The sequence below is a fragment of the Culex quinquefasciatus genome, chromosome 3 (assembly GCF_015732765.1).
Source record: "Culex quinquefasciatus strain JHB chromosome 3, VPISU_Cqui_1.0_pri_paternal, whole genome shotgun sequence".
Taxonomy (NCBI): domain Eukaryota; kingdom Metazoa; phylum Arthropoda; class Insecta; order Diptera; family Culicidae; genus Culex; species Culex quinquefasciatus.
The window spans coordinates 53568646-53712824 of NC_051863.1; the positions used below are offsets into that span (position 1 = coordinate 53568646).

General features: G+C 37.2%; 4 protein-coding genes and 2 long non-coding RNA genes across 9 annotated transcripts; 2 read left to right on the forward strand and 4 right to left on the reverse strand.

Moving 5' to 3' along the window:
• Positions 1-12854: 12854 nt before the first annotated feature.
• LOC119768854 (protein TAPT1 homolog) lies at positions 12855-20357 on the reverse strand. Its single transcript, XM_038260313.1, has 2 exons — positions 19928-20357; positions 12855-14870 (listed from the first exon to the last, which is right to left on the reverse strand). The coding sequence occupies exons 1-2, from the start codon at positions 20184-20186 to the stop codon at positions 13102-13104; spliced, it is 2028 nt and encodes a 675-aa protein (XP_038116241.1). The 5' UTR covers positions 20187-20357; the 3' UTR covers positions 12855-13101.
• A 5806-nt stretch (positions 20358-26163) lies between these two features.
• On the forward strand, positions 26164-44595 carry LOC6051959 (peroxisomal N(1)-acetyl-spermine/spermidine oxidase). The gene is made up of 3 exons (XM_001868265.2): positions 26164-26596; positions 32828-34144; positions 43342-44595. Exons 1-3 carry the CDS (start codon positions 26390-26392, stop codon positions 43522-43524), a joined length of 1707 nt encoding a protein of 568 aa, XP_001868300.2. The 5' UTR covers positions 26164-26389; the 3' UTR covers positions 43525-44595.
• Positions 44596-51817: 7222 nt separating this feature from the next.
• Positions 51818-54512, reverse strand: LOC119768571. Its single transcript, XM_038258578.1, has 2 exons — positions 54447-54512; positions 51818-54359 (listed from the first exon to the last, which is right to left on the reverse strand). The coding sequence occupies exon 2, from the start codon at positions 54317-54319 to the stop codon at positions 51848-51850; it is 2472 nt and encodes an 823-aa protein (XP_038114506.1). The 5' UTR covers positions 54320-54359; positions 54447-54512; the 3' UTR covers positions 51818-51847.
• A 10934-nt stretch (positions 54513-65446) lies between these two features.
• On the reverse strand, positions 65447-108375 carry LOC6051961 (interferon regulatory factor 2-binding protein-like B). 3 transcript variants are annotated; one of them, XM_038258867.1, is made up of 5 exons: positions 107023-108375; positions 85284-85343; positions 76745-76978; positions 76024-76610; positions 65447-67090 (listed from the first exon to the last, which is right to left on the reverse strand). In XM_038258867.1, the coding sequence occupies exons 1-5, from the start codon at positions 107741-107743 to the stop codon at positions 66950-66952; spliced, it is 1743 nt and encodes a 580-aa protein (XP_038114795.1). In that variant the 5' UTR covers positions 107744-108375; the 3' UTR covers positions 65447-66949. The 3 variants fall into 3 exon arrangements, with proteins under 3 accessions (XP_038114795.1, XP_038114796.1, XP_038114797.1); XM_038258868.1 differs by lacking the exon at positions 85284-85343; XM_038258869.1 differs by lacking the exons at positions 76745-76978; positions 85284-85343.
• LOC119768628 lies at positions 68949-69875 on the forward strand. The gene is made up of 4 exons (XR_005278113.1): positions 68949-69372; positions 69432-69607; positions 69669-69753; positions 69812-69875. It is a non-coding gene; the product is annotated as an uncharacterized LOC119768628 (long non-coding RNA).
• A 33177-nt stretch (positions 108376-141552) lies between the features above and the next one.
• LOC119769926 lies at positions 141553-142430 on the reverse strand. Of its 2 annotated transcripts, none has more exons than XR_005278580.1 (2): positions 142165-142430; positions 141553-141892 (listed from the first exon to the last, which is right to left on the reverse strand). It is a non-coding gene; the product is annotated as an uncharacterized LOC119769926 (long non-coding RNA). The 2 variants fall into 2 exon arrangements; XR_005278581.1 differs by having other exon boundaries at positions 142304-142428.
• Positions 142431-144179: the final 1749 nt, after the last annotated feature.

A 144179-nucleotide genomic window follows, 5' to 3' on the forward strand; every position in this document is an offset into this window, starting at 1 on the left:
TCGCAGTTAAGGTCAGCATGATAAGAAGATATTCATTTAAATTAATAACCATAACCGATCGATGAGCACTCGGCCGCCGTCGGCCAGAAGAAAGTACAAACCGCACGGGACACCACACCCTTCCTTTCCTTTCCGTCTTTCCGGAACACGGTTTTCCGTTCTAGAGCGCATATTTTACTTTATAGGTTAGGAGCACCGGTTCGGCGTTCATTGCCAAGGCCGGTTTTGGAGGGAGCGCGCGCGCAAGCCAGGGCCCGGAGGATGCAAACGCCGCGTGCGCCAAGCGCTTAAAGTAATTGCATGGCAAACCGTGATAATATTCTTGAAATATGCCCAACAACAATCTAGTGAACCCTGGGTTATTGCAGGGTGGGTTCAGTGCCGATGGTGAGTTAGTGACATTTTTCGAACAAGCAATGGATTTCCTACGAATTTTGAGCAAGGAAATCGATTGGAAGCATTACGAGTGATTTGTGATTCTCATATTTTTTTGGGGATATTTATTTTTTGATTTTTGCGATTCTCAAGACCACCGTCCACCCCTGGTATCTCCGATATCGACCAACCGTTGGCGGCACCCTTCATATATGAGTCGCAGTGAATGTTATCATTCCGGAGGACCCCAAGTTTGGTCCAGGAGTGGAGCATCGGCTGCAGTTGTGTTGAGCCAACCGGTTCCGGGCTTCTTGATTCCGGGGTCCAGATCTGGGTGAAGCATGGACACCGTCGTCGCCACTTGGGGTCTCCCTGTCCTACGTTCCTTGCGCGCTGGCGTCTGACCCGCTGCTGTGGCCCCTCAGCAGTGGTAAACGATTAAACTCATGTTTTATTTACATTACATCTGCATGCAAAGAAGCGCGCGCGTACGGCTGCTAGCTGGGCGAACTTCAACGCAGATTAGCGCACCAGTTTCAGCATGGCACGCACCATGCTGCCACAAACGGCCATCATTCGTTGCGCCAGGACCGCCGCAGTTTAAGTTCGCCACGGGATAACGCGATCAACGGGACGATCGGCGTGGGAAAATTAGGATTTAATGTAGGAAAAAAAGTTTAATTTTTTTGACTCTAGTAACAATTCTAGATTTTTTTTCAAAGGTCCTAGAAGCTATTGTGTTTCATATGTTTATAGGACATCTTCAAAAAAAATCTAGAATTGTTGCTCTTGCTAAGATCTTGCAAATGCAAAAATACAATTTTATACTAAAAAACTATCTGACTAAGCACCGCGGCTGGAATTTAAATTTGCGTTCCGCTCTTAGTTATATGGACCTGGAAAATTTTGCCGAAAGCGATCCGAACTTGACTGGAAATTGAATTGTTTATTATCGCTAAAATGTGTTTTGCCTTGCCAGTGCCGTGCCCTTAACAACTGTGACTTCTTCTGGACAGCAGTATTAGGACGGTCTGCTAAAACTACTATTTGCAGATTTGCAGCAAAAGCGAACGCAAGATAAATGTGATTGTTAATAAGCGTTCTCATCTTTTTGCGCATGGGGCAGAACAAAAAATCTATTTGATATTCTAGTAATGGTCCTGGAGCAGAACAAGGCTAGCAAAGACCGAACCTGCTGTTATTAAATTGTATAGCTCTTTTGCTTATCTGCAGCTTTCCTTTATGGTTAATTAAGGTGGAGATAAATCCTTGCCCACGGGGCGCGTGCGTTCTGTGTGCTTATACGCAAGGACTGGGACGGTTGGTTCGAGCACTGCGTATCCGGCTGGCAGTGCATTCGATAGTGAACTTTACGCGGTCGATCATGAAAAATGTGATTGCTAAAGAAGATGTTTTTTTTAGAACCCATTGTAGTGCAATGAGCAACAAGATACAAGTTTTCTAGGGGTTCCTTAGCCAAAATAATTAGACCCGTTTTTTGCCGTTAGGATGGGTTGTAACTGGAACACACAAAATAGCTGAAAATTATTTTCACCTTATTGATTAAATATATGGATACCATGGAGTCAACTTAATCTTATTTTGATCCGGGATTAAAAGTTAAATCAATGTCACTTAAGTGGTCATCACTAAAGACAGGGTTGCCAGATCTTGAAACTTTTAGAATTGTTTGAAAGGTCTAGGAAATCACCTATCCAACTATAGGTCAGATGATAGATCCGGACATGGTTTTCATACAGATAAGTGAAATCCGGCTTCAAAAAAGTGCATAAATGAGTAGTCATAACTTGACACAGGAATTGCCAGATCTCCAACATTTTTGACTCCTTTGAAATTTCTTTCGATCAACTATTCAGAGATGGGTGGATGATAAATCTGGATATAGTTTTCAAATAGATAAGTAAGATCCAGCATCAAAATACCAGCATCCGATTTTCAACTCTGACACATTTTTATACGTAACTTGATTTTGAGCCGCATCATCATCTTTTATGATGAATCCTGACCAAAAACCCTACCTTGCCAACAAATATTCAGGTTCCTGTCGCTCGTGGGGTGTAAGCACAGGGCAAACCAGCTGCCCTAGTAGCAACCTGCGCTAACTAACATGCCCGTCCCTTAAAATCGAGATCTACAAACTGACATGGCGGGCGCCGTTGGTGGCCAATGACTGTTACCTATTCGCAACTGATCTAGTTTTAGCAATCATGGTGTTTTATCTTTTCAGCGCATTCTTACATGCTGTTGATAAGGGAAACACCACTAGATCACTGAAGCCTATGATCGGCCGTGCTGAAAGGATATTACGGTTCTATTCAGCAACGGAAAGGCTACCATGGGTGGTCTCTCATGCTCATGCTCATGCTCATGCTTTTTAGCATTTTCACATTTTTTAATTTACAAAATTCATGTTTTATTATTTCATGAACAACTCTCCCGAAGACAGTATGATGCCAAATTTGCTTCTAACAAAAGTTACAGAGCGTTCAAGAGAGACATTTCGAAATACTCGGTAAAAATCATACTTTTTGACAACACTGCCATGTCAAGTGGAATCTTTCGAAAACTATAATATATTTGAGGATTAGGAGTGCAACTTTACTAAATAATGTCTTCTGAACATTTCTTCACATCAACTTTAAGTAAGATTCGTCAAAATATAAGAACAATCATGTTTGTTTTGTATTTCATGGTTTTTTTGGCAATGTTGGCAAAATATTTGAGTTTCACTGATTATTTCAATACACTACTTTTGAAAACTCTGTATCTAAAATGTGAAAATGCTAGTTTCCCCATAGCAATTTCCATAAAAATTTCATTCGCTTTGCGCCAATCGTGAGTTTAACCAAAAAAAAACAATCCATTTTAACGACCCCCGGAGGGCTTTTGTTAATTTGATTTGGTTAACCGCGGTGGATTTTCTTAAAATAATTCGAACTGTCAAAAATCCACCAAAGGATCTACCGGTGGATACTTTTCTACCACAGTTTTTTGTGTGATCAATGTGGTAGATGTTTTGGTGGATTTTTGACAGTTCGAATTATTTCAAGAAAATCCACCGCGGTTAACCAAATCAAATTAACAAAAGCCCTCGGGTCTTTTGTGGTCTCTGTTGCAAGTTTCTGCTCATTTCTAGGCGTCCGAAGGTTATGTGTGGTGAGTCACCCAAATTCTCTTTTACGCAAATGGACCGACGTTTTACTTCCCCATCCGAAAGAAAGCCAGGACGATAAGCCGGGAATCGAACCCGCGCCCCATAGCAACTTAGGGATCGGCAGCCGAAGCCGCTAACCACCGCGCCACGAGGCCCTCCACGTGGGTTTAACCAATCGCTTCCCAATTTTGAGAGGTTGTTTGGGACCTTAAAAGGGACCCGAAAAATGTGTTGCTGATTGGATTTTTATCATTTTTTAATTTTCCAACATAACTAGATTCCGCCCTAATACACAAACACAGACATTTGTTCCGAGCTTCATACAAAAAGTTAATTTTCAGAGCAGGATTGTAGCCTTACCTCAGTGAGCAAGGCAAAATACTCTAGAGACCGAAAAATCTAACCTAACATCTGAAAAGGTCGAATGAAAATTTAAAATAAAATGCAGTTTTGCGATGTTTAAAAGAGCCTCTGTCTGAAAATATTTTTATCGGATTTCTTGGACAATTCAAGCAAAACATTGTAATAAGACCGAAGCCGAAGTGTAAACAAAGAGTTTTGATGTTTACATTAGGAACGAGCAGGATCTCTTTGTTTACATTCGGCTTCGGCCCTTTTACAATGTTTTGCTAGAATTGTACGTAACATGCCCAAAATGGGAAATGTTTATTAACAGGATTCCGAGTTATAATTTCGAAAAAATAAAAACTGTGATTTTAGACAAGCCGCAAGCAAGATCGAGAAATTAAAGAAAACAGGAAAAAACTACTTTTTTTTACTAATACTGCGGCAACTTTAAAATTTCAGCGTTGACCTATAAATATTTGAGTACCAAAATTTGCGGCTTTTAGTAAGGAAAATTTAGGTACCGTCATCTGGGGCGAATCGGGACTACAGTCTGGATAGGGACAGCAGTGTTTAGAGCATTTAATGGTTTTAAATTTGAAAATGGATGCATGGATTTTGTTGGTCTGAGTCTGTTCTAACCGAAACCAACCAGAAAAATCAAATTTGTGTGCTCCTTTATGGTTAAATCTGCTGTCCCAATTTGCCGCATGTGTCCCGATTCGCCCCAGTTGACGGTACCCAAACATATATGTCATCAGTATAGTGAAAAAAGGTTGAAACGTCGAAAAACCCAGATTTGATCTCCAAAAAATCATATCTCATAATCCTGTCAATGAAACTCGCACATTTGTTTATACAGCAATTCCATTTGAAAAGAGCCTAACCCGAAAAAATAATTCTCCGATCAGTCAAATTTTTTCTAAGGGCGCCTTAACCAAAATAATTAGACCCGAATTTTTGTCTGGCCATTAGGGTGATCTACATCGTGCTAGGGTACTTCAAAAAATGTCAATTTTTGTCATTTTTCGCAAAAATCACTTTAAAAAAATCATATCTCTGCGCCATTTGCTATTTGGGAAAAAAAGTAAGAAGCTTAAAAATCTAGCTTAGCATTAAAAAAAAGTCGTATGAAAACTTAAAATGGCCGTGTCTGGACCAAATAGCCTATGTCTGAAAATATTTTTATCGGATTCCTCGGAAAATATCACATGTCATGTCAAAAAATTGGCGTTGTTGAACCGTACGTTTCCAAGATATATTTTTTTCAAAATAAAAATGAGTTTTTCGAAGAGCTACTACGCCCATAAACAGGAAAATTACGAAATCGGCAAAAATCTACTTTTTTCACTAAAACTGCGATAACATAAACAATTTTAATAACATAACATGTTTGGGTATCAAAATGTTCGTAAAAAAAGGACGCAACTTTTGGTTTTTTTCGGTTTAGGCTCTTTTCAAATGGAATTGCTGTATATGTTTTGTGAAATCATCCGAGGAATCTCGGACCAGACACCGTTAAAACGGCATTTGGAGTTTTCATAACAATTTTTCAAATGCAAGGCTAATTCTAAAATATTTTTGCTTGAAAGTCAAACTTATCATCTTTTATTTGCGCCCATGACAGCAAAAATCAGTTAAAATTGCGAGGTGTTATGATTTTTTGAAAAAGTACGGATTATTTATGTAAGCCCCAGTCAAATTTTGAGCCAAATCCAAGGTCCTTTTTCTTTTACTTTCATATGAAACTGCTGATGTATATATTTAAATGAAAATTGATTTACGGCTACCATGAGAAAACAAAGTGATTAAATTTGCCGCACGATATCAAAGCTTCAAGGGTTTTCTTGTAACTCCCCAATTTTCCGCGAAATGTGCTTATCTGCTCATATGAAACCGATATTTTCCGAGAATTATTTGCATCAATGAAAGGTTATGTTTCGTCGCCGTCGTGCTAACTTGTCGTACGTGCATTTTGGGCCAAATTGAGTTAAGAACGCCAGTTTGTGCAGCTCACAATGCGTCATCTTTTGACCTTCACAGATCCCCAAAATTCGATTTCAATCCTGAGATATTCAATAAAAACCGAAAAAACTCCGTGCAGTAGTTTCAATCTTGTCGTGCTATCTTGTCACTCCCCGAAAATTGATGTAAGTGCGACAAATGGCCAAAGGAATTTCAGGTCAGAATGCGTTTGACGCACGTACAAGATAGACTACCGTAAACATTTGCAATAATAACTCGGGAATCCAGCAACCAAGTTCAACCAAACGTCGGGGCAATGCACATCACGGTCAACCAAACAAAACGTGTTTGTTATTGTTTGCATTGCGTGCTCTAGTATTTGTTCATTCAAGGTCAAACATTAAAACGCGTTTTTCTCGGAACGTCGAAATGGCGGGTGCGACAAGATAGCACGACGACGTCGGTTTGAGCCTGGGGAGAATTTTCGCCTTTTTGGCGTTTCCGCAAATTTTCTTGTTTATTTTATTCTTCTTTTTTACTCTTCAGTCGTATCGATTTCTGCCTTCAAGTGATTCCACAGCACGGTGAGTGACTGGATGGAGTCTCGCTGTCTATCAAGGCTTGTTTATCGAGCTGCCTGGAGAAAATTTCAACGGTAGATCATCTCGAATTCGATGAATGAATGATGAAGTTTGGCGCACGACCCTCTATAATGGGGACAGCGGGGTAAACTATTTGAAATTTTTCGAAAGTCGCCTGAAATTAATTCGATTAATATCAGTATCTGCTCAATCGTTCACCAAATTTAGAGAAAAACAATTAATTTAGCCCCAACAGTCCTGGTTAAAAATCTTCAAAAATCAGCACAAGCCCAAAAGATGAATCAATCCGGTAGTTGATGGGGCATCATCAGGCCCCACTTCCTTTAGCTTCACTCAATTTTTATCAAAACAAAATGTTGGTGGCATTGGCCCTCGAGCGGTCATCTTAGCAGCTTCCAGCCGGCATTATACGGAGGAAGTGTCGAGTGTTTTCATTCGAAACTTCGAGCCCGCGAGACCGGACCGGACCGGGGGATGGTTACCGATCTATTACCGAGAATCACGGTGGAAAGGTAAACATTAATTTGTAAATTGGTTGAAGAAGTCAACAAAAACAGGAGCACCGAACATCACGAAGCACCCGGAGTGAGTCAGGGTTGAGAGTGGAATTTTTCAGATGCCACACAGCACGCTGGAACTCGCAGATTTTGATGTTGAGAGAAAATTCATTAGTTTTAGAAAGGAGTTGAGACCATACACTTGCGGTTTGCAGTTCCAAGAAGGCTCGAGGTTAATTTAATTTCGAAAATCAATTTTCCAATTTGCACTATATTACCTAACTGATGTGTATTTGAAAAAGGACGCTCAATTGGAAGGTGTTTTAAACAATCCGCAATTTATTTTCATAATTGAAAAGTTAAAAATAGTGCTGTAATTCTACCGTAGCTCAAGTCAAAAATCTTGCTCAGAAATTGTTTCAACTATGAAAATATATAAACTTCGTGAAACCCATTCCAATTTTTCCTTTTTGCATACGGATTGGACAGATCCGCCAAGGCTGCCCCACGACGCCCATCCCACTCCCATTTAACGATTTGTGGAAAATTTTGATCTCCCCGTCAAAGGACTTCGCCCACAATCATTTTCGGAGAATTCACTGCTTCAAAAACAATTATTTGCCAAGCGTGGAACTTCTTTCTCTCAGTTCAGACGGGCCCGCCATTTTCCCCGCGGAGCGTAACGCAGCAAACATCCGGTTTTCCCCGCGGATGAGTTTTGTGCGTTATTTGAAGGCACGGCCACGCAACTTTGAAGAATCAAAGAGTTGTGTCAACTGGTTGTAGGATTGTATAACACTCATTAATAAATAAACTCGCTGCATTAACCTGAATTGATTTTGCCGCAGACCTTGAAAAATTAATTTGTTAGTGTTTTTGAAACCCCATTTCTCATGGCGGTTTTAATATTCAAAGTTAAAAAGCAAAAACAATGTTTTTTTTTGAAATTTAAAATAAACTCTAGAAATAATTAAAATCGTCTCAGATACTAAATTCGAAGAAAAAACCCTAAAAAATGGTATCTTGAAGAAAGTTGTTCTGTGGAAGTGAATTTCCGAATCCCAAATCCTGGGAATTTCCAAAATTTAAAAAAAAACGAATTTTGGTCTGGAAATTCAGATTTTGTTGTGGATTTATAGATAAACAGTCGAGTTCTTAGTAATCAATAATAATTTTAACATCATTCCTTTGTGGACCACCAATCAGAGAGGTACTACTCGATAATAGCTCCTGAAAAGTGCTAAAAAGTGCAAAAAAAAATTCTCAGCTGGTGATTCTGAGTCGATACCTGGAGTTTTTTTTTTAATGTCCAATAAACCAAATTTCCAGTTTTTGCTTTTTGTCAGGGGTATTAATAAACACCCGAAAAGCAAAGATTGAAATTTTTTTTTTTACCTTTTAAAAAAACTCCAGATATGTACAAATAACGGTAGGTCTACGAGGTCTAATTAAAAAGTTCATTTTTCGAGTGATTTTATAGCCTTTCCTCAGTAAGGGTGAGGAAGGCAAAACTGAAGTAAAAAAATTGTTGACTCATTTTTTTTAAACTACATAAATTTTTGTGCTATAGGGGAACTGGAACTAGGGGAACAGCATCTAATTCCAGCGTGCCTCTAATGTTGGCAGGTCAGAACTTTGACATTCAATTAAAGCTCATTAAAAGCGATTTCAACAGAAATCGAGTGATAAATAGCTCAATAAGAAGTGAGCAAGCAAGTTTCTATCAAAAGTTTAGCAAAACTAGTTGTTTAAATAGTGAAAATCAGCAAATTCGATGGAGTTAGAAGCGAGTGCTTAACCTGCCAAAGATACGAGAATTTCCCCTATACCCTTTCTCAGCCTATTTCTATTATCGGCCTATCAGCACTTTGATCATGAATTACAGCTGAATTAAATGTGTTTGGCTGTTCCAAAGAAATAAATAGCTCTAATAAAAGTGCGCAAGCAACTCATCATTGTTGATACATCTGAAAATGTTGATTTGATAGCGGAAAACGGCAAAAGTGATGAGAATTGGTCGAACGGTTTAGTGTGATTTAAAAGGGTATATTTCCCATACTTTTCTATTGCTAAAGAGTTGCGGATTTTTGTCCCTTCAAAAATTTAAATGTTTAGATAATAGGTACAAATTTTGAGAAATTGATTTCTTGTTAAAAAAAAAGTTACATGTAAAAATGGTAAAATAATCCGTATACAGTGAGTCAAATATTTGTCCGCTGAGAATTTCTGTACCGTCCTGGGATAGAATGTTTTGCTTGGGGAATTTGAAAATTTCAAATTTCAGACTGGGGACTCGCAATCGGGCTGTAGTGAACGAAATTGGATGCTATAAATTGCACGAGGTGGGTTTTTTTGTCCTCTATCTGACCACCACAAAATTTCCCCCCGAGGGGTTATACCGGTTCCGGGACAATCCGGATCGTTTAACGGTATTGTTCCGAAACAGTATTTTTGGTCGAAAAATGTCAATAAAAAAGACCTACCTGTACCTTTATTTTTCTGAATAGTCCTGTAGTCCCGTTATTATATTTATTGAAACTACAAAATTGGCGAACACACCAAATCGATCGGAAAATTCCTTGAAATTTTATAGAGTTTCGAAAATTTACGTACCATTTTTGTATGGACAGTAGGGTGACAAGAAAAATTGTAAGTTTGAAAAATCTCAAGAGATACGCTTGATTCTTTATGTAAAAACAAGCCTTACCCGACAAACTTCGTTCTGCCTTTTTTTTTCGTTTGTTGACGTTTTTAACTTTTTTGCTTATTCAGCCTCCTGTGATCAAAATTTTATTTTACGTAACTTTTCCCATAAAATCTGCAGATTTTCAGGAATCGGTTCCAGAGTGACCAAAGTTGTAGCTTTTTGACGTAAGAACCTTCCTTGGACTTATATGAACCCAACGCAAAACCCAGTCAAATCAATCCGAATTCTGAAACGGAATCTAATTAGAATCGTATACAAATTCCGTTTCAAACGCAACAACCGGTTCCGTGTTCGAACCGGTTGTTGTGTTTGAAACAGAATTTGTGTACGATTCTAATTAGATTCCGTTTCAGAATTCGGATTGATTTGACAGGGAAAGAGCACCTCGATCCGACGTTCCGTGTTGAATTGATTCGCGTTCGAACAAAACCGTCGAAATTTCGTTTCAGAATTCGGATTGAGTTAACTGGGAATAACTGCAAAACATTTTGGAAAATTTTACGAATGTTTCATGTTTTAACATTGAAAATTGGACCATTAGTTGCTGAGATATCGATATTAGAAAATGGTGGGTTGTTTGGGTGAGACTTGGAAAACTTAAATTTTCATGTTTCTTTTTCTTTAAGCAGCTGTATCTCAGCAACCAGAGGTCCAATCTTCGATGTCTCTTAGACAATTTCATAGCAAGTTTTCTGGACTTAAAAAAAACTTATTTTTAAAAATGGTTACTCATGGTCACTATTTTTAAAAATCGAAAAACTGCAAATATTTCGCTAAAATCAAACTTTCGGTGGCTCTTTCTTGAAAACGGAGCCCTTTATCAATAAATCTGTCAAGTACTTTTCGATTGCAAATTTAATTTCACATAAAAAATTGAGATAATTTTTTTGTGTAAAATTTCATTTTTTTCCAAAAATCACTATTTTTTAAATTTATAACTTAGCGGCAGATTTTTCGACCATAGGACTTCTCTATGGTTCAAAAATCTCGAAAATCAAAGAAATACGTATTTTGGGAGGTTGAGTTTTTGTGAAAACGTTACTTAATCCACCTTTAGGTGGTTGGTGCCTTCCTCTCATTTATAGAGTGATTACAATCCCCTAAAGTGTCAACATGGTTTATGGATCTCCACTAACGTGATCGCAGCACCTAAGAGGTCCTAATAAAAATAAGTGACGAGTAAAAAAAATAGACTTCCTACAGACTTTTTGTTAAGATTATACAGACACCGCCTTTCAGGAAAATGGCATCCCTCTACAAGGCTTTTTTCGTGGCGATTAGACGGGACCATTTGAGGTTATGTAAATTCAGACCATTTTTTAAACTGCTTGTAATTATAGATAGGTAAGTCAGATCTTGAAAATTCTTACTCCACCTAAAAGGTCTTCTCATATGCTTTCTAAAAATATAAAACATGTGAGGGTTTCATGAAAAAAACACCCTTTTTACCATAATTTTAATTTAATATGAAACTGTTTTTTTAACATAACATTTTAAATACATGATAAAACTGCATGAATCTAAATAGCAACTTAGGGGACGTTAAGACGGATCGATTAAAACCATTCCGGCCAAAATCGGTTGAGCCTGTGACGAGATATTCCAGTGACATTGATTTGGTGCACATGTCTACATACAGCCAAACACACAGACATTTGCTCAGCTGGTGATTCTGAGTCGAAATGTACAAATGAAGGTAGGTCTAGGAGGTCTAATTAAAAAGTTCATTTTCCGAATGATTTTATAGCCTTTCCTCAGTAAGGTGAGGAAGGCAAAAATGGTAATTTAAAATCGGCATTTTTTTCCGTGCACCTATTTTTTTCTAATAGTCCTCAACAATACCTACAACTTTGCCGAAGACGCCAAATTGAGCATGAGCATGAGCATGAGCATGGTTGACTGCCAATGAGCTGCTACTCCGTTATTGACAGATCAGCTGAAGTTAAACAATGAATCAAAAATGATCAGTGTGAGCTAAACATCCGTTCACTGTTTAACCTCTGAAGATCTCTACTTTATTAGTCAATACCGGCGCCCTCCCAAGAAGCCTGCAGTTCAACGAAAGGGAGGGATGTTAGTCCGATAGTTGAAGTTGCAGACTCATCAAGCACATAGTTTTTCGCTATATACTTGTTGATACTTGAGACCGCTTGAGACCGTTAAATCCACAGCATCTCCTTCAAGCATCACGTGATTAATTTTTTTGGGTTAGTAGGATAAGGTATTGGCTTTCGATGCCTCCCGAGCTACGACGCTATGGGGAGGACTTTCATAACAGACCCGTCGGCGAGCCTTCCGAGCAACGATGCTATGGGAAGGTCTGTGTGTGAGTGACTTTGTGTGTTAACCAGAAAGTTATTTTGCTCCATTATTAACTCAACGATCCAAATTGTCAGTGCGTCTTTCGTTCATTATATAGAAATGGCTTTTTCACCGCAAAAAAAACTAAAACCTTATTCGAAAAATTTAAACACAATCCACCCGACGCCGTGCCTTTCGATCAACGATGATATAGGAAGGGCTTTGAAAATCACAAAAGAAATCACTTTTCACTCCGAATATTTTTTACGACCACGCGCTCCCTTTGTCAATTATGCACTGATGACGCTGCATTTTCAGAGGGTCTTTGCCGAAGACGCCAAATCGATAAGAAAATTCACTCAAAAGTTACAGACTTTCGAATATTTACATATTTTTTCAAATATTACGTATTTTGTTTGGACAGCTGCCTAAATTGTATGGAGACTTGTATGGGTGAACCAATGACACAAAACAGTTTTTTTGGTCATAGGCCCCCACAAAATTTGAGCCTAATAAAAAAAAAACAAAAATTAAAAATTGTTGGAATCGGCCGATTTTGTAGAGAATTGCTCTATAATCAATTGCGGACTATTTCGAATAGACTTGGAGCGACAATGCACAATCAGGTCGAGCAAGCTCGAGCCGATCAGAAGGAGAGAAGGCTTGTAGAAGAGAAAGTTTTCAGTATCGATTGGTTTGATAGTGACAAACGGTAGAAATACATCAGATATGCGCCACGTCTGATTTGTGCTCGCGAGTGAACGGGAGGATTTTGTGTTATCAGAACATTTCTTGCCCCACTTTCCTCTTTTATCGAATTTCGAAAATGCATTACCATGTATCTCAGATATTTTCTTTTTAGTTTATTTGAAATCAAAGTTCTCTTCCACGATTAGCGTCAATAAGCAAATCTTTGATTTATTATTTACAAAAAAATAGATAACATTAAAAACCAATGCTTATTCTACAGGCTAATTCGGTACGAGAGTACTGCTGCTTTTTCATCGACGAAAACAAATCGAAACGCAGCCTTCGAAGCAAGTGTGAAACCGCAAAACGAAAAACAATACAAAACAATGTGCCAGCCTTTGGTGTGCTTCTCTAGTCTTCTAAACTCCCCTCTCCCGCCACCTCTCACGTCCCCCCTCCTCCCCCTCGTTCCGGATCCAGCTGAATCGACGGCTCCGACTCGGACCGCTTGTGCGTTCGATGGTGCAGTCCCTGGTACGACGCAAAGCTATCCCCTTCACCGGACGAGGACGCATCCCCGGCGCCACCACCGCCAGCGCCACCCGCCTCCTGCTGCAAATCCGGCACGCTCCGGGCTAGATTTTCGTCCTGCCGTCCGTTGTCCTCGGGAGACGAACCGACGCCGTTCAGGAACTTGTCGTTCAACTTGACGTCGTCCAGATCTACGTCACTGTTGGAGAAGAGGGCGGTGGCGCCGAGAGCGGACGGTTCCCGGATGACGCTGTCCTCGTCGTCGTCCGCGCTGGACGGGGTTTTGATTTGAGGGATTGTGACGCACTCGACGGTTTGCGATCGCTGGATGGGGGTGGCCAGGGTGGGTGCGTGGTGGATTGGGGAGGTCGCAATGTCGGAGGTTAGTTTGGAGGCGCTTCGTTGGATGGGTGTTGAAGTGGCGGGGCCGCTGTTTTGTTGGCTGTTGAGTAGGTTCTTCTCGTCCTGGTGCTTCTTCATGAGGTCGCACGCCTTGCCGAGGGTGCACACGGTGTTGAGGACGCGGCAGGAGAGAAGGACTCCGTAAGCTAAGATGAAGAGTACGATTGAGGCAGCATTGTCGAACGAGAGAGCGTGGTAGAGGGCTTTCACGAGGACGACTCCGAGCGGGAACGGGATGAAGCCCATTCGGCGAGCGACCAGGTCCGAGTGGTCGGAGAAGGCGTGCTTTTGGCGGGTTTGGGTCATGTCGTACGCCAAACTGGTCGTATACTCTCGGTACACGTCGACGGGGATTTCGTTGAACCGCGTAATGAACGCATGCTTAATCCAGTCCACAAACAGTTCCACCAACATTACGTACATACAATCCGGGATCATCACGAAGAACTGTTCCGATTTCCAACTGAACTCCTTCATCGTTTGAATCAGCACAATCAACATCAGGATCGTCAGGTGGAATCGCTCCCTCACGTCGCTACAACTCAACTGGAACAAATTATTCTTGTCAAACTTCTTAAACACACTGCCCTTCAACTCCACAAAGTTGTTCGACATCATGATCGTCAGCAGGCCCTTGTTATTCGAGTTGATCGCCACGTTCAACGACGTCGCCTGGAACATCACCAAGGCACTGTGAATCGTAACGTAGATGATGGCAAACAGCAAGTGCGGAATCGTCCCCAAATGCTGCTTCTTGCTGTCCTTCGGCTCGGTCGCCGTCCAAAACAGCGCATCGATCGTGTCCTGCCCAAAAGCCGACAGCAGCCGATCCCCCACCTCCAGCATATTGTAAAAGATGTACAGCTTGATGATCGACTGACTCTTGATCAAATGGTACAGCATGTTCGTGTCCACGTAAAACATCGCCCAGCTGCAAACGATCCAAATGGTAGCCTTCAGCAAGTCACAAATCTCCGCCGGCGTCAGCAGCCGCCGCTGGCTTGGTCTCCGCCGGCCCAAGCACCGCGCCAGAGGACGCGTCACCAGTGCCCACAGTGCCATCACGAACCGAATCGGCAGAAACGTGTAGATGTACAGAAACGAGTCCGCACACTGCAGCACTCCGTACGCCATGAAGCCCTCCAGCTCGCGCGGGATCTTCATGAACGAGTAGATCTTTTCGCGCCGTGCCGAGTAACGCTCCTCGTCGTGCTCCAGCACGTACCCACGGGTCAGCTCGATGCGGAAGAAGTCGTACAGGCTGCTCTTGCTGGGAGGGTCTGGAAAGAAATTTGTCAATAAACGTAAAATTTGTAAAATTTGTAAAATTTGTAAAATTTGTAAAATTTGTAAAATTTGTAAAATTTGTAAAATTTGTAAAATTTGTAAAATTTGTAAAATTTGTAAAATTTGTAAAATTTGTAAAATTTGTAAAATTTGTAAAATTTGTAAAATTTGTAAAATTTGTAAAATTTGCAAAAATTTGTAAAATTGTAAAATTTGTAAAATTTATAAAATTTGTAAAATTTGTAAAATTTGTAAAATTTGTAAAATTTGTAAAATTTGTAAAATTTGTAAAATTTGTAAAATTTGTAAAATTTGTAAAATTTGTAAAATTTGTAAAATTTGTAAAATTTGTAAAATTTGTAAAATTTGTAAAATTTGTAAAATTTGTAAAATTTGTAAAATTTGTAAAATTTGTAAAATTTGTAAAATTTGTAAAATTTGTAAAATTTGTAAAATTTGTAAAATTTAAAAAATTTGTAAAATTTGTAAAATTTGTAAAATTTGTAAAATTTGTAAAATTTGTAAAATTTGTAAAATTTGTAAAATTTGTAAAATTTGTAAAATTTGTAAAATTTGTAAAATTTGTAAAATTTGTAAAATTTGTAAAATTTGTAAAATTTGTAAAATTTGTAAAATTTGTAAAATTTGTAAAATTTGTTATATTTGTAAAATTTGTTATATTTGTAAAATTTGTAAAATTTGTAAAATTTGTAAAATTTGTAAAATTTGTAAAATTTGTAAAATTTGTAAAATTTGTAAAATTTGTAAAATTTGTAAAATTTGTAAAATTTGTAAAATTTGTAAAATTTGTAAAATTTGTAAAATTTGTAAAATTTGTAAAATTTGTAAAATTTGTAAAGCTCGTAATATTTGTAAAATTGGTAACATTCGTGGAATTTCGTAAAAATTGGAAAATTTTAAAAATTCATAAAATTAATAAATTAATAAAAATTGTACAATTCGAATAATTTGTAAAATTTGTCAAGTTCGTAAAATTTTAAATATTTGCAAAACTCTTTAAATTTGGAAAAAATTGTTAAAGTTGTAAAATTCGTAGAATTCAAAAAAATCGTAAAATTCCAAAATTCGAAAAAAATATTAAAACACTGAAAGTTGGTAAATATTGTACAATTAGTAAAACTCGTAAAATTAGTAAAATTCATAAAAAAAATTATAATCAGTAAAATTCGTCAATCGAGTAAAATTCTCAAAATTTGTATAAATCATAAAATTCGTCAAATTTGCTATTTAAAAAAAATCCGCTTCGTAAAATTCGTAAAACTCGTAAATTTATAAAATTCGATAAGTTTGTAAAATTTTTAAATTAGTTAAATTTGTAAATTTCGAAGAATTCGCAAATTAATAAAGTTCGTTAATTCAGAAAATTAATTTTAATTTTCAAAATTCGTAAAATTAGCAAAATTTATAAAAAATGTAAAATTTGTAAAACTGCAAAAAAAATTTTTTAAAAAAACTTCCAATTCGTAAACTGCCGTTCTACGCATAATTGTCCCATGTCATTTTTAGACGATTTTGACTTTTTGACATTTTTTAGTTTAGTTTGTCGTATACTTTTAGAAAAACACATAAAATCTAGTACTGTTTGTCCCATCGTTACACTTCTACGCATAATTGTCCCACCAAGTATTTTCTCTCATAGAATCATTAGTTTAACGAAGCATTATGCCTTGTTTACCTATTGTATAGCAAGAGGATCATAAATAGGAGTGATAAACTACTAACTGGGGCGATTAGGGACACATTGGATGGATAGGAACCCACGGGACAATTATGCGTAGAAACACAGAGATCGGTCGAAAAATTTCAATAGCGTTTTTCTCAGTTGCACTTTTTTGAACATGGGACCATTATGCGTAGAACGGCAGTAAAGTTCGTAAAATTCGCAAAATTCATTCAATTCGTATAAGTTGTAAAATTCGTAAAACTCTTATATTCGCAAAATTCATAAAAATCGAAAAAAAATAAAATTCGTAAAACTCGTAAAATTCGTAAAATCCATTAAGTCCGTAAAATTAGTAAATTTCGTAAAAATTCATCATAAAAATCTTAAAATTCGTAAAATTTGTAAAATTCGTAAAATTTGTCAAATTCGTAAAATTTGTAAAATTCGTAAAATTTGTAAAATTTGTTGAACCCGTAATATTCGTTAATTTGAAAACATTAATTAAATTCGTGACATTTGTAAAATTCGTTGAATTCGTAAAATTCGTAGAATTCATGAAATTCTTTGATATAAAAAATCGTTAAAATTAGTAAAATTATTAAAATTCGTATTAAATTTCGTAGAATTCAAAAAGTTAGTAACATTCGAAAAATTGGTAAAATTTGTACAATTAGTAAAATTTGTAACATTCGTGAAGCTCGTAAAATTCGCAAAATTTGAAAAAATCATAACAATCCTACAATAATAATAATTTAACAAATTCGTAAAATTTACAGAACTCGTAATAGTCGTAAATTTCATGAAATTTGAAAAAAATTGTAAAATTCGTAAAATTAATAGAATTTGTAAAATTCGTAGAATCAGTAAAATTCGTAAAGTTCGAAAAAATATTGAAATTCGTCAAATTTGCTAAATTTTGACCAATTCGTAAAATTCGCAAAAATCGTAAATTCATAAAATTCTTAAAATACGATAAGGCTGGTACAAATTTTATTTTAAGTTTTGTCCCCCTTCAAAGTTGGCTCAAAAAATCAGGGGGCAAAAAAAATATTTTTTCAAAAAACTCTAATATTTCAATGAAAATTTAAGTGCAATCAGTTGAAATTAATTTTGAATGCATTTCCCTGCGCTTAGAATCATTTTTAGCATGTTTCGGTTGATTTAAAAATCATTTGAATTTTTGAAAATTTTCGATGTTTATTATCGCAAAAAGTTTTTTTTCGCAAAAATTTTGGTTTTCGTCAAATTTTACATTTTTTGAAAACTAATGCTTGCAAAACAACTGAACTAGTGTAAAATGAATTTTAAAACAAGTTTTCCGTGCAAATGTTGAAACTATGGCTTGTTATTTCATTATTTTTATTTTTTTTATTTTTTTGCCACCCCCTCGAACCCGGCCCGAGCCGAGGGACAAAAACTTTGAAAAATATTTGCATCGGCCTAAGTGCGTAAAATTTGTAAATTAGTAATGTTCGTAATTTGTTTAAAATTCGTAAATTCATAATTCGTTTTAATTTTCAAACGTCAAATTCGTTAAGTTCGTAAAACTCGTAAATTCGCAAAACTCATAAAAATCGTAAAGTTCGTAAAATTTGTAAATTCGAAAAAATCGTTAATTTCGTAAATTCGTGACATTTTTAACAAATCGTAAAATTCGTTAAATTCGTCAAACTCTATGAATTTGTTAAATTGGTAAAACTTGTCAATTTATAAAATTCTTAAAATTCGAAAAATGGATAAAAATTGTAAAATTTGTTAAATTCGTTAAATTCGTCCATTTCGTAAAATTTGTAAAATTCACCAAATTTGTTAAATTCTGGAGTTTTTTTTAAAAAAGGTCCAATAAACCAAATTTACAGTTTTTGCTTTTTGGGTGTTTTGAAACCGCTTTGAGTCAGGGGTATTAAAAAACACCCAAAAAGCAAAAACTGAAAATTTGATTTATTTTTTTTTTTTTTTTTTTTTTGGGAGGGTGATCCAGCCGCACATCGTTGATGTCGAAACCTCTAAACTGGGCCCTCGTCCTGTCACGTCCGTCAGTAGTCTTGTCGTACATTACAACTAGAATCAGATCTGCCAATGAATTAGTACACTTCGACCAAATAAACACTGACGCTGTATGGATCTGACTCTAGAATAAATGCACAGTTGAGTGTTATTCATAAGTCCAAAATGTTCATTTATTCATATAAGTCCAAATATTCATTTGCGGATAACTACCTAACTTGAATTGAATACAAGATTTAAAGCAACCTATCCAAAAGCTACTCTTATCTCAAATCCCCGACATTTTAATTATTAACCAAAAAACGTTTCTTTTAAAACCTGTCTGGCTTCTTTAAAAAAAAAAATAACTGTTGATATTTTACAAGTCGTGAATTGAAAAAGAGACGACCATTTGTTCGTCAGAATTCCAGTAGATCCTCGATTCGCAACAATGGTCGATACAATCATAATCCGACAACCGTTAGTTCAACAGATCAACGAATTTAGTCCGATATCATTTCACTATTGATTGATCGAGACTCTATGGAAATTTTGACAAATCAGAATGGTTTTTATGCAACTTGAATGAAAATCACCGATTCTGATAGAATTACTAAATTCACTATTACTAATTTTGTCCCTAAATAACTAAATGCAAAGTATAAACAGTTGATATTTATAGTTAAAATCCTAAATTCTACAAAAACTGATTTTTTAAAAACCTGTATCCTAACCTGACACCCACATTAAGATAGGGAAAAATCACATATGTAGCGGTTCATTGTACAAATGTGATATTTCCACTATCAGAGAACCTCCTTGTCTCGATGACAGCTTACCGGCCATCGATTAAGCCCTGAGACTACGCCAAAGTGGGTTCTCGCAGCATGAAGTGGTGTCCATGTGTAAAAATGGAAGCTTCAGCAATATACTGAACACTTCGATTTTAATTCCACATCGAATCAAATCATACTCTTTGCCAAACAAGCATCAAACCTATGACACTCATTATGACAAAGCCCAGGGTAAAAACTGAAAATTTGATTTATTGGACCTTTTAAAAAAAAACTCCAAAATTGGTTTAGTTCGTAAAAATCTTTTTTTTATTTGTAAAATTCTAAAAAATATTTAAGTTCGCTTAAGTGCCACCCTGGTGCGGACAACACGACCAAAACAAAAGATATTGCAGAATCCATCTTCCTCCAAGTATTTTTTTTTATTCCGTTTCCTCTGCCCAACTTTAGCTGATTTGGCTTAGTTTTCTGATCACACAAAAAAGCAACCAACGTCAAAGTAGAGAAGTCATCTCAAACAACATCTCAAAAAGAAGAAATTTTCCTATAATACCCTTTCCCTACCCACAACACCGTTTCTTCTCACCTTTTGCTTCCGCCGCCGTCCCTGCAGTCGTTCCACCAATTTCTCCGTTCCTCGATCCGGTAAGATTGCCCCGCCGCGATTGATCGTCCTCCGCAAATATGTCCTCAACGCGACTGGTGCTGCCGCTGCCGCCACCGGAACCGGTGCCCTCCATCCCTGCGAAGCCGTACTGAAGAGCCAAATCACCACGAAATCGGAGCTTTTTCTGTTGCTGCTGGAAGGACGACGAAAAACTGTCCTCTCGCGATCGATGGGCCATGCTGGGTAACCGGGAAGGGTTGCTGCATAGTACGGGGGTGCGCACGGAAGTGGTTTCGGGGATTTTGACAAGTTTTTGGGCTGAGGAAAACTTTTTCGTTCGCACAAACAACAAAAAATACGACTTGACCGCAAGTTGACTGATTTTGCAAGTTTGTTGACAGATATCGTCAGCAAGAATGACAAAAGGGCTAATTTCACTCCGGCTGTTAAGGGGATCATTCCTATGTGACGTATGGAAATATTAAGCATTAGCATTAGCAACATAAATAAATGATAATTTTTCATGGAAACCCAAAAAATGACCAAAACTAGATTTTTCGATACTTTGGCTCAATTCTGAGGGCAGATTCAGATTCAGCGGGCAAAATTACATGGAAAAACATGTATTTGAACAATTTTCGAATTTCGTTATGGTGGTCCCATAAGGTTTTCCCTTGAAAATTAGACTTTTTCAAATGAAGATATCTCGAGTTTAAAGAAAAACACTTCTGAGATTTTTTCAGCGTTTGTAGCATAGACTAATAAAAGACTACACAGTGGGCTCTGAACCATGACTCAACCTTTTTATGACCCCTCGGCACGACCGGTTCACTGTAAAAAATGATAGATCGAAATGTTATCAACTGGCAGCTCTGACTTGGACATGACATTTCGCGCAATGTAATTGTTTATGTTTTTGTTTTGATTCAAACGGAACAAGTTCCGGATGAGGAAGGTGATTACTAGAGTGAACCATCGTCAGGGGGAATCTCGAGGGTGGTCGAATTTCTAGCGATTCACATTCCGCGTGTCTGCTGAGAGATGGACGCGCCTACGCTAGGAGGTCATTCCGCGATTCGAATGGCAACTGGGCCTCACCATCGAGGGCAACAAGCAGCTCTCGATCGATTTCGGACTTCTAATCGTCATTCTCCCAGAAAACGATCATGTGAACACCGTCGGGTTTGCCAAGCAAAGCCGGCGTATCTAGACGCGGGCCGCCTCCGGTTAGTACCGCTAGGGCAAAACCGACCTCCACCAACCCGTAATCTTCACCCTGAGAGGCTAGAAAGTCATTAGAGACGCTATCTAGACCTCGACGTACTGCACCTACTTTAAAAACCTCAACACGGCCAAGATCTTTGCCATTAACTGCCAACTTGGCATTCCCAACCTCAGAGTTAACGTCGTCAAACAAAAATTCCGGAACCGAAACCCGAAACAAAAACGCGGTTACTTTATATCAGCGCAGCGGCGTGGAGAAGTAGGTGGCCTTGAAAATATCCGAGCGGACGTACGCACTCTCGATCACGTTCTTTTCGCCGTTCATGGCACGGTACAGGGCGAGGGCAAAACGAGTCCGGCGTAGGCCATCGAGAGCATGGCGGAACCGGCATCGGCCTCCTGAATATATTCGGCAATCTTATCCCGGGGAAGCTCTGGGATGCACTGAGATGATATTTTCCCCGGAATGACCTCTAGTAAATCCCGCTCTTTCACCAAAGAAATATTACATATTGCACAGCTGATTGACTTTTTCGCAGCCTGCTGCCTTGATTACAAAGCAAAACAAAAACAAACAAGATGCGCGGGTAAATCAGCACAAAACGAAATCGAAAAAGTCAGCGCTGCCAGGTCGATCTGTCATACGAGGGGCTAGCCGATGCGGTTCACCGTGGTACCCGCGGTTCACAGCTTATGAGTCATACTTTTTGGAAAATTTTGTTCGAAGTGTTTAGTCTTTAATTAGTCTATGGTTTGTAGTGCTAGATCTCTTCTTTCAAATGCAGCCTAGTGCTTAAAATTTGGCTTGCGCCTTTTGGAGATATTTAAGTTTTAAATTTGCTTCTTTTTTACCTTAAAATGGCTGTAACTTTAGACTCTTAAGTCCAAATTAACATGTCAACTAATAAAAATGTTCGTTTTTTAGAGCTCTAAAAGTGCTCTGAACAACACTTTTCTCTAAAACTTAACCCTGAATTGCCACGTTCAAAAAACTGATTTTTGAAGGTTTGCTCAGATGCTTTCTATAAATTTGGTCATAGAAGGCGTAGATTACGAGATAAAATTTGTGTGTCTTCGACAAAGTTGCTTGAATTGGCAAGCCCAACAACTTTTTAGGAGACACAAAAAAATCTCAAAAATATTCCTGTAAAGTTAGATTTTCAAAATCACCCTAATCGTGAACCACCCTAATTTTCAACCAAACCAAAAGTTGCCCCTTTCCATTTGCAACAACTCTTCTGAAGACACCAAAGCTCCAAAACTTAACCATTTTTCGGAAAATACATTTTCCACTTAATTTTGCGATCTGGACCACTGTGCAATGAGGGAATGCTATAAAATCACTCGAAAAATGAACTTCTTTATTCGACCTCGTAGAACCACCTTCACGTATACCTTTCGACTCAGAATCAAATTCTGAACAAATGTCTGTGCGTGTGTATGTCTGTAATTCCGTGCACCGAAAAATATGAACACGATTATCTCCGGACTGGCTGAACCGATTTGGACCGTTTTGGTCTAATTCGATCCGTCTTGGGGTCCCACAAGACGTCGTCGACAAGACCCTAGTTCATATTGTGAAGTTAAGAAAAGTACTTCAAAAAATTTGCTATAAAAACGATTTCAGCTAACATTGAAAGATTGTAAAAAGTGTGGTTTTTGTAAGAATACTCGCCATGGTATATATTTTTAGAATGGTATTTGAAAGGCCTTTCCAACGCGTCAAAAATTTTTATGATCTGACAACCCTATGAAAAGTTATAGTGTTATTTATACACTTTTTGAGGCCGAATTTCAAATATTTTGATGAAAAAGTTGTCCGGATCTATCATGCGACCCATCGTTGGATAGGTAATCAAAAGACTTTTCAAACGATCTTAAAAGATTAAAGATCTGACTCCCCTTTATTGAGTTATAAGTACTTTAGTATTTTTAATACACTTTTTTGAGGCCGGATCTCAGATATTTTGGTAAAAATAAGTGTTATTCCTGTGTTCCTGTTTTCCGTTTCGTTTTTCAACAAACTTTATTTCCATCCATTGAGATAAATGTATTAGTCACAGCTGTAAGGATCCCCCAAAACTCTGTACTGCACATGTAAAAAAACTATTGGTAAACGAAAACTAAAGAAATAAACAGAATTGAATTGAATAAGTGTTATTTATACACTTTTTTGAGGCTGTGTAGTGTATTCACTTTATGCATGCGAGGAAGGCACCAACCATCTAAAGGTGGATTAAGTAACGTTTTTTTAATAGCAACACTGAAGCAACGAAAAAATACTTTAACACTAAACGAAACCTACTTTTAAAACAAAAAGTTTGAAAAATGGCTGAGGCAAGGTTTAGATATTCCCAAAACTATTGCGTGTATTCCCGAAAAAGACACGCGGCAAACCAGCTTCGAAACGACGCGCTGCACTATCGGAAATGCGCGCTGTCCAGGCCCCTGTGATGACGGCCATTTTCTTGAAACCAAAACTTCTGACGCTGAAGAGAAGATAAAGAAGAAAACAAAAAAAACGCATCTGTCAAATTCCTCAAATTGTATCAACAAACCGAACCGCGTGTTTCGATCCACTCTGATTTTTGTTCAAATGACAACATAACAAGAATTTCGGCTAAAAAGAGGACAATTTCAAGTACGGGTTCCCTCAAAGCCAATCCGTCAGCGAATCTGGATCGAAACAACCGTCATCAGCCTCAGCCAGTGGTGCAGGTCGAGCAGGTTGAGGTTTTACATTTCAAAAAACCATTCAGAGTGCTCCATCTTAAACGAACCACCGTTTTCCGGACCACGACGGACATTTGGTGGTAGCTGCGACACTTCCGTCACTCAATAATTACGCAAATATGAACACAAGAACACATTTTTTTTCGCCACGCTGCTGCAAACAATTTTCCATTTTAAATAAAGTTTGACCGTTTTGACGTTGCTAGATGTAAACAGTAGGCCTCACCTACCAATACATCAGCAGGCGATTTCAGATAGGGGCTACTCACAAACACTAATGCGGGGGCTAGTTTTCAGACAGGGGCTACTCACTAATACTATTGCAAGATTATGGTGATGGGCGAGTAGAGTATCCCTTTAAGCGGTATACGCACTTCGGAAGAAACCGGTCAAGAAAAAAATCAAATGGGCAGCAGCGGCAGCTAAAGCAAGCCAGAGAGGGTGAAGAAAATCCCCAAGAAATCACTCCCTCTCCTTTGTTCTGCTGTTCGTAAAACCATTTCTTGACCCCTTTCCTTCCGATCAGCGTACTAGCCTTTACTCTGACACCACCCCCCTGGCGCTGTCAGATCCCATACTGCGCGTTTTGTTTTTGTTGATCTTCTTGTTCGAATCTCTTGGCATTGTTGCCGGGTGTGTTTTTTACTGCACCAAAAGTGCAGAAAATCGCTGGCAACAATGTCTGCGGATCATTCTGAAATGCCGCGCGGCGTGTACCTTTGAGAGAAACGGACAATAATGATTGCAAAACAACTAAGCTGGTGTAAAATGCATTTTCAAACACTTTTTTTTCAAATGTCAATACCGTCACATGTGAGGGAAATATAATCATTTCTAGACTACTTAGCGGTTTTGTCTGAATGATTCTGGATAATCAGGAATATTCCTTGAAATAATTTCAAGGAATATTATATTCACAAAAAACAAGTCCATCAATCAGTTGAGCACGAGGTTGACCAGCTTCTTGTGTTCATTTCTGTTAATTGATTCCATTTACAAGATTTAAAAAAACCCTTGTGTATTCTAATTTAACGAGAATGCACCACCCATTTTTCTTTTATCGGCAGATTTATTTTACCTTTCAGTGCTTTTTTGTGTCTGCTTAGTGCTGCCATTTGTGACGACATTTTAAGCGAATACTCACAAAAAGTGGCAGTTTTAGAGAAAGTTTCCTGGCATCACTGGCGCACTCTTACACACGCTGCTGGTGGTGTTGGTGGCCAGAATTTGTTCTTTATTTATTTGCCTTCGCTTCTCGCTTCAGCCTTCGTTTAGAATATATAGGCATTACGTCAAGTGACTCAGTGCGTAATTAATAATTTGTTGTTTTCTTGGTTACGATAGCCTGTTAGTATAAACTGTGCGTTTTTTGTTTTATTTATTGCACTTGTTAATTAATTACATGTTTTGGGACTTCTTAACAAGTGAGCTCCTAGGAACTATAACATGTGCAAAATAACATGTTAAACTGTTGACTTCTCCTCGCGTATGTGCATTCAAAGTGATGAGAAATGATGTCGCAAAATATATATTTTGACCAAAAGTGCATTCAATTTGATCTTGTTTGCCAGCAAATGGCATACATTTGTATGCTTACTTGAGGCGGTGCTGTTGCTTGTAAGTTTATAGCCTGAATTGTTTTTTTTAGCTTTAATAGAGATTAGAATATATGTATAGGGGAGCGTTCTTTTATTACGTAACGCAGTAGGGGGAGGGGGTCGAAGGCCGTGTTACGCTCCATAATTTTTTTTAAAAATTTGTATGAACATTTTGTTACGAGGGGGGGGGGAGGGGGTCTAAAAATCATTTTTTTGCGTTACGTAATTAAAGAACGCTCCCTAGGTATATTTTCCCAAACTCCATTTTTTATACATATTTTTATTATTTTGTCATTCCCTTGACATTGTTTTGAGCGAGGGACAAAAAATTAAAAAAAAAATTTCATCGGTCTTGCATGTTTCACGAGTAGTCAATACCAAATTTTGCGATTTTTTTCAAAGATAAAAACATTGTTTTTTAAAGGACCAATAAAAAAACTTTTTGCGTTTTAAGTGTTTTTGAATACGCTTGAATCATGACGATTTCATAAAACACCCAGAGAGCAAAAATTTAAAATTAATTTCAAAAAATACTTGAGTAGGTAACGCTATTTTTAAATAAATTTTTTTAAAAATAAATTTGTGTGCGTAATTTATAACTGACCCAAAAAGGGCCAACTTCACGCTTCCCAAAAACGTCATTTGTTTTTTTCTTTCCCTTTTTGACATTCCAAAAGTTTTGGCTGACGGGTTGGTGTTTTTCTTCGCGTTCGCCGAGAGTGAAAAAAATCGAAAATTTCACAGGTGCGGGTCGCGAATTTCGCTCCGTTAGCCCTTTTTCACCCCTGCGGTTGGGCCCAAAGACTTCCGGGAAATCGGTGGTGATCGGTGCTGGTGCTAAGAGTGTAGTGTCGCCGTCGCAGGGGTTCGCAACGACGACGGAACCATGGCCGACGAGGCTCCGACTGGTTCGGGGAAAAGTGGTGCGCCGTCGAAGAAACGGAAATACAAAGTGATCATAATCGGTGCTGGAATGGCTGGGCTGTCGTCGGCGAACCATCTGGCCAAGAACGGGTGTACGGATTTTGCGATTTTGGAAGCGCGGAACCGCGTCGGCGGGCGGATCATCGGAATCGACATGGGCACGCAGAAGGTAGTAATCGTCTTCCCTTTGGGGAAAAGCCTTTTTTGGGTGTATTTTGGAAGAGGAAGATTCAAGATGGGGAGGGTAGGAGGATGAGGCGCCTGTTGTGACGAGACGATTTTGCATTTAGCTTTTTAAGCCTTATGTAAGGATTGCGGCCAAGCTTTTGCCGATGTTGATATTGATTATTATCTGAAATTTGGGCAGTGCAATTGAGTGGCTCTGGCTGGCTTCCTCTTATTGCAATGTCAGCTTTGTTGGTGTCGCTGGTGAAATGACTTTACTGGCGCTGATAAGATATATTTATTTATGGCGAAGACTGTGCTGCACTTTGCGTTTAGATTTGCGAAAGCTACGTGGGATTTTGCACGCAGCATGTTTTGTTAGCAGTAATAGCACTGAAAAGTACTTTTCAGCACCCGTTTGAGTTTAGAAAAACTCAGCTTCACAGCACTTTTATCGAAAAGAATTCGAAAAATACTTATTTTTACAATTTGTAGCATTATCTACTTTTTAAATCTCTAATCATCACTTTGATCGGCCAATACATTTTCGAGGCATCGAAATTGTGAAGAAAAATCTCAATAACAAATAGAACAATGTTGTGATATTTACAATACAATATGACTAATATTAGTAAAGTACACGCCAAAGTGTGCAGATGAACTAAGGCATATAATTATAGAAGGTTGCGAGTCGCGAGAAAATGAAAGATTTTCTCTGAGATTTCGGTAAACTTTGCTTACATATTTTTTATGTCCAAAGAAAAACTTTTTTGGTAATTTCGCTTGGAATTGTTTCGAAATAATCTTATTTCGTATTTTCTATTTGTAACTGTAATGTAATTTTGTAACGGTGGTAAATTAAGCAATAAATGCAACTAACACGATTTTACGATGGTAAAGCTCGTCCATGATTCGGAGTAACTGAATCGCTGGTATTAGCCTGTACCGTTTTGAGTCATATCGAGGAATTTTAGGTGCTCACTTCTTAAATGATATATCATGATTTTAGGAGCAATATTTTCTTAGACAAGAAAAAATAATAATAAACATTTTCGCACCCCTCTTAGATTTACTGTAAAAAGGACCATCCATAAACCACATGGACATTTTTTGGAAATCTCAGACCCCTCCCCCCTCGTGGACAATTTTTATACAAACCAGATCTTTTTTTGTATGGAGCGTCGTTGACCCCCTCCGCCCCCCCCCCCCCCCCTTAAGGTGTCCTCGTGGTTTATGGATGGTCCCTAAGTTTTATGAACAAATTTTCTAAAATCGCTCGGAATCAATACAATCACTGTTTCATTTAGGTTTGTCCTTAAATGACAGGTTTTTGTCCATACATTAGGATGCACTATCAACATTTGACCGAATTCAAGTATTTGGCAATCGCATTTTTACGAAGCTTTTTTCAGAAAAGCTTATTCGTTTTAGTGTAACCCATTTCTCCCAAAAACCCAATGAATGTAGGAAATTTCACCTCTGAGAAAATGCTATTTTGATGCCCCAGAGCCGAGATATTTGAGCAACGCGCGCGGTTCTGGGCAACGGCATACCCGCCTGACCGTGTTCGGGGAAGTAGCGATCAATTAAGAAAACGATCGAAGAATTCAGTTTAATCCAGCTTCAATCAAATTTGGAATATTTTTCAAGTTTGCGAAGTTAGAAAGAATCTGACTCCGGTTTCTGAGATTTAGTGACTCCAACTGCCATCCCAACTCTTCAAAAAGAATTGACTCCACCGATTCCAACAAATACTTCAACTCTGACTTCAATTCCAAAAATAATGATCTTGCTACACACTGGAGGTTGTTGGAAGAAAAGTCCTGAGTCAGATTATTCGATTCAGTTACTTTTTTTTGTGTTTTAAAGCATATCAACAAGCTGTATTTTCAAAAGAGCTTCTAAAATCTCAGGTTCACATAACAATACGATGTGATTTTTAATTAATTAATTTTTTAAGTTTCCTGAATAATTTCACAAACTCCCAAGTATTCCCAAATTGAATTATGCCTATATATAGCGCGGATAGCGCGGATCTGGCGCGGATTTGCTGGCTAATTTTGCTCAAGCGCGGATTTCGCGCGGATGGCAATTTTGAAAATGTTTGTTTGTATTTTCTTAGCACGAAACGTCGTAAAATGAACATAAAGATTATGTAGAAATTATTTTTCATAAGTTTCTTGTAATTTCTTAACATCTTCTTTTGAGTTTTGAGTAATGATTTTTAACCTTATTTATTTTTAATTTTATACTGGATTTATTCAATTTTTGATTTGGTAAATCAAATATTACAAACTTTTCCCTAAAATAGAGACATTAGAATGTGTAACAAAAACTATTATTTAGGCTTGTTCTGGTGGGCGCCAAATATGAGCTGGATTGGACGCAACAGAAGCTGGCCTCCACTTTCATATTTTGGAATGGAATTTAATCGGAAGAAATATTTTTTTTTTCTAAATTTAAACATTCTTGGCGAAAATAAAAAGATCGGAACATTCCAAATTCAAAGCTTCAGAAATTCAAAAATTCGAAAAAAAATGGTTTTAATAGTTTTTATAATAACAAAAAAATCAAAATACATATTAATTTTTTTTCGAAATTTCTAAAATCGTAATTTAAAAAATCTGAAATTTCGAAAAATAAAAAAATATAAAATTTTATCATATTATAATTTTAGATTTTGATTTAATTTTGAGGTTAAATTTTTGAAGTTAATTTTTTAGGTTTTAGCAATCTGAAATTCAAAATACAAAAAAATTTGGGTAATCGAAAATTTGAAGATTTAAAAAAAATCAAAATTAAAAAGTCAAAATTATTTTAAAAAACAATATAGAAAAAAATTTCTCAAATCTAAAATGATTTTAGTATCCTTAAGCTAATAAATTCTAAAATTTTAAAATCCTAAATTCTTTAATTCTTGAATTATTTAATTCTAAAATTCTAAAATTCTAAAATTCTAAAATTCTGAAATTCTAAAATTCTAAAATTCTAAAAGGGTAATTCTCCGCCAACTCACACAGCAGTTGCCCCGACCCCTCTTCGATTTGCGTGAAACTTTGTCCTAAGGGGTAACTTTTGTCCCTGATCACAAATCCGAGGTCCGTTTTTTGATATCTCGTGACGGAGGGGCGGTACGACCCCTTCCATTTTGAACATGCGAAAAAGAGGTGTTTTTCAATAATTTGCAGCCTAAAACGGTGATGAGATAGAAATTTGGTGTCAAAGGGACTTTTATGTAAAATTAGACGCCCGATTTGATGGCGTACTCAGAATTCGAAAAACGTAATTTTCATCGAAAAAACACTAAAAAGTTTTAAAAATTCTCCCATTTTCCGTTACTCGACTGTAAAATTTTGGAACATGTCATTTTATGGGAAATTTAATGTACTTTTCGAATCTACATTGTCCCAGAAGGGTCATTTTTCATTTAGAACAAAATTTTTCATTTTAAAATTTCGTGTTTTTCTAACTTTGCAGGGTTATTTTTTAGAGTGTAACAATGTTCTACAAAGTTGTAGAGCAGACAATTACAAAAATTTTGATATATAGACATAAGGGGTTTGCTTATAAACATCACGAGTTATAGCGATTTTACGAAAAAAAGTTTTGAAAAAGTTGGTCGTCATCGATCATGGCCGTTCATGGTCACCCGCGACAGACACGGACGACGAAACAAAGAGAAACGCAAAAAGTAACTTTTTCAAAACTTTTTTTTCGTAAAATCGCGATAACTTGTGATGTTTATGAGCAAACCCCTTATGTCTATATATCAAAATTTTTGTAATTGTCTGCTCTACAACTTTGTAGAACATTGTTACACTCTAAAAATAACCCTGCAAAGTTAGAAAAACACGAAATTTTAAAATGAAAATTTTGTTCTAAATGAAAAATGACCCTTCTGGGACAATGTAGATTCGAAAAGTACATTAAATTTCCCATAAAATGACACGTTCCAAAATTTTTACAGTCGAGTAACGGAAAATGGGAGAATTTTTAAAACTTTTTAGTGTTTTTTCGATGAAAATTACGTTTTTCGAATTCTGAGTACGCCATCAAATCGGGCGTCTAATTTTACATAAAAGTCCCTTTGACACCAAATTTCTATCTCATCACCGTTTTAGGCTGCAAATTATTGAAAAACACCTCTTTTTTCGCATGTTCAAAAATGGAAGGGGTCGTACCGCCCCTCCGTCACGAGATATCAAAAAACGGACCTCGGATTTGTGATCAGGGACAAAAGTTACCCCTTAGGACAAAGTTTCACGCAAATCGAAGAGGGGTCGGGGCAACTTTTCCCGATTTCGTGTGAGTTGGTAGAGAATTACCCATATATTATAAAAAATTCTAAAATTCTAAAATTCTAAAATTCTAAAATTCTAAAATTTTGAAATTCTAAAATTCTAAAATTCTAAAATTCTAAAATTCTAAAATTCTAAAATTCTAAAATTCTAAAATTCTAAAATTCTAAAATTCTAAAATTCTAAAATTCTAAAATTCTAAAATTCTAAAATTCTAAAATTCTAAAATTCTAAAATTCTAAAATTCTAAAATTCTAAAATTCTAAAATCCTAAAATTCTAAAATTCTAAAATTCAAATATTCAAAAATTCTAAAATTCTTAAATTCTTAAATTTGTAAATGTTTTTATTTTTAAATTCTTAGTTCTTAAATTCTTGAATTCCACAATTTTTGAAGTTCTATTTTATGTAAGAGATTTCGAAATTATGAGAAGACATTATTTCAAATGTCAGAAATTAAATTTCTTTCGGAGTGAAATTTTAGCGAGGATTTTGGATTACAAACTGTATACAAAATCTTGAATTTTGAATATTTAGACTTTTTTAAATATAAAATTTTATCATATTATAATTTTAGATTTTGATTTAATTTTGAGGTTAAACTTTTGAAGTTAATTTTTTAGGTTTTAGAAAATACAATATTTAAAATATCGTATTTTCTATTTTGAATTTTTTTTTTTCATGACCCTTGCCTTGACCGTCTTTTGAGGATTTTTTTCAAATTGATTTATTGGTTTCATTCTTTTGGAGCCGAGTTTTTTTTATCAAATACTTTCTGAATTAGTTTTTCTTCATTAAAAAATAAAATTTCTTAAATCGATGCCAACATTTCAAAAAGCATCATGTACAAACCATGCGTTTTGAGAAAAACGCATTTGAATGTTGAGCACCATTTTCAATTCCCATTTTAATATAAAAGCAAAATAAGATGTTCTAATGATAACAAACGATGAAAAATGTTGCTTTTATTGATACTTGATCATCCAAATTCAATAAAACATTATTTCCGTAATTTTATTTGAGAAAAACAAACATAACTTCTTTTGAAATCACCAACGTCTATATCACCCTGCTGGCATTGAGGGGGACGCTTTGTTATGATTCGGTTTTCTTCGCCGAATGTACATGGCGCTTTGTTCATGTTGCTTTTTTTCCGTCACGAGGTTCATGTAGTCTTTTGTTTGACAGGTTGACAGGGCTGTATAAACAGAGACTGTTGATGGCAGAGATTTTGTTTATGTTACTTTATTTAAAATCATGATTAAACAGACTTTACTGAAGTAACTTTTGCTCATTTTTGGTGGAGAGGTAGCTTATTAGGAGTACTTTCAGAGTATGCAATAACCCAGAAAGTGTCAAAATGTACATAATGTCTTTTGAAATGTTACCGTCGATTTGTCTGTGTGCACTAGGGTGGCCAGAATATGGGACTTTTTTTCCAAAACCTCTCTCCACTAGCTGATTATTGTTCCTTGACCTATTTTAGGACTCTGGATAAAATATTTTCATCCAAATTTTCCCAAAAGTGTGATTCTCATTGGAAATTTAATGTTCTACAACTTTGTATAACATGCCAAAGCTGTATAACTCGGTCCTGAAAAGTTATTACGATTTAAAAATGTAATTTGTGTATGAAAAACATTTTTTTAAAAACTTCAGGCTCGAGTATCAATGGGTTAATCTTAACCAATTTTGCTTAAAATTTACTCATATCCACCTATCAGTTTCATTTATTTCTTCTAATATTTCCGTAGTAACAGTTTGGACAACATGGTCTATCTCTTTTGCTCAAGTGACAGTTCACGTCAAGTAAGAGGGGGATAGACTGCTTGTTTAAAATCACAGATTCGCCCAATTAAACGGGTACTACGGATTTGAGAGTTTAATTCCACCGAAAAATACCGATAAAAGCTCGTAATTCCAACTCCGTTATTTCAGGTCGAACTCGGTGCCAACTGGATCCACGGCGTGCTCGGCAACCCGATGTTCGAGCTGGCCATGCAGCACGGCCTGATCAGCATCATCAACATCCCGAAACCGCACAAGGTGGTCGCGGCCACCGAGGATGGGCGCCAGGTCCCGTTCCAGACGCTGCAGGAGATTTACGAGGCGTACGTGTGCTTTCTGCGGCGGTGTGAGGAGTACTTCCTGTGCCAGTACCTGCCACCGCCGGACATTCACAGCGTCGGCGAGCACATCAACCTGGAAGCGGAGCTGTATTTGAACAACGTTGACGACCAGAAGGAGAAGCACTTGAAGAAGTTGATATTCGAGTGTTTGCTGAAGCGGGAAACGTGCATTACGGGCTGCCACAACATGGACGAGATAGATCTGCTCGAGCTGGGCAGCTACACGGAACTGCAGGGTGGAAACATTGTCCTGCCCACGGGGTACAGCTCGATTCTGAAGCCACTTTGTGATACGTTGCCGCGGGAAAATATCGTGCTGTCTTGTCCGGTGAAGACCATTCACTGGAAGCGGAAAGCGGGCCGGGCTCACTCGGGCAATAACAATTCGGACACGATCCTCGAGGAGGACGAAGAAGAGCTCGACTCTGACGATTCAGACAAAACCGTGACGGAAGTCCCGATCGGGGGCAAACCCGCCTCCACCGCCACAGCCAGCACTAGTGATACCAATGAGAATAGCTTCAAGCATTACACGTCGAACGTGCAGCTCGAGTGCGACGACGGAACCGTCTACGAGGCGGACCATGTGATTTGCACGCTTCCGCTGGGTGTGCTCAAGGAACACGGTCGAACGATGTTCGTGCCAAGCCTGCCGGCGTACAAGATGGAATCAATCGACGCGCTGCTGTACGGCACCGTGGACAAGATCTTCCTCGAGTACGATCGGCCCTTCCTGAATGCGAAAATCAGCGAAATCATGTTCCTCTGGGAGCAGGTCGAACCCGAACCGGACGCCGACCAGGACGAGTACCTGAATGCGAACTGGTTCAAAAAGATCTACTCCTTCTCCAAGGTGTCCGACACGCTGCTGCTCGGGTGGATTTCGGGCCGCGAAGCCGAGTACATGGAGACCATCTCGCACGAAGTGGTCGCAGAAAAGTGCACCGAAATTCTGCGAAAGTTCCTCAAGGACCCGTTCATTCCAAAGCCAAAGCGGTGCGTGTGCACCAGCTGGCACAAGCAGCCGTACAGCTGCGGGTCGTACACGGCGATCGCCGTGGGGGCGTCCCAGGACGACATCGAAAACATCGCCCAGCCAATGTACTCTAGTCCGCACCAGTCGAAGGTGAGTTGAAATGTTTGATTTAAATGTTATTTAGCTTTAGATTTTTCTTGCCTTAGGTTGAAAACAAAAGTTTTAAAACGTAAATTGTATGATTCATTGTTCATAAAAATTTAACGCTGTTTCCACTAATTACAAAAGAAGCGTATTCTTCGCTTTATTTGTCCCAATTTTGGGATCTATTGGATAAGTCACCGAATTGTAGAGGAGGGCAAAACCGCTCTTTTTAAGGAGCCGCTCATTTTTGTTCGCTCATTCAAAAAAACCGCTCAGTCGGCTCTGTACTCGCGTGTGCACTAGACGTGCTTTGTGCTCTGCGATCGAAACTTCGCTATTGTGCACCAAACAATCGCTTTGTGGCAGGCTCTACCATGAGTTCTGTCCGCAAAAAAACGCTGGTCGTGGACTTCAGCGTCCTCCCCGAACGCCCCAAGCTGAACGCAGTGCAGTGGTTTGTGGAAAGGAGTATGGGATTAAATCCCACCGACCTTCGAAGCATCCAGCTGCACAACATTCGCCATTGCGTGCTGATTGAGATGGCGGACCCAGCAGCCGCCGTCAAAACAGCAGCGGAGCATCATCTCAAGCACGCCTTCCGGATCAGCCCGACGAAGAAGATCGCGATTCCGATATACGTCGACGATGACACCGTCGACGTTCGGATCCACGATCTCCCGCCGGACATGTCCAACATGCAGATTGCCGAAGCCATGCTGCAATACGGCGAGGTGCTGACGATACGGAACGAGGTGTGGAGAGACATTTTCGCCGGCCTGCCCAATGGTGTGCGGGTGATTAAAATGAAGCTCACCAAGCCCGTCCCGTCGTTTGTAACTATCTGCGGACTTAGCAGTCTAGCCACACACACGGGGCAGATTCTCACCTGCCGACGCTGCGGTTCTCAACGCCACGTGGCCAAAAGCTGCTCAGAGGCAGCCAAAAAAAACTCGTCCAGAAAACCAAAACAAACGCCTCCTGCCCCTGTTTTGCCTCCAGCCGATCCAGCAACAGCAAAATCCCAAGTCATTGTTCCTCATACTCACGAGGACAATGGCAAGGACGGATTTACTACTGTTGTGAAGAAAGGCAAACCCAAGAGGCAGTTGGAAGAAAAGAACGCTCCCGAAGAAAAAAGATCGTGCTGTGACGACGACGACGACGACAACCTACTAGCTACACATGATAATGACCACCGCAACGACAATAGACAGCAAATTGAATCGCCGAAACAACCAACACCGAAACGAAGACTATGGGAGCCAACTGGTTGACGTAGGACTACGCTAAACTAATTTTTTTTTTGTAAAATTTTGAATTTCAAAACTTGGCCAAATTATGGAAACAAAAGGCCAGTACGTTTAATAATAAAAAAAAAAAAAAAAAAAAACAAAAAAACCGCTCTTTTGAACGGCTCTTTCGCTCTTTTTCAAAATGTGGATGAAAAGGTTTATTTTAATAATTTCGTGGTTTAATAAGTTTTTTTTCACATTAGACTTTTATAAATTTAAACTGAAAACTAGAGGTCTTGGTGGTTTTTATGTCAAGATTTCTACTCGAACCTAAACCGAATTACCGAAGATTTATACTTGAACCTAAACATTCGAGTAATTGAATGGCATCCAAACTGAAATCTAGGATGCTTAAAAAATTGCTATTAATTTTAAATTTGCGATTATTTCTGCAAGAATTGAACTAACGCTGATATTTTATTTGGAGAAAATATTCTGTGAACTCTGACAGAAAGTCATACGTTCTGTGTTACAAATATGACCAATATAACAAAGAATTAAAAAAAAAACTTTGTGAGCTTTTAAAATTATTTGGGAAATGGTGTCTATTTTAGAACAATGAAATATTACTTGATTAATCGTGTTTATGCCATTCGATATATCCCTTTAACCGAAAACAAATTAAATTTAATAACAATCGTTGATAAAACATTCAGATTTCAATTTTTTTTTACTTCAAAATTTTGTAAATTGATTCGGTTTCGTATGTGATTTTAAACTTAAAACGTGAGAAAACCCAGACTACGAGTCCGCACTTCCAGCGCACTAAATTTATAAATTCAAAAATACAAAATTTACAATTTTATAACTTACCTGAATTTCTTAAAATCCTACAAGAATTCCAAAAATTACTAAAATAACTAGAATCACCAAAATTACACACTCATATTCTTTTTTACTGAATTCGGTAAAATTTACCGATTTTTCAACGCTAGAGTTTTTTTTTTTAAATAGGTCCTATAAACATATGAAAGACAACAATTTATTGAATTTTTTTCAAAAAAAAAAAAAAAATAGAACTGCTGTTTGGTAAGCTGAAAATGACCGAAACCAGAAAAAACTTACCGAAATTCGGTAATTAAGTTAATTATTGTTCATCGTACAACCGAAATTCAGTAAAAATTTGTTCATTTTGACAGATGGTTTACCGATCTAAACTTTACCGATTTTTCAACTACCAAATTCGGTAAAAAAATTTAAGTGTGTACATAAATCCTAAAATAAACAAAAAAATCAAAGTTACAAAAATTATCAAAATTAAAAAAACATAAATAGTAAAAAAAGCAAAAATTTTAAAAAAAGAAACGAGCAATTTTTTTCAAAAAATACAAGAATTAAAAAGACAAAAACAAGCTTTTTAAAAAATTCAAAATTTACACAAGTGACTTAAACATAAAAATACCTGAATTATCAAAAATACTAAAATAACAATTAAACACGAAATAACTAAAATTACAAAAACAAAAACTATCAAAGTTTCAAAAAAATAAAAAATTATATCAAAATAACAAAAAAAACTAACTCACATACAGTATGTAAAAAAAGTATTTACACCCCTTGGGCACTATGCACATTTTGTGATAAAACATGAAAAAATTTAAAGTTTAACAGGAACCTAGTACTACGTTTTGTTCAGAAACTCATGCCAAACATTTTGCTACAAAAAGCTCATGAAAAGATGATTTCTATAAAAAGTTATATAACAAATACTATTACGAAAAAAAAAAAAAGTTTGTACACCTTTCGAAAAATTAACATAAATAATGTTATTTGTTGACAAATCACTATAAATCCAGTCTCCTAACTCCAAATAGGCATCCTTGACTGATTAAAAAAATAATTTGGATTAAATATAAAGTTTACTAACTACTTAGTATAAAAGTTTATATAACTCTGGAAATTCTATATAAAACTTATCTAAACTTGATTTTGCAAACTTTTAATTCAACTAAATGTCAATATATTACCATATAATTGCTAAATAAACATTTTGGAGTGGGTATAACACCGTTTTGGGGGTATTTGTATCGATAGAATAGATTTTTCGCTGGAATTTCATACCAACCCGGAATTACGTCGTAGGAAAATCCGCCGGCATCCGAACCAGTCCACGATTCACAAATCAACCTATGTGGAATCGGAAAGGGCATAAAATTTCCGATCTTTTGATACCCATACATCTAGGTTTTCTTTAAAACTCACGTTTTTAAATACCTAAGCAAAAACGTTGTTATGGTTTCGTTTAAGCAACCTGCCAAAAATGTATGGAATTTCGTAATTTTTGTTCTCGCAGATCAAACTTACTTTTTGCCCAGGTATTTTAAAACGTAGGTTTTAAAGAAAACCTAGATGTATGAGTATCAAAAGATCGGAAATTTTATGCCCTTTCCGATTCCACATAGGTTGACTTGTGAATCGTGGACTGGTTCGGATGCCGGCGGATTTTCCTACGACGTAATTCCGGGTTGGTACGAAATTCTAACGAAAAATCTATTCTATCGATACAAATACCCCCAAAACGGTGTTATACCCACTCCAAAATGCTTATTTAGCAATTTTATGGTAATATATTGACATTTAGTTGAATTATAAGTTTGCAAAATTAAGTTTAGATAAGTTTTATATAGAATTTCCAGAGTTATATAAACTTTTATACTAAGTAGTTAGTAAACTTTATATTCAATCCAAATTATTTTTTTAATCAGTCAAGGATGCCTATTTGGAGTTGGGAGACTGGATTTATGGTGATTTGTCAACAAATAACATTGTTTATGTTAATTTTTCGAAAGGTGTACAAACTTTTTTTGCACCTTTTTTATTTTCGTAATAGTATTTGTTATATAACTTTTTATAGAAATCATCTTTTCATGAGCTTTTTGTAGCAAAATGTTTGGCATGAGTTTCTGAACAAAACGTAGTACTAGGTTCCTGTCAAACTTTAATTTTTTTCATGTTTCATCACAAAATGTGCATAGTGCCCAAGGGGTGTAAATACTTTTTTTACATACTGTAGATTAAAATTATTATAAATAACAATTCGGATCTTTTCACACCCTTCGATAAAGTTCTATGAAATTGTACTTCCTAGAAGAATCTCACATTTGGGCTATTTTGGGCGAGACATGCACCATCTGCTGCCAACATTCTGAAGCGATGTTTTTCTCCACCCTTAACCCTTAACCAATTTGGCTCAAAATTGGCACAGTTACTTATTGTTGCCGGCAAAATACATGATTAAAAATAAAAACCATTTCTGATCACTTCTTGTTATTTTAATTTAAAAAAATACATGACAACTTTTTCCGATTGATCAACTATGGTCCTCTTGGAGCGAGCTATCATGTAGGACAGGGGTGACCAAAGTATGGCCCGCGGGCCAAACGTGGCCCGCGGGGTGATATTTTGTGGCCCGCGGACCCATTTTGGATGATCATATAAAATGGCCCGTGACTACTTTTAAAGTGATTTTAAATTAAGGTTTATTTTAAACATTTATATGCGAATCTTTTTTTATTTTTTGTTGATATAAAAATACTTATGATGTATCAATATTTTGATCCCCACTTTAGGATACAAATAAACAGTTCAAAACATTGAATAATTAAGAAAATATCACACGATTAAATCGTCAAAACTTTCATCAAACATTTTTGGAAATATTTAAAAAACGTTCAAGTTTGACTTGGGTAAAATTCTGTAATAGTTGCAAAAATATATGTTTTCTTTATTAATTTACAAATCATAATGACCCTTTTTACTTGATCGGAGGATCAAGATTGTTGCAAATATATATGGGTGCATTTTCATAACTCCTGAATTCTTGTTTCTTGTTGCTGATTTATTGTCAAACCGGTTCCGAACCGGTGCCAACTTGCATGCAATTTTATGGCAACGCAACCAAATCGCGTTGCGTCATTTGCGTCCGGTGAACAAAAAAGCCGAGAATGTCAAATCAGCTGATGGAAAAAATACAGGTTGGGGAAAATTTAATTTCTAGCGTAAATATTTAAGAGTTTGGTTTTCATTTTTTGCTGCGATCTGGACCACGAGTGCGGGGGGAGGCAAACATGACAAAGGAGGAATCGTCTTTCAATGACTTTGGCCTGCTACCGGCGGTTTTACTTCGCAAAAGTAGGTAGATCCGGTTAAAATGCATTTCCTGGCGATGAAGAATTTTATCAACCTAGGTAATAAGATCGAGGCGAGATGGACCAACTGCGGTCTAAACCTAGAACCCAAAGGAAAAAATAGAACGTGAGAGGAACTCGATCTCTAATCCCAACCTGTATTGTTCGAAGTGGCACCGTCGTCGATTGAGACCAAAGTCACTGAGTGGCGATTCCTGGTCATCAAGTTTGTGACTTATTCCTGAGGCCACTAGACATTTAAGTGGTTCAAATGGCAAAATCCGGGACTGGTGGTGTAGTAGTAAGTGAGGTTGCCCCCAGTTGGACTGGGTTCGATCCCAGGCGGTCCCGGTGGCATTTTTCGAGACAAGATTTGTCTGATCACGCCTTCCGTCGGACAGGGAAGTAAATATTGGCCCGTTCTAACCTATAGATTAGGTAGTCAATTTGATTTGATTTTTGAAATGCCAAAATAAACGAAATCTTCCCCATTTCCCCATCGCCATTCATCAAAAGTCCGAAAAGAAGACAATTATGCTCTTCTGATAACTGCAATTCTCGAAAATGATCATTAATGGTGGCTAGAGCAATAACACCGTTTAATTTGTAATCGGGACCAACGAAACGCTCTCATTCGTGTTCCCTGCCATTCTACACAATGATTCGCCGGGCCCTTCCCAGAAGCGGGAAACTCCGTCGTCGACCCAGCTGCTCGGAACAAACTTGCATCCGCCCCGGTCCGGCACTTGGCGTTTTTGGAACCGACAGAATATCCTCAAGCGGACACACTCGCCCGTACCGGGGTGCGTTTTTACCCACCTTCTTCCCGCGTGTCCTTCGTCGACCAGGTTTGAAGCAAAATCAACAAATAACGTAAATGTACACAAACATCTGTCAAATCCGATTATAGCACGAAATTTTGTTCGCTATAAATCATTCTTGCCCAGTCACGGCGTTCTCACAAGATTCTTACAGAATTCTAGCAGAGCGAGAATATTCTTACTAGAACTGTGCCATCATTCTGCCAGATCTTTGCAAGCATTCTCAAAGAATTCTAGCTCAGATGCAATAACCGGTTCTAGCAGAAACGGCGAAATCAACCGGTTCTGCTAGAATCCTAATAGAATGCTGCTAGAACTGTTCTGACAGGCCAGCTGCTAGATTTCTGTAAGAATCCTGCTAGAATGTGCTGGCACGATTGCTCTGCTAGAATCCTGCTAGAATTTGGCTAGAATAGAACGGATAGGATTTTTTGGGTGAAAAGGTTTGTTTGTTTGTTTGTTTGAAATTATCTTTATTTAAAAATCATCTCTTACAACACGGTTTTAACTAGGCACTTTTCACATTTTCATTTAAACACTTTTAATTCCACGTTTTCAGGTGGGATTGAAGCAAACACTTTCTGCAGGTCTGTTCCGTGGAGGAACATTTCGGTCGTGCAGTTTTCCCGGATGCGTGTGGTCATCGACGACATCTCCGGTGCTGTGCTCACCGGCCTCCGAGAAACAGTGATCTGGATTTCTCGTTTCGGGAACATTCCGAGTCCTATCGGAAAAAATCATCTGTGAATTTAAAAGCAGAATGTTGTATATTGTAGGTTGATTCGAGTTACCAAAATTCATTTTACTTACCAAATTAGGCAGTCTCCATTCAAGGCAAGATTCAGCGCAAGAAAAAATGAACTTGCTTGGCCAAGTTCAATGACAAGATGGTAGATGCGGAAATCACATTCGCCCCAAAGCGGTTTGGCGGAAATGACATCATTTTCGACAGATTTTGCTCTGTCAGAATTTGATTACAAAATTCTAACACAATTCTTACAGGTTTCGCTCTGTGAGAATATTCTAGCAAAATTCTAACAGAAGTCTGGCAGGCCTGCTAGAATCATTCTAGCAGGATTCTAACAGAACGACTTCTGCTAGAAATTTCCGTGACCGGGTGCTCGACATGAATTGAATTCTTGTATGACAAGAATTGAATTATTGTCGAACAAGAATTGAATTGTTGCTCCGTTCAACTCGAATTTTTAACATAAGTTTTTTCAAGTGTTTTATGATGAATTCATGGAAATAAATTGTAAGTTTGTTTCTTTCGAGTAAGCAAGCATGTTTGCGAGATTTTTCCTCGAAAATAATGCGAAAGTAACTAAAAAATAATTCTTGTTAAAGGTGAACCAGTAACATGAATTCAAGAACAAGAATTCAGGAGTTATGAAAATGCACCCTATGTTACAAAGCTTTCGTCGACCTCCCCCATTATTAAAAAATTGGCTCGAAAAACCAGAAGCAAAAATATATTTTCAAAAAACTTCAAATCTTAAAAAAAATAAGTGTAATCAGCTGAAATTAATTAAATAAGCATTCCTTTGCATTTAGAATCATTAAAGCATGTTTGGGTTTATCAAAAATAATTTGAAATTTAGTGTATTTTCGATGAAATAAATTTTGACATTCTGGCTCTCAACGATTTTTCATTAGCCACACTTAATTTATAGATAAAATTAGGCCTTTAAATGAATAGTTGAATTGTAATGTCACCATTTTAGAAATATAAAAAACATTTTTTATTTTTTTTTTTTTTTTGTTGAAAACACAAGTTCATTCAGCTAAAAACTTTTTTTTTTCAAATAAACAATAAAATTAACAATATCGACAAAAAAACCGTTATTTTGAGGTTTCTATTATTTTGAATTGACATTTTTTGAAATCTTTTAAATTAAAATAACGATATTTATTTTTTAATAACCTTTTTTGTAAATTTGGCCCGCAAGCTCATTTGAGTTTCAAATTTTGCTCGGCCTCCAAAAACTTTGAGCACCCCTGATGTAGGACCTTTTCTGTCAAGAAGGGCCACGACGTTATTTTTTTTTAATTGATTTAAAATCCATTTTTAATCCTTTGCGGTCGTCCAAAGGGTCATTGTACTCAGAAAAATAAGCTTTATCGTTGCAATGTAAGCTTAATTTTAGGACCCAATTGAAAAAAATAACGCTGGACTAGTGGTGTATGGGTAAGCGTGGTTGCCTCTCACCCATTCGTCGTGGGTTCGATTCCAGAAGGTCCCGGTGGCATTTTTCGAGACGAGATTTGTCAGTCGGACAGGGAAGTAAATGTTGGCCCCGGTCTAACCTAGAGGGTTAGGTCGTTAGCTCAATCCAGGTGTAGAAGTCGTCTCCCTGGGTCCTGCCTCGGTGGAGTCGCTGGTAGGCAGTTGGACTAACAATCCAAAAGTCGTCAGTTCGAGTCCCGGGGTGGATGGAAGCTTAGGTGTAAAAAGAGGTTTGCAGTTGCCTCAACAATCAAGCCTTCGTACACCTAGTTTTTTGCAATTCCGTCGTGAAACTACTTACTTTTCCTGTCATTCTTGAACGACGAAATAGCCTACTTTTCTGTACCAATAATAACAGAATCGAATAGCAACACTTTTCAAAATCAATGCTGAAAAGTTCTACTTTTCAGCACTCAAATGGGTGCTGAAAAGTTGAACTTTTCAGCACTTGTTTTGAAAAGTAACACTTTTCAACATTTTTTTGATTTAAACGATTTATTGACAAAATACATGAAAATTTAACATACAATTTCCCTCAGTGTGTGTTTTTTTGAATTGCAAAAAATGTTGTATGGAACTCGTTGCAAAACTTGCTTTTTTCAGCACTCTTCGTATTCATCCAACACGGTGAACCTCGTTGGATAAATGTACGACTCGTGCTGAAAATATCCTCTTTTTGCAACTTGTTGCATAAACTACTATTTCGCCTTTTTAATGTGTTTCCATCCTTTTCCAGCCGTCGGTGCTGTTCGCCGGCGAGCATACGCACTCGAACTTTTACTCGACCGTGCACGGTGCGTACCTGAGCGGTCGAACCGCCGCCCAGATCCTGCTGACGCCCGACTCACCGCAGGAGATCGTGATGGAGTCGGACAGCAGCGATCTCAGCTCCTGGATCCAGGGCATCGCGCTCGAGTAGAGCTAAGTTACGCTTTCGGTTTTTCTCCAAGTCCTAATTTTGTTTTGTTTGTGTTCAGTTCTCTGTTACTGCTTTAGATTCTTAGACGACACATCACTACTTTTTTTTACTTTGCACACTCGCGTTGATTTGTGTTTCCTTCTTTTTCTGTGAAAAGGCAGTAACGGCAACGGGGATCCTAGACTGAAGATTTAGGTTTTAGCAAAGTGCTTTCCCACAATTTAAACACAGTCACACTACAACCACTCCGCGTGGTGGTTCTGCGAGCAGCTGATTGTGCTAAAAACAAAAACAAACAAGAATTGAGTTGATTAGTTAGAATTATAAGTAGCGCACACATTACTTAACCAAAAACAACAAGGCTAAATCCAAAGGAGAACTTTAGTTGCAAACAGGACTCTACGAATCGAGAATCCTTCAAGTATTTTTTAATCTTAATTATGATTTGCTCTCTCCAAATTCGATTGAGATTGCCCCATCGCTGTATTTATTATTGCAATTATTCGTTTTCCACGTAGAATTATCTAGTCTGTAAATTTGTGTGCTAAATCCTCCCATGATGTAGTGTAAACATAGTGCAGAATAACCCTGTTGAAACTTTGGTTAAATTATTTTATTAATTTGTTGACGATAAGCGATAAGCAAACAGTTTATGTGCATTTGTAAAGAAAAAGCTGAAAAATCGCATACACTTATAAAAAAAGGAAGCTTACAGGCCTGGTGCATGCAAATAAACCACACACAAACAAAACCAAACAAACCATAGACAAACCAAAAGGACGCCACGAAAGCACGCGAAAAGTTGACTCAACTCATCACTTTTACCTTAACGAATATAATCACAAACACACAATAACACAACAAGCCCCGTCACGCAAATAGAAGTTGGTTCTTGATTGGGTAGAGATTTCAGCAGTTTGTAGGAAAACAATTGTAACGGAATAGAGTTCTGCCCTGATTGGTTAAGTAAAACGATACAAGAAAAACAAAACAAACATTGTTAGGCCAAAACAATGCATGAACAATTGGGTGAACTGAGAGCGAAAGAGAGTGAACAACAACAAAAAAAAATGCAATCAAGAGACGAAAGTATTTTGCTAAAAATAATAAAATCGGAAAAGATTAAAAAATTTCATTGAGATTACATCTAGCGTAAGTGTCGATTTATGCCGAACAAATCCCTGAATGTACAACATTTCTACGAGCAATTCAGCGAAGGTGAAGCGAACAATGCAAGTGAACCAGAACCACACAGCCGTCGATCTATGAACTCCGGTTTGTAAACGAACTCGAGGGTTCGAAAACGAAAATTTAAAGTGATCTGTCGACCTACTAAGTTCCATCACAGGTCCCCGAAGCTGCCATCTTTATGCTGCTGCTGAAATCACTCGAAGGTATGTGCTATTGGAGCCTACATTCAGTTACGAAAATGTCCCTGGGGATGGCTCTAGTGTGTGACATATGAAATATCTAGAAACCAATTCCCACTAAGAGCCATTATGACCAACTATGTCAGCCATTTCGAGCAGTACAATAGGTCCCTTATACGTCGAGCTTTGTTATTTATGCAGCCTATTAATTTCCAAAATTTGCATCGAAAAACTTTTAGCTTGGAGCGCCGGGTTGGATTGTTATAAATGCAAAATATATATAAAATCTGATTGAAACATCAAATTTCTTTGAGTGAACAAATGTAAAACAAATCCACTAACTATCAGACTACTGACACCTTTCCAAGCCAAAAATACAGTCCAGACTTGATTATCCGAAGGCCTTCTAAAAGTTTCATACAAAAATGATGTATGAAAGTTCAAAAATCTGTATCTTTTGAAGGATTTTTTTGATCGATTTAGTGTCTTCGGAAAAGTTGTAGGTATAGATGCGGACTACACTGGAAAAAAATGATACACGGTAAAAAAATTGTGGTTTTTCATTAAACTTTTTGTCCCATTGTCTTAGAAAGAAAATCCTAGGAAATTTCGAATATATGTGTTCAGAGGTTCTTTTTCTTCAATAAATATTTTCAAATTGTTTTTTTTTCCTAATTTTATTTTATTAGCCACGTTGTGGGCTGAATTAGATTTTTTTTTGTAATTTTGTAATTTATGTAATTTATAGGGACAGGAGGGGCAGAATGGCACCCCCTTAGTAAAAAGTGCCAAAACCATAGAAAAACACACAAATTTATGAACTCAGTTTAGTAGGCTTATGCTTTGGGATGTTCCCTTCAATCACAGACAACAGACGTTTTGGCTCGATCACCACCTTGTGTAAAAGCTTGCAACGGTTTTATTAAGAATGGCAAGCCGCTTGTGGCGCTGCCGTCGCAGAGGAGATTTGGCGTTGCTCTCAAGTGTAAACAACAACATTGAAAAGCACGTGGTTGGGCGCATTTTCATTCTCATCAAAATTGTCATGCCTCTTTTACGTTAAGAAAATTGATGTGTAGACTAAAAATAGTTTTGAAATGTCCATGGTAATTATTTTGATAATCGCTTCGGATAACTTTAAGTTAAATTCAGAGCAAAAAAGTCAATTTATAAAAAAAAACTTAGCATCATAAAAATCATGTTGGTGAGAATCAGAATGCGGCTCCTGCAAAAGCTGCGGTGCACTCCAGTCTACATTCAGGCTTATTCTTGCAAGTGGCAATAGACTACAAGATGGCGTTAGTTTATCATCCGCCATGTTTTTACACACGATATTCAAATTATTTTGTTCTAGCTGCTACGTCTGTTGTCTGTGCTTCAATGTTGTATGCTTGATTGATGAAAATTTTTAGCTTAAAATTATTTTTGAGCCACTTTAAAAAAAATGTTTTTTCGACTACTTTTCCAGGGTGCGGGGCAGAATGGGCCACCTTAGAAAACAAGCCATTTTGTCTAATGTAACGTTGAAGGGAGATAACAAATGGCTTTTGGGACCTTTCTTACATAGTTTCCATGAAGTTAGTACACTTTTATGAAAATAGTCACTTACCAAAACAAACATTTTTGAAAAAAGTTTCAATATGTTGAAATAAGACACTATTTCTACAAATAAGCATTAAAACAACTATAAAATTAACTAATGTTGCATTAAACGTGATTTGTGAAGCTACCAGGAGTGAAATAATCAATTTAGCTCAAATTTCGTAACTTTTGATTGTTTTTATAAGGCAGGAAATGGGTGGTCCATTCTGCCTCCAAGTGGATTTTAATTTAACACTTCCACCACCAAGCTTCTAAATGGATTGAAGGTTCCGTTGTTGTTTGTTTACCTTCGTAATAGCTCCTGGTAACATTCTAAACATTGAACAAACTTTTTCAAACAATCAAACTTTTCAGAAAGCTTATTTAAGAACCTCGAAATAAAAAACATTTGCGTGGTTTTGTCAATCAATTTACATTTTTGCTCATAATTCGAAAAATGCAATGGATTCAAACGTCGTTTTCGGTGTGGTGATGTTATTTGACGTCCTTTATAAGACCCTTGCCTTACAGTTGGTCTAAATCCATTCTTAAGCCCAAAACCAAAGGTGGCCCATTCTGCCCCCATGGTCCAAAATCCTAAAAATATAGTGTCTTCGGGAAAGTTGTTCAAAATTTAATGAAGGTTCTACATCTTAGAATTGATAATGATTGGACGACTATTGCGCCCTCCACAGGTAAAAAACTGAAACAGTTGCTTTTCTCCATACATTTTGACGATTTTTCCCATACAAACTTCAAGCGATTAGATGGAGCGGTTCCCGTGGACAGAATGAGCTCAAATTTAGAATTTAGCCTAGTGATGGGGCAATCTTTGATTTCAGGGGGTAAATTTAAAAAAAACCAAAATTAAAAATCTTAAAAAAATGCAAAATTTCAGAAAATGTTCTATTCTGTGCCAAGCAGCTAATCTGATCTAACCTTTGCGCAGCCATTCTTTCTTAAGCATTCTGGAGAATGTCGGAGTGATCTATTCCAACATCCTTTTTTTTCTAAACGGCCAGGCCAACTGCGTTACGTTATCCGCAAAGATGATTCGTTGAAGTGGATTGAATTTGAACGCGAATGTTCAAACACCAATACATTTCTGAATCTACAGGGGAGGAAGAAACGTGGGGATCCCCGCTCACATTCCTGATTGCTTGGGAAATTATTCATTGTGAGCAATATGCTCAGACGTTTTGGTGCTCCGGAATCCTCTGGGATGAGACACTGTATTTCCACAAGTGCCCTGGACACTTTTGTTTAGGTTCTACGCCGACTCGATTTGGAGGTTAGAAAAAGGTGCACTGTAAAACCTGTAAAACCTAATGCTGTGCCAAGCAGCTGTAGTCAAATTCAACTCAAAATCTATTTGAAATTCATCAACATAATAGGTCTATTCCCGTACTTGCAGAATTGCAGAATTTCTGCAGCTTCTGCAGAATTCTGCAGCCAGCATAAGTCACTTTTTTGCAGCACGTTCCCGTACTTTTCAGCTCGCTCTCTTCATCTCTCTCTTTTGCAGAAGTTCTGCAAGGAGAGAAACCGCAAAACTTTTGCCTGGGTAGCGCGTTCCAGTACTTTTTCTGCAATATTGTACACAGCTGAGTGGAGAACGCTGCAGTTGAGCCAGTCCGTTTTGCGATGCCTGTCCGTCGGGTTGCATGTTTTTTCGCGTCGTTCGTCGTCGGTGATTTTGTCGGGTGAGTGCGCGCGTGTGTGTGTGAAGGTACGGCTGGCTCTGGTTGAAAAATGACAGTTGAGCCAGTCCGTTTTGCGATGCCTGTCCGTCGGGTCGCATGTTTTTTTCGCGTCGTTCGTCGTCGGTGATTTTGTCGGGTGAGTGCGTGCGTGTGTGTGTGAAGGTGCGGCTGGCTCTGGTTGAAAAAATGACAGTTGAGCCAGTCCGTTTTGCGATGCCTGTCCGTCGGGTTGCATGTTTTTTCGCGTCGTTCGTCGTCGGTGATTTTGTCGGGTGAGTGCGCGCGTGTGTGTGTGAAGGTGCGGCTGGCTCTGGTTGAAAAATGTCAGTTGAGCCAGTCCGTTTTGCGATGCCTGTCCGTCGGGTTGCATGTTTTTTCGCGTCGTTCGTCGTCGGTGATTTTGTCGGGTGAGTGTGTGCGTGTGTGTGTGTGTGTGTGAATGTGCGGCTTGCTCTGGTTGTCACGATGACAGTCGAGGCAGTCCGTTTTGTGGTCACCTGTATGTTTGTCTATTCCTTTCTATTGACGTGGCTTTTTTTCTTCTTAGTTAGATTGTAAAGTTCAAATATCGCGATCGTCTTTCTCGTTAGTCAGTCGGGTTTCTTTGTTCTATGATTCGCGATTGTTTCATGGGAAGATTCGTTTTTAACTGCGTTAGCATAATATAAATTATATTTGACCTTTCGTTTCCCGCGAAATCACCTTTTAGCATTATAGCTCGTAAAGCACGGTGACAAATATTGTTTCAACGCGATTGTTCAAGTCCTTCAGATAACTCATAACTCATCAGTAATTAATTGGTCGCTCATCTTATAAAAACTTAAAAGTATAAATAGTCTCAGGTCAACTCTACGTAAATGTGTTACGCTGAGTATAATATTTCACCTTTTAATTACACACAATTTTGATTCTATCTTTCCACAGCCGGCTGTCTAAGATTGAATCATTTATGCTAAACTTAACACCAAATAACCGGGAATAGTCTCATCCGCATACTCCGACTGATTGCCTTGAGAATGCATAATACATCACACCATTAAACAAAATTTATTGATTATTGGGTCGCATCATCATCCTCTATGTTGAATCCTGGCCATTACCCTTACCCACTAACAAAATCCCAAGTAGAAGTAGTTTTCCGGCACACGCGGGGGTGTGGATATCGTATAGAACCCACCCTTGGTAGCAGCCTGTGCTAACTAATATTCCCGTCCCGTTCCCTCGAGATCTACAAACTGACATGGCGGGCGCCGTTGGTGGCCAATGACTGTTTCCTATTAGTAACGGTTCTAGTTTTGATGATCGTGATGTTTTATCTTTTCAGCGCATTCATGCATGCTGTTGATAAGGGAAACATTATTTGATCGTTGAAGCGTATGACCGGTTGTGTTGATAGGATATTACGGTTCTGTTCAGTAACGGAGAAGGACAACCATGGGTGGTCTCTCATGCTCATGCTCATGCTCAATATTGTACACAGCTGAGTGGATTTACTCAAATTGGGTATTAAAGTTGTTAAATTATTTCAAATTATTAAAAAACGGTTCACAAAAAAAGTAATTAAAAGAATTCTTAAGTTAAGTTTACCTCTATAACGGGGATATTATTTTGTATGCAGTACAACATTTTATTCAAAAAATCAAGGATGTATTATTTATTGAGTAACTAGAAATTAATTATGCTTAGGTAGAAATTAATATCAGAAACAACTCAAATTTTTCACATCAGGTTAAAAAAATACAAATTAGAGTGGCAATTACGTTTAATAAATATGATTAAAAAAAGACAAACAAAGGTTTTATCGAGGTTTTTAAGCGAAGATGGCGTTCGAATGGTGAACGCCCGAAATGTCAAAATCACGCAGTGGTACCAACATTACGGAACAAGTGTGCCATGGCATAACAGCCACATTTTTTTTCTAATGTTGGTGCTACTGCGCGATTTTGACATTTCGGGCGTTCACCATTCGAACGCCATCTTCGCTTAAAAACCTGGATATAGAAGGGACCAACACATGTTTTAATTGCAGAATGTTTGAAAGATTATTCATAATAACATAAATAAATTTTGACTGGATGTCACACGAAAGAACAACGGTGACACAGCAAAATTGCCAAAATTTAAAAAAAATGAATCAAAAACTCAAAAAATTTGAAACACTTAAATTAAGAAATCTGGAAATTACAAAATCCATAATTAAAAATATTTTTTAAAAAAACTAATATTTTCAAATTGAGAAATTTCCAAAAAACATATATCAGATATTTGATAAATTTAAAAATGAAAAATAAAAAAAAGAATAATAAATCACAAATTCAAAGCTTAAAAAATCAAATAATTATAAACTAAATATTTCATTTTTTTAAAAATTTCAAAAGAATTTTAATTTTAAAAATTCAAAATAAAAAAATAAAGGTTGAAAACAAAATCGAAATAAAAAAAAAACAAAAGTTTGAATATTTATGAGTTCAGAACACCAAAAATTCAACAGCTACAGTTTAAAATAATAAGATAGAAAATTTAAGAAATTATGATTTCAAAAATAAGAAAAATTAAAAAATTGTGTAAATCAAAAATTTTAAAACTCAAACATAAATAAAATAGTAACAGTCCAAATTTCCAATCTCTAGATCATCTAAATTTGAGTTTCGAATCTAAACTATGACTCCAAAATATGTGTGTTTTTTTATGGTTCAAGATGGCGAAGAATTCAAGAATTTAAGCATTTAGGAACCTAAGAATTTAATAATTTGAGAATTTATGAATTTAAGAATTCAAGATTTTCAGAGTTTCAGAATTTAAATTTCGAAAAAATTACATTAATATTTGTTTTTTGTTCATATAAGAATACAAATTGGTAGCACCGTTAAAGGTACAATTTATTATTTGCCAACTAAATTTACCTATTATTTTAACACATATATTTATTATATTCAAAATCAATTTAAGATCAAAAATTATTATCCTAAACAACTATTATTTGAATTTATTAAACTCAAACAAAATGTGTCTTTTAAAAGTTGTTTAAACAATTTGTTTTTATAGTACTTTTTTTTAGTTGAGGTACTAGCCGTGCTGTAATACTATGGCTTAAGCTTTCAATTTTTTATCAGGTAAAAATGATAACACTAAAAAAATCGCTTTATCTTTTACATGAATGAACTAAGCCTAAAATCGTTAACATAAAAAAATCGTTCTCAATAAAACCAGACATAAAAAACTACCCCAAAATCATTTATTATTACAACTAATAGTAAAATGCTTGATTTCACCCAACTTGCAAATTTTATGTAAGCGTGTACTCAACATCCATCACACCAAATTGCAGTAGCTTTTCAATAAGAGAAGAGAGAGCTTGCAGAAAAGTACAGGAACGGTTTTGCTGCAACTTCTACCTCTCTCACTGCAGAAGTTCTGCCTGAGAAAAAAGTTATTTTTGTTGCAGAAAAGTACGGGAACGCTCTGCTGCCGTTTTTGTGCAGAATTGCAGAATTCTGCAGTACGGGAATAGACCTAATATAAGCTAAAATGATTTAGGAATCATGACCATTTAATTCCATATATCGATGTTCGAATAGCATTTCCGTTGAAAAATATTCTGTTTGGTATAGTTTCGGACTAACAAAAATGCCCAATTGATGAAATTTTTACAAAACACGTAACTTTATTTCATCTTATTTCACCCTGACTCAACACTTCGCCTTCGTCGGACATCGATGCTCCGCCTTTAACGAACGCACTAGCTTCCGAAGACGAAGTATCACTGCTTCCACGAGCTCGGTAATTCAGTTGTATCTCCGAAGATGATGAACCGACAAGGTCGCCCCTTTTTACACATCCCAAACTGCTTCCACTGCTCGTTACCGACTCCTCATCGCTGCTACTCGATCTACGCGCTACGCCGTACCAGGAACCCACCGAACCAGGCGAGTGCGACCTCGACAGTTCCAGCTCCGGCACCGTTATCTCTCCGCTGCTGATCCTGCTCACCGAGCGGCTGTACGACTGCAAGAATCTCCGCGCAGCTCGTTTCGCGTCAACCGCCGAACCGGCTCCACTCGTCTTGAACGATCGGCTCCGGCCGTCCTCGCAGATCTTCCGGATCGTTTTAGCATACCGCGGACTCTGCTGCAGCACAACCCGTTGGAAGTTTTTCGTGTCGAACGCGGGCTCCGCCGCGGGACTGCTTGCCGGCTGGCAGCCGAAGCAGGTACAGCCTTCTCCGAGATGCCGATTGGATGCCGCGGGAGAGCTCAAGTTCTGTCGGTAGCGCTCTTTCAGTCCTTCGATCTGCTTGAGGTTCTGCTCGCAGTTACGGGTGATGCGGGTGATGTTCTGCGTCTCTCCGGCGATCACCTCCATGTTCTGCTTCAGCACGTCCAGATTTTCCGTCAGCTGATGGCCGAGCTTCATGTTGTCGGACTGCACCGCGATGGCGGACCTCCAGATGCGGAGATTCTCTAGGAACTTGGACGAGGCGGGGGCTTCCATCTGGGAAGTTACGGGATCAACGTCTCGGATGGAGGAAGCCGGTGAAGGAGTTTTGGGTGGTGAATTAAATCGGCATGGGGGCGATGGAACTTGCAGCTGGACGGATTTGGCTGGACTTACCAACCGTGGAACGCTGGAGAGTTCGTTGAAAGATGCTTCAATGTTTGGAACCTTTTTCGGACTGGGATCACACTTGAAGGGCAACAGGTTTAGATCGTCCTCTGGGGAGCTGTCGCTTGAGTCGGACTCCAGGACGAACTTTTGGTCACTGTCGGAACTGCTTGGATCGCTATCGGTTGGTTGCAGGAACAGGTTCGGCTGTGCAGTTACCTTGCACTTTTTCAGATCCAAAAATGGTTGCAAGTATCGGTTTGTGGAAGATGCTTTGTTTGTTGAAGTTCCTTTCTTAGTTGATTTGGGAGCAGATTTCGGTACTCTAAACGACAGAGTTAGCTGGGGTTGTTCTGCAGGTTTCTTTGGTTCTTTTGGACTAGTATGAACTTCTAGGTTATCCTTCTGGTCAACAGTGGAAGCGATTGGATCTTCCGACAATCCATACCTGATTTCCAGGTATTTCAAGTTGCGTGGACATGGATCACCTTCCTGTTTCTTGTCCAGAATGTTGATCCTGCAGGCTTCTTGTACCTTGAGGTTCGCCTTCCAGTCTCCTTTAATGCAGATCGTCGGAATCACGTGCTTCGTGATGGCTGGCGTTTTTGGAAGTTCAGGTTCTTCTACCACTACCGGTTCTGGTGTTACACTTGCAGCCTTCTGTTCATCTGGTTGAGTCTGAGCAATCGGTTCAACATCCGGAACTTCTTCAGAAACCAATTCTTGCGTCAGATGAACCACTTTGAGCTCCTTCTTCTCAGCCGTAGCAGGCAGTTCCGCCTGCTTCGCCAGCAAATCACTCTTCTTGAGTCTTCTCGGAAAGATGCTTCGTTCGGAACTTTCGTATCCAAGTTCGGGATGCTGCTGCTCCCAAACTTGCTCCGGGTTCAATTTACTGCTGTAGAATCGGTAGATTCTTCCGGACGACTGTGGCGTCACCGGTTTCTTGATCACCGGCGGCGTCTTCGTAACGTTGGTCGTTGCCGTCGATACCACGCTGTTCTGCTGCTTGGCCGTCTTCTGCTTGATGAAGTTAACGTTGACGCCGACATTCCGAACCGTTTTCGCCTGACTTGGCGGCCTCTGGTTGTTCAGCGTCCCGGGAGATTCATCCAATAGTTTCTTCCTGCCACCCGTCGGCGGAATCTTCTTCACTATCCTAATAGCAGTGGCGCGATTCGTGGCGGCCGCTTCTTTCTGTCCACCACTCGTCGCCCACTTTGGCGGAGTGTTCAGCTTCTTGTTGCACTTCTTCTCACTCCGCACACACTGCACCGCGTGCTCTTGAACATCCCTAAACCCAACCGCCGGAAGCAGTTCGTTTCTCGTCTGCTCGACGAACTTTTTCGAGTACTGTATCAACTCCTCGACGTCTTCGTCCCGCAGAAAGTCACCCCGCTGATGATCATCACACTTCCTAACGATCTTACAGTCCAACGGTTCCAGATTTGCACCCTCAACCGGAACGTAGCTAAGTCGATCGATCTCGTCGTAAATCTCCTTGAACGCCGCATCCAAGTAGTCGTTGTTCTGCTCCATCGTGACACAAATAACACGTGCTTGCACGACCGATGCTCACCTAAGTTTGAATCAGTTTGAAAGTGGCAAAAAATTTCACGGGTGCAACGTGGAGAATGAAAAAAACAAGGAGCAGCTGCGAGCTTACCTAGGGCGCAGGGACTATGACAGCATGTTTTCACGGTCAGCTGCTTCCGGGTTCCTGGGGTTGGTTGCGCAGTCGGTGGGGTGTGTTTACCGTTTCACGATTATTTATGGTTAATAATGTTTACCGGTGGGGTGTCATGGCAACGTGTACCTTTTTGGAGTGCACGTGTGAAATGCAAACTTGAAACTAAACGAATTTAAGGTTTTTCAAAATATAATTTTAGCATAGCATAGCATTGGTGTCTACCCGTAGATGCTACTTCGTTATTGACCAGGACCCAGAAAAATTGCCTTGTGGACCACAGATGAAAAGTAGGAACCAATCATCACCCCTTTCACAATTTTCAAAGGTCCCTATCATGCTGATCAATACCGACGCCGGCCACGACCAGTGGTAAGACACGGGTAAGTGGATGGGAATGTTAGTCCGATACTTGAGTGATGGAGACCGCTAAATCGGCTGCGCTTCGACAAAGTATCACGTGAGTTTTGGGGGGTTAGTAAGATGGGTATGAGGTCAGGATTCACTGTGGTAGGTGATGCGATCATAAACAATTTGTTTACCGGCTGCGGAAAGATACATTTTTGATTATTTAAAAGTTTTTTTTAATCAAACGCGTGCCAACCGACCAGTAGTGCTATGATATGGACTTATTAGTATATTGTTACTGTTTGTACAATTTAGATAACGCGCTGAAAATGGTCTATCTTAAATGTCAGCGTGTCTTTCGATAAACGATTCTATAGAAATGACTTTTTCACCGTGAAAATTTAGCGCATTATTTGAAAAATAATGCACTACTTATTCGACGTCATGCCTTCTGATCAACGGTGATATAGGAAGGGCTTATTTTTCATCGAAAAAAAACACTAAAAATCTTTTGATGACTCTATCATTTTCCGTTAGGCCGTTGCAAATATTTGTTTATCCCTCGACTCTGACCAAAGTCGAAGGGAGGGGGGGGGGGGGGGTTTTTACACCTGTCCAGTTGTTTTGCAATCATTAGTTTCCAAATATATTGAAGAAAATTTATTTTGACAAAGAACTTTGTCCTAAGGGCTCTATTCTGGTGAGGTGTCAATCCAGAAAAACGAAAAATGTCGCGCGTTACGAAAATGTTGCATGCTTGGTACTGGGGAAGGGGTCTGCAACGCAACAAGGCACTGTTGCGTGGAATTTTCCACACAGTTGCAACAAAAAGCGAATGATGTGGTTTGGGATAACAGGCACAAAGAGGCGGGGCATCCGTCACCATTCTGAGCCAATATAACCCCGCATAGAGGGTGACGAGCGGGAATTCCCGGGAAAAATTTCCCGGGAAATCGACCATTTTTGGACCTCTCGATTCCCGGGAAATTTGGTCGAGAGTCCCGGGACATTAAATACCTATGGGTAATTCTCTACCAACTTACACGAAATCGGGAAAAGTTGCCCCGACCCCTCTTCGATTTGCGTGAAACTTTGTCCTAAGGGGTAACTTTTGTCCCTGATCACGAATTCGAGGTCCGTTTTTTGATATCTCGTGACGGAGGGGCGGTACGACCCCTTCCGTTTTTGAACATGCGAAAAAAGAGGTGTTTTTCAATAATTTGCAGCCTGAAACGGTGATGAGATAGAAATGTGGTGTCAAGGGGACTATTATTGAAAATTAGACGCCCAATTTGATGGCGTACTCAGAATTCCGAAAAAAACGTATTTTTCATCGAAAAAAACACAAAAAAAGTTTTCAAAATTCTCCCATTTTTCGTTACTCGACTGTAACAAAATTTGGAACATGTCATTTTATGGGAAATTTAATGTACTTTTCGAATCTACATTGTCATTACATCTCTCTACATTTTTTCATTTAGAACAAAAATTTTCATTTTAAAATTTCGTGTTTTTTCTAACTTTGCAGGGTTATTTTTTAGAGTGTAACAATGTTCTACAAAGTTGTAGAGCAGACAATTACAAAAATTTTGATATATAGACATAAGGGGTTTGCTTATAAACATCACGAGTTATTGCGATTCTACGAAAAAAAGTTTTGAAAAAGTTGGTCGTCGTCGATCATGGCCGTTCATCGCCACCCGCGACAGACACGGACGAAGAAACAAAGAGAATCGCAAAAAGTAACTTTTTCTAAAAAAAATTTCGTAAAATCGCGGTAACTCGTGATGTTTATAAGCAAACCTCTTATGTCTATATATATTTTTTTTTGTAATTGTCTGCTCTACAACTTTGTAGAAAATTGCTACACTCTAAAATATAACACTGCTAAGTTAGAAAAAACACGAAATTTTAAAATGAAAAATTTTGTTCCAAATGAAAAAATGACCCTTCTGGGTCAATGTAGATTCGAAAAGTACATTATATTTTCCATAAAATGACATGTTCCAAATTTTTTTACAGTCGAGTAATGGAAAATGGGAGAATTTTTAAAACTTTTTCAGTGTTTTTTTCGATGAAAAATACGTTTTTTTCGGAATTCTGAGTACGTCATCAAATCGGGCGTCTAATTTTACATAAAAGTCTCTTTGACACCAAATTTCTATCTCATCACCGTTTCAGGCTGCAAATTATTGAAAAACACCTCTTTTTTCGCATGTTCAAAAATGGAAGGGGTCGTACCGCTCTGGCAAAACTCTGGCAATTTGTAAAAATTGCCTCAATCTTTGTTAAGGTCCCGCCAATTGTGAACATTCGGGTTTTCCTGAAAAATGTAAATATTTCTTCAATGAATATTTTTAGTTGACCTTAAACAACAAAAAAAAACAATTTTAAAATGTTGTTTTGAGCTGTTATGTATCATATTGCAACATCCCGATACTGGGAAATTATATATTTGCTATTTTTTACAACAACTTTTGAAAAGTCACTGTGTACAAATTAAGACTCGTAAACACTTTAAACTACAATTCCTAGTCCCAAAAATCTCAAAAAAATGATCTTGTATTTGCAGATTCAGAAAAAAATCTAAAGGTTGAAATAGTTTCTTGAAATGATGAGGCTACTTAAGTTAACGTTTCTATTAATAAGTATGAATTAATTGTAACCGAATTCATTGAAAAGAAATAAATTTATGACTTTTCCTTTTTAAATTATTGGCACTATTGGCATAGTTGAAAAAAACTCCCGGGTCCCGGGAATTCACGGGAAATGGCCAAATTCAACTCTCGATTCCCGGGAAATTCAAAATCTCGAGAATCGTCACCCTCTAACCCCGCTCGATCTTGGCTCGATCAGCCCACGGAAATCATTCTATCGCTGGACGCCGAGGAGTAAACAACTACCTGGATCTGGAAGCAGATGGCCTGGAGGTCCAGAAGCAGTTGGCCGAAAAGCAGCTGGCCTGGAGCAAGGAGCAGCCCAAGCGGAGGCAGGCCAGCCGGAATTATTGAGAGCCATCAGAATATTCTGGCCACAAGACCCGGAGTGGCCAGATCCCTCAAGGGTTGTTCCGTTGGAAGGCCATACGAGACTGGCCAATATGGGTATCAAAATTCATGGTTTTCAATACTGGTAATTAAAATGACCATTTTGACAGTATTGGCCACAACTTGGAGTGGCCGGTGCCCTAAAGGAAAGTTTTCCCGGGAAGACATTTCGACGTCGACGTGCTATCTTGTCGCACCCGCCATTTCGACGTTCCGAGAAAAACGCGTTTTAATGTTTGACCTTGAATATACAAAAATGAGAGCACGCAATGTAAACAATAACAAACACGTTTTGTTTAGCTGACCATTCTGTGCATTGTCCCAAAGTTTGGTTGAAGTTGGTTGCTGGAGTCCCGAGTTATAATTACAAATGTTTACGGTAGTCTAGCTTCTACGTGCGACAAACGCATCCTGACTTTCCTGGCCTGAAATTCCTTTGGCCTTTTGTCGCACTTACATCAATTTTCATGGAGTGACAAGCACGACAAGATTGAAACTACTTTCATATATAAAGTGACAAAAATGCACGGAGTTTTTTCGGTTTTTGTTGAATATCTCAGGATTGAAATCGAATTTTGGGGATCTGTGACGGTCAAAAGGTGAGGCATTGTGAGCTGCACAATATGGCGTCCTTAACTCAATTTGGCCCAAAATGCACGTACGACAAGTTAGCACGATGGCGACGATTTACTGAACCAACGAGTTTTGGCAATATGGGTATCACACCTCATGGTTTTCAATACCGGCCATTTCGAAAAAAGGTGGCCACAATCTGGAGAGACCGCTACCTCACGATTGTTCCGAATAGGGGACAAAGATCGAACCATACAGATATCATGGCTTTTGATACGGAGCATAAAGAGAAATTGAGCGAATATATAAATCCAATTATGTTTTGATTTTATCTGACGCATAATTCAACAAAAAGGCTTAATTTTAAAAGCTTTTCTGGTAAGTTCTTTGTCATACTGGTCATGTGTAACATAACCACCTGCACCTTTTTTTTTGCAAAAAAAAAGTTTTTGCGGTGCCTTACATTGGAATTTCATAAAAAAATCTAAATACTTTTAATCCAGCCCAAATATGCTAAATATGATTATAAATCTAGAGTTTTTTTTGAAAAGGTCCAATAAACCAAATTTCCAGTTTTTGCTTTTTGGGTGTTTTTGAAACCGCCTTGAGTCAGGGGTGTTAAAAACACCCAAAAAGCAAAAATTCAAAATTTTATTTATTGGACCTTTTTTTAAAAAAATCCAGAAATGTGGAAAATTTGTTTTAGATTGTTATAAGTTGATTTTACTTTTATTTTCATTAAAATTTAAAAAAAATATTTTTTGCCCCCAGATTTTTCGGACTATTTTTGAAAATTGATAAACTTTTGCAACTCAACTGTAAAACATTTTGGAACATTTCATTTTCAGGGAAATTTAATGTACTTTTCGAATCTACATCAACCCAGAAGTTTTACAAAGTTGTAGAACAGACAATTACAACAAAATTGGATGAGTGTGGTATTTCGGATTGTTGCTAAAAATGCTCGATTCAAATCAAATGTTTTAGTATATTCCAATGCTTTTTTCTTCAAATGTTTTATTTATGTACAAACTTGTTCTTTTTAGTGGCTTACAAATTACCAATTGATAGAAACTACTGATTTTTTCTTCTCTCATGTTTGATGAATCAACTCTTCAAGTTATTTTGCGTGTTTTGTTCTCTATGGACAGTACCTTTATTCCTGTCCAACAATTGTTCGCGAATAATGCGTTAGTAAAATGTTTTGCTTTTCCTCCTTTCAATGTTGATATTATTTTGTTCATAATTTTTCATGGTAGATTTTTCTTTTTTTGGATGTGTTGATTTACTATTTACGTTATGTTAGTTGGCGGATTGTTCGGCTATATCGTTTATTTCCTCTTTTTGCTGCCAGATGTGTATCCTAATGATTCTAATGGTACTTTCAAACCAAATGTATGTTTCAGGATTGAGATCGCTCTCCGTGAACACCCTGTTCACGCGTCCAATAGTAGTTGGGTTGTTTTTCTTTAATGATAGATGTTCAACTTGATCAGTTAGTCAATGTTTTTTCTTCTTCACATATGTACAAATATGGCGAGTGTTGTGTTCCAATGTGGGACTGGTTTGCCCATGTCAGCGAATGCTTTAATCAAGTGAAAACCAAAGGATGAAAGTAGGTTTGCGTTTTTTCTTCTGTTTGGCGCGAACAACTAATTGATTGTGACTCTTTTTTTTCGGTGAGCACTTTTTAAGTGACTCAATTTGGATTTGATTTTTGTTGGCGATTTATACTCGCTGAAATTTCTTGATTTGTTTTAGTTTTTTTTTAGAGAAATCAGAATTTAAACCATGGAACGCCATTTGGATTGCTCGCTCTAAACGTTGATCTCTATGATGGAACATAAATGCGAACGAAAGAAAGATTAAACTTTGACTTGATTAAAATTAATAAGGCTCTCAGCACACTTATAAGTAGACTCCCAACCGTGGGAGTCATCGGAAAATTGTAACATGCTATATCCTACTCACCATCGATTCCCGGGATCAAATCCCGTATGCGTGGTTTTGCATTTTATAAAGAACTATATTTCCAGTAGAGTTATTGCGCTTGAATTACTTCTAACGAGCTTTCTCCCGTAATGCTGAAGGTACTATAGCCTCGTTCGGAACAGAAACCTAACATAGTATCCTATAATATTATTATTATCCTCCTATAATATTTCGTGGGAAATTATCCGATTCTTCCGCGCCGCAATGAATGAACGATTAACAATTGAAGCTAATATGGCTGAACTGTGGGACGTTGTTACATACTACAATTGATTTCTTCTGGCTTCTGGGGTAATATAACTGCACTAATCTATCGTGGATTTCTTCTAAAGGGGTCCGAATCGAATCGAGTTTTGGCCAATCCATCACTAGCTAGTTCTACTCATAGTTTGCTTCGCGAAATGTGGTCTATTCTAGAGTTCTCTTTTCCAAATGTTTAGGGGTGATTTTACGCCCTAGTTCAATGATACGAGTCGGGTTGTTATACGTTTTAGGTACGAGTTTGATTAGTTTTGCAAAAATAGAATGAGGAAATTCAACAAAATATAGAGAGCCAAACGGACATCGTTGAAGGTGGTTGAAGCAGAAATTCGCCTGAAGGTAGTCAATGTTAAAGCCGATTGCAACAGAGATGGCACGGTTTTGTGAAATGATAACGAATTTTTTTGACTCATAATTTTAACATAGACTAATGATTTTAATGTTTTCAAATAAAATGCCATAAATAATTTGAATCGCTGATTGTATCCCAATCCCAAAATAATAGAGGGATTTACCTAATAATTGACAACCTAAATTCAAAGTAACGGATTGTTGTGTAATGTGATTACCTAAATTTGAGTTTGTTTTTGACTGGAAACTGCAATATCGTCATCTGGGGTGAATTGGTACAGCTGTTTCCCTGGTTAGAGAGCGTTCTATTATTACGTAACGCAAAATTTGTGATTTTTGACCTCCCTCCACCCCTCCCCTTCGTAACAGATGGGCGATCCCCCCAACCCCCCTGTAACGCTTATAACGCAAGGTCTTTTTTCAACTTTTTATGAAATCTTATATGAAAATTGTACGTTACCTAACGCATTTTCAGCTTTCCGTAGGGTATGTAATATAAGAACGCTCCTTTACTGCCCAATTTTTGGATATTTTTGATTGGTTTTGGATATAACAGGCACAGATTTTCAGAAATAGTGTACGGATTTCCACATTTCAAGCTTTTGAGTGCTCTTACCCGGGCAGACGGTAATAACAAAATTCATGCCATTTCAATAACAAATACTGTTAAAATAACAAAAAATGTTATGGAATATTCTTGTAAAATCCATTTTCGCATAACAGTATAATAACAGTTTATGTTATCATAACACAAAAATTTATTGGTCTGATATTGGTCAACCATTGTGAGAAAATCTCATGTTTTTTCATGAAATGTTATAAACAAATATCGTTTTTGAGCGAGCAAAATAAAAAAATTCCAAAATATATTCCTTCCCGTTTGTAATCATAGTAGCCAATGTTTATGCTAAAAACGCTTATATACCAAGAATTTTGAAAATTCGTCACTTTTTGTTCACTAAAATGCAAATATCTCGGCTTTGCGTGAACATAAATTGAATGTTAAAAAAGCAAAATGATTTCCGTAAAATTTCTTATAAGCTGAGTGCATTAGTTTTGGTTGCAAAAATGTTTGGCTCGTTTTGGGGAGTGATTTTTGAAATTTTTTGGCTAAAAAATACATTTTTGCCTTCCTCACTTCACTGAGGCAAGGCTATAAAATCACTCGAAAAATGAACTTCTTAAATACGCCTCCCCGATATATAGCTTCACGTATACCTATCGACTCAGAATCAAATTCTGAACAAATGTCTGTGGGGATGTGTGTAGACACGATTTTTTTTCCACACGATTATCTCAGAACTGGCTGAACCGATTTTGGCCGGATCCGCCTTATTCTGTTCGTTTTGGGGTCCCCTAAGACCCTATTAAATTTTATTCTGTTTAGTTAAGTATTTAAAAAGTTATGCCAAGAAAAAGATTTTTGTAGATACAAAAAAGGGTGATTTTTTGCCTAACCTCAAAAGGCCGGGTCTTTTTGTTTACGTGCGAGAGTCGCGCCAGATGCGAAACGCCCGGTTGCCACATTGCTTCAAATGAGAGTTTGCATGTTTTCTGGAAAAGTCTGTATCAGGTATAAATTTTTTTCATAACTATTTTCATTATTACATTGTAAATGTGAGGAAGGCACCACCCACCTAATGGTGGATTTAGCAACGTTTTTCTTCCTAAAACGCCCTGCCATGCCCAAACACAAGCTTTTATGGACTATGTCAGCAATTTGTTCAGGGGACATTAAACTATAACTTGAAGCCCAAGGCGACCAAATTTGAATGACTTTAGTATGATTGTTACTCACATTTCTGAAAAATCATCGAAAAATGCACTTTTTTCATTCAAGCTCCGCGCGCGAGTTGTAAACCATTTTTTGGAATTTTTTGTTGTATGAAAACATTGTTCCTGACATCCTAATCTATCATTCTAGGGGTGAGCACCAAAGATTTGACAATTGTTCATTTTTTTGGGACGGCCTAATGTGGAGACATTTTTCTATAACGAAAAATGTTATTCCCAAGTTGTTTTTGCTGTCAACAAATATCAAACCAATAACAACTTTTGTTATGACAACATAAACTATTATTCAACTCTTATGCAAAAATTGATTTAACAAGAAGAATCCATAACACATTCTGTTATTTTAACAGTATTTGTTATTGAAATTGCTCTTTTCAAATGTTGCTCTAGAATTATCAGTATGCTTTTCGCAGACCTTAAATTTTTAAGACCTAGTGGTTTATGCGCGGTCATAACTGTCAAATTGGCATAGCTATTTTTATTCTTAAAGTTCTTTTACGGGTACCGCGATTTCTCAAAAATATATGAACCAAATTAACTGAAATTTTGGGTGAAATCTCGCAAGAAATATCCCGTGTGCATTAAAGGCTGGTGCTGGATTTTGTAATTCCATTGCTAGTTTTTTTTTACAAAAAACTTCGTCTTAGGGCTCTATACGGGGTAGCAATCCAAAATTTCACGAAGTGAAATGAAAGGTCTGAAGATGAAACACCCTTTCCCATCTTTGGACGTGCTTTTCAAGTTTTCTTCTTGATGATGAGCTACTTTGATCGATGCTGTGATGAGATTAAGTTTTTGACAATTTGTCACCAAATTATAAAGTTTGGGCAAATGAAAATGTGTATTTTAATGCCCACTTAACAGATAATTAAAACATCAAATTTGAAGTTCAAACAAACATTTAGAAATTGATCGATTTACCAAACTAGAAAATCATAAACAAAAACTAAGCTACGCAGGAAACATTTTAGGTTTGAGTTGGCCATGAAAGCCTTATTAGGTTGTATGGAGCCATGCCCCAAACGTACAAAACACTCGAAATCCACATTTTCTGATCAAGCTCAAATGTTGATTTGTTGATACCAACAAAACGAGCAAAAATCTCGATTTTCGTCCAAATCGGACCACCCCTTTTTACTGACACCACTCGAAAGTTTCGACTATTATAGCTGAATCAAAGAAAATTGTCCAAAAACTGGGAAGAATATTATCGGCTATATAATCAATTATCTAACATTCAAAATTCGATATCTCGTGAACTAAAAATCACATGCCGACAAAATCAATCAAATCAAATGAATGCTTGCAGGAAAGCCTGTCAACCACCATTGCTTTGAAAAGGTATCCGCAAGAGGTCGGAAGTTAAGGTGTTGATTGACGACATCCGAACCATAACTGTTGAGGTTATCTGAAAATCAACATTTATTTTACATCCATTATAATTGTATGTTTGTAATTTGGACCATTAAAATTGCTGTTTGATACAATTTTGTTGCAAAATATTAATCAGAATCGGAATCAGAACAATTTTCGATAAATTTAAAATTTCCCGGGAATTCCCGGGAAATTTGCTGCAAATTTCCCGTTTCCCGGGAATGTTGCATCCCCGGGAAATTGGACGCTCTAGTTTGCACAGCTATTGAACAACTCAAATAAACTTTACCTTTTGCTATACCAAAATATGGGATCCGAAAAACTCCGTGCAATGATGTCACTCTTCATATGAAAGAAGCGACAGCTGGCCGAAGGGAATCAAGTCAGAGGACGTTTTGTCACACGTACATGCCCGACTAATATGCACCTTTTTTTTTAATTCCAACTCGGGACTCCGGCAATCAAATTCAACCAAATTTCGGGACAATACACAAAACGGTCAGCCAAACAACACGCGTTTATTATTGTTTACGTTGCGTGCGCTATTTTTTGTTTTTTCAAGGGCAAACATTGAAAAGCGTTTTTCTCGGAACGTCAAAAAGCAGCTTGCGACATAATTGTTCCTCCACTCAAATTGAAATTCAAAAACCTTCTCCTAAATGACGCTAAACCGCCTCATTTGTCACGTCACGTAATCAGGCGTAATTCAAACAAAAAGCCCCGCCACCGCGCGACGATCACTCAACGGCGATCGATTCGTCGTGTGTGTGCTTGCACAAACATTTACCACCGTGACGACAACGGTCCCGGTCGATCGTGTCAATGATGATCGGGTGTTTTCTATTGGAGAAGAATACCGCACCAAGATAGGGGGAAATAGGGTCGGTTTTTTTTTAGTTTGAGTTAGAAAAATTAGTTGATTTTGCTAAATTAACATTTCTTGGGTATTTTTAAAAGTTATATTTTTGAAATTTGCATAATTTAGCACTGAATAAAATCCTTAAAGGTAATTTATTCGAGAAAGCAACTTGATTTGCGTCATTCGACAGTTTTTTTCCCCTTTCTGCGCAAAGATCACGATAATTGATGGGATGGTGTGGAGTGAGCGGACTTTTTTTTCGGGAGGAAATTCCCGTGTCATCAAATCTGGGTCCACCGTAACCGTTTGGCTCTCACAGCGTAAAACAGAAGAAACTTAAAGTTAAAGGGAAGCGAAATAATAAAACAAACTAAAAAGTATGTGTGTTTTCCATCTGTATTTGTAAATTGTTTCTCGCCGTAACATTTAAAACGGTTAATTTAAAACAAAAATGTTTCCACTTCTGCTCGGATTTTGTGTTTTCCTCTCGGCTATTTACACCCGGGTGGTTTCGCGAAAACGAAAAGAAAAACTATCGTTAATCATAAATATGTGTGTAAGGTTTTCGTTTTCCTTTTGTTTTATTTTAGAACGTAAGGCGATTTAAAGATATAAAGATATAATAAAAATTAAATAAGTTAACTCTTAAAATAGAGTTATCCGATTTGTTTCACTTCTCGCGTTTGACTTTTTCTTAACACAAAAAAAAACTAATCTTTCCATTGTTTAGATGTTCTGAAACTGGCAGAATGCATTGTTTTTTGCAAGTAGCAATTAAACTTCCGATTTTTTTTCTTGCTCTCACTCGCTGAAGTTGTTAGAAGGGGGGAAGGGACTTTGTATTGTGTATTGGTTGCGCTTGCCGCGCCACATTAAAATATAAAAGTCTTAACTAATTAAAAAATCTTTTCTTCTTTTTATAAAACAAACATATTCACTTGTACTCGCGCTCACGCATTCTCGCTCTTTCTCTCTACATATGTGTATGTATTTCTCTCTCATTCTACACGCTACTTTCTCTTATCGATACTATTCACAAGTTTTCTGCACGTGCCTTACGATTATCACTAAGGATTCTGTTTTGCTTGCTGCTTACTCAACTAACGTTTTTGTCGCTTTTTTAACGCACTTGTTATTTCTCTTTCTTCTTTTTCACAAGGAAAAATTATAAACATACAAAAGAACAACGTTTTTCTGTGTGTTTCTGTGTTTTCGAATCTCGCCCTCGACGTTTTTTTTTTTCGCGAAGGCAAGACGCGCCAAAAAATGAGGTTTATCACGAAGAATCGATTACCGTTCTCCTGTGCCAAAAAAGTTTCATCCAAAGGGGCCAAACCCTTCAGGTTTTTGTTTGTGTGTTTTGTTGTTGTGTTAGAACCACTTAACCTATTTTGATTATGTACAACAATTGTTCCTGTTATTGTGTGTTTTCCCAAAAAACGGATCCGGTACAAAAAAAAGAAAGTATTCTCCTTCGCCATTTCTCTACCAAATAGTTTGTCAAGATCACTAAGAACCTACCTCTCTGACGAGATTCTCTTTCTGCTTCTTCTTAAAAATTAACAAAAAAAAAATCCTCAAGTTTGTCCAGCGGCCAAAACCCAACGCGCCTCCCCCTAGTCGAGTTCGCACCGAGTTCCAGCCTGGCCAAACTCCCAAACAACTGGATGCTGCGACTGCGGTGATGACGGCGGCGGCGGCTGCTGCTGCTGCGAAGCAGCTGCCACCATCGGAGGAACCCCTCGCGGACCGTAGTAGTAGTACCGGTAGGACGACGAGCTCACCAACCCGTCCTCGGCGTGGCCCGGCTGCGGCGGCGGAGGCCCCAACATGGCCACCCCCGATGATCCTCCCTGGTCATCACTACTGCCGTAGTAGTAGCTCTACGTTTCGCGCTCCTTTTTCACCTTGAGCTCCTCGCCCAGGATGGTGGCGATCTCGCCCTGCATGAACGCCCACGGTATCGTCGAGTTGGCCAGCGGGCACTTTTCGCCACTCGGGCAGTACACCTCGGCGCCGGAGCCCTGGGGAGGAAAAAAAACATTGCTTAGTTTTTTTTGAAATCGTTGATTTTTGCTTATTGCTCAGCGTTGAATGCTATGAGGTGCACAGAAAAAAAAGTGTAAAATTACACGGCACTGAATCGATGCTTTCAACGTAAGTAAGCTCAATTTAAAATTGAAAACTGATGTAAAGCGTTAAATCACACTTAAAGAGGGTTCATGTAAACTGAAATTAAACGTAATTCATGTTTGTCATGTAAATGACTATTAATCTGTTGCCAAATGACAACCTTTGAAATTTGAAAAACATGTAAATGATTATTCAATGTAAAAAATGCTCAATGTAAATGTTTAAGGCACATAACTTTCAATTAAAACATTGGCTGTTGCTGTCAATGACAGATCAACATAATCAACGATTGAGTGGAATGGTGCGGAATTGTTTTGTAGATAAATTGTTCAGTTTTGATGATTAAGGATGCTAGTGATAGTGTTTGTGTTGTTCGTACAGGTACAAACAATAATCGATTGCAAAAAGAATCGGGGTTTCAAAAGCTGGAAAAACTGGCTGACAAAATCAAAACAAAGCAATTTTAGCTGGAAGTAATAAAGTATTTCTGCTGTAAATAAAACATGACAAGCTGATTGGGAGACGATCGGTCCAGAGGATGTAAACAAACGTTGCGGATTGAGGAGCAGAAGCACAGCGGAAGTTTGCATCAGCAGGAGACTCAACAAGTTTTATCACTATCAATCCACAAGGTTTGTTGACATCCGTGCGGACGCGTCCAAACCTGAACATTTATCCCGAAGCGGTCTTTTCCGATGCAATCGGGTTTAGTTATCTGGCTGCGTCTCGGTTTGGCAGACTGTGGTAAGGTCTTACGGTTGAATTACAGCAGTACACCTGTGGGTACGTAAATTTCTATTAGATTGTAACTTACGAAATATCCTTTTTGTTATCCACAGCTGCAGTTTATCAAGCTTACAGTAGGAGCTTTCAGTCAGCAACCTTGACCTCTGGTGCGGCTGCAAGGACTTCCGTCGTAGTGGCCAATTTATCCTGAAAAGCATCCGCATCGGTCGCAGTATTTTGGTGATGCCTTCCGTTCCGTTCGCTGGAACAACCGGAACTGCTAGTTTTGCCGGTTCCATCTTAACTGCGTCTTCAGAAACGGAATCGGCGCTGCTCTTCTTGGTTTGTTCAGCACCTTTTTCATGGAGTTCATGATGATCCGGATGGCGAAGGAGGTCGAATCAATTTTCGACAAGAGCAAAAGCTTTCAGGGCCTGATGACAAAACCACTGGTCAAGGTGGACGACTTTGTTCTGCTTAAGTTCTACACGATTGCGTTCGCTGTTTGTGTTCCTCAGCTACGCCAAGTGGTGATACATGTACAAGGTGGTCAACTTCTCCGTTCCCAACGTGACCGTTCCGGCGGCGCCGGTCAAACCGATGCAAAAAAAAACGGAATAAGCATCACTCACTAGAAAAGCATACTAAGTCACAACAAATTTTCGGGAAAATCCTCACATTTACACGCTTATGATAGATACGGTAATTCATTCAGTGTTTACACGGTTTAACCTACAATTATAAGTAAAAAAAATGAATGCTTTTCTATAACCGTGCACGGATTTTTCTAATTCCCTTGCAACGTGTAGGAATGATTTGTTTTGATTTTGCCAGAGTTTGACAGAGCACTTTTCAGTTGGCCGCCTACCACCCACCCGCCTGCTGCGATTGCTTTTTTTTGTTTACGTGGGTGTCGGGTTTCTTTTTAATTTTTCCTGATGTTTAATTTTTGTCAGTACAAGTAGTTTTGCAACTGTCGAATTAATTATTCTTCTGCTTCTCCTGTCGCGCTTCACGGTAGTTTTTTGTGTGATTGTTGTTTGTGTCTGAAAATCCGGGTAATGAAGGAGCAAATCCGGACAAATGCGATCACGTTGTAACCGTTGTTAAGAGGAACCTGAGCCTCAAGTCGCATCTTATCAGCAGTGGTATCTGTGGGGGAGTTCCAAATCAGCGTGGGCAAAAACATTCTGGAGTCAGAATCGGCTGGCTGGCTGTTTTGGTGTTGCTGTCGCTACCAGGTTTCACCGCGGCTCAGCTGGTAACCTCAAATGTTCTGTAAATCCTGCCTCAACAGTCAACCGTCGCCATCTGGACGTATTATATTCAATCCGTTTCATTTGAAACCGGCTATAGTCGCGTTCCGGCGAACGGCCAACGTGTACGTGGCTGATAACTCTGCTGCTCGAGGCTGTGGTCTAGGGAAAAGCTGGAGTTATTGATAACGGTAAGATCCTCCAAGGAGATGCTGTTTAAGTTGTAAACATTGTTTTTTTTTTCACGCAGCACAGCGCTGAAGCTTCCAAAACCGCAACGAATCATCTGGATTAAGATCAGACGACTAGGTCGTGTCGATCTACTGCTGGACGCCGTAACTTGGTCTGCCATTTAGTTGCTATTGTCAGGTCATCCGACGTTACATGGCGGCTCCGAAGTGTTGCACTCTGTTATGCTCGTTGCTTGTAAGTTGAATTAAACTCTTTCCATTGCTTGAGTCAACAATTTGTTCTTTTTCCCAAGCAGCTCGCCCACGACGCCGATCCATTTGTCGGGGACCTCAAATACTTGCAGCAATGACTACACTACTCAGTTGGTTTTAGTTCCACAGGTGATTATAGTAGTATTTACTAAATTAAATACAATTTCGGAAATAATAATGTCTTTAGTTGCAGCTCTCGGTTTGATGTTGACAATAGTCCAAGGTTCTGATTCAAGCAAAGCCGGTGGGATTGCATGCTTCAGCTGGTCATCTGTGACCGCCTCTCGCACAAGTCTGTAATTGAGCATTTCATTGACCACCTGAGTGCAAACAGATCATGATGGACATCCTCGCCCAAATGGGGTACGCACATCTGCAACAGGTGGACGTGTCGGCTGAAGGCTTTCGTATCAACTTAATTCCAACATTGTTTTCATAAATGTAAGCAATCAATGTTATTTATTTCTTTTAAAATCCCGCAGAGCTAAAATCACAATCTACATTCTCAGTGAGCCAGCACGTTTCGTGTTATTTCATATCGCCTGTTGAATTTTAAATCTGATACTTATTTTCTTGCTATCAGCTCATAGTAGTTTGGAATGATTTACTTTTGTGTCTTGAAAGGATAACAAAAGTTCACTGTTTCAACCAACGTTGAGCTTCTGAAGCATTTGAAATTTACATCAGATTCAAAATTCAACGGGGTAAAAAATTTAGGATTCGGTAAAATTACATCGATTTCATCGGAAAATTACACGTTTCGGAAGCGAAGTTTGTTCGGCAAGTTTACGTCGGATGGCATTTAAATTTACAATGAATTTGATGTAAATTAGCATCATTAATGACGTGCACTTTTGGTACATCATAAATGATGTAAATTTACCCGATTTTTTTTTTCTGTGTGGGACTGGCCAGGTTATTGTTTGAGGTGATAACATCAATAACCAATTTTGATATTAAGATGGTTGGCAATTAGATTTTTGTATGGCAGGTCATAAAAACAGAATGAAAAATCTTGAAAATAACATGAGAATAACTAGCTTTGACATTGCAATATAACAAATCAATTACATAAATGTTATTCATTTGTTATTTGAAATTGACTCTTTGTTTGCTATTTACAGTAACTTTTTTTTTGGTCTGATCAGACCAAAATATTAATGTAAAGAAGTACCTACATAATTAAAATAAAACAAAATATTTTTTTAAATTTTTTGTTTATATTTTTTTCCACCGGGAAACACCCGGAATATTATATTTGTAAATTCGACTTTAAAATATTCTCAAGTTACATGGTTTTGGATTTATTTTTGTTTAGTATCCCATTGAACCTTTTTTGCATACAATAAACACGGTATTCATCTTTATCATTACAAATTGTATGTCAATGCTAACATTGTAAAACATCTTTTTTTAATGTAAAATATTAGGTGGAATTTTAACAAATCTTGTTTTTATTTTCTTCAAGCTGTTGAAGTAGAGCGTCCAATTTCCCGTCCCGGGAAAAAATTTCCCGAGAATTCCCGGGATTTCCCGGAAAAAAATATTTCCCGTTTCCCGGGAAATTTGTAAATTTCCCGGGAATTCCCGAAATACAAGCAAAAGTATACATTTTCCTACCTTTTTGGCACCAATGTTTTGAAATTATACAAAAAATAATAATTGGAGAACCTGATTTGATTTTATTTATTTCCATCTACTGTTCATATTGAACTAATCAGATTGTCTGTAAATTTCATGTCAAGGTTTAATTCAGATAACATTTATTTCTGAAGCAATCACCACCAGGAATATTGTTTGCTTATATGTTGGACCACAAAACTTACGCTGTTATGGAATAAATATAAACTATTTTATTTTTGACAACCGTTTTAAATGGTTTTTTGTAATATCATTTGAAAATAAGATATTTACATCGTCCGGCCAAGATCAACATTGAGATTTGTTTGACTTTTTTTACCTTGAACAAGTTTGATGGAAATTGAACTGATATAATTAAATTTAAAAAAAAAGGTTTGTGTGAGAAGAATTTGTTTCTAAGTATTCGAGAAATAACAGATTGAAGTTATAAATTTGTGAAGCACGTGAGCTACCAAAGGCGTAAGAGGGTTATATATGAAAAAATATCGTAGAATTTCAACCACTTTTAATGCTCAAAATTATTTTAATCTAATTAATTTATTGGGCTGAATACCATATAACTAAAATCATATCATAAAACCATGAAAAACCATTAAAAAACAACTTCTTATCATATGAAATTTACCTACTAGCAACTAGGTATATTTCAAAAACTCGCTCCAAATATTTGAAAACTTTGAGTTGTGATTTCATGAAATAGTGTTTCAAGTTAAAAAGCGCTAGAAATTAGATTTTTAAGATAAATTCAATGATTATTTATTTATTCACAAGTTGAATTTTTAAGTTTTTTTTATTTTAACTTTATGGTCACTGAGACAAATTTAAAAGCAGTTTTATGGTTGTGGAGCATACATTTTCACTATCCAAACGCTTTGATTTCAAAAAATCCTTCTGAACAAAAATACTAATAATATTTTTCTTTAATTTGGGACGATTTGTAAGATTTAAAAATTAGAAAGTTTATACATTTTCTCAAAGTTGCATGACTTTTTACAAGCAGTCAAGCCATTAATTGATCCTCATACTCATTTTGACCATTAAAGTTGCTGTTCTATACAATTTCGTTGCAAAAGATTAATCAGAAACAGGATAAGAATAATTTTCGTTAAATTTCAAATTTCCCGGGAAATTTGTTGAAAATTTCCCGTTTCCCGGGAATGTTGTAACCCCGGGAAATTGGACGCTCTATGTTGAAGGCAAATTGTTTTGAAAAGTCAGTTATCTTAGAAAATTGCCATTTATTGATAATATTAATGAGAACAAATCCAAATATAGTTTTTTTAGTTATTAAGGTATAAGTATATCTTTTTACATTTAAAATGCTTGAAATATTTGGCATTTGAGATTTTCAGCAGTAAAATACCTGCCAAAACGTGTTGAGCATTGTGATTGTAATGTCATATAACATTTCATTAGTTTAATTTTCTGATCTTCCGAGTAAAAAAAACTTTATTTTATGATTTAAAAAAATCCTTTGAATGTCCACGCTTTACACAAAAAAGATTCTTTTGTATAGACAATTGTCCATGAAAGGAAGAGGGGGCATATGAGATTTACAAAAATGTGTCCACGTGGTATATGGATGGTCCCCAATGTCTTTGAGGCAATTTACAGGAACGGTTTACGATATCGAAATTAATGTAAAGTATTTTTTGGATTGCAAATTTGATTAACATTTACAAATAAAAATTTTATTGACTTTTTCCAATTTTTCGAAAAACTGGCAACACTGCAAAAAAAATGACCAGCTTGTGCCATAGCTCAAAAAATGTAATTTTTGTCATTGAAAACCAATAAATGAATAAGAATTCACAAAATTGTTTGTTTTGCGCAATTAACTTTTTAGTGTGAAAAGTCTTATTAAGGAAATGGGCATGTTTTTAGAGTGTAACAATTTTTTTTCTGCAAGGTTCTAACCAACACATTCAACTTTGCCCAAGACACCAAATCGATCAGAAAATGTATTCTCTTGATACAGATTTTTTTACAAAATGATTTATTTGGTAATAGAAAAAGTATACACAAAGTTTCGTCTAAATTAAAAACAATGCCCATTCTTGGGGGAATCTCTTCTCGATTTTAAGCGATCTTTTTTACAGAGAAGGAGAGTATTTATTTTTTGTGTATTTGTATTTATTTTTTACATCTTCTATACTCAAAATTGAAATTTTACAATTTAATGATTAAAACGAAATTGATCTTAAAAACGTTCTGATAGACTTTTGCTGCTCCCTAGTCATATTTTCCAAAATTCTTCAAAGCAACACGAAGTTTTATTGATTTTGAGTTTGGAAAATTTAAGGGCATGGAGATGGAAAATCTCAATATTTCGATACTTCTGTGCTCTTTTATGCTTTCTAGACAGGAAAACCACCAAGCTTAGTACAAGAGAGCACATAAGCATCGATTTATTGAAATTAGGTTGTTGGATTGAAAATTTGATGATTATTCAGAAGAAACTAACATTCCAAAAGAGCCAAAAATTCAATATTACGACCTTTTGAAATGTTAGTCTTGATTTAAAAAATGAAGCCAACCATACAAAAACTTGATCTTAGAATTTTTGAACATCCGTGCCCACTCCCCAAATTTGGGAAAATCTAGGTGACACCCCTTGGCTTGATTCTTTAAGCAAAATTAAGCATCCATTTTGAGCCATACAGTTAAGTTGAAATTTGCATGGAAATTGTTGAAAAAATGTTTGGAGCAAGGCAAACTTTTCGTTTTTTCAACCAGAAGTTGGTGTTGATTGTATGGAAATTTGGTCAAGAGAAAGATTCTAATGTGAAATTTAGAAAGAAAAAAACAAATGCGAAATTTAACGCTTCAAAATTTTGTCGGAGAGTGTAAAGCGATTCGAGTTGATCCTGAGATTTACTTTTCACCAACTTTGCCGTTCTACAACAACCGAAGCATTGACCGATTTGGCTCACAATTGGCACAAATGCTTAATTTTGCCTAAGGATTTTTCAAAATGAACCATATTATTCGCAATTCGCAATTCGCAATTTTCAGTGTAAGAACGGGCCTTGACCGATCTTATGCACTAGGTTCCCGACGAACACGCACTACACCTACATCTCACCCTTGCTCTGAGTCAGTACGAGCAGCACGCTAGAACACGCTTTGAGTGTTCGTGCCAGGCATGCACACCTTCTTTTCCGGTTACGCATTTTAACTCGGCCGGGGGTGGTACATTACGTTGGGTTTGATGTAAGTATAAGCGCCTAACCATTTAAAGTGTGCCTAACAACTTTCATTAAAGCAAAGACTGTTTTATTTTTAGTTTGAATTCAAAACTAATTGTTATTTACTGTGTATTGTTTTCTCCTGAAATCTTTCCTAGTGTTGAGTCGTGTTTATATGTTGGTATTTCTTTTGTCGCGGTGTTTTGTTACAATTTTTGGTCCTAAGCATTTTATAAAAGTTTTTCAAAAGTACAATAGTAATATTTGTGTTAATTCTTTGATCATTCAAAAATTGAGTAAGGGCTCGAACCTCATTTGGTTGAAGAAAAGGGTGAAGATTGAAAACAATGGACAGTGAAAGAAATATACTATGTAAAGAATCAATAGTAAAAGAAAGATAGTAATTTATTAAGTAGATAATGAAATTAACAATAGTTAATAACAAGAGGTAACAATGTGGTTAAGGTGTTAAGTGCAATTTATAGGGCAGATGAAAAATTATTCAAATAGATAAATAAAGATAAACAAAATTGACATCGCTGCCAAATTAAGGAAAAACAGACAGTTTGTTACAGCAGCATCAATTGGTAAAATAGAGTGGAAAAGCGTTGAGAAATAAGAGAATCAAATGAGTAAAATCGAAATCAAATGGAGTAAACAGAAGTTAACAGAAGCCGCGTTAGAAAATCAGTGAAACAAAATAAACAGAAGATAGGTGGTAGATGAAATAGAATGAAGAGAAACCCGTTGTGCGATGTTTCAGGTACATCCACAGCAGTTGACTCAACATACTGCGAATCAAAACAATACCGTCTACAATCACAAATTACATCCCTTTCCCACATTGTCGCGCCCTTTCTTTTAGCTGTCTCGACTTTGACCCGCGGTGGTCAAAGGTTTACGATCCGTTTCCACAGGCCACCAGCTAGGTCATCATGAAAACCAAGCCAACGTGGAGGTAAGAAAATAGGACACTTGCAAGGAACCAGAGCTATACTGTCTTGATCAAGAAATGATCTAACAGGACTACGGGCGTAGTCAGTGACGCTCCTTCCAGGATGTTCCTCGCCTGAGCGTCAACTGAAGAGGTATCATCAGAATCATTCGCACTTGGCCTGCAAAATGAACCATATTATTGAACCTAAAATCCATACTTTTTGGGAAAAAAGAGTGTAACTGTACTAAAGAATAATTTGTACTGGCTTATAAAATCTGTTCAGACCAGTTAGGATAAGGTAAAAAATATTTAAAAAAAACTAAATTTAAAGTTCAACTTTCAATATTGTTTATAAAAAGAATCACAAAGTTATTCTTTATTATATCGATTATGTTACTACCAAAAATTTGCATAATATCAATGAATCTTTGAAAAAAAAAATCCAAGAATTCAAAATATGCTAAATGTCTATAAGGGTCCTATCCTCAGCATTTCATTATTTGAATATTATTTTTTATTTTTCAATATTTCAATTGCATAAAGATAAATCAGAAAATTCTTTCTTAATACACAAATTTTCATTTTTACACACTCTTTTTCTAGGATTGCATCAACATATACCACCACACTCACCTGTCGCTTGATGCTCTCGCGGCTGCAGGGGAAACAGAACTTGTGGTGTCCCACCGAGGGGCACTGCACAAAGTGGGTATCTTCGAGCCGTTCCTGGCACAGGGTACACTTGAGCGTGGGGTTGGGCGCCGGTGCCGGTGCTCCGCCGTTGCTGGATAGGCCGCCGGGTGGTGGTCCTCCGGTGATTCCGGGTGGCGGCGGGCCTCCCGATCCGGGCGGGCCTCCGGCTCCGGCGTTGCCACCACTTCCGGGTGGTCCCACTGGGCCGATGGCACCCGGGGGCAGGCTACCGATGACGTCCTGACCTGGGCCGCCACCGGGCTGGGAACCGGGTTGAGGTTGGGATTGCTGTTGCTGCTGCTGCTGCTGCTGCTGCTGTTGCTGTTGTTGTTGTTGCTGGGCACTCAGCGGGGACGGGCCGAGTGGGCCAAGGGCTACTGGGGTGGTGCTTCCGTTGGAACCGTTGCCGTTCGGGGTGGACGCGCCGCCGGGAACGCCGGATTGGTTCGATTGTTGCGCTTCGGTGGACGTTACCGTCGTGCTGGACACGTGCCGCGAACCGGACGACCGTCGGCCACTGGAAGATCCTGGAAGGGAGGAATTGGTTAGAAAAGGCTTTTTTTTTGACACGAGGACATTTCAGTGCAAAATGTGGAGTTCGTTTTGAGGTGTGGAATAGCTGTGTACAAAAGAAGGGTCCCAAACAAGGCGAAGTTCTTACCGGAGCTGTTGGGCGAGTGCTGGGAACCGCGGGACGCCGTCCGGGGTGGGGGCGGTCCGGGCGGGCTTGGGCCGTTCCGGGGGCTGCCCGGCGGGAGCGTCTCCGTGATGGACATGAGGTTCGCCATCGGGCTCTGGAGGGGTGCGATCGAGGGCGTGGGTGGCGTCGAGTCACCGCCGCCGCCGACACCGCCACTCATCGAAACGGGTGGGATCGGTATCACCGTGGGGTACACTGATCGAGGTGCCACCGAAAAAGGGAGAAAAAAGGGAAACAAGCGGTCGTGAGATTTTAAGTAATTTTTGTCTAATCTACGAGGAAATTCGGTTTCCTACGAAGAATCAATAAAATGCTAGTTCAATGCAAAATTTCATAGTCTACACGGAGAAAAAAGAGTTCCCAAAATCGTGAACAAGCGTTCATGAATTGTGGAACCACGAATAAAGTGTTCAAATGCCATGTCACGTTTTTCAAAAACGTACCATGGAATGTGAACACATTGTTCGTGGTTCCCAATTTCATGAACGCGTGTTCACGATTTCGGGAACTCTTTTTTCTCCGTGTACAATCATTCGTGCCATGTTCATCTTCTACAAATCCAGTCCAGACAATCTGTCGACTGTTTTCTGTGCAAATTGCGAGACTAATCATCAGTTCTTATCACCTCGTCAAGCGATTCGCACTGATAACATTGCTTCCACATCAAATACCGTCATATTGGCGGAGTTCGCCAAAACTGCTGATAACCGCAAATGGAAATTCTGTAACATTATGAAGCCGAGAGAATTGGCCACGTTTCCAGCAGCTGGCGGCGATTGCTCGCCCCCGGGGCAAACTTCCTATAAATATTTGCGTTTATTTTTTTTTTGTTACGTGCTGATAAGACCTGATAAGAGACCGCAGAAATGCGTGTATGCGCGCTACGTCTGTGTTTGAACAGGGGGTAGTAAACACACCGTTATCAATGCAACTCCGGGTGAGACCCGAGTTAGGTCAGAGATACAGGCGACGACGAAGACGACTGACGGAATGTAGTGCGATGATCATGCTCTGGAACGTGCTCCCGGCTACGACGAAACGTGCGATAAGAGGGCAGACTGTCGTGAGAAAGCGGGGCTTTTTTACGATTTGTTGACACAAATTGCGTCATTTACGAGTGCACTTCTAAGCAATGCTTTAGTTTGTAATTTGCGATGTAATGGATGGGATTGCAAACTGGAATTTACCAGCTGGATCCACGTGGCACAAAATTCTTTCTTCTTACAACATATCTTGAAGGACTTGCTGAAAGAGGGGTGAACCTTCAGCTTTTTTTTCGACGTCAATATCCAACTAGAATTAAAGAAGGGGATTTCTTGTACACAGAAAAAAAAGTTTAATTTTGGAATGTTGAAAATTTGATAGGTTGTATCCAAGGCTGTATATCGCATGTATTGCGTGTACGTATACGAAAAAGATTGAGGTTAAATTTTGTACCCGCCAGCAAAACAAATGGCGTGCTAGTGTGCGTGAGATCGGGCTTAGATAACTCTATGGGTTGTATCTGGGTGCTGAAAAGACAGAATGCGTAACGTGATTTCCGAATGATCCCCACTGCTCCTCACTAATACAACTGCACTAGAGCTGTAAACATAAACAAAGTAGAAGGCTTTGTTCAAGCTCAAGCGTGACATATTTTTTGCTGCTGAAGTGACTCGTTTTGAAACATTTTGGATCTAATGATATTAAAGTTTCCGTTGAAAAATTAAGTTCTTCGTGCTTTTTTGTTCGTAAACTAAACGATGGGCGGTTAAAAGAGTCCTTTTTTGTTTTCAACGTGATGAAATATTGAGTCAGAAGTGGGGGAATTTTGTGAATCAGAAAAGCAACCCGATGGAAGTTACGAGATTATGTATCTTTGAAGCGCAGTGATAATAAAGGAGTAAGAATATTCAATGTTATTTGGCAGGTGCCATTCTCAGTTACTAATAATTCGTCGTAAACAATTCGCAAACATAGGTTTTGAGTGAGACATAGCGCTAATGGAAATGTAAGCGACGAATTATGGCAATCTCGATTTCATCTCTTTTCTTAAGGCTGACTCAAAAGCTCGACGCCCTCGACTTTTTTATTCCTGACAAAATAAACTATAGATCGATTACAATACTTGCCACTTCTTGGCATCATTTTTCAAACAGTAAATTGGTTCCGCTTTGACAGTTCTAAATTGAGGCCGCTTTGCGGACAACTATTCTGCACCCAGGGTTGTATAATATATATCTTTATTTGTGTAATATTACATAAAAAATGTGTAAAAAAGTGAATCTGATGAATATTCATCAAAAACTGTTAAATTAAATCATTTATTTTGCCACAAAATCTGTCACCATTTCCTGATGAATATTACCATCATTTTTTTTTCTGTGTACTTGAGCTGCGTGAATGCTTCAAATTTCTACGCAGTTAGGGGAAATATACCCATTTTAATCACACTAAGCCGTTCGACCAATTCTCATCACTTTTGCCATTTTCCACTATTAAATCAACATTTTCAGATGTATCAACAATGAAGAGTTGCTTGCTCACTTTAATTTGAGCTATTTATTACTTTAGAACAGTCAAAAACACTTTATAAAAGCTGTAATTCATGATCAATGTGCTGATAGGCCGATAATAGAAATAGGCTGAGAAAGGGTATGGTTCCCCTATAAAGAGTGGAAAGCGATGGTGAAAACTAAATTGAAAAATAGGGTGCAATTGTTTGTCAAATGCGCAATATTCTTCGTTATCTTCATATTTCCGGTATTGTAGACGTTTTTCATACCTTTTGTTATAAGCGTTGGGATGAAAGTCTGTATTGACGCAAATGAAAACTTTGGTCTCGACTTTTCAACGTCAATTTGAAAAAAAAAACACAATTAAAAGTTTTAAAAAGAAAGTTTTGCTGATAAAAATAAATTTGGAGCTGCGTTCAATCATATTAATCGTAACAAAAAACTTGAGTTACGAATGCTCCAAAGTTTAATTCTTCACTGTAAAGTTTCGATGAAGACTAAAAGTAGTTCTCGAACACTCAAAAAGCAATGAATGAGCCAACTTTGTAGATTACAGATTTCAAAAAAAAAAGCAATTTTCTAGAATTTCGCCTTTTTTTCGAGATTTATATACATTTTTCTTTAAATGAAACTTTGTTAATGCATTCCCTATGTTAAAAGAAGCCATTTTGCATCATTAGTTTTTCCATACGAGAAGCCATAAAATTTTGCGGGCATGTGAATATTATAAAATCAGTATCTTGAGAAAGGATTTCCTGATCGATTTCGTGTCTTCGGCAAAGTTGTAGGTTGTAGGGGAAGGCCATTTTTACGCTAAAGTAAGGATAGTGCAGAATCTGGTATCGGAGATATTCAGTGTTGAAATTCGAACGAAAAGAAGGAAAGCATTTCTCGCTCGCGAGCGAGGGAGAGAACTTGTACTACTTTTCTCTTCTCGCTTGCGCTCGCATTTTCGTTCTCGCCGCGAGCGCTCGTGAGCGCCTCTTGCTAGCCGTTCGTCCCAAGCCAGCAAATTTGTTTATCAGGTTAAGTTAGAGAACCTGAGAGAGAAGCGTCGTCACTCAGTGCAGCGCTTGAATTACTTGTCAAAATTGAGTTCCTTCGTTTAAAAGCACATGAGCGGGAAAGAGACGGGAGAGCGAGTTTTGTTGTGTTTGAGAGCCATGTCATTTCTCTTTGAAGGTTCTCTAGGTTAAGTGCTTGCGAAATGTCGACTTTGTTTGAAGCTGACAGAGCACTCCAGTCGTCTTCTTTGACTAATAAAGTCGGGGTCTTCAGGGGTTAAACAGTGAACGGATGGTTGGCTCCCACTGATCATTTTTGATTCATTGTTTAACTTCAGCTGATCTGTCAATAACGGAGTAGCAGCTCATTGGCAGTCAACCATGCTCATGCTCATGCTCATGCTCAGAGCACTCCAGTCGTCTTCACCATGACAACCTGATTTTTACATTCTACTTTCGTTCGTTTCACACACAATGGAATGAGTGCTACGCAAAGTCACTCACACAATCATTGACTTCCCTCCAGGAAAAAATCACTTAGAGAGCGGTCGTTTGACATTCTACCGAGATTCCGATCATCTCTCCAATGATAGCAATCATATAATTTCTGTCACTACGCAGCATACACTAGGAAGAGAGAGACAGAAACGAGAGAAAGAGCACGTTGTCTCGTTCGGGCGGCTGCTTGAGGGGTGCTCATTTTTCGTTCCTTTCGTCTTCGTGTTTACGTTCACTGACCGTTGCCAAGCAACGAAGATCATGATAGAGGAGAAAATCGTGACGTCAGAAATGAACTCAAATCACTCAAAGTTCATTTTGTGAGTGACTTTAACATTTTGGCCTAGTTTGACAGCTACCGTGTCCCCAGTTTTTATGTGGGAGAGAAAAGGAGGCGAATACTTTATGAAAATCATACCTGTCAAAATTCCTAGCCTCAAAATTTTGTCGCGAGTTGATTTTCTCCTCTATAGGCGTTGTGTGTCAGCGATCAAATTTCGTTTTGGGAAATGATCGCTAACAGAAAGTTCTATCGAATATCAAGCAGTCCCATTCAGTGATAGATCCCTTTTCAAGTACTGGTCAGGTTTATGAATGCGATCCAGGCAATGGTATAGAGGTGTAACTTCAAAAGCTGTGTTGTTTTGTTCGTTTCTAATACGTTTTACTTCTCGCTCGCGGCCAATTCTGGCTTGCGAGAACTCTGGAGATTATTATTTTTTTTGTTTAAGTCATATAAAAATATGAACTCAGTTAAGTAATTCACAATGGCATTTGAATCTTTGCAACTTTTTTAGTTTTAAATTATTTGTATTTACGTTTTAACTTAAAAATAATTTTATGAAAAAAAGAAAAAAAAAATACGCGTAAATTGAAAAATTCATATCTTTCGAAGGAGATGTTCAAAAAATCGATCGAAAGTGTGTTTTAACAGAAATCGTGCGCACTTTGCAATGAAAATAATTTCAAAAGCCTAAACCTTCATTTTCGAACAAAAAACAGCCAAAAATAAAATTTTCTTCGAAAATTAGGCTGAATACACCCTTTGATTCAATTTTTGTCATTACCACTCGAGAAAGCGGACGATTTCCTACTTTTCTTCAAAAAACACCAAGTTGGAGCAAAAGTGTTTTCGAGTGATTTGTTCATAAAAACTTTTTTTCAGATTTTTGATTTTTTTCCCAATAAACTAAATAACTTGATTTATGGCAAATTTTAAAACAGATCCCATTTTTAAACATGAAACAAACATTTTTTGGTTGATTGGACAGCATACAACAATTTCTCAATTTATAAATTTTGTGAAAAACGAGTTTATCGCAGTGTTAGTCCTTATTTTTCAAACTCGCGATATCACTCAAATCATCGTTTCGATTTTCGATTATAAACAATTATAGTTTTGTAAAATTTTCTTCTATTCTTTTCTAAAAAAAATCGTATTTAAGAATCAAGAAATTTTTGAATTCATTTTTTTATAGAAAAACTAACTTAATCAACCTATGTGGTTGACGCCTTCCTCATTTTTAATATAAGTGGTTTGCCAGCTATTTTTTTTAGATCCAGAAAAATAAGTACACAGATATAACTTAAGTGGTCATAACTCGAGACAGGGATGCCAAATCATCATTGTTGTGGACTCGTTGGAAAGGTTTCTTGATTACCTAACCAACGATTGGTTGGATGATGGATCCGGACATCGTTTACATACATTTAAGTGAGATCCGGCTTCAAAACTGTATATAAATATCACTTAAGTGGCCATAACTCGAGACAGGGTTGCCAGATCTTCAATGTTGTGGACTCGTTGGAAAGGTCTTTTGATTACCTAACCAACGATGTGTTGGATGATGGATTCGGACATCGTTAACATACATTTAAGTGAGATCCGGCTTCAAAAAAGTACATAAATATCACTTAAGTGGTCATAACTCGAGACAGGGTTGCCAGATCTTCAATGTTGTAGACTCGTTGGAAAGGTCTTTCGATTACCTACCCAACGATGGGTCGGATGATGGATCCGGACATCGTTTACATGCATATAAATGAGATCCGGATATATGTGAAAACACATTTTTATACATAACTTTTGAACTAGTTATCGAAACTTCAAACAATTCAATAGCGATGTATGGGACCATGAACCAAGTCGAATGCAACCGGTTTGATCAAAATCGGTTCAGCCAGTGCTGAGAAAACTCAGTGAGAATTTTGGTCACATACATACATACACACACACATACACACACAGACATTTGTTCAGTTTTCGATTCTGAGTCGCTATGTATACATGATGGTGGGTCTTTGAGCTTTTAATAAAAAGTTCATGTTTAGAGCAGGATTATAGCCTTACCTCAGTGAGGAAGGCAAAAAGCACAAAATTTCAAAAATGTCATAATGTAACATTGAAAATCGCCCCTTTAGTTTCCCGCATATCACGAGTTGAAAAATGAGGTCTAATTCGATGACACTGAGCAAGCAATCATTTTTTCACAAAATTTAAATTTTTAGAGTGTGTATGGTTCAAAATAAAAAAAAAATATTTTAGGGCATTTTCTAAGCTTTTCAAATAAATTTCTGCAGGTGCTTTTCCTTTATAAAGTATTTAAATTGCAAAAAATAACATTTATGGAAAATTTTACCTTCAAATGCTTAAAATCATTTTCAAAATTTTTGTTGACAATATTTTTGTTTTTATTCAAAAAAAAATATTTTATTTTCAAAGATTCATATCTCTGGAACCGGAATATGCACCATCCTCAACTTTAGCGTAAAAGATGTCTCATCAATTCCATTAGATAACTTCTGAAATCCAGGAAGAAGATGACGAAGATGAACTTGAAGAACTCTATTCCATAAGTTCTGATTTGTTCTCTAAATATATGAAAAAAAACAGCAGAAAAAAGTTATCGGAACAATTCTTGAGACATAGCCATAAAAGTTATTTAAAACTTTGTTAACCTTTCCGCTTCCACTATATCCAACATGAAGAGACGAATGCACGAAAGTGTAAAGTATCTATAATAATAGTATTAAAAAAATAAAAAAAGGTTGCTTTAAACATATCCAAAATCTTCGAAAATTAAAAAAAAGAATTCAACATTTAGTGGGTGTCAAATAAAACAATGATTGTAAATACAGGGGAATGCATTTAAAATTGACTTCAGGCGATTGCACTTAAATTTCCATTGCATTTTTTTACTTTTTTGAAAAAACAACTACCTGATTAGTTTTTTTGAACTTCAGGCAGTTTGCTAAGTTTTCGACTTTTTTCATAATTCTTCTAAATGATTTTTGAAGGGAAATTTTGTACCAATTGTTAACGGATTTTATTTTGGCTTAAAAATGTTGGTTAAATTAGAAAGCTATCGCAAAAATAAAAATAACATGGTTTCATGTGTGTGGTCTTAGTTTTCACACAAAAAAAAAACATTGTTATCTAGATCGAATGTAAAATTTTTAAGATACGTTCACTTGTCATTCACTCATTCCATGGCAAAGATGTAATATTTGCGTTCACCATAGAATTTAGATCTCGTGGTTTAAATCCATTCTAAATATTTACACTACTTCCTAAAGAGATCCTGTCCAGAACGCTCACACTGACGCATGACGTCAATGAAGAAAGATAAATTTAAGTGTAAACACCCACAAACGCAGCCCCAAGTAAGTGGCCGAATCGCGCGTAACTTTTGACCGAGTTTAACCGTCGGACATAAGCCAACCTACGTCAAACCTTTCGGTTTGGGGTTGGAGAGTTGCAAAAACAAAAGTAAAAGTTAAAAAGTAACCGAAAAGAAAAACAATCGCCCAAATAAACACGGCTGCTCTTGATGCAGTAAATAAAAAAAAGTGTGAAAAGAAGAAATTTGATGGAGAGGGTAAATGCGAAATAAAAACACGAAAAAGATAAATAAAGTAATGAAAGGTCTAGGCACGAATCTAAAAATAGCCCCTATGTCGTGTTGCACTCTTTTTTATGTACATTTTTTTTATTGTCTTTATCAGACCGATGTTGATGTTGGTGGTGGTGGTGTGACGACGTCAACCGACGAATGTTTTGCTTGTTTGCGTGCCCCGGTTTGTGGCGAGGAACGTCGAAAAACGTGACAAAATCGCGATCTGCGCCAGACCATGACGGTCACGAACAGACCGACGGCGAATGAAACCCTTCCTGATGACTTTTTTTTTTTGTTTGGTTCAGTGGTATTTGTGAGCGTTTTTTGCTGTGTTTGTAAATGTACTTGTTTGCCCTTAACAAGCCTGCACCTGTGCAATTCGGTCAGAGGGATTGGATGATGTCATTGGCAAAGAATTTGATTCATTTTCATGAATTAAATGTTTTTTTTTGTTATTCAGAAGTTAAACCACATCAGTAAGAAATAATCAAAAAATGTAATTTGATAATTTGAGAGATTCGATCTTAGAACCAATTCCTAAATATAACGTTTAGTAAAAATATGTCATAAAATAAATACAAAGTAAATAAAGTCAAAATCAACTTACATTTGTACCGTTGCACAACAGGGGCGTTCACGTAAATCCCCATGTTTTGATGCTTTTGGTCTGGAAGAAATAGAACAAGGTGGAGAAAAAACAGGTGATGAATAGGAGAGTCAAAATCGAACACTCACAATATAGAGTGAGGTTATTGATAATTGAGTAAAATACGTGAGCGGGGCTTCTCTTCAAAGGTTGAACAGGAGAATTCGCGGTTGAAAGTAGGGAATAAGTGTTTAACAGTTTCTTTTTAATACCTAGCATCCATTTTTCAACAACAAATCTTTGGACAATGGTTAAATTTGAAAATAATATTATATATTTCCACCGAAAAATCTCATCTTGTTCTCATTTATGTCAGAACTGTAAATGGTCCGATCTTGATTTACCAGCAGAGTTTAATTGAAATTTCAAACTGTTTCAACTTAGTTATAAATGGTCTTAAAACATTATTTTCAAATGAAAGAGTAGAACACTCGACGACAAATAAATTTGAATTTATTTTTATGGCAATTGTACATATTTTTAAAGTGTTGCCCCTCCCTTCAATAACTGTACGAAAATTAGAAGGACAAACAATTTTTTTTTCAAAAACTTCAAAATACCAATTTTATTTTAAGTGAAATCAGTTGAAAACAAATTTAAATTGATTCCCGTTTGAGCTAATTTAAAAATATTTTGAGTTTTAGTGAATTTTCAATATACAGTACCGCAAAAAATCATTTGAACTTAACTTTTTATGAAAACTTATGATTGAAAACGGCCTGTACTTATGAATTTGCCATGCTTTTTTGCATATGATATGATTAAATTCTGGCTTTTTATTTGAATGTTTACTTTTTTCCGGCCAGATTTTAAAAATATTTAGAACAAAAACATAAATTTTTAATTTAAGAATTATTAGTTGTCCGTTAGTAAAAGTTAAAAAGCTAAAAGATTCTAAGGCCATTGTAAATTTTATTTCAAGCATTTGTCCTCCCCCCTCCAAGAAATCCCTAACAAATCAGGGGACAAAACAAATACCCTTGATGACGGTTAGCGTGTCCCAAAAAAAAATACGAAGTTGAGGAAATCAATGTGCTCAGTCCTCAAATGATAGATAATCATGTTAGAAACAACTCTCTCATACAGGAAAACTTTCGGAAAAATCGTTTAGCATGTTCCCTGGGCATTTTATTGAAAAAAGTAATTTTTTCGACAATTTCACAAAATCTGCTAAGAAAAAATGGAAAATCTTATAATTTTAAATAACCTGTACCATAAACTGATGGTCTGTGGTCCAATAAACAAATTAATGTATCGATTTGGCCTTTGAAAACCAAGTTTTCAGTTTCCCGGTAGCTTTTATGTCGAAAATGCGAGTTTTTGCTTGACTTTTTTTCAATCTTTTCTCTTGGTATTGAACATAAAAATTTCCTCATCTGTAAGAATACATGCATATTGTAGAAAATTTTCCACCGAAGATTTTTGTCAAAGCAACATTTAAGTTTCATCACTTCTGAGCTGAGATATTCCAGTTTTTGTAAAGAAAGAATATTGAATTTTTGAAAATGTTGAAATTAATCATATTTAGCATACAATATTAAAGGAAATTAAAGCCTAACTTGAAGTGAGGCTACATCGCATCTGTTTTCAAACATAATTAGCTCATCCTCTAATACTTAAGCCACCTGGTGTTGTTTTTTCATGGCACGTAGTGTAAATCAATGAATTACTTTTAGTAAATAACTCATGTTTAGAGCATTTTGCATTTAAGCCAATCGTTGCACGTTTGCTGCGTTTCCATGAATACAAATAAACAAGAGGTGGTCTTAGCATAACATTTTGCCTGTCTTGTTTTTTCATGTTTTTACGGTCACCTATTCCATTTTTTTTTGCTTCTTTTCGCATTTTCTGCTATAAAATGGCACCATTATCATTTAAATTGTAAAAAAATGCGTACAGGCATAGTCTGGAACACTAGAAAAATTACTGCATACATCTTTTTACTTAAAATATAGGAAATTTTAGTCAAAAACACAGCCAAAGTTGACCCCTAAAAAATACATTTTTAAAAACATTGGCAAAGTCACATAAAACAAGTAAAACTTCCAACCCATTAATTTTCTAAAATTTTAGGAGTTCTTTTTTTCAATGTTTTTTAAAGATCAAAAATTGGTTTAAAAATTGATTCTTGGCGATTTTTTTAAATCGAAGCCCGCCTAAAGGCGGGGTTGGGTTGTAGAGAGTTAATCGTAGAATAAATCAAATTCGTCTGAAGATTATTTTTTTATGTGTTATTTCGCTTTCTCAAAATGAATTCAGAAGATTTTTTTAGTATAGGTACTTTGCAAATATATTCAATGCTAAAATAAGCTAAGTTCATTCAAAATATGTTTATGTGACAAAAAAGGCACATATTTGAAACTTTTGTAAAAATTCCCCCTTGACGAAATGCCAAACTTCTCTCTCATCACTCTAGTGGAAAATCGATGTTTCCATAATACTTCTTGTAGATATATACTCATAATTGACTAAAATGGGGTTGCAGAACTCGAAAAGTGAAATGTATGTTTTTTTTGTGAAAGTAAAATGTAACCTAGAAAAAAAAACTCTGACTTTACTCATAAGTACTCCCTCTGGTTTACTCTGTGTTGAAAGTTTGTGTAAAAAAGTGATTTATTTCAACCTTTTTCAAATTTTTTTGATACTGGTTTTCAGTGTTTTCCTGAATGGGTACTGAATCTTGCTAATATCGACGAAATTCATTTATAAAATCACTTTAGCTTTTTACAGAAAAATTTACCGTCGGCAAATTCAACGGAACAGTGGAGATCCAAATGCCGTCGGCAAAATTTCTCCCCAGTTTTCATGCTAACCTCAAGCAAAAAAAAAGCACTTCGCAACAAGAACCAGCCATGTTGAAGGGAAGAATCTGCCGAGCCATTATCGTCTAAACCCGCGAGACTCACTCTTGGCACATTTCGCTCTATTTCCTTCACGCGAACCTCGTCAGCCCCAAGATCTTCGCCGTCTTCTTCGTCCTTGAAGCGCGGGATATCGCGAGCGCAACTTGGTAGTATTCGTCGTAGTCGCACTCGTCGTTGCAAACTCTCACTTGTTCTTCGTTTTCGCTGATGCTTCTTCTTCTTTTTGCGTGTACGCCAACCCAGTGATGCAGACTTCTTGGTATTTCTGTCGTGCAGCGCAAAGAACGCCCCAATCAACGAAACCCGTCGTCGTCCGTACAGCGCGACTAGAGCTGGGTGGTATTGGTTAGTCCGTACATACGAGAGCGGGCTCCCCACTTATGTACAGATGTTCCGACGACGACGACGACGACGGGGGGAGCAGCTAATGTAAACACACATTATGCCGTTTCTCATCGTGACTTCTTGTTCCTCTTCACCACGTTCTTCGTGTGTGCATGTGTGCGGACACTTCCACACAACGCCACGACAGCATAGCAGTATAAATTCTCCGCCAAATACCAACCCCAGACGCCCCCTCGCTCCCCAACCCCGCCGGGGTAGAACCGGTCTGTCGGGCGTGACGTGGTGCGCCGGTTTCAACTTCACCAATACAGAACCGTCAGAACCAGAACCAGTCCGACTCACCAACACAGGTTAAGACGTGGTGTGGAGCAGTTGTGGGGGGAGGGTCATCAGCGTGGAGTGAAGGGGGACGGAGAGCAACAGACGGACGGCTGCTACGTAAGCAGACGAACAGCTCCACAAATAGCTGTGTGTGTCCGGAACTGGGAATGTAAGGGGGAGAGTGAAAAAAGGGGTGGAATTGGGGAAAGTGAAGGTAGAAGGGTGTAGGGAGAAGCGCCAAATACAGGTTAAGTGAGCTACTATACATGAGGTGAACAGTAGAACGCGTTTTTTTACATGGATGTGTTTCGGCGCAAAGTTGTGTTAGTGCACCAGTAAAGTAAGGTGCTATGCTGACGTTGAAGTGACTGTGAGGGAGTTTGGAGAGAGTTTGATATGAACAACAGTTGTGAATTATTTAAATATCAAAGAATTATGCAATTATAGGCTACGAATTTTCATCATACGTAGTCAAAGATCATCCGAATGTTAGTATGGGACTTCGGATAGTCGAATTATGAACACACGAATCAATCCAAGCAACCGTTTTCTAATATTTTAAAAATCAAGAATCTATGACATTTTCCCGAAACCCACATTCCCGAAGAGACATTTCCCCGAATGCCACATCTCCGAAAAGACATTTTCCCGAAATGTCATTTACCCGAAAATCATTTCCCCGAACAATCCATTTCCCCGAACGGCCACATCCCCGAATGGCGACTTCCCCTAAAAACCATTTTCCCGAATGGCCACTTCCCCTAATTTTCCACCCGAACCCGATCCCCGAACGGCCATTTCCCCGAACGCCACTTCCCCGAACCCGCCCGAACGGCCATACCCGCCTGACCGGGTTTGGGAAAGTAGCGATCAATAAAGTATCATGTCCACAATTGAACGTTCAACAATTCCGAGCTTCACTTGAATTTTGAATATTCAAATTGACGTAAGTGCGACAACTGGCCAAAGGGATTTCGGGTCAGAACGTGTTTGACACACGTTCAGGCCCGACTACCGCAAAAATGTAATTATTAATCGGGACCTTGGCAACCAAAATCAACCAAACTTCGGGACAATGCACAGAATGGTCAACCAAACAAAACGTGTTTGGCTCTATTTTTCGTTTATTCAAGGCCAGACATTAAAACGCATTTTTTCGGAACGTCAAAAAGCGACAAACGACAATATAACACAACAACGTCAATTTGATACATTGATCATTTTGCAAAAATGCATTTAGTTTAAAATCAAATTAGTGTCTAGACTCGATTAGTCGAAGGCCTTGTCAAAAGTTCACTTCGGATAATTGAATAACAAACATTTTTTTAGTCGTCTTTTTTTTTGCTGTCGAGCTTAAGTATATCCCCTGAACTACTTTAAAGTGATTTAGTTATTTTAAATCTAAAATGGCGGTGATGAAATATTAGATTTTGTTATACAATAATCAACTATTTAGATTTGATTAAAAAGGGTTGATAGCAGAACTTGAATTGGACGTAATAAAAATAAAAAAAAAATGTTCAAAGCCTTCATCCAGCCAAAATTGATAAAGACGAATCTGTTCAGTTAAACAAAATCTAGAACAAACTGAATCCTGCGCATCGAGTCGTCGCATAAAGCTATCGTTGCTGTTAAATCCTTACCACGAAAATACCGTTTTGGAAAATTGTCCTTTGCTGAAAATTGCCGCTACAAAAAAAATAAAAATGTATGGAACATGGATAATCTCAATACCCCGCACTCTTGAAGTGTCCGCGTGGTTTATGAATGGCCTTCTACGGTTATTTGTTTTTTTTTAATCTTAAAACGCGTAGGAGATTTTTTTTAATACTTTTATTAAAAAAATCCCTAAATAACAATTTAGTTTATATCTAGGTTATCATTCAGGAAAATTGATTTTTCGGTGAAGTAAACATTCGGGTTTATGTAAATTCGGGAAAACGACAGTTCGGCAAAATGGCCATTCAGGTAAATGACATTCGGTGATATGGAATGTTCGGGAAAATGATTTTCGGGGATGTGGAATTTTCGGGAAAATGATTGTCGGGGAAGTGGCACTTTCGGGTAAATGATCTTCGGGGATGTGGAATTTTCGGGGGAAATGATTTTCGGGGATATGAGATTCGGGAAAGTGAGATTCGGGGATAAGGGATAAAACCTTCGGGAGAATGTCATTTGCGATTGTCCAGTTGCTTTTCTCCATACATTTTGACGATTTTTCCCTTACAAACTTCAAGGGCTTAGAAGGAGAGGTTTTTTTCAGTGTAGTATAGTAACCTGGATAGTAAATTAGCTTAAATCATAAAACGAGTTATTTTGAAAAGCTGTTAAAGTCTTCACAAGGATTGGACTTAGGGCAATAGTCAATGTGGAGACTTTTATGTAAAATTGTCTGGAGAATCGACTCTCGTGTTCGGTTTTTGAAAATTTTGATGTTTAGAGCACTTTTGAAAAAAAAAAAAACAGATTCAGTAAATGATTTTTGTATTTTTTAAGGTGAGTTGCTCCATCCTGCATTTTTTGTGAGTCTTTTTCTAACATCTCAGGCTATTTTCATAAACATTTTGAACTTTTAAACTGATAAAGGTGGAGTGTTTTTTTCTTTCAGTGTATTTTTCTTTGACTACTTTTTGATACGATGCAACGGCTTCGAGATACAGCAATATTTAAATTACGAAATACAAAAATATTTAAAACACTTACGCTCTTCTCAAATGTCATTATCGAGTGTAACTGGCTCCATATACACAAAAATTGCTTATATATGTCTAGGATAATATATCTACAAAGTTTTATTGAAATCGGAGAGGGTCGAGAACAACCGATTCCCTATTTGAAATGGAATTGCTCTAGCATAGCTTTTGAAGTTATTCACTAAATTTTATAATTTTTAATAAGTAGCGACTTAGCGAGGTCTCACAAGACGGATCGAATGAGATCAAAACGGACAGATCCGTCCAGCCAATGCCATGATAATCGAGTGACAAGTATTGTTTATCCCAGCACACACACACGTACATTGCTAACAATTTGATTCTTAGTCGATATGTATACGTGGTGAAGGTGTTCTAGGATGTCAAATTAAGAAGTTAATTTTTTAATTGATTCTATAGGCAAAACCCTACGTTATAAACACAATCCAAGCAGGCAAAGTAAACAATAACAAACACGTTTTGTTTGGTTGACCATTATCTGCGTTGTCTCAAAATTTGGCTGCCGGATTCCCGAGTTGCAATCGAAAACGTGTACAGTAATTGGGCATTTCTTTCTGACAAAACGTCTTCTGAATCAATTTCCTTTTTTCAGTTGTCGCAATAGTAGGGTGTGACAAGATAGCACGAGCACGACGAAATGCAAGTTCAGTGGCCCCATTTTAGTAAAATTTGAGTGTTAGATTGTCTTCAACATTATAAATTGCATTAAATTGAACATTATCAAAACACAAGTCGTAATTCGATTATCTGAAGCGATTTTCTTTTTGGGTTCTTCAGATAATAGAGTTTGGACTGTATTTCCGGAAAGCAAAAGTAGCTTAAATCTCAAAATTTTCGTTCGATTTGGGCTTATTTGATTTCTGGAGTTTTTTTTTTTGAAAAGGTCCAATAAACCAAATTTCCAGTTTTTGCTTTGTGCGTGTTTTTGAAACCGCCTTGAGTCAGGGGTATTAAAAAACACCAAAAAATCAAAAACTGAAAATTTGGTTTATTGGACCTTTCCAAAAAAAACTCCAAATTTGTTGAAATTGAATTTAATTTCAAGAATACGAAAATCAATCCAAAGTTTCTTTGAAGAGCTTTGAATAGTTAAACTTCAGACAAACGAAACTTCGAATAATCGAGTCTGGACTAATCCAAAGAAATTAAACCCAAAGTTCATTATATATCTTCTTCCAAGGTCTAGTCACTATTTTAGCCACGCGAGACTGCATCGAAAGCGTTTCGACACTCGAAAGTTGTGTACATAACTATATGATGCTCATCAAACACACATAAAAGCTGATGAAGCTCGTCTTCCACGGGGGTCGACTGCTGGTAGAATGCTCAAGCTTTGAGACGACGACGACGACGCTGAACAGAACACGCGAGCTGCTGACCCGCGGACTCACGTCTCGTCTCATCGCGTCGCTTGGATTTCTGGTTCTCTGAGTAACCTACATTCCGTGTAACTGTACATTATGTACACACAGGCACACAATGTTGTTTCTCCGTCGTCACACGGGTCGGGTCTGAGCTTTGACCCGGCAACACGGCCCGAGAACGCCGTCGGATAAACGTTGGACGGGGCCGGCATTACCGCACGTTTCGTGGGGAAGAACACACTCAGAACAAGCACAAGAAGCTCCACACGGAGAAGAAGTGGCTGGTGTTTATGACGATGACGGATAGTCGGCGCGGCATTCCTCGCTGGAATGGACCTGACCGTCAAGCTGGCGTTGCCGGGTGTAGGCCAGTCACGATTCTCCGATGGAAGTTCAACCGAAGCGTGATTTCGGCGTTTGTTGGAAACTACGACGCAAAGACACGCGCAGCACGCATGTGGTACGTGTCCGTTGCGGAGATGACCGAACGGCACGTCCAGCAGTTGGAATGGGGTTCTGGGAGTTGAAGAAAAGAATTCTGGAGAAATCTTGGCATCGGATTTCAAAAAATTAAAGCCTTTCAGAGATCATAACCCTTATATTCATTAAGTTCCTTATTACAAAGCCCCCAAATCGTAATTTGCGTCACGAATTTGTTCCCCAGCCACCCCTTCATAACTCAACTCAACACCCCTTACGACCTACGCCGCTGTGACACTTGACTAACTGGGATCCACAAGGTAAGGTGGAAGAGAAGGGGGTTGACTCTGCTAACCTACACCCAAAAACGTATACGGTGAGACCGTCGAATCTCTTCCTTTTCAGGTATTGATCCGTCGCGTCGCTACACCCTCGCGGTCATTGCCATCCGCCCATTCCCTCTTTCCCGGAACTCTTCCGGCCCGCCATGATTTAGTGCACGAGTGTGCGTGAACTGGGTCCGCCATGTTTTATTGTTCTCTACAGGGGGTTGTGTTTGTGGGATAAATAAGGGAGGAGGGCTGGTTTGGGGACACACCGGCGGCGATCGATATTGCTGCAGCTTCCACTGCTGTACAGGAATCTATGTGGAGCAATCGAAGCGTACACGCCCGAGGAGGTATTGCAGAGAAACATATTTGCAGGTTATGTACGTGCCAATCGATTGCGGTTGCGGTCATATCTGCCCATTGAATAGTAATGTTTAATCGCGTTCAATGGGTTCGTATCTTGCAGGTTGTAAATCAAACCTGTCCGATAAAGATCTTAATGCGGGAATAACTATTCAGATTTATGAGGCAAAAGTGTGAAATATTAGTTTTATCAAAGTTATTTACATTGATTGAATAATGCCGGAGGATCAAAAGTAGCAGCTTCAATTTATGGGACTAAATTTCACCAAATTATCATGAAAAAAATCCCGAATACATATATTGATTTTTGTTACGATTTTACCGGTAGAGTAATAATAAAACGTGCCTTTTTCCTTTTATTTTAATATCAATACAATTTAAACATTATATTTTATCAGGGCTGTGGAGTCGGAGTGGGAGCCGGAGTCAGTGGAGTCGGGTCTTTTTGGGGACCTGGAGTCGGAGTCAGAGTCGGAGTCGTCAAAACTCAAACAGCTGGAGTCGGAGTCGGAGTCGGAGTCGGCTAAATTGTTATGAGCTGGAGTCGGAGTCGGAGCCGAATATTTCTGATAACCCGGAGTCGGAGTCGGAGTCGGAGTTATCTTACGTTCAAAAAATTATGTACATTGTTTATTAACAACTATTATTTATTGTTATTGTTATAATGAAGGTTAATTCATGGAACTTCGTATATTTTCAATCGTTTTTTGGATCGCATGCACTGCGTTGCCTTTTTTTCATTTTCTAAAAGAAATTTATCAGATGTAATTATGTTTTTAAGCATTTTTATAGTGATTGGAATGCTTTAATTGTGTAATTTCATTATGATCATTTAATGATAACATATTAATCCTCTCTTACCCAAGTATGTAGCATGATAACTTAAAAAAATAAACAATATTGGTTTTGTAGTCAGCAACATTCAACTGATTCTTAACTGCTTTCTTTTGCTTATATACGATTTCAATTCAAATTTGACCATATTTAATCCAGTTTTTTTTCTGAAAAAAGTACACACAAAGTCATCTTTTAACCCTATAGTGAATGTCTTTGAAGTTTTAAATAATATTTTTATAGGAAAGAAGTTGCGCGGTACATAAAAATATTGAAGATAATATCCACTGTTTTTGAAAATCGGGAAAAACACTGACAGTATAACTATTCCATCAAATTATCTACGATTATAACAATCTATTACTTGGAACTCAAAATGCTAATTTTGCTTGTAACAAATACAAAAAAATCAATGTGTCACATTTAAAAAAATTGAAACTGAAAAAAAATATCATATAAAGTTGCAACTAATTTAGAAATAATCATTGAATATGGTAGGACCGGGCCACGTAGCCTAGTGGTAACGCTTCCGCCTCGTACCAACACAACTGGTGATCTTTTCCCTTCTGGATTCGATTGCTTAGTAAAGGGAAGGTAGTGTATCATCACAAACTGGACCTTATCACGACACCTTAGGGAGGCAACCTATGGAATGTCAGCTTTTTTTTTATAAATTACAAGCTTTCCCCGGCAAACTTCGTCCACCCCTTTTTTGGTTTGTTGACGTTTTAGCTTGTTTGCTTATGCAGCCTCCTGTGATCAAAATTTGATTTTCCGTTACTTTTTCCATACAATCTGCAGATTTTCCGGAATCGGTTCCAAAGTGGCCAAAGTGTCAATTAGTTAACGTAAGAACCTTCCTTGGACTTACACGAACCCAACGCAACAAAAAGCATCTCGATCCGACGCTCCGTATTGAACTGATTCGCGTTCGAACAAAACCATCGAATTTTTTTTTATATATATAAAAGATATGTAAATTTGAGGTTAAGTAGATAAATCCATATGCACTTACATAATTTTCTTCTACAAATGCCTACAAAACTGGAAATATTTTTTGATTTGTGTTTCAATACTGTAAAAAAATTATAACCTAGAAACTTTTTTTCCCTTTTTTTGATTCGAACTTTCTTTCCTTGAGAAAAACATGACACTTAGAGAGTATATAAATAATCCCATTTATCTTTGTTTTCAAAATAATAGTTAACTAACTTTTGAAATATTTAAAAAATATGTGGAGTCGGAGTCGGAGTCGGAGCTAACAATTTATTGAAGGCTGGAGTCGGAGTCGGAGTCGGAGTCAGCTAGAGTTGGTAGGCCGGAGTTGGAGTCGGAGTCGGAGTCGGTTGGAGCTGAAAGCCGGAGCGGGAGTCGGAGTCGGAGTCACCTTATCTCAAGAAGCCGGAGTCGGAGTCGGAGTCGGAGTCGTTTAAAACATGATCCGACTCCGCAGCCCTGCATTTTATAATGTTTGTAATGTTAATGTAATGTTCTGAACATGTTAAATTGATCATAAAAAATGTTTGTTTATATCAATTAAACAACTAATTTCTTACATTGTTTAATTGTATAATTTATTACTTATGTTAATTTTACGATAAAACACAACGATTTCAAATTTCAAACAGATTCGCTTGCTTAAGGGGTTACATACATGTAAATCGGCAAAAATTTCAGAGGTGGGTTTGAGCACACACTTTTTAAAAAATCTGTTTTCAGGGTATTAAAATGTTGCTTTTCATCTATTAACAAAACAAATTTGAAGACATTTGGTTGTAGCTTTGCCGAGATATGGCTATTTGAAGTTAGCAGTTTCAAAAAACGGGTGCCACGATATCTCAACATTGCTTCGACCAAATTGGCTCAAAATTTTGGTGAAGACTCGTTAAACCGGTCTCGTGTGCATGACGAAGACCGATTTTCAAAAAGTTTATTTTAAAAAAAGATAAAAATATTTTTCTGTTTTTTCATATAAAAAATCGCCGGTTTTTGATTTTTGTATTTTTTGAAATTTTAAAATTTTAAAATCGGGCTTCGTCATGCACGCGGAATATGTCTTGGGAGTCTTCACCCAAAATTTCAGCCAATTTGGTCCTTTCCATCTCGAGATATCGTGGCACCCGTAAATTAACTTGGTGTTCAGAGAAAAACGCTCAGAAAGTTAGACAGTTTGCTTTGCGCATGGCAAACTCTAAGCTTAAATCGTCTCTAACTCAGTTAAATCATGAAATACCTTCATGAAACTTTCAGGAGTGTTTGAAAATCATCTTTTAAGTTGATATAATAAATTTTCTGTAATATGAAATTTTGTGATTTTCTACATGTATGTAACCCCTTAAGAATACAATTAGGCGTAGTGATCATTCACCCTTAAATTTATAATATTTTGCAGACATCTCTTAATTTTTTTCAATCTTTATTAAATTTTTTTGTCCTTTTCAGTCACGTACGTACATATCTACCGATTGAAAGCAAAGCGAAGATTAAGACTGTAATAGTCAACCTTCCCATAATACTCCATCCAAATTAAAACAATGTTTACTGTGTTTGTCAGGCAACAAAATATGTTGTTTTGTATCTTTTGTTCACGCCTGCCAAAGATTATTTTCAAAATTTTCAAAACACAAAATATTTACAAAATTATTGAAAATGAAAGTGAAAAGGGGTATTTTCTTTCAAATTTGCAAACAAATATTTTTCCAAATCTCGAATTAAGACCAAATGTTACAAAATCAATACATAGACTTGAAAGAATACAAACTAATTAGATAAATCTTGAAATACTACATAAAGAACTCTTACTACGGAACTCTTTTACCGATGTCTAAAACAAATCCAACAAATTCCGTCGTCGATTTCCATCGATTCGTTCGGCCCTGAACTTTCTTCGCCATTTCCAGCGCACAAGCCGACGGTGTTGGTCCACCAGTCCCATCCCGGACGACAAAGAATGCAGCCGTACTGCTCGATGTTTCCCCATCCGTTTCTGATGGCAATCTCTACGTTACGACGAACATCACGTACCGTCAACAAGCTGACGTGACGTGACAGTATGCTCGACTTGGAGCAGCCGCGACACCACGACTGACTGCCCCTTAAATGCGCTTGTCTGTCGATATTATTACTGGCTGGCCATGTGCTCGTCGTCGCCGTCGTCGTTTCGCTCCATGATGTAATCCGCATAAACTTGAAAAACTACAAAACCGAGCCTCGCGTGAGTTGTTCAACGCGATGACGACTTGGACGACGGGGGGGTTGAAGAAGTGAATGCACTTCCATTTCGCCATCATCAAGTGCCTTTTTTACTCACTCGGTCAAAGAGTTGCAACTTGCCGGAGCTCGGCCCAAGTCGGCGTCCGCAAGCCGAGGAAATGGAAAACTGGTTCGAGGCCGGTAGCTCCGGTTTTTTTTCAGTGCTGTTTCGCGTGATTTTGCGTCTTCCATCGCTTCTTGCCTGTTGTTTATGGACCAGTGCAAACAGCCGAGCTTGACCGACTGGACCGGAGCAGGACTGGCCAAGCAACTGCCTCTTAAGGCAGAGGGGTTTTTTTCGCCGACTCTTTCGAAAGTTGTTCTCGCAAACCTGTTTTGATCGAAGTGGTAGCGGTGGCGTTGTTGGCACGTGAAGAACTTGTTTTTGTGGAGATGTCGTGACGAACGCGCGGCTCCCCATAGTCATGTGATGTGAATTGGAACATCGAAAAAGTGAACGATGTATCGGAGGACCGACGGGGGCCTTTCACTTTGGATTTGTGGGTTAGTGTAATGCGTTGAGAAGTAATGTTGAACATTGTTTGCTTGCAAAAAATTAAAATTTGCGAGTGTAAGAAGAAAATCTCCTAAAAGAATGCTTAGTGGAAGATTGATAACGGTTTTTTTAAATCTTCCAAATTGCATTGGGAAGTGAAGTTTTAGCATTTTTGGGTTTACTCACACAAATGCTATGAAGAAGAATTAACACATATACACCCAACGTCGAGCCCTCCGAGGTACGATGTTATGGGAAGGTCTTTTTCAGCACATTTGATGTCTAATATAAATAATTTGCACCATTATAAAACCGATGACCCAAACGTCAGCGTGCCTTTCGATCAACGATGATGTAGAAAAAACTTGTTATATTGCAGAAGGTTTAATCGACATTTATGCATTTATTTCCACGACGCCGTGCCTTCCGATCAACGATCATAACGGAAGGACTTCTTAAAAACACAGAAAATCTAAATCACAAACGCACTAAATAAAAGATAAATTTTCGTATTAATAAAAAACACACACGCAGCGATGGAATAATCATCATCAAAAGATAATCTTTGGATGTTCATCAAAAGAAAAATTCCGAAGGGAGCATGACTCTTCTCTCTCGCGCACGAAAGATCGGTAAAAAGAATCTTTAAAGAATCATCATCTTGATTATTCGACGGAACATCTTTTTCACTACTACACTTGCAAGTGTAACGTCACACGTCGAAAAATGACCTGTCACATTTTGTAGTTGGGCAGTGTTGTCAAACTATTTTCAGTAAAATTGCTGTATCTTGCCAATAGTTCATTTTAGTTTGAGGTCTACATTAATTATTATGTAAAATTATCCGGGGAGCACGATGGAGATAAAATAAAACAAATAAAAATATAGGGAACAGGTCAAAATTGAATTTTAATTCTTAAAACGTTAAAATATAATATTGGTGGGCATTTAAAAGTTAACATTTTATTTTAATCGTATTCCTTAGACAATTTTCTATAAAATTTAACCTGTAGAAAGTCTTTTGCTTAAGTATTTGCAAAGTTATGATTAAAAGAATAAAAAGTTTTTTTTTGCAATTCCGTCGTGAAACAACTCACTATTCCTGTCATTCTTGAACGACGAAATAGCCTACTTTTCTGTACCAAAAATTACAGAATCGAATATCAACACTTTTCAAAATAAATGCTGAAAAGTTCTACTTTTCAGCACTGAAATGGGTGCTGAAAAGTTGAGCTTTTCAGCACTTGTTTCGAAAAGTAACACTTTTCAACATTTTTTGATTTAAACGATTTATTGACAAAATACATGAAAATTTGACTTAAAATTTTACTCAGTGTGTGTTTTTTGGAATTGCAAAAAATGTTGTATGGAACTCGTTGCAAAACTTGATTTTTTCAGCACTCTTCGTATTTATCCAACTCGGTGAACCTCGTTGGATAAATGTACGACTCGTGCTGAAAAAATCTTCTTTTTGCAACTTGTTGCATAAACTACTATTAGAAAATCGTCAAAAAAGAGCGCGATGGTCAGATCAGCACCAAACTTAGGATTTCTGTTAACTATCGATAGATGAAAGTTCCCTCCAAGTTTGGTCCAAATCGGTGAAGGTCGAGTCCAAAAGTGTACTCAGTTAAGATGGAATGACCCATGTACGAAAATCGTATCAGAACTGAACATTATTTGGATAAAATTATTTGATGAACCCAAAATAGATTTAAGAATAAAAATGTAACGGATCGAATAGTTTTTCTGATGATAGTGGTATTCGGCCATGTGATACAAAATTAAAGGTCTTTCGAAAACGTGTAAAATTATTTTGTTTCATCTTTATGTCACCTTTATGTCATCTTTATGTCACAGTCGTGAGACAAAGCTGGCTTGAATAAATTAGTTCATGTTATTTTCTAATAGAATTATTAAAGCTGCAAATTATTCGGATATCCGAAGTTCCAGCTCTAGTCTGGGATCGTACCCAGGCCGACTGGGTGAGAGGCAACCACGCTTACCTCCACACCACGAGTCCCGGACGTGTATAGAACATTTTGAGATGCCATTATGTTCAAAATTTTGAAAATTGTTCTTGACATCAGTGGCTGGCTTAGTTGTGAGTCTTGTAAGGAGACAAATACCGAGTTTAAAAGCATTTTAGTCTCTGTTTTATAATTTTTTAATAGGAGAAACAACAATTAAATAAAAAAGCATTCTATTGACCTATAATTTTGAGAAAATTTTAAAGCAGAAATATGTAGCCCATAATATCTCATCAATTTTATCCATCATGATGGGCCTGACAGCCGTGCGGGCTAAGGCGCAATGTTTTACATACACAGCAAAAAAAGGTAGTAATCCAGCTGCGTGTAAAAGGCCTAGGTGTAAAATAAATTTTGCATTATTTTATGAAATTCTATGTATTAATACACCCTGAAATATGTAGCCCATCAGTATGGGAAACCTACTTGACCGAAATGTCAAGCTCATATATGCGTTTATCTTGTCCATTCTTCATCGGTCTGATGGCCGAGCGGGCTAAGGCGCCAGTCCGTACTGTTGGTGCTGGGTTTGAATCCCATCGGGAGCAATTTTTTTTGTGTTTGCAAAAATTGTACATGCAGTGTGTAATATTAAGTGTCTTTTTAGACGAAGGTGATGTGCATGCTTTTGCATGCGATTTTACCATCGGATTTTTTGCTGTGTATAAGCTCGGTTTGAATCTTGGAGGTTGCATAAATGACTTTTCATACACAGGTGATGAGTATGCCTTTGCATGTATGATTTTGTAATTTCGGTGAAATGGACTAATATAAATCAAGCAATAATGTTTATTATAGACCAGACTCGATTTTTCCCCTCAACATTTTCACTACAAATTTAAAAAATATTGAAAAAATGGAATCATAAAACATAAATTTTTCGTTGTTTTCTTCTAAGTCGAAAATCGAAAATATAACCCCAAAAATGCTCCAAGATGGTAGTCAAAATTGTGGTGGTGGAATATTAGAAATATTTTTGAGGCAACCACATAATGTAATTTGCCAAATTCAATGTCACTGATCTCGCCTTTCACCCATAGAACAAGAAAATAGAAAAAGGGATTTTTTTTAATTATTCGATTATGCGAAGTCTTCTTGAATACTTTCGCATGATAAAATGTAGGACATTTCGGAAAGTCAAGTTCCGATTGTAATTAAAATTTACTGATGAACTATTCATAACATTCCATGTAATTGTACATGGCATCAAAAGTAAAGGACAGTTTGTCAGCGCACAAAATTCGATACTATGCTAAAACCACAAATACAACAAAGCCTCGCAATTTTTCTTATTTAATGCCAGAGGCAAATCCATCACGACATCATGATGAATGGAAAAGAACGCGCCGAGGAAAAATTCCTCTACTCGAATTTGTTTTTCCTTTTCCTCTTCACAGAGTACGAGGAAAGAAAATCCCATCAAATTTGCAGCCCAACACAAGCGCAGCATCATATACAAACTAACACACTCAAAACGCCCTCGGTTACACCCTGTAATTCAAATATTTCAAATTAGATTCTTGTTCGTGTTGAGAGGAAAAAAACGCGTCAAAAACTGGTTTTCTTCAACGAATACAAAAGAGAAAAAAAAAACACGAAAAGAGGAAAACTAAACAAGATAAAAAGAAACGAGAAAAAAACTTGCTTTTGCGTGTGATGTCAAAGCCTGGCGGCGTGTTGTTTTTTTTTCCTTTCTCTATTTTTTTTCATCATTTTTGCAGAACCCGTTCTGCGCGCGGGCCGTACGGACGGGTGTGTGCGTGCTTAAACGAGTTTTTTTTCGTTTTTCTTTGAGCACGAAACCTCGCCCTGTTGCCGCATTTGCTGCAGTCTCGTCGTCAAACACGCACGCACACACACACCACTAGCAGGCGGTGTCTGCTGCACGCTACCAGCACGCACACATACAGCTAGAGCGATTCAACGCCTGCTGAGTCAAGCGGTCGTGGAACGCGACTGGCGCAGCTGTGCTGTGGCCGAGGGCGAGACGAGGAAAGACACGCAAGTTATTTTTGTGGAGCAACACAACAACAAAAAAGGAAAGGAACGAAAAGAAGAAGAGGGCAAAACCCGAAAACCGGTTTAAATCGATTGCGCGATGATGATGGCCTCCAATACAGAGAAAAAAGACGCACACAAACATACACACAGCATCAGCACAGATGATTTTCGGCGTTTGCGACGTTGTCGAACTGTTTTCGCAACACGACCGCTGACGACAGTCGGTCCGGTCCGATCGATCAAAGGGGGGTGGGTTGGAGGTCGACGGCGAGTGTCATGGTTGATGGTTTTCTTCTTCGCCGTCGTCGTCTTTGGCTTTTGATTGCTTGAGCTGATGGGCGTTGTGTGTCGTGTCGCGAGCGCGTCGAGACAAGTCCAACGGTTGCTTGATTGTGGTAGAGTTTTGGGGACGGAAAGATTTTTCGCGTTTTCGAGGATTGAATTGAATTATTTCTTGACTTTACTTTTTATTCTGTTAGGTCCTAAAGATAAAACTCGAAAATGAGAATAACATTTAATTTCAAATTCACTATCAAATCTTTTTTTTCTTTTTCGGTAAGGTCCTATAAATAATCTCAATGTCCATCGGAGTAAGTGGAATACACTCAATGTTGTTTCAAAAATCAAATCAAAATTTGCTTACACTTGTTTATAAGACCTAATAAAGAAACCAGATTTGATAGTAAATTTTTAATTTAATGATATTGTCGTTTTCGTTGGTTTGTTTTTAAACATGCACGAAGGACGAGCTCTATTACATGGAAAATCAACACAAAAATTATATTTTTGGAGAGAAAAGAGAGTCCTAATATTCTAAAAAATCATATTTTTCCTAAAAAATTCGGACTGTTATTATATAACTCATTAAATTTGTCTAAGTTGATTAAAAAAAAGAAAATTATGACAATATTTTGTTCGCAGGTTTAAAAACATGGAATGAACTCAAATATATGGAAAATTAACACCAAAAAGGATCTTGTTTTAATAATATTTAGAGAAGAAAGAGTCAAAATAAATATTTTTTTCTTCCACTTCACTTCAAGAGGTACCTATCAAAAAAAAAAACAGCATTTTCTATGATTTTGAAAGAACGTGAACGTCTTGCTTAGTGCATGTTTTGAAACCAAGCCGTCAAAAGCAGAATAAAATGCGCTCAAACATTAAAAATATATTGACAACCACGATTTCGTTAGTAAAAAAACCAAACTCAATTTCAAGGAAAATCATCACTCAAAACAATGAGATTTAAAAAGATATTTTTTTCTATTTTCAAGTTCTTTCTAAAAGGTCCTTTTTATTTAAAATAAATTATGATTTTTTTCTATAAATTTTTATTTGTATTGTGTTTGAGTTTGTTTTTTGATACTCATAGTTCGTAAATTGAGTAAAAACCGAAAATTATTATTAATTTTGTAAGGCAAAGCCGGATACAAAGAATATGAAAAAGGATTTCAAAGGACTTATTATTTGTTCAATACAAGTCGCGATTTTTTTGTTGATTTCGTATTTTATTTTTTTATTTTTGAGATCAAATTCAAGCTCAGCGATTTTTCCATTATCAAGTTCATATTTTTAATATTCAACGACCATAAAATTGGCCGCCATCTTGGATTAAAAAGGTGTTTTCGTTATTCCGGTTATCTGAATATTAAATTTTCAGAACGGAAATTTTTGTGTGTACTTCGAATAAGAGATGGCAAGTTTACAAGATCATTTTTATTCAAATAAACTTATATAGAGCCAAGTATTTAACCACACCTTGTCTTTTTTGATGAAATTTCTAGAATACTATTGAAAATGTTAATAATCACGAACAAATTCGAATTTTCAGGATAAATTTTGAATATTTTTATCAAGATATGCACTTTCCATTTATTAATATAGTAATGATCAACAAATATTAATTTTCAGGATAGAACTAAACAAATTAAAAAAAATACACTTTCGATCATCACACATTTTACAGACAAAATTTTAACAATCATCAGATCAGATCAGAAAGGTTTTAATAGAAAAGGTTTGAAAAGTATTTCAAATGAATGTAAGGTGCTGATAAAAAAACAAGCAACACTGTCAAAAGTAATGAGCACTTAAGTGAAACCTATAGAACTTTGTCAGCCCAGATTTTGTATATAAGTAGGTGAAAATTACTCCCGAAAAGATCTAAGATAGGCATTTTAAAAATCTTACAGTTGTGTAATAAAGTTCGATGATCTGACACATTGACTTGAGATATCTTGAGTTATGTGTTAATTATATAATTTATTAAGGCGTTTGGAAAAAAGCATTCGAATATGTTAATTAAATTATTTTATGATTCAATTTTGGTTCAACTGTAACCATAAACTTCCCGTATGTTCTAGGCCGCCCATTGTGGGCTTTGAAATATGACAGTTCTGAATGTTAATGCCCTCCCGGCGGTCAGGACGACTCCTACTTACAACAACAGAAACAACAGCGAACCATAAATCAGTTTTATGGGGTGCCATTTGTTGCAGGAAATGAGAAATTTTCAAACAGAGTGAGAGGCTTTAATAGCGCTGTAATTACAGCGGTTCTGATTTTTATTGCTTGTTGGGACTTTTTAAACTTTTGTTTTGAAAGTATTTCGACCATAATTCAACCATTTGAAAAAAGTTCAAATCTGAGGCTTTCCACAGCTGACGCTCGATACATCGGAGTTGAAGTTTCTAACTGCGTCAAAGCATTCTCGCACGACAAACCGAAATCCTATAACGGTTCATTCGACGATCTTTTAACTATGTTGTATGTTTTTTTGCCTCATCTTCTACACATATGCTGCAAGCCGCACCACACATACACAACATGTTTGAGAAGAAGATCCCAAGAAGAATTCGATACCAACATTTTTTTTCTATATTTAAAGCCGATCTCCGTCGTCATCGTCCCGAACACAAGCGAACCAAAGAATCTAGAGAGAAAAAAACGAAACGAAAGATCAACTGTTTATTGTCGATTTCGTGTTTTTTTTTTTCTTTCTTCGCGCGAGTATTTTTAAACTTGTTTCTTCGAGTCCGAGCCTAACCTGAAAGGCGTCGTCCTCGACGCTTCGCGTCACGTTTGCCTTGGCATAATCTTGAAACAGAAGGAAAAAAACTTGGCGCAACTTGCGCGATCTGTCAGCCCGTCGGCTTAAACCATGCTTTTTTGCATCGATCTAGCAGGCCGACGCAAACTTTGAATTTACAGACACTGTTGCAAGGGGTTGGAAACTCTTAGAGCTATAATTATTATGTCAACCAGTATATCAAAATATATGTTAGTACACTTATTATTTCCTTTACATATCGCCAGTATACTTACCAATATACTGAGAGTATCTTAATATACTAACAGTTTATTGCTTTTCGGTTAGTATACTAACAAGTATACTGGAATATCGTTAATATACTCAGTATTTTAAAGAAATATTAGAGTTTCCAGCCCCTTGCACTGTTGCCGTTTTCGGAAGCGTTAGCGCTACCGAATTTGAAAACGACAACATTGTTTCCGAATTCGCAGTCAAAAACAAAGTTTGCGTTGATGAAATTGGTCAAATTTGTTATTTCCGTTGAAATCGGAACCAATGTTATCGATTCCGGAAGCTTTGGCGTTAGCAAATTTTAAAACACAAGTTAGCGTTTGCTTGACAGCTCCTTCACCAGCTGATGATCATCACCGTCTGGTGACTAACTGTGCGGACCAAAAAGAAGAAGACCCTCGCAACAGATTTAAAGGGATGCGGCGGCGTCCCCTTGCAGGCGAGATGCACCACCAACAGCTCTGAAGAATAAGCGACGGTTGAAGATCACGTCAGCTGTTCACCACCACCACACCCTTTTGCGAGTGTGACGACAACACGGAGATGCTGATGCACATGGACGTGTGTGTGTGTGTGTGTGTGTGTGCGTAGCAAATGTGCAGTTATGATGAGCCGTCCTTGAACTTGGGCGGTGACTGGACCCGAGCGGGCGCGCGTCATCGGATTTGGTTAGACTCTTATTAGAAGTGAGGTTAGACGAAGGAGCGTGACATGGAGGGAACGGTTAAATAAGGTCAGGTAGGGCGTTTTTTACCGAATGAAAAGGATATAACGGTTGTTTTACAGCTTATTCACACTTCAAAACTCCCACAATTCACTGAAGAAAAGAAAAGATATCCTGTTGGTGCCATCGTACACATGTATTTTCAAATTTCAAAAAAGGTTGGTTGTTGTCAAGATGTCATCCTTCCGTTTGACAGCTGCTTACCTTTAGCATTATTTTGCATTGCTGCGCAGCTGTCAAACAAATTTGCTCACACTTAAGCATTAAGGCTTTTTGATTACGGTGACATCATCAGGGATTCGCATAAAAAAAGGAACTTACCGGCCGGTTTGAAGCTGGCCGCCGCGTCGAACGAAGCCGTCCGCACCGGGTGCTTGTCCTTGTAGCTGGTCTGTCGTTGGTCCGGCACGAACGGAACCGCCGGCAGCGATTCACCGCGGGTGAGCGGGGGCCGCTGACCGATCGCTACCGACGGATCTTCAGCACCGCGTTTGGCACTGCCCGTCGGGCCGTCCATCGGTCCGCCGTGTTCGTCGTCCTCCGGCGGGGGTCGCTTCAGGTTGACGGACAGAGCCGGCGGAACCTGCTGGCGGCTGCCGGCATGCGGCATGTGATGTGGCGGAATATGCTGCTGTAGGCGCGGTCCCGGCCGGCCTCCCGGGCCCATTTCATGCGGTTCGTGCTTGGGCGTGAAGTCGACCAGCGTCGGCTGGCCGTTCGGACCGGTGCGCACCGAGTAGTGGTGATGGGCCTGCGGAACCGACCTGTGTGGCATCTCCCCGTTCTCGTGGCCACGCTTGCCACCACCTCCGGAACCACTTCCGCCCGAACCGCTGCCTCCGCCGCCACTTCCACCACCGCCGGCACCGGCGTGAATGCGCTTCATCTGCCGGGCAGTATCCAGAACCAGCTCGATACGGTCCGCGCCCTCATAGTTGACACAACCCCGGCAGACCGCCTCCGTAAAGTCGTGGATCATGGCCCACGGCATCCGTGGCAGATCGCACAGATAACAGTGCTGACGTTTCGCCTGAACGGACATTTTGCGTCCAGTTACGATCACCACCCTCACAAAATGGTCAATTCAAATCCCAACTTCCAAAATTCTCACTTTTCAAAAATAAAACAAAACAACCACACTCACTTCAAACCAGAGTTGTTATCCATGCCGAACTCCATTGATAACACCATTTCACCAAATCAATTCACTCCAACCAAAATCCACCACGTGATGCAACTCATTCACTTTCACGCGCCCGAGTGAACCGTTGTTTATCTCCTCCAACCTCTTTCCCTCGCTCTCGCTATCAGAGTGTTTGTTCCGGGCCACGATTACACAAATCCGGCCGCCGCACCAATGTGATGCAATTCGCCACTTCCCTTTTCCCTCCTCTTCTCTCCTTCTTCCCGCGCAGGGAGTGCACTTGCGTTTTCTTTCGCACCCACTTTCGCTCACGCTCCGCGGTGATCACTCACGAACGATCACGATCGCAGCTGACTCGCGCGCGATCAAAGTAATCCTTGCCGATTCTATCCCAATGATTATTCGCGCGCTCGCTTTTTGCTCCTCAAAAAATCGTAAGAAAAACGGCAAAAAAGAACCGTGTGTTCTCGGCCGTTATACGCTTCACACTCCGACGACAGTTTGCGCTCCGAACCGTTGTGCAGCCGCGTCACTTTTGAAACGAACGGCTCGCGACGGGCTCGGTCGGACCCTTGTTTGGAACCGGGTACGGGTGAGCGGGTGAGCGAGATGGCAGCACTACAGAACTAGTGGGAAAGAGCGCGAGCAAATATTTACTACTGATACAGGAGTTTGCTCTGTATACGAGCCAGCGCACCGCACACACATAGGCGGCCATGCCCGTGCACAACAGAGCGTGTTGGTGGTGTTGCGTGGTGTTGTAGTAGAGTAGCAGCAACAGCAACAGCAACATGTCCTGGTTGTGGCAGAACAGACAGCAGGTAAAGGTTTACGTGCACGCATACAACAGCTATTTGAAGCAGTTTTGTTTGTGTGTGTGCGCTAGGCGGTGTAGTTTAAATTTGTTAACATACGACGAGGGTAGGGTGGATGAGCGTAATTCTTTGAATTGAAATAATTGAAATAAATGTTTTGTTCAAAAACTCATACCGAACATTTTACTTTAAAAAGCTCACGAAAAGATGATTTCTATAAAAAGTTATAAAACAAATACTATTACAAAAATCAAAAAAAGTTGCAAAAAGAGTTTGTTCACTTTTCGAAAAATTAACATAAATAAAGTTATTTGTTGACAAATTACCATAAATTCAGTATCCTAACTCCAAATAGGCATTCTTGACTGATTAAAAAAATAATTTGGATTGAATATAAAGTTTACGAACTATTTAGTATAAAAGTTTATATAACTCTGGAAATTTTATATAAAACTTATCTAAACTTAATTTTGCAAACTTTTAATTCAACTGAATGTCAATATATTACCATAGAATTGCTAAATAAACATGTTGGAGTGGGTATAACACCGTTTTGGAGGTCTTTGTATCGATAGAATAAATTTTTCGTTGGAATTTCGTACCAACCCGGAATTACGTCATCGGAAAACCCGCCGACATCCGAACCGGTCCACGATTCACAAGTCAACCTATGTGGCATCGGAAAGGGCATAAAATTCCCGATCTTTTGATACCTACACATCTAGGTTTTCCATAAAACTCACGATTTTAAATACCTGGGCTAAAAGTAAGTTTGATCCACGAGAACAAAAATTACAAAAGTCCATACTTTTTTGGCAGGTTGCTCAAACGAAACCATAACAACGTTTTTCTCATGACTTTTGCCTTTTTCCGCTATTAAATCAACATTTTCAAATGTATCAACAATGGAGAGTTGGTTGCTCACTTTTATTAAAGCTATTTATTACTTTGGAACAGTCAAAAACACTTTATGAAAGCTGTAATTCATGATCAAAGTGCTGATAGGCCGATAATAGAAATAGGATGAAAAAGGGTATAGTTTCCCTATGAAGCGAGTTTAAAAAAAGTTTCTTCAATGGTTCACCCATAACTTACAGTAAATGACTCTATTTTTGACGTTTCAAAAAGGAACATCATCTGGACATCTGTCCCTATCTTTGGCTTTCTGAATTTTAAAAATCCGCTCTCAAGGAGCGAAGATACAGCCGGACAAAATCGACCTCCGACTTTTAAAAAAAAAAGTTGTTTCATTGATTCGTACATAACTTAGCGTAAATGCATCTTTTTTGACTATTCAAAAAGGAAAATGATTTAAACCGCATCTTTTGCATTTTGAATTTTGGAAATCCGTCCACGGGAAGCCGAGATACAGCTGATCAAAGTTGGACTTCCGACTTTTTTTGCGAGCTTGGTAGTTCGCGGGATAATTTTCTTCATGGGATTTTAAGTGTTAAACAGATTTTTAAGCCAGCTTGACCTACCTTTAAATAATCATTTCGCAAAACATGGATTAAAAACCCTATCAGGCCTGATATGACCCAAAAACCAAAATTAACCAATATTTTTTATATGGTCATTTTGCCATTGTGATGGATTGTTATCCAAGATATACTTTCACGTATACATATCTAGAGTCTTTTTTGAATAGGTCCTATATGAAAGACAATAGTTTATAGGTCCTTTTCAAAACAACTCTGGATATCGACTAAGAATTAAATTTTGAGCAAATGTATGTGCGTGTTCTTTCTCACTTTTCTCGGAACTAGCTAGACAGATTTTATCCGGATCTGTGTTTTTAAATTCGTATTGAGGTCATATTTAAATATCATTGAAAATGCAGTACTTGGAACATTTTGTTAAGAAAAAAAAATTGGTTGATACAAAAAAGGGTAATTATTTACATGAAATGTTTCTGAAAAGTATCGGAACTGTGGTCAAACAAATTTTAAATCGTTACTTAAACCACGTTCCTTTTTTAAAATCAAATAAAAAAGCTTTCTGTTTCTATTCAATTGCTTAAGGAGTTACATACATATAAGAAATCACAACATTTCATATTGCAAAAAAAATGAATCTACTTACAAGATAATTTTCAATCACTTCTCAATATTTCATAAAGATATTTCATGATTAAGCCGATTAAGAGACGATTTATTTGCAAAAATTTGCCTTACACAAAGCGGACTGTCAAACTTTCTGAGCGTATTCTCTTAACACCGAGTTGAGTTACGGGTGTCACAATATCCCGAAATGGAATGGACCAAATTGGCTGAAATTTGAGGTAAAAACACTCAAGACATATCCCGAGTGTATGACCGAAGCTCTATTTTTAAATTTTGCTTTTTCAAAGAATACAAAAATCAAAAACTTAAGTTTTCTTATACGAAAAACATACAATATTTTTTTTCATATTTTTATCTTTTTAAAAATAAACTTTTTGAAAATCGGCCTCCGTTAAGCACACTGATTTAACGAATCTTCACCAAAATGTTGAGCCGATTTGGTAAGAGCAGTGTTGAGATATCGTGGCACCCGTTTTTTGGAACTGCTAACTTCAAATACAGCAATTCCCCACGAAAACAACATGATTCGACAAAAAATCATAACTCCACACCATTTCAACCGATTTTAGCTGTCTTAAGCGCAAACGAAAGGGTATTAGACAGGCTTTTAAGGAAAAATAGTTAGAAGTTTCAAATATTTGGCCTAACATTTGTAAAATACGTAACTTTTGGTACCCTAACATGGTCATCGCTAAAATTTTGAAGTTATCGCAGTTTCAGTGCAAAAAGTCGATTTTTTTGCCATTTTCTTCATTTTCCTTTTTCTTTCATGCAGCGCGTCGAAAAACCCAGTTTTAATTTTCAAAAAATTGTATCGCCGAACATTGAAAACAGAACTTCACAATTTTTTGATATAAAACGTAAAATTTTACGAGGAATCTGATAAAAATATTTTCAGACAAAAGCTCTTTGGTCCCGAGACCTTCAAACGAACATTTATGTTTTTATTTGACCTTTTCAAATGTTAGGCTAGATATTTGACTTTTTTGAAAAATGTGGTTTTTGCAAAAATCGACGAAAATTGCCATTTTTCGGACCACCCTAACACGGCGTATGTCACCCTAATGGCCAAACAAAAAAGCGGGTCTGATTATTTCAGCCAAGGAACCCCCATTTTGAGCCCGATCGGAGAACTTTAAAAATTAAACAATTATAAAAACTTAAATTAAAAGCCTTACTCCCAGTTCAGTTGTTTTGCAATCACAAATATTTCAAAAAAACAACGACGAAAACAAAAATTGCAGCAAAAAAAAAGTTTTTGTGCCACAAATTCTAGTACTGTACACCGATTTATTTTTTTTAAGATTTTTAAATAAACCCAAACCTGCTGAAAATGATTTCAAACGCGGGAGAATTTATTTTAAATTGATTTCAGCTGTTTAAAAATGAATTTCCATTGAAATTTTGTAGTTTTTAGAAACAAATATTTTTTGCACCCTGATTTTTTTGTGGATTTTGAAGGGGAGGGAGACAATTTTTTTGCATCAGCCTTATGATGATTGTTTAAGAAAAATCAGAATAAAAAGCAACCACCCAACCAAGTCCCACCATCGATTTGTCTGCCGACGGGACCGAGCACACTGTTGGCCAACATTCTCGTGTGGGCACACACATCGCTATCTCACACATCTCTGGGACAAACACTCGAAAAGTGACGACGACGACGATGAAGAAAAAAAAAGCAACGGTAGTGTTAGTGGGAGGAAGAATAAGAGCACCGGGGTGTAGAAAGAATAGAATTTATCGTAGAAAAAACTGTGGTTTTCCATTTATGTACCATCTTTGTGGTAGTAGAACTGTTGTATGTGCAAAAGTAGCAAAAGTTGAAGAAAAAGAGTGTAAGGAACGTGCTAAGAGGATAATGTTAGCATTTTTTTTGAGGTTTAGAAGACTAACGCGGAAAGTTTAGTCATATCATAGGGTCCTAAAATTGAGCTTAAATTTTTAATATATTATTGTTTATTTTACATGGAAAATCAACACAAAAATGAACTTTTTGGAAAGACTTAAGAGAAACGATAAGCAACATGATTATTTTTGCTCAAGTTCTATCATAAAAGTTCCGTTTTGTTCAAAACATCCTCTCATTTTGCTTAAAAAAAGTGAATGTCACGTAATTTTTTGCAAAAAATGCATTTTAACGAAAAATAAAAACTTTCAATTTGTTTTGCCAGATGAGTGAAAATGCTGAATTTATTTAATTAATGGAGGCAATACGAATCGGTGAAAAATCTCAAAAGTAATAGCATAAAATCATGTTGAAAAAGAATAATCGAATTCGAAAGATTTCCTAGCTCTTGTGTGATATCAGGGAACTAATAGCAATACAAAAACACTATTTGCACTTTATCTTATCGATTTCCCGACCATAACTCGAAGAAGCACGATCAGCTCTTGTATCTACGAAGAGTATAGGTACTTTGATAATAATATTCTCGATCACCCACACCAGTAAATAAGGTCTGTTCTGTTTGCTTACGGTGCTTTACTGTATACACAGAGGTTTGCTGAATGGCTCCTATAAACTGCAGTTGGAGAAAAAAAGAAAAAAAAACTGTAGTACTAGAGGAGTATGTGAATCACACAAACCCACACATCCAAACCGGTTCAGGACCAGGACACAGGCTTTTCAGGGCAAGGAAAAGGGACCACCTTTCGCGTGCCAGTGTGAGTGAAAGAGATGCCACTATAGCAAGGGGCAGCACGTTCGTGTTTTATTTTATGATCGCGTTTTGCGGACGTGGTGGCGAAAATGCAACGTCGCCTAGTGGGTGGGTGCGGGTGGGAAGAAGAATTGTGGAAAGCTTTTTGAGATGACGAAGAAGAAAAGGGGAAGATAAAAAAGTAGGAATGTTGAGCTTCTCAAGGCAAATGAATGGGGCGTGAGAGCATGCGATCCTCTCGTGACGAAGACTGAAGGTTGTCGTGTTATGTGAGGCATAGCCAATGGTGGGCACGAACTTGGGTAAAGCTTTTTTTCTTTTTCTTGAGATTGTGAAGCTTTTATTATAGGTTTACCTATGTGACATTGCATTTATAAAAAAAGTAGTTTTCTACGAATGTTAAGTAATAAAAAAGAATGAAATGGATGCGCAATACTAACTCGATTGTGTGAAGAAACTTTAAATGTTATTCGTTTGAGACGCATTACAGTCCAGACCCGATTATTGGAGTTTCGAATATCGGAAGGTTTCTTAGGAAAAATATTCTAGGGGGAGCTTTACCCAAGCAACACACTTTGTCAGATAAACGTATTTCCTAACTGGTTGTATAACCAATCCGCCTTGTTGTCACAACTTGTTCTACAACTCCTGTGAACTGGAAAAAGCGCACTTTTTTCTGTTGTATAACTTGCCAGAAAAAGATCCAAGTTATCAGAGTAAGTTGTACAATTGTATTTGACAACACTGTGCCATCTAACAAGAGATTCAACGAAAAAAAGGGGCGTGGTTTACGGCTGTGCTGTCAAATCAAAGCGCACACTGGAAAGGAAAGTTAGATTGAAAACAGCTATCTAACCGGCGACTAACTAACAAGTAAACAAACGTTTCTTATTAGAATTGTAGTCAACGACGAAGCTAATTAAAAAAGTACGCTTGTTTCTGCAAGATTCATTTAAAATAATTCGAAATTGAATTTTTAAAAAAAGAAAAACAATCATGGAGTGCATGTGATTAGTGTGAAAATCCCTGCATGGAGAACTTTTAGATTTTCCTTTTTTGATGAACTTCCTCTGTCCCAAGATTCGATCCGATGACTTCGACGATTTGTTGTTATCTCCACGGCAGGTCCAGGCGCGCTTCCACATCTCTCCACGGGGCTTCATAGTAAACAAGCTGGCCCAAGCGTCAATAAGAAGGCTGCTGTCTGTTTTGTTGGCTAAAGAACTTAATTCCAACGAAGGCTGTCATTGGAATTGAAGTTATATAAGTTTGTTTCAAATCAGTTTTTATAACTCCACTATATAACTTTGTTATAACAAACCGTTTCAACTGTCATTTCGATTACCGTACCACGGAGCAACATTGAAAATCGGTGTCATTTCGATTTGTTGTTTTCTCTATCATGAACTCCATAAGCTGATAATTTTTGTAGCTTTTACCAGCGATGTGTTCACAAATGAATCGGTCAACAATTAAATCTATTGTAATCTTGAATACATAAACATTTTTGAAACTCTAAATTCCTCATGTACAAATTTACACCACCTAACAACACGCAATGTCAAGTTGAATATGTATGTTGAGCATCAGTTATATAATCTATTCTCCGATAACATTTGTGTAACAAAGCGAAAAAACCTAAGGTTATTTATAGAATGGTTGGCCACGCCCATTTTTAGAAGATGCCGTCACATGACAATGTTAGATAAGCAGTGAAACAAACAGTGCAATATTGTTTTTATTCAACAAACTGTTTTCGAGTAAAACATTGCAGATGAAACAGTATCTTGGCATATCAGCACTTTGACGTTCAATTACAGCTCATAAAAAGTGTTTTCAAGTAAAATAAAGTGATAAATAGCTCAATAGGAAGTGAGCAAGTAAGTTTCTATCAAAAGTGTTCCAAAATAAATTGTTTTAATAGTGAAAATCAGCAAATTCGATGGAGTTAGGAGCGAGTGCATATTGCCTATGTTGTGTGTAAAAGTTAGAAAAGAGTGAATTTGACTGTGTTTTAACACTTGTATAGCACACATCTCATGAGTTACATAAGTCAGTTATACAAGTAGTGAAACAAACTGATATGTAACTAACGTTGACATTTTTTCTCGTATGTTGATCCAAAACAGCTGTCTAACTATTATTCAACAGTCGACAAGTTATGAGTGCTACTTGGGTAGGTCAGAGCCCGCCTAGATACCGGGTTAAGTTCACGTTATAGCTTCATTGTTTTGACTTTGTTTTTATCTAACTGAATTGATTTTTTTATTGATCAAACCTATTTTTTTTAAATTTAAATTTTGTTTGGCAATTGATTATTTTTTTTCGGGAGAGGAAAATTTAAATGATAATCCTGTTCCTGCCAGTAGTACGATTTAATTTTAAACATAAACAGTTCAGGCTCGATTATTCAAAGTCTGCGGAAAGTTTCATTTCGGATAATCAATTTACGAATGATGACATCGTTGTCTTTGAACGGGTCGTTGAACTCATAAGGGATTCCAAAAATGCTCAAAAATGCTAAAAAATGATCTGAAAATATCTTCAAAATGGCGGCTGTATAGATTATACAATATTCATTGTGTTATGTAACAGGCACTAAAGTACTCAAATTTCACAAATATGGTTTCACTGTGCATGATTTTGATGTTTTAAAATGGGAAGATTTACATAGCATAGCAGACAAAATATTATATTGCGTCGTTTGAATACCCAAAGATTCTTAGAAACCTTCGGAAAATCGAAACTTCGTATAATCGAGGCTTCGGATAACCGAGTCTGAACTGTAGAAAAATGTAAAAATTGGAAAGACAGACATTTATATTTTAATCATTTCAATTAAAACGTTACTTAATCCACGCTCAGGTGGTTGGCGCCTTCCTCACATTCATATAGTGGATACATTCAGTAAGAATTGCATAATTTTCCCTTAACGTGAAGACTTCCATCATTGTCATGATTTTTCGTTCAAAGATATAAATTTTGCGTCGCTTTCAATATTTTGACAAAATTTCTTCAACAAGTTGTTTAGAATACTGTCCTACACATGCTGATACTTTTTGGTAACGATTATCCCATTCCTTGTAAAGTTATGGAAATCGTCATTAATCAATGATTGCCAACTAGGACGTCAATGACTGCGCCACAAAATTATATAAAATTTGAAGCACAATTGATTTAGATCAAAAATTCCTTCAGTGGCTTCAAGAAGGCAACAACCGGCACATGCTGATTCCTTTTGGTGCTGAATTTCGTTAAATTGAATTTATTACAGAATAGAATGATCAAGTGATGTGAATGATCAAGTGATGATCAATTTTCTTCGAAAATGATCAACGGCTTCACCTTAACACGATTAACAAATTATGCTCAATTACTCATTGCTTTCGATAGGGTTTTCAGATCATCAATATGTCTGGCTCATCGGCAAGGTCTTTTGATTACCCATCCAACAAAAGGACGCATGGCAGATCGGGACAACGTTTTCATCATTTTATCAGAGATCCGGTCTATAAAAAGTGTTTAAATAACTGTTAAGTGCATATAACTTTCAATGGGGTTCTCAGATCTTCATGATTTGGACTCGTTAGAAAGGTCTTTAAAATACATTTCTAAAAATGTATAAAATACTATAAACGATCCTTTTTGCAAGCTTCCGGACTTTAGTCAAAATCATTTTTTTTTTTGCATAACCTTTGAAGTACTTTACTAAACGCCATAGTTTTCAAAATCGACTTATGGGACCCCAAGACGAATCGAATAAGACCAAAACGGTTAAAATCGGCTCAGCCAGAGCTTCACCAACATCCCTACACACACAGACACTTGCTCAGAAAATGATTCTGAGTCGATGTGTATACGTGAAGGTGGGTCTAGAAGGTAACATTTTGAAGTGCTTTCGATCTGAGAGAATTAAAATTGATCAAGTTTTACGCAAATGGGAGCAATTAAAAAAAATATGTTTTTTGGACCTCAAACTTCAATGCCCGTTTTACCCCACTTCCCTTTGTAGTACAGTCATCCCACATATTCGGAACACCCACAAATTCGGAACACATTCTTGATAATTTGTCAATAGCATGCCAAAAGTAGCTTTTCTGTCGACCTTACTATTTTTAGAACCTTCATTTGGACATTATCTTGCTATTTCACTAGTAAAAGTAGTACTTTTTGAACAAAAAACTTCATTCCAAGCCTATTTTGTCCAGAGCAGCAAAACACTGCCTCCAAATGGCCTGTTTCATAATTGTGGGATGTTATTGTGCCTCCCACTATTGTGGAACATCTGAATTTAACTGATATTTTCACAAAAAAGTTATCAAACCATGTATAAAACATCACTTAGCTTGAGTTTCATTGGTTTCAGTGTGAGAAGTCATTATTTGGTAATAAATATGTACTCCTGGAGAGATCCAAAGTTTGTTTACATTCGTAAGAAAAAAGTGTTCCGAATTTGTGGATTTCAAAAACTTCATATACAAGTTAAAATTTGCAGATTTTCGATACAGCATTCGAAAGATCGCAAGAAAAGCTTTCAAATGAAGGTAAAAGCGAATCATTAAGTTTTATTATCGATTTGCTATGATTTTTTGAACATTGGCCGATCTGGAAACCGTTCCGAATATGTGGGATGACTGTAGAGGGCTCATGTTTGACATGAGTTCATCTCATGTACAAACAAACAAGCGCTGAAAGTTTCATCCAAATTGGAGCATTTCGATACGACCTCTAGAACAAACCGAGCAAAATCTACAAATACTGCATCTTAAGAAGTTCATATTTCGAGTGATTTTATAGCCTTTCCTCAGTAAGGTGAGGAGGGCAATTAGGGTTCAAAAAGTTTCTCCGAAGATCGTTTCGCCTACACCCAGAACTGGGCATCGGCATACGAGAGGATAAAGAGCACGATTCGGTAGTAAAATGGTACTGTGTGCGGACGGAGAGGATAAATCCCGAAATCACCGAGAGTACTTTACTCATGGTTCATTTTCCAAAAAAGTTCATCTATCAAAAAAAAAGTACCGGTACCGAGACTCGAACCCAAGACCTTCGGCATATTGTACCATGCCTTTGCCGTATGGGCCACCACGATTCGGTGACTAAGTGGTGGTCGTTTGTCCATATAAGCCACTCATAGGATGAACTGTTCCAATGAACGAATGAACACGCGAGAGGACTATACTCTCGCAATATAGCACTTTCCTCACGTTTCTTTTCGTGAGGACTATCCCCTCGTTCTTTAACTTTGGGTGTATGGACATTTCACCGAATGGAAAATAAAACTGCAGAAACGAATTGTGAAGAATAAATCAGTAGGGTAGCGTTGTCATCAATGAGATACTTTTGGTTTTCAACTTTCAATGATTTTTGTATTTTTTTCATCACTATTTTATAATGAGCTTTTTGTTGCATTTTCTTTCTATAAAGCTCTTGGCAGGATCATCATAACATAACATCATTTTTTGTTTTGTACCATTGCAGGCAACTTAACTTGGACATTCAAAAGTTATTTTGCCAACTCGAAACTTTAATTAACAAAAGTTAAGCTACACAGAAAAAAAAATGATTTTTTTCGACACGGAAAAAATAAATAACATGTAAACTCAGTTCATGTAAACTTGAGATTCGACGTAAACGGTTGAATCACATGTAAAATCATGTTTTACGTATAATTTGTTGCAAAATTACATCAAATCGCACTTAACTTTATTTTTTTAATGACGTGCAAAAGTGTTACATCATGAATCATGTATTTTTTTGCGTGTGAAAAGTATTTGAATTATATAAAAACCTTCTATTTATACTTAATAACTTTATATCTTTAGTGAATTTTATATTCGATAAATGAGCCAAACATTACTTCCAATGCATGGAAGATTGTTATGGATTTTGAATAGTTCAATAAAGAAAAATCGAAATGTCTCATTGTTACCCATGGGCTGAAAAGAAAAGGGAACAATGAGACAGCCCTGAGTTCTGGGTGCATTCTAAAATTTTATCAAATCTAATGAGAGGACATTGTAGCCCATCCCATGCGCCCATGCCCAATGAAATGACGAAAGATATTTGGAGAAATATTTCCGTAGTTGACATATTTGGTTTTTGATTTGTTTTGACGGATGAACTTTTTTTGCAAATGAACCTCGAGGGAATAATTCCTTCGCCCAACTCAAGCTGTGTTATCTGTGTCTGTGAATGGTACCACTGTTCTTTCGACTCCAGTCCATTATTCTCAGGGACAACGCTGCCCAGTTTTGGATGAACATTTATGAATAATTTGGAAGTGAGCGTCCATAGCCAAAGCCACTATTACACCCAAAGTTAAAGAACGAGGGGATAGTCCTCACGAAAAGAAACGTGAGGAAAGTGCTATATTGCGAGAGTATAGTCCTCTCGCGTGTTCATTCGTTCATTGGAACAGTTCATCCTATTGAGTGGCTTATATGGACAAACGACCGCCACTTAGTCACCGAACCATGGTGGCCCATACGGCAAAGGCACGGTTCAATATGCCGAAGGTCTTGGATTCGAGTCTCGGTACCGATACTTATTTTTTGATAGATGAACTTTTTTGGAAAATGAACCATGAGTAAAGTACTCTCGGTAATTTCGGGATTTATCCTCTCCGTCCGCACACAGTACCATTTTACTACCGAATCGTGCTCTTTATCCTCCCGTATGCCGATGCCCAGTTCTGGGTGTATGGCAAAAGGGTATCCATTCACCCAGAACTGGGCATCGGTATGCGAGAGAATAAAAAGCATGGTTCGGTAGTAAAATGGTACTGTGAACGGACGGAGAGGATAAATCCCGAAATTACCAAGAGTACTTTACTCGTGGGTTCATTTTCCAAAAAGTTCACCCTTCAAAAAAAAAAAAAAAGTCGAAACCGAAACTCGAACCCAAGACCTTCGGCATGGAGGGGGATGGCGATGTCCTTTTTAGATTAAGTTTTCCACTTTTTCTCCAACGAAACCGACTACTTTATCGACTTCATTTTGCTGGGCGAGATAGGACGCCGTCTATTTTTAGACGATATATCGTGCTTCTCCATTAACTGTTGAGCATGCAGTGGAGCCGCATGGCATATCAACCGAACATGAATAAAACCCATTCATATCGTTAATATGGCTTCCACTAATCAGCAGCGCAGTCGCAAGCTGATGTTAGCCGCCAAACAAACGTTAGTAATTGCCACAATTACTTCACCGCGGCGGCCATTCCAATCACGACATCCAGATAGTGTGGAATTGTGCAAGCAAAAAGTCGTTGCCATAATCAATGCAAACACTACGACGCGCGCGAGAGTGGAGTGTTTGTAAACACCACCTACGTCATTCGTCGTGTCGTCGCAAAGACAATTAGTCGATTTGGGATGCTTTAGTAGCTTTGCTTAGCTCGGCACACGCTGTCGGTGCATGTCAGCCGTTAGACCGCAGGGCATGTCGTGCACGTCCGTCGCCGGACTCGGGTTTTTTGCCGTTCCGGTCACGATAGTCTAATAATAAACAAATCCCAACAGGGCACACTACTAACGGCACGACAGACCATTTACTAAACACTCAGCCAGTCAGTGTTGATTCTGGCCGCACCAATACACGCTTAACGAACAAAAAAAAGTACACACCACTCATACACTAATCGCAGTGGCAGCCCTCTGTTTATTTATTATACTCGCACTCCTACTCACCCACAGAAGTAAACACGGCATCGCCGCCGCGCCGCCAACGACAACTCGAAAAAAGACGAAGAATCAAAAAATGATGGCCGGCTCGAAAAATGCGGCAACAGTGGCGCCCGTCGGTGGACACAGTGCAAATGCGGCAACGTGGCGCACTTGATTAGTGCACACATTAGCACAGTTTTGCACGTTTCGGGCGAGCTTCGTGCGGTGCGATCGAATTTCGTGTCCGTCGCCGCCGGGAGGAGAGCATGTTTCCGCGAAATTTTGCGCGAATTGCGCGAATACAAATGAGTGCTGTGCCGCGGATGACATCAGCCTTCTAGCTGGGGTGTTACTGCGTACCGTTGAATATTGGGAATATTGGAGAATAATTTGGGAGTCAAATTTGCGGTTCGATTATACAATGTTATAAAACATTTAAAGTGTAGTGACCTTTCAATTATTACAAAAAAGCCGTAAGCATAACACATAAAAAACATGCAACTCCATAAGTTAAAAAAATTGTGTGTACGTAGGGTACGTTATCCATTAGTGGAACCCTTTCCTATAGTGGACCTTCTGAAGGTTTTTTGATGAAAAATTCAATAAAATCATAATTTTAAGCGTGTTTTTGTCTATAAATCTTTTATTCGACATGTTCAGCATCATTTAAAATAATGTTAACTGACATTGAATTGTCCTTTTTGCCATAATAAGTATTTTGAGTTCGACATCTGAAATCAGCCATTTGCACAACAAAATAACATTTCTATTATACACACTAAATCGGGAACGCAATACTCGGTAAAAAAATTACCGAAATTACTCTGTAAAAATCAAATTTTACTGAGCTATCAGTTGAATTAAGGAAATATACAGAGCAACGGTAAAAAAATAGCTGAAAGTACCGTACTTCAGTAGTTATTTCACTGAGCTACACAGTAAAAAATAAGTTTCCGGTAAATTATTGGTACTCGGTAATTTAATTACCGCGTACTGAGCTAATAACCTTGTGTATTACTGAAAGCTCAGTAAAGTTCAACCGAGTCTCTTGGTTGAAAATTATGTAATTTTTTTTTATTTGGTCGCCGATGCGAACTGTTCCTGAGTACCTTCAGAAAAAGAGTAATTTAAAACTATAAATTGTAACAAAATAACAGGTAGGTGTCTTTTTTATTTAAGGAAATTAAATTATTCACTATTTAGAATAATAATTTTTCTTTCAGCTCCTGTCGAATCATCATCTTTTGAGCCGTTTTAGAAGGAGCTGGTCTAGGTCGTCATTTTTGATATTGTTTAAAAATCAAGAAAAAAAATTATTATGTTATTGTGAATGTACGTAGGTATTTTTTGAAAATAAATTTTGTCGTCTTTTTGAATAAATAAAAGGAAAATAAATTCAATCCTTAAAAAAGCATTACCGTAAGCACTGTAGAAATTCAGAATATGTACCGAGCAAACGGTAATTTTTTACCGAGGTCTTCGCTATAAATTCAAACCAGCTGTCAGATTTTCGTTTACTGAGCTCTCGGTAGTTTAAACTTTTACCGAGCTGAGTACCGAGCACTCGGCTGTTGAGGTTTCGATAAAAAATTTATCGAGTACGGTAAAAAAATCTAAGTGTGTATGATTGAATTAACTATCCAATATTTTTTTGACTGATTATTTCACTTCAGTAAGTCGAAATAATGTAAGTTTAAGAAAGTTTACTGAATTAAAGCGAAGAACTGCTCAGTTTCGAGCAAAATTAAGGATCCAATAACGGATATCGGAAATCCTAACTTTTCCAAAAGTGGACCCCTGTTAATTTAACCTACAAAAATGACGAAAACTGTATATTTAAGAAAAAGTTTTTCTTAAACATCCAATGCTGCTTGTTGTAATCAATCTAATCTAATTGCATATTTTTTCAATCATGAGCATAAATATAGCTGTTTTCATGTTAAAAGTACCAAAGTAGCTTAAACTGTAAGAATTTATAATTATTAAAAAACTATACACGGAGAGACCGGCCGGGGCAAATCTAAGAAAATCTTGGTTAATTTAACTAAAAGTATGGGTTAATTTTTTACACAGCTTTTTTTCAACAATCGATTGTTGATTTTGTTAACCCGAAATTGCTGACCACCGATAATTAAAATTAACTAAAAAAATACTTGGAATTGCCATTTTTGTTGATTAAATGGCCGAAAAAAAATTCTAGCAGTCGACTGCTAGAATATTTTTTTCAGAAAATTAACTAAAAATTTCTTGTTTTCAGCTGAAATATTGTGGAATATTCTGTTGAAGACTGGCTGGGAAATGTTTTTCAACTTTTTTTCAACAATTTTTTTTCGTTGTATCAACCGAAATATTTTTGCATGCAGCAAATTATTAGTATTTTATAACAAAACATTTCTTAATTAGACATAATTTATGTAAGTGTTGATATATATTTTCTTTAATTATCTAACGATATAGGCTGGGCCGAATTTCTAGCTATATTTTAACTATTGTCTTACTAGAATTCAGAAAAATATTCGTACATGTAGTCAATAACTAGCAGTTGTTAGCGATATTTTTATTGAATTTGCAGTAAATTTGTAATAATGCCTCACAAATTAATGCTGAGTGTTTTTATTTTCGCATTTAATCTGCCTAAAAATTTAACGTTTTGTACTAATTTGTTTTTTTTTTTGCATGAAGTTGTTAAGTTACTGTTAAAAGCATCAAAACAAAACTTTTTTTTAACTGTTGTTATAAAACATGTAAAGTTTGATTAATGTTTAAAAAAATTACGTTGCATTAAACTAAAAATAATGAAAAGCATATTACAAATTTTGTTAAACATATTTAATTTAACATGAATTCCTGAAAAATAGAAATCGAGCAAAATTTTCACCAAGTTTTAAGCTTATATTTTTATTATGTTGTATAAAATTAAGTGTTGTATCCACTTACCATCACTGTGAAATCATCCGATAAGTCATCATCATCTACAATGGTCTCAGGTTTAGTTATTTTTCTTGTGGTTGGAAACAGAATTTTCACTAAAGTGAACCTTTTGCTGCAAATAGACATGTGAAATGTATTAGAAATTTAATACAATTCAATTCAATTAGTGTTTATTAGTAAATAATCAATTTACAATTTCGTGTTTCTTATAACCTAATAGAGTTTTGGAGTTCCTTTCATCTATGATTTGAACTATAATTTATTTTGATGTAATTGGATATTCTAACCAAGGGTCCTGATAGCTCAAAATCAACCACTCCATTCGCGAGCACAAATAGCAGGCGACGCGATACTGCCCTGATGAATTCCTACCGTTTGTCATTTTCACACCATTCGCTCCCGAACACTCTTTTTCTACTCTCCTTCTGTCTCTGATCGGCTCAGTCTCAAAACGGCTCAGGCAGGCCGAACGTTGCCGATCACTCTGAACTGAAAACAATTTTTCTCTGATGCGCTGCGTTATACTCATTGATTTGGGTCGCCTAAAATCAATGTTATCAATTAAATTGTGCATTTATTTTCATTTCATAACATTATAGACACCATTCAATAAAACTTCCACCAAGAAAAAATCAAATTGATGGCAAACTGAGGGCGTGGAGACAAAAAGACTGCCGCGCTGGCATTTTGTGAGAATGGCTCTTCGCTGAGCATGGTAGTGTGTGAGTGTCATCGAGCGACGGAGTAGGCAAATATTTTCACGATGTATTTGTTCGCTGAGTGAACAGTTCGGGCCACTCGCTAGCTGCTTGTGAGTATCATTCGCTCATGAATGCTAGCGGGTTGGAATAGGCGACGAATGGATAGGCGATGAGTGAGTGGTTTCTGTTCATTGAACCGAAAATCAGGACCCTTGATTCTAACAATGGATTTGACATTAATTTAATGCAAAATTCTTAATTTCGGCTATAAACTGAAAAAAGGAACGTAAATAAATGAAATTATATTGAGGAAAGAAGAAATATCAATAATGCTACTTACCAAAGTTGCATTAATTTAACAATTACTTTTGGCAACAAACTTTCATTGCATTTGATTCAATTTATTCAACGTACTTTGATTCCTGAAAAAAATATTTTGAGTTTTACTTACCAGTTTATTGAGCAGTCGTATTTGCAACAAAACTTTCAAGATAATAATTATCTTCTTTTATATATTTTATATATTTTTATTTTTTTTATATTTTACTTCATCTCTATTTTTATGTTGTTTATGTTGCTTACACATGGCATTTCTATGTATTTAATAATTGATGATTCTGGAAAAAAATAATGGTTCATTTAGATTTTATCCGTCGTAAGCACGAAGCTTTTTAATGATTCAGTTTTCTAATAAGAATCACATTAGATAAATTATTGTGCAAAAATAAACCCATACTTACTTGGATTAACCCACATTTTGTTAAATTTGCCCGAGCTGCTCTATCCGTGAAGAGTCGGCCCGCATTTCCCTTCTATTGCCCTCTCGTTCCATCAAACATTCTTCTAACATGTTCAACTCACTCGCATTGGAGGTCCTCATGGCAAATCGTCCTCTTGCTCTTCATAGTTTATCACCTGCAAAGAAATCATCAACAAACCTACTCACCAATTCCACCTCCCCAGTTGCAACACTTTGATGTGCCACTTCAACATTAGCTAAATAGTGTAAGTTTCACCTTTCACATCCTCTCACTTCATAATTAACAACACAAACTCAACAAATCGACCGCTCTCGTTCGAATCCTGACTTCAAATGACAGACGTAAACAAACCCAAGTTCATCTTTTAAATATTCAACCAAATGTAAATTATATTCAACCAACAAAATTTTTGATTTTCCTAAAACCAAAGCTAACAGTCGAGCACGTTCATTCGAGTTCGGGAAATCTGTTAGCTTTTTGCCTTTAGCATTTTCAACAAACAGGTTATTAAATTATACTAAATTTTAGTTATTCTAACGGAATATTGGCAGTAACAAGTACGTTTTTGTTAAAATTAACGAAAGTAAAATCAACAATTTTAATTGTTAAAATTTCTGGGCACGGTCTCTCCGTGTAGTTAATTTTATTTTACTGAAGCAACATATTTTAAAAAACATCATTTCAAACTTCAATTATAATTAAAATTGAAGTTTAAAATGATGATTTATAATAACAAATCAATAACTACACTTTTTTTTTTTGAAAATAAACATGTGTGGTTTTAAAAACAACTGTAAACAAATCTTTGTTTTGTTTTGGTCAACTATTTAAATAATTTATATGGAAAAAATTGCATCAAAATTCATTTTTTTAATTATTTTCTTTGATCTTTTTCAAAAATAAATGTGTTTGAAAGTCAGTTATGTTTTCATGTTGTTTTAAGCCATATCTGTTAACAAAATTTAGGTGTTTACAATGAAAAGTTAGCCAATGCCCTCTTTTATTCTTTAAATCTATCATTCGACCCACGCCATTCAACATCAAACATCAAATATCGGTTAATTTTTTTTATAAAAACAACAGTTTTCCTATAATGGACCCGGGTCCACAATCGGATTATGAACCCAGGTACATTACAAGAAAAGGGGGTCCATAACCGCCAAAAAATACTTTTTTCAAATGACCATACACAAAAAAATATTTTCGAATGTTACATCATTTATGATGTAACACTTTTGCACGTCATTAAACATTTAAATTTAAATGCAATTTGATGTAAATTTGCGACAAATTATACGTAAAAACATGATTTTACGTTTGATTCAACCGTTTACGTCGAATCTCAAGTTTACATCAACTGAGTTTACGTGTGATTCATTTTTTCCGTTTCGAGTAAATTCGCATATTTTTTTCTGTGTATTTTTATACACAAAAGCAAATAATTGATGAAACAAACAGTCATAATTGTTCAAAAGACTTCCATTGTTTCATTGTCCTGTACAAAGGGTTATGCTGAAATGTGCTTAAAATATTGAAAAAATGTGAAAAATGCTCGTCAGCTCTACAAGTGGGTCCACTAATGGTTTTTATACCCTATTAGGATGTAACAAAACGGGTCAATTTTGCGGCCATTTCAGGGCATGATCCCCTAGGTGTACGATTTCAACACCCAAAGTTAAAGTCCGAGGGGATAAGTCCTCTCAAAAAGAAACGTGAGGCACGGTTTAATATGCCGAAGGTCTTGGGTTCGAGTCTCGGTACCGGTACTTTTTTTGATAGATGAACTTTTTGCCTTCCTCACCTTACTGAGGAAAGGCTATAAAATCACTCGGAAAATGAACTTTTTATTTAGACCTCCTAGACTTACCTTCATTTGTACATATCGACTCAGAATCACCAGCTGAGCAAATGTCTGTGTGTTTGGCTGTGTGTAGACATGTGTACCAAATCAATGTCACTGGAATATCTCGGCACAGGCTCAACCGATTTTGGCCGGAATGGTTTTAATCGATCCGTCTTAACGTCCCCTAAGTTGCTATTTAAATTCATGCAGTTTTATCATGTATTTAAAAAGTTATGCTAAATAAACTGTTTCATATTAAATTAAAATTATGGTAAAAATGGTGTTTTTTTCATGAAACCCTCACATGTTATATATTTTTAGAAAGCATATGAGAAGACCTTTTAGGTGGAGTAAGAATTTTCAAGATCTGACTTACCTATCTTAAATTACAAGCAGTTTAAAAAATGGTCTGAATTCACATAACCTCAACTGGTCGGGTCTGATCGCCACGAAAAGCCGTGTAGAGAGATGCCATTTTCCTCAAATGCCGTGTCTGTATAATCTTGACAAAAAGTCTGTAGGTAGTCTGTTTTTTTTATTTATCACTTATTTTTATTAGGACCTCTTGGGTGCTGCGAACGTTAGGGGGGATCCATAAACATGTGGACCCTTTAGGGGGCATTTTTCGAGACGAGATTTATCTGATCACGCCTTCCGTCGGACGGAGAAGTAAATGTTGGCCCCAGTCCAACCTAGAGGTTAGGTCGTTAGCTCAATCCAGGTGTAAGAGTCGTCTTACAGAGATGTTAAAAAAGGTTTGCAATTGCCTCAACAATCAAGCCTTCGAGTTTCGAGTATAGGAATCTCGTAATCGAGAACGCCAAGGCTATGCTGTAGAGCGAATAATATGATTTTTGATTTCGACATTAGTTTTTAGTTTGCTTTTACTCTTAATTTAATAACTATTAAAACTTACTCTCTTCATTTTTAAACTTAAAAAACTTACCGAAAAAAGAGCTTGATAAAAAAAATGTGATACATGAATAACTAACTTATCATGTGTGCGACAAACTGATTTGAATCATCATGCGTCTCCATGGAGGTGCAGTATTTTAATATTTGACACGATACGCATGGTGCTTTGAGTTCAGCAAATGGAAACAACAGTTTGTTCAACGAGTCACATACAAATATGATCATAGGTAGATTCTGTGACTCAAGACTTTAAAAAATAAGCAATTTAAGTTGAATACAGGAGTAACTCTAAGTCAGAGCTTCACTACAGCAGCTGGTGGTGTGTGTTGATTCGACATCGGGCACTCAATCTAAAAAATCAGCTTAGAGTCGAGTGATATAAACGTTTCACGCAACAGGGAACAATTCCAATGCAAGCAAACCAAATTTTGTGGCATCCCATAGTTTTGGGGTGCTGATGAATTTTTGATCAGAGAGCCTTATACAAATATTGAGTTGAATAACCTATTGCTTCATCTTCAAAAGCAACGAAAATGTATCACAAATTGACAAAAAACATAATAACTCTCAAAATCACTGATAATAAACTGAGAAATCAAGTTTTATAACTATACAGCAACCAATTTATTCTGATAATTTTCTGAATTATGTGGTTCTATATACCACAATTGGGTCCTAAAATGAAGTTTAAATTTGTGATATTATTGCTCATAACGCTAAAGCTTATTTTTCTGAGAGCAATGACCCTTTGAACGACCGCAAAGGATTCAATATGGATTTTTAATTCAATTTAAAAAAAAAAAACTTCGCGGTCCTTCTTGACAGAAAAGGTCCTACTTGACAGCTCGTTCCAAGGGGACCAAAGTTGATCCATTGAAAAAATGTTGCCTTGTAATTTTTTTTGCATTTAAATGATAAAAGGTGATCAAAATTGACATAGGGCTTTAGTACTCAATTGTTGTTGATTAACTCGTTGAATCTGCTTAAACGTAAACAAAATACCGTACACTATTACGTCACGTTCCGCCACACAATTATCTTTTTCTATAACTAACCATCGTTCCACGAAAGCCTCACGCGCTGTGGAAAAGTAAACAGTATAACATAAGCTTAAAATTCATTCAAAGGCGGTGGCAGTACATACCTTCTTTAAATATCTAAAGATACCCCTGCCAACGGCGAAAATTCAATGAAGGTGGTGTGCCGCTTTTTCATTCTTCGAAATTAATGAATGGTAGCTAGTAACCGTTGTTGATTCGCAAAAAAATGGCGGTAGGTTGTTAAATTTTGTGAACATATTGTTTGTTAAATGATCGATTAATGAAATTCTTACACAGAAAAAAATAATGTAAATTTGGAAGCTTTAATTTTGGAAGGTTGAATATTACCTCTTTTATGATGTAATTTTACCTCAATTTATACTGAAAAAGTGACATTACACCAGAAAAGTGGTAAAATTACACATTTCCAGAGGTAAAATTACACCTTTTTTTCTGACATAAAAGATGTACCACTTCTTAGATGTAATATTACCATGATTTTTTTTTCTGTGTAGATTTGCTTAGAAAATATTACAAACATTTTTCAATTGTTTTCATGATTTTTATGTTATCTTTTAACTTTTATGGAATCGCTGAGTCTTTCAATTATAAATCATTATTTCATAATTTATGATGATAAATGAAAAAAAAAAATTCATTTAAATGTTCAATCACCATAAAGCGTCTATTAATCATGCAAGAAGCGAAGCAACTGTATGACAAAGAAGCCTTTTTAAGTGGCATAACATAAAATTATACACGCAGTCTTTCCAATACTCCTCAAATGGCTCGTGTCGTGAATAATGATGATTAAAAAGCACATTTCCATTGTTCGCCGAAAGTGCGATAACATATAATACGCCCCCGACGACGACGACGACGTCTCGCATACAAAGCTGGAGACCCTGAAATGGCCTGCCTTCTTGGAATTTGGGCGAAAATGAGTATAATTTTTTGCCCCTGAAAGAGAAATGCCCCAAACTGCTCCAAGTACTGCAAGAATCCATTTATCTTCTTCGTTATACGAACGACTGGTTTCGAACATATGTGCATATCTCACCAGCGCGACCTAAAGTTGGAACTTTACTTTATTTTATTTATTTTCTGTCGACTCACCGATTCTGATGATGTTATCGTGCCGCACGTCAATGCCTTACACAGCAAATAAAGTAGTAATCCAGCTGCGTGTAAAAGGCTTGGGTGTAAAATAAATTTTGCATTTTCTAATGAAATTCTGTGTAATATTACACCCTGAAATATGTAGCCCATCAGTATGGGAAACCTACTTGACCGAAATGTCAAGCTCAGATATGCATTTATCCTTTCCATTTTTCATCGGTCTGATGGCCGAGCGGGCTAAGGCGCCAGCCCTTACTGATGGTGCTGGGTTTGAATCCCGTCGGTTGCAACTTTTTTTTTGTGTTTACAAAAATTGTACATGCATTGTGTAATATTAAGTGTTTATTTTGACGAAGGTGATGTGCATGCTTCGGATTTTTTGCTGTGTAGGCCGGCCGCCGAAGTCGATGTAGACTTTTTTGTACGGAACAGTTATATGGCAGCGATGTTTACGAAGTGTGTAGTCCCATTGGCCCACAGACTCTGGTTGGGCCAAGTCACGCGAGGAGGTGAGGCTGGGGCGGGTTTAGCTGTTGTGTAGCAGGGGAACAATTATAAATTGATAGTAATTCCATGACTGTTTGCAGATTGCAACGGAATGAATAAAAATGACAAATAATTTTACTTGTAATTTTCAATACCGTCTGTGGGGGTGACATTAGGTCTAGGGATGAGATTTCAAAAAATTACCTCTCGGAAAATCAATCTTTTAAATATTTTTTCAGTTGATCGAAAAGTACCGGAAGACAAACCCCGTAATGGCGGACATTTGTCCTAAACAAAATATATTAGAGAAAAAAAAAACAATTTGATTTAAAAATTACCACCACATTTTTTTTGCAGTAAATTACGGGCGCATTCGTCGAGAAATTTAAAAAATTGAAAAAAAGTGCACCGTTTTTAAGTATTTTTTTCTACAAATTTTGGCTTCAATTTTTATAAATTAAGCCAGCTACCATTTATTAAAAAAATCGAATGCCGGTAAAAAAACTTATGTTTCTTATTTTGAATATTGTTAATTTGACCTTTCTTTGCTAAAGAGCAATTCCAGCTCAAATCAGGATTTTTTCTGGTACTTTTGTACCCGACCCTCTTCGATTTCAATGAAACTTTGTAGACATGTTATCCTAGGCCTATATAAGCCATTTTTGTGTATATTGAGCCAATAGTACTCGAAAATAACATTTGAGAAGAGCGTAAGGTATTTAAATATGTTTGTATTTTGCAATTTAAAAATTACTGTGTCTCGAAGCCAATGCGTCGTATCAAAAAGTGGTCAAAGACAAACTTGTAGGAAATTGAAAATTACACTGAAACAAAAATACACGCCACATCTATGAGATTTTTTGATCGAAAACTTAAATTTAAAGGTGATGTCACGATTTTTTTTCGTTCAAAATTTTTTGAGAAAATAGCCTAAAATATTACCAAAAGACTGACGAAAAATGCAGGATGGTATGTCTCTCCTACAAAAATACAAAAATCATTTACTAAAACTGTTTTTTTGAAAAGTGGTCTAAACGTCTAATTTTTGAAAACCGGTAGTGGGAATCGATTTTCCAGAAAATTTTACATAAAAGTCTCCATATTGACCATTGTCCTATGTCCAATCCTTGGGAAGATACAGCGGTTTTAAAAATGAAAATGTTGAAAAAACGGTTTTTTTGGTGGTTTTTGGCAATTTCGATATGACAGATTTGGTTTTCAGTCTCGTAAATGTTTTTACCGGAAAGCTCGTCCAATTTCCCATAAGTTTGCCTTTGACAGCATTTCAATTGGATGTAAGGGCTTACAAAAATAGAATATTTTTTTCAGTGTGGTAGAAACCAGGATAGTAAATTTGATAACGTAAATATAAAAACGATATAAATTAATTTCCTACAAGTTTGTCTTTGACCACTTTTTAATGCGACGCAACGGCTTCGAGATGCAGTAATTTTAAAATTGTTATTTTCGAGTACTATTGGCTCCATATACACAAAAATGGCTTATATAGGCCTAGGATAACATGTCTACAAAGTTTCATTGAAATCGGAGAGGGTCGGGTGCAAAAGTACCAGAAAAAAACCTGATTTGAGCTGGAATTGCTCTAAAATATTTCATTTGCGTAGAATTAAAATCAGGAAAATCAGCAAACAAAAGAATGGATCAAAATGTACAAAAAATAAAAAGCAGTAAATTTTTTTTAACCATTTCATTTTTAAGAGATAAAATAGAATTGATTATGTTATTGGAAATACAGTCATTCCACATATTCGAAGCCGGGTCCGGTGGTTTAGTGGTTAGCGTGGTGTTCTCTAAACCCCAGTATGGCCTGGGTTCAATCCCAGACGGACCCGGTGGCATTTTTCGAGACGAGATTTGCCTGACCACGCCTTCTATCGGATGAGGAAGTAAAACGTCGGTCCATTTGCGTTAAAGAGGTTTTGGGTGACTCACCACTCATAACCTTCGGACGCCTAGAAATGAGCAGAAACTTGCAACAGGGACCACAAAAGACCCGGGGGTCGTTAAAGTGGATTACTTTGCTTTTTTTTTTACATATTCGGAACACCCACAAATTCGTAACACTTTTGTGGTAATTTGTCAATAGGATTCAAAATGCAGCTTTTCTATTGTCCCTGCTATTTTAAGGACCTTTATTTGGTTATTCTCTTGCTATTTCACTAGTAAAAATAGTACTTTTTGAACAAAAAACCTCATTCCAAGACTATTTTATCCAGATCACCAAAACACTTCCTCCAAATTGCCTGTTCCATAATTGTGGGATGTTATTGTGCCTCCCACAATTGTGGAACACCTGAATTTTATTGATATTTTCACACAAAAAGTTATCAGACCATGTTTCAAACATCACAGAGCTTGAGTTTTATTGGTTTCAGAGTGTGAAGTCATTTTTTTGCAAAAAAATTGTACTCCTGGAGAGAAAAAAAGTTTGTTTACATCGTAAGAAAAAAGTGTTCCGAATTTGTGGATTTCAAGGGTCAATATTTTTCTTTAAAAACTTGATATAAAACGTAAAAATATACAGCAAGTCTATACATCAATCGAAAGATCGCTAGAAAAGCTTTCACATGAAGGAAAAAGCATATCATTATGTTCAATTATCGATTTTCTATGATATGTTGAACATTGGCAGATCTGTAAACTGTTCCGAATATGAGGGATGCCTGTAGCTACAACTTGAAAAAAGTACTATTAAATAGCATTTTAAATCTGATATCAAAACTGATTTTGAAAATCTATTAAATGTATATTTTGGGCACATTCAAAAATCTCTGCTTCAAAAATGATTTGTCAGTCATCAGAAAATTTAAAAAAAAATATTGGCATTTTTAGTAGATATTTTATTTTATTCAATAAGGCTTTAAAGATTTACTAATCTAATCTAATCTAATCTAATCTAATAAATAAGGCTTTAAAGATTTACAGAGCTAAACAATTTATTTTAATGCTTTACTAAGAAAAACAGATTTGAAGGGAGTGGTCGTGGCTGATTGGTTACGGTGTTCGCTTTGTAAGCGAATGGTCCTGGATTCTCGATGCCCATCTGCTCTCAACGAGAATGTCTATGCTAATACTGTTACTACCATCTAAATATGCGCTGGGGTTTTGTCCTTTCGACAGGGTTCGGAAGTTCTAAATAACGTTTGAATCCGATTGATGCAAACTTTCGTCAGGGTGGTTTCTATAAAACCCACGTTTTTAAACACCTGACCAAAAAGTAGGTTTGATCCACCAGAACAAAAAATAAAGTGATTCAACAAATAACTTGATTTATGTTAATATTTCGAGAGGTGTACAAACTTTTTTTGCATGTTTTTTGCTTTTCTAAATATGTAGTATTTGTTATAAAACTTTTTATAGAAATCATCTTTTTATGAGCTTTTCGTTACAACGTGTTTGGCATTACTTTCTGAACAAAACGTAGTACTAGGTTTATGTAAAACTTTAAATTGTTTGTATGTTTCATCACAAAATGTGCATAGTGCCCAAGGGGTGAACAAACTATTTTTTTATAACTGTATTGAATCCGTTTTTGTAAAACACAACTCGAAATTTTTGAAGTTGATATCAGAAACGCTTCAATTTTGTTAAAATACGATAGCTTTTGGCTCCCTGAACACGCTCTAATCTACTGAATTGAATTTTAGCATTTTAGTGAATATCCTGCTAATGAATAAAATTGTAAATTTCGGATATAAATACTACCTTAAACAACCGTGCGCACCCTCTTATTTTTGTTTCCCTCCCAGATTCACGTGAGTGCGCATAGATATTGTCCGTTTCTCTCAAAGGTAAACGTCGCGTGACATTTCAGAATGGGCTGATGTATACGGGTCATTCCAGGTCAACTAAGTACACTTTTGGAATCGACTTTCACCGATTTTTTGGCACCTCTCTCTTTTTTTTCACAATTTTCTAAAAATCTTTTTTTTTCTTTCAATCATAACTTTGCAACTATTTGACCAAAAGACTTTCTACAGGTTGCATTTTATAGAAAATTGTCCAAGGAATTCGATAAAAATAAAATTTTAACCTTAAAATGCTCACTAATATTATATTTTAACGTTTCATTTTTAAAATTCAGTTTTGACCGATTCCTTATATTTTTATTTGTGTTATTTTATCACTATCGTATTCCCCAAACAATTTTTCATAATGATCAATGTAGAACTCAAACTAAAATGAACTATTGGCGAGATACAGCGATTTTACTGAAAAAAGTTTGATTTTGCGCAGCACTCGGAAGTTTTTATATGTGAGAAACTTATTTCGGATTTGAATTCATATGACAGAGTGCAGTCCGGGGAATACGATGGTGATAAAATAAAACAAATAAAAATATAAGGAATTGGTCAAAACTGAATTTTAATGCTTAAAACGTAAAAATATAATATTAGTGGGCATTTAAGGGTTACAATTTTATTTTTATCGAATTTCTTGGACAATTTCCTATAAAATGCAACCTGTAGAAAGTCTTTTGCTCAAATAGTTGCAAAGTTATGATTAAAAGAAAAAAAAAGTTTTTTAGAAAATCGCCAAAAAAGAGGGCTGTGTCAAAAATAGAGGGATGGTCAAATCAGCACCAAACTTGGGATTTCTGTTAACTATCGATAGATGAACGTTCCCTCCAAGTTTGGTCCAAATCGGTGAAGGTCGAGTCAACCTGGACCTGGAATGACCCAGAAATTGTTGCCAGCGATGGTCTGCACTTTGAGTGCAATCAAAAACACACCTGGCAACAATGCCAAGCGATTCGACGAAAAAGATCAACAAAAACAAAACGCTCAGTATGGAACGTGCGGCGCGTCGCTTCGAGGAAACAATCGCTAAATATTTGGTATTTTCTCATCTTTATTTTTTTTAACAGCGATTATGTGAAAATTTATTAAATTATTTGTTCCATGGTTAAAAAAAGAAGATATAATTCGTCAACAACCATGGATAGAAACCTAAGCCACGTCTGCCTGACTGTCAGTTCAGTGGAAGGAAATGACTCAACACTGGATGACGACAGTTGATGGCGACGACGACGACGACGAGGGCCGGCATGAACTTGGCTTGGCGCAGAGAGTGTGGACGAGCGAACGGTCTGGATGGTGGAGAAGCATGGTGTGGACGACGAGGAAGTGGAAATTGAAATGCAGGCCATTATTATTTAAAGTCACGTCATGGCAGCAGAAGAAGAACAGCACGAAGCGGAAGAGCAAAAAGCAGAGCACTAGCACGACGACGACGACGACGACGACGACGAAATACTACTACAGACCACTTTACTATTGGATAAGCGAACCGAACGGCACGGAAGGAAGGAAGAGGAAACACAATCGGCGCGTGCGTGTGACGGCACACATACAACCGGCAGCAGACGGAGATTGTCACTGTGGGTGTGTGTGTGTGTGGGGCAGCTCCCACACAGCCAAGGCTGGGCGCCGTCGCACGTCTTGGGAGGAAAATTAACACGTTTTTTTTCCTCCGCCGTGGCGTGAAATTTAAAATTTAATCAAATTTTAAAAATTTAATCACGACTCATAATCATATCTTCGGGGTGTGATTACCGTTATGGCATCCAAGATAGAAAGAGAGAGAAAGGAGGCGATTTCTGGGCAAGGCGCTCTAGCTAGATAGCTTTCGAGATTAGCGCAAGGGAGTCATATTAGCAGGGTGTAATGGAATATTTAATAAAAGTATCGTAATGGGACTACTTAAGACGGTCGAGAACTTTTTTATGAGAAGATGTTGAATTTGTTGATCTTTGAACATGCGAAAAAGTCGTATTTTTCAATAATTTACATCCTGAAACGGTGTAGGTGTCAAACGGGTAAAATTGAACGCAGGTTTTGATGGCGTACTCAGAACTCCCAAAAACATTATCTTCTACGAAAAAAAAACAAAAATTGTTTAAAAATTCTGCATATTTTCGTTTCTTAGCTGTATTTTTTTTTGTAATATTACGGTAACTTGTGATGGCTAAATAAAAAGAGATTGTGAAAAGAGACATAATATCTTTTGATTGTTGATGCTCACCCAAATAGAACTTTACAGCAGGTCCATATAAATGTTAAAAAAGTGCTTCGATTTGACTCAAAATTGGAGTGGGGGTTCTTTAGCCGAAATAACTAGACTCGTATTTTTTTGTTTGCTCATTAGTGGGCCTACGCCGTGTTGGGTGATCCAAAAAAATGCAATTTTCGTCGATTTTCGAAAAAAAAACACTTTTTTCAAAAAATCATAACTCCACTCCATTTGAACCGCTTTTAGCTGTCTTGGACGCAAATGAAAGGTGATAAGTTTGGCTTTAAAGAAAAAAATTGTTTGAGTGTCGAAAACAAACTAGCTAAACATATGAAAGAGTCATATGAAAACTAAAAATGCCTTTCCGACGGTGTCTGGACCAAAGAGCCTATGTCTGAAAATATTTTTAACGGATTCCTCGGACAATTGTGGTACCAAAAGTTCGTAATTCAATTATGAAAATTTTGATACCCAAACATGTATAGGTCTTCGCTGAAATTTAAAAATTATCGCTGTTTTAGTGGAAAAAGCTGTTTTTTTTGCCGATTTCGTCATCTTCCCGTTTTTGCGCGTGGCGAGTTGAAAAACACGGATTTTATTTTTAAAAACGTTACTTCCTCTCATTTATAGTGATTTCAATCCCCCTAAAGTGTCCACATGTTTATGGATCTTCCCTAACGTTCACAGCACCTAAGAAGTCCTAATAAAAATAAGTGATGAGTAAAAAAACAGACAACCTACAGACTTTTTGTCAAGATTATACAGACACGGCCTTTGAGGAAAATGGCATCCCTCTACACGGCTTTTTCGTGGCGATCAGACCCGACCAGTTGAGGTTATGTGAATTCAGACCATTTTTTAAACTGCTTGTAATTTAAGATAAGTAAGTCAGATCTTGAAAATTCTTACTCCACCGAAAAGGGGTTCTCATAAGCTTTCTAAAAATATTTAACATGTGAGGGTGTCATGAAAAAAACACCCTTTTTATTGTGGATTTAGCTCGTAGCTGGATTTTCTGGCATCTTCTCACGGGCATTGGAAACGGTCGTGGATAGACCTAGGGGTTCCTAGTTAGAGTGAAAAAAATCAATTTATAGAAAAATTATGGATTAAAATTTTGCTTTTTCATCACTTCTCCGACATCAGGAATAATTGTTTGAACATGCTCGCAATTTTTTTATTCGGTCGGAAAAATATTATTTTTTTTGAAAAACTTTCATTTTTAATCACATGATCACCCCCAATTCTGGCTCGATGCCGCCATCATGCGACCGCGTGCTCCGTTTGTTTGTCAACAAAGCTGCAGCTGGATGGTGAGACGAAGTGAGGGGGGAAGAGATTTTGACATTTTTATGCCCGCATCTGGCCCGCCGCCTATTTCGTCGGTCACTGAGTCGCCGGTCGTTTCCAGTGACCGAGTCCAGCTAGGAACTGATCGCACAATACAGCGAACGGTTTAGAGAGACCGATTGCGTTATGTAGCTCAAAGCTGAGCCGAAATAGTTTGCAATCGGCTCTGTTTTGATCATTTATTAAACTGCTTCAAATCAATGTTATCGAAAATGTTTTGCAATTTTGTTGATAACACAACATCAAAGACACATTTGACAGCAATTTCCACCATGCCAAATACAAATTTACGGCAATCTGTGGCAGTACAGGCCAAAAGAGCGTCCGCTGGTATTTTTTTAGATTCTCTTTTCTATGAACATAGGGTATATAACCCTATTTTGGACCTAGTACCTATTTTGGACCTATTTTTATTAATCGAGGTAGTTCAGGCTTTTAAAGTACGAATTCACTGAATCCAACCAACAGAAAGTGTAGGCAGGATCGTTTTGTATCTTACCTCTTCCAAAAATGTTAACATTTTTGATTATTTCCGCTTTTTCAGCCACTTTTTCCAACGCCATTCGAACTTCCCTTCATTTTCCTAGCACATCGATTAGGTCCAAAAATTCCGGCCTCGTTGGTTATCAGATTTGGCTCGCGACACCTTGATGATTTTTTCTGTTTTTCACTGACACCAAGCAATTTCGTCCGGTTTCCGAGCAATGTAACTGTTGTGTATTTAATTCTTTCTGGTTTTCCGTCACTAAACCATTGAAATAACTATTTTATCATCGAAAAAAACACATTTCAAAATATTTTTTCAAATCAGCCGCGTTGGATCAGTTTTTGGAGCTACTTTGCCGTCGGTTCAAGGCTATCACCAACACATGCATAACAAGGTGTTGCCAGTTTTGTTTATCAATTTATTTCGATATTTCATTGAAATTGATTGAAATTTTTTAATTTAATATTTTGAATTAAATTTCTTTACTGTAATTATTTGAATGAAATCTAACCTTTAAAAAGCAAATGATTAACAGAAACAATGAAAATATGTTTTTAAAAGATAAAAATGCAAATTGATGCTAGAGATTTAGATGAGTGTTAGGACAGATTGCAAAGTATCCCAAAATTTAAACTGATGTTGATTTATTTTTGTCTTAAAATCTTTATCACCAATTTAGCCGCATATATTTTTAATTTTTGCTTCAAAAATGCACACTGGCTACCCTGTTGGAATTGAAGGGGAAACGATTGAAAAACCTAAAGGGTCTTGTTCATTAAATCGTCAGCTGTCACCGTGACAGGAGCTGTCAACATCGCTTACGAGTGGTTTTTGAAAAAGTCGTATGAATTAAATTTAAAAAAATCTTGAGTTAGTTTTAAAAAGATCCTAAGCGCTAGTTGTAAACAAATCAATTTTTCGATTAGTTCTCGATCAATTCACCAATTATAAATAAAAAATGCTTTGAACTATCATCTGCACGTCTTTTGAATGCTCTTTAATGGAAAACAAACAAAATTTGGTTTGGTTCAGGAAAAAAATCAAATATGTGTCGGAGATCGTTATGGCTTTTTAGACGTATTGCAAACTAATCAGAGAAATATACAAATGGAAAATACATTTTTTGTAAGTTTTATCTGATTTTTGCATATTTATCTATCGTGAAATTAAAAGTGAGAGTGTGTACAACATGGAGTTAAACTTTCTATGAAGTTGCTGTGAAGGTTACCATGACACTTTGAAAAGTTTAACTCCATGTTGCACGCACACACTTTCACTTTTAATTTCTCGATATATAATTTTTTAAAATACAGGTATAACGATTTTTTTCACAATTGGCAGCGTTGGTTTATAAAAATTACACTTTTAAATTTTACCGTGTCAATCATGTTAGAAACACAATTAAACCAGCTAGAAAAATAAAAATCTTCGAAAAAAAATAAGCATAAGAGGTTAATGCGATGTTAACATTATGAATTTTATGATTTGAGACATTTAGCCGGGGTGACTTTAATAGGTTTGATATTTTTCCGCAAAATGAAGAGTAAAAACTGAATACGTACGGAATGGTATGAAATCATACTGACCGTGGTAGAGAAGTGCTCAAAGTACCTCATGACCAATGACCATGCTTTGAACCTTTTTTCATTGTAATTTGTTATGTACCTGTGTCATTCATTTAATTCTAAGATAAGGTGTTTTTTATTGCGAGTAATAAGGTGTTTTTATTGCGAGTAATAACGGGTTGTCTTTTATGTTCTAATGCTTGAACAATTAGGTCGTAAAAATATGCAAATTGTAAATAGGACAGAGACCTGCTAAAGATGCGTGAGTTTCCATTCAATATGATTGAAACACGTTTTCAAATTCACATACATTGTTTCATCATAATTGTTTAATTTCTGAAATAAATATTTTCCAAATTATAATCGTGGATAGGCCCTTTGGTTTATCAAACCGAGTTTTTGTAAGTGTTGCCGCCGCACGCCGCAATTCGAGTTGTCCAAATTTCAACCAATCAGAGTGTGGGTCCAAAATAGGTTCAGCGATGTCTCCAAAATACATTCAATAAGTCCAAAAAGCATCCAAAAAATGTTTTACTTGAAATGCTTATTACAATGGAATGGTTAAATTATTTTAAATTTTCAATAGTACACTTTGTTAAGCATAAATTAAGGCACAAAACAATCCTGAAACGAGCCAAATTAGTTAGACCGTTCCTGAGAACTATGCGAAATATGTTGACGCTTTGCATAGTAGGTCCAAAATAGGGCCATATACCCTATTCGCTTGTGATTCGGATCAACGGAAGAAGTAGACAAAGAAATTCACAAAGTATTTGTTTCGATGGGTGAAGTGATTGATCAAGACGCTGGCAGCTAGCGGGTCGTGCTCGCTCGTGAATGGTTGCGCACTCTATAGACAGCAGAGCTTCGCTCGACAATGAGTGAGTGATTTCTGATCTTTGATCCGAAAATCAGTACCCTTGATTGGACTTTACATATGAATGCTTAAAACCTACGATAAAAATTCCTATCCAAGAATGATTCAGGAAATTGAAAAATATATTTGGTGCGATTCCGTCGTGAAACTCCTTACCTTTCTTGTCATTCTCGAACGACGAAACAGCCTAATTTTCTCTACCAAAAATAACAGAATCGAATAGTAACCCTTTTCAAAATGACACATTTTAAAAAATCATAGTTATATTACATCTGAGAATGAGCACAGGTAATTTTACCACAGAAAATGTTTAAATTTGCCTCTTTTCTGGTGTAATGACACTTTTCATTCTAAATTGGGGAATATCATCATAAAAAAAGTAATATTTAATCTTTATATGTCACACATTTAACTTTAATAAACCTTTAATCTAATAATGTTTTATTTTGACATCACTCTGCTCATAGACAGTATTTCACATCGAAATCGAACCCATGTGTTACAGTCAGCTTCTCATCGCACCTATCTCGAACACTTTGCGTCCGCATGCTTCACCTTACCGTTTGAACCCGATAAGAAAAATGTAGTTCAAACAAATTTCACGTAATGCACTGATAAGGGCTTATCATCTGGGCTGGTGGTGAAAGCATTCAACGGAATGAATTCTTCGGACACACGTTACATGCACAATAGGAACACATTTGTCCGGAGCGTTATCAGTAACTGTTATACCTATAATTAAACAAACAAACGTATTATCAGCGACAGAATGGTGGGGCTGATAAGGGCGGGCGTCAGCTTCAGGAACTGTGTAGTATCACTATGACCCAAAGTAGCCATGGAATCCCGGATCTGGTCCGGAGTTCAAGCGATGAACCTTTCATTAGAGAGAGGGATTCGTAAGTGGAAGAGTTAGAACCGCTATTCTTTTGTAAAAAAATCAAATTTGAGGCAACGAATATTCGCCGCGTTCCGGATTAAATTAAGCTCTGCAAATTGGCCACCTTAAAACCACATTTTTAAACATCCTTTTAGCACCCACTCCCTGCTCAACCCGCAGCAATTCACTAGTGAAAGCTTCCCTTGTACTTTTTTTTTGCTTTTCGCTGCAAAAAACGGCCAAGATGTCCTCCCACCACTCACTTTCGACTCTGGTGTTGCTCCAACACTTTTTAAGGACACCGCCGTTCCAAAAACCCTCGAAATAGGTACATACGCCATATACTCTCCCATTCCGAGGGGTATGTTCGTCCTGAACCGTGTCGTCACATGGCACATGCGCGCCAAGAACGATCCTGTGTGAGCTTTTCACGTCCCTTTTCCCGTAGGAAGAATGATTTTTATTATTATTTCTGACAGCATTTTTTTCTGCTTCTGCTACAGCTTCCGAGAAGTGGGACGGTTTTTGCCACGTGTTCCATTCTTATGGGGCATTACCCGAGTTCTACCGCCCACTTTGGGGCGAAAAGGAGCGGCCCCGGTATCGATCGGTCCGTCGTCGTTGGGGGTTGCATCTTGGAATTGTCCAGTCTGGGAACCTAACCAGCTTTAGTGGGTGAAGAATTGTTATTTTTTTAGAAACTATTTTAAAAAATTGTCATGAATCAATATTTCATGTATTGTTGGAGTTCATTGGATATTTTGTACGCAAGTTCCAGATATTTTTTTTTAATTTTAATGACTGTAGCACAACACGGTTATGATTTTTTGAAGATAAAAAATGAATACACCAAAAAAGGGGAATGCTGCAGAAATTGTATAACAGATGTTTCTTCAACGAATGAAAGATTTTTTGTCAAAATATACATAAAACGCGCCAAGGTAAACACAACTCTACGATTTTCGTAAATATAGCATTTTTCTTTGAAAATGGACTTTTCCTCGATTTCCCAGAAGAGTGATTTCCCCGATAATACCTTTTCCCGAAATTTCATTACTCAAATGTAGAGCATCCTATTTCTCGGGTTAACAAAATCCCGGTAAACAAACAACATCACAAATTTTATCAAATTATCCGGGAATCTGGTTCTGATTAAAAAGGCAATAAAATTGTATTGAACAGCTACATTAATGGTTAAAAAAAATTGTAACATTGACACATACTGTTAAAAATAAATAAAAGTCTTACAGAAATTGTGTTTTTTGGACCTCACGATTCTCGGGAAATTTGGTCGAGGCTTTATCAAGGTATTTTTTTTTATTTCAATAAGTCATTTCATTTTGTGTTTCGTATTAACCTCATTATAAAATTATATTTTGGAAAATCTTGGTGAAGTTAAGGTCTGCCAAATGTAATCATTCGGGTTTTCCTGTTTACTATTTCTTGAATGAATATGTACAATTGATCTTAAAAAGGAAAGAAAACGAATTTAAATTGTTGTTTTGAGTCGTTTTTAATCATATTGCAATAATCCCGATACTAGGAAATTATACATTAACTTTTTTACATCACAATAATCTAATAACAATTTTTTGCTTCTATTGAAAAATCACTCAGTGCGAATTAAGATTCGTAGATATTTTAAACTACAGTTTTGAGTCCTTGAAAGCTTAAGAAACGATCTTGTAATTGCAGATTCAGAACAAAATAAAAGGTTTCATAGTTTGCGAAAATGATGAGGCTACTAAATCACGTTTAATTGAATAAGTATGGATTGATTGCAATTGAATTTATTGAAAAGAAACACATTTATTACTTTTCTTTATACATTATTGGCACCATTGGCATAGTTAAAAAAAAACTCCCGGGTCCCGGGAATTCCCGGGAAATTGCTAAATTCAACTCTCCATTCCCGGGAAATTGAAAATCTCGAGAATCGTCACCCTCTATTCATGACAAATAATATTTCTAGAACAAGTTTTTGTTAATTATAATAAAATAAAATGAATAAAATAGTAAAGCGTTGAATTTCATTTTAATATCTAGCATAGAGTGTTTTTTACCTGAAACACGTTTTTTTCAATTAAATCAAAACTCCACTTTCAACTATCTGGAGCAACACTTGAAAACTTTGAACTA

Coding starts and splice junctions, on each gene's coding strand:
- LOC119768571 (XM_038258578.1), bottom strand. CDS start 54,319: ATGGAGCAGAACAACGACTACTTGGATGCGGCGTTCAAGGAGATTTAC.
- LOC6051959 (XM_001868265.2), top strand. CDS start 26,390: ATGGCCGACGAGGCTCCGACTGGTTCGGGGAAAAGTGGTGCGCCGTCG. Junction 26,597..32,827: donor TCGACATGGGCACGCAGAAG/GTAGTAATCGTC, acceptor CCGTTATTTCAG/GTCGAACTCGGTGCCAACTG. Junction 34,145..43,341: donor CTAGTCCGCACCAGTCGAAG/GTGAGTTGAAAT, acceptor ATCCTTTTCCAG/CCGTCGGTGCTGTTCGCCGG.
- LOC6051961 (XM_038258867.1), bottom strand. CDS start 107,743: ATGTCCGTTCAGGCGAAACGTCAGCACTGTTATCTGTGCGATCTGCCA. Junction 76,979..85,283: donor TGTTGTGCAACGGTACAAAT/GTAAGTTGATTT, acceptor CACCTCGATCAG/TGTACCCCACGGTGATACCG. Junction 76,611..76,744: donor GCACTCGCCCAACAGCTCCG/GTAAGAACTTCG, acceptor CCTCCCTTCCAG/GATCTTCCAGTGGCCGACGG.
- LOC119768854 (XM_038260313.1), bottom strand. CDS start 20,186: ATGGCCCATCGATCGCGAGAGGACAGTTTTTCGTCGTCCTTCCAGCAG. Junction 14,871..19,927: donor GACGGCGGCGGAAGCAAAAG/GTGAGAAGAAAC, acceptor ATTTCTTTCCAG/ACCCTCCCAGCAAGAGCAGC.